Source organism: Pongo pygmaeus, chromosome 7, assembly GCF_028885625.2.
Source record: "Pongo pygmaeus isolate AG05252 chromosome 7, NHGRI_mPonPyg2-v2.0_pri, whole genome shotgun sequence".
Taxonomy (NCBI): Eukaryota; Metazoa; Chordata; class Mammalia; order Primates; family Hominidae; genus Pongo; species Pongo pygmaeus.
The window spans coordinates 115,436,492-115,580,670 of record NC_072380.2 but is presented as its reverse complement, the minus strand read 5'-3'; the positions used below and the strand labels follow the sequence as shown (position 1 = coordinate 115,580,670).

The window sequence follows — 144,179 nt, the reverse complement described above, 5'->3', positions numbered from 1 at the left end:
TACAAAAATCAGCCGGGCATGGTGGCGCATGCCTGTAGTCCCAGCTACTCTGGAGGCTGAGGCAAGAGAATCGCTTGAACCCGAGAGGCGGAGGCTGCAGTGAGCCAAGATCACACCACTGCACTCCAGCCTGGGCAACAGAGCGAGACTCCATCCCCCCCGCCAAAAAAAAAAAAATGAAAGAAAGAAAACAAAACAACAACAATAACCAATCAGCCCTATCAGGCAGGTATTATTCCTGTGATTATGTTACAGATGAGCAAAATGAGTTCAGAGAGGTTGAGTAACTTGCTCAACTTTACCCAGCAATAAATTGTGGGGGCAAGCCCAAGCATAGGACTTGCTCAACTTTATAGGTCATGTTCTTAATAGATGTTTTTCTGATTTGATTGTTTAAAGAGGTGACTGAATTTCATGATTCAAGATTTAGGAAAATTATTACACAATGCTTAGTGAAAATTTCTTCTCCTATCACTGCCCCCAGGCCCCCAGCTTCCCTCCTCATAGGCAACCAGCGTCATTAGATGAGGTGTAATATTCTAGAGATATTTTCTGAGTTTCATTTTGCTACACCATTCTGAAGCTCACATTTTTCACCTAGGAAAATATCTTGCAGATTGCTCCTTATCAGTACACAAAGAGCTTCCTTGTTCTGTTTTCCAGCTGCAGGATTTCATTGTGTGCGGAGGTGCCATGATCTTGCTCACCAGTCCCCAGTCAATAGACATTAGCCCCATTTCCATTCTTCACTGTAGCTGATGCTCTTTATTCTGAGAAAACTCCACTCCTTCCTGAGAGATCTTGAGAATCTCCCGTGACAATTAGGCTCCTCTAAGCCACAAGACACGGCCACGTTCTCAAGTTACTTTAACAAATGGAGTGCATTGTGAGACACACAAGAACACAGACCAAAAAAAAGAAACTGGGAAGCAGCTTGACAAAGGCAGGTGGAGAGTAGCCCCTGCTAATGGGCACCAGGCACCTCTGCCCATTTCCTGCCACCACCCATGGCTGTGAGCGGCTCCATGAGCCACCCAGACACTGTCACCATGTCTCTCATCCTGCCAGTTGCTGGGCTTCGGCAACTAATCAGCCTGCATCTAAAAGCAAGGTCATTTTAAGAGGGTCTCTGTGACTCTGGCCTCGCTTGCTGAGTCCAAATGTCCGTGCAGGAGAGGGGCAGGGTCTCTATCACATGGCCCCCTTGCTACCGGTGGAGAGTGTCCAGGTTCTTGGGGTCTTGAACAAAGAACTGGACAAAGTTACAAACAAAGGAAGGAAAGAATGAAGCAACAAAAGCAGAGATTTATTGAAAATGAGGTGGGAGTGGGCCCGAGCATAGGGGCTCAAGAGCCCCGTTACGGAATTTTCTGGGGTTTAAATACCCTCTAGAGATTTCCATTGGTTACTTGGTGTACGCCCTATGTAAATGAAGAGGATCAAGTAAAGTTACAAGGACATTTACTGGGTTTACGCCTTGTGTCAATGGTGAGGATATTTCCTGTAATAGCTGAAGTATTTCCATTTGATTTAGTTCTAGGAAGTCAGCATGAATCAGTCTTATGTTCCCTGCCTCCAGACCGTATTCTCCTGTTTCACCCTGGGCAGACGTGGGGAGCTGCTGGCTGGTTGGCTGCTCAGCTCCCCTGGGAACAGGGCCCATCCCAATTCCCACCAGGTGTAGCCAGGGTGGTGAAGTGGGACAACATGAGGGCCTGTGCATAAGGCCCCGTTTCCTCGGAAGGGGCTTGGGGCACTCAGGCATCAGGTACTGTACCTCCTGCCCAGGGATCCCAGAGCTGCCTGGAGGAATTTGAACAGGCTGGAATTCCTTCTGAGCAAGCAAGGCCAGAGTCACAGAGACCCTCTTAAAGTGACCTTGCTTTTAGATGCAAGCCAATTCAGTCTAGGGGGAAAAAATGACCACATGGAACCACTTACAAGGCTCTCTAGCTTAAAAAAAAACACACACACACACAAAAAATTATACACCTTAGCTCACCAAAGTCTCCAGGAAGTAGACATTATCAGCAGCATTCCCATTTGACAAATGAGAAGACAAGCTTACAGAGCTTACCTGAATTGCGAGGATCACACAGCTAGTCAGCAAGGGAGCTGAGACTCAAACCTGCATCTTCAGACTCTGGTTTGCACCTCCTTCTGACTGCACAGCCCTGCAGGCTCCAGAACATCTCCCTTGCTGGCTCTCCTTCCTTTCCTCAGCTGTTGAATGATGACGCTCCCAAGGCCATCCGTTAGGGCCTGCATTTCTCTCACTCTCCGCACTCTCTCTGGTTGTTCTCATTTACCTCCTTGCCTTGGCCTAATTTCAAAAAGTCAGTGGCCCCTAGAACTCTCTCCAGCCCAGATCTTTCTCCTGAGTTCCATACCTATGTATCTAATGCCTTACTGGACACCTCCACGCAGCTGTCCAAGTCACCTCAAGCGCAGTATTTCTAAAATGCAACTCATCTTTCCCTGTAAACTGCTTCTCCTTCTGTGTTCTCTGAGTAGCAGTGACTTCACTTCTGAAGCACAGACTATGTGTTAGTTATTTCACACATGCAAGAGAGGGGTATCATCGTCCCATTTTACAAAGGATAAAAGTAAGGCTTGGAGACATTAACTTGCTTGCACAAGGCCATAGTACCAAGTCGTTGACAGAGCCAGAGTTCAAATCAAACTCTATTCTGCATTTCTCTCACTGGCACAGGCTGCCTGGAAACCATGGCGCCTCAGCCCTTCACGCTGTTGCACGAACCAGAAGTCATGGTTCATTCTTGACTCCTCCAACCCTCCCCACCCTCTTCCCACCCTCACCCACCCCAGCTTCTCACCCCCACAGCTGCCTCAGAGCTGAGTCAATCAGTTCTACCACCTAAATGCTTCGCAAGCTGTGCCTTCTCTCCATTCCTACTGTCATTTCCTTAGTTTAGCCCCTAAATTATGTCTCCCTCATTACCTGAAATAACTTCCTAACTAGTTTCTTTGTCTCTAGTAACAACTCCGCTTCAAGTCCTCTCTCCCTGTGAATGAGCTTTCTAAAATATACCCGATCGTTGCATTCACCTGGTTAAGACCTCCAAAAGCTTCCACTACCTTCAGGATAAAATCCCAAATTCCTGTTTCTGCTGATGCCTGTGTATTATGCAGGTGATCCCTTGCTGGGTCTCTGAAATGGGTTCATCTCTTCAAGGTTTTTACTGAGACGATATAGTCCTCTTGTTGCACATTGCACTAATCCAGGCCATCTATACTGTATTCCAATGAGCTACAGAAAAATGCTTGAGTGAGAGCCTTTCATATGCAAAAATAAAGACTGAATTATGCAGTAACTATTGATAAGTCTACAGTAATCCATCATGCAATTGTTTACCAAATAGATTGTGTTTATATTGTCTTTGGTACCATGTAATTTGTAAATTTTCATGACAGTGTAACCAGTTAGGCTTAGGGTGGCAGGACTTAAGTGTTGCTGAATCATTTATTACTCCACACCTCATTGAAAAGTGCTTCATAAACTTTCTAAAACTGTTCAACAGAGAGAGGGTAATTTGTGCTCTGCCAACAAAGGATTCTGTCGTTGGGTGCCTATCAGCATATTAAAGGCTCAGAGAAAACCAGCAATGCAGAAACTAGAGCAATTTTGTTCTCAGAAGATGGTTTTCTTCTGCATATCCATTCATTAACATCTTCTAAAAGAGTTTGCCCTCAACAGAAGTTTGGAGAAGCACTGGGATAGAGTGCAGAGGCCCTGAAGGCTTCTGGAATTTATCTGACTCTGACATCAGGATGCAAGCACAGACCTGCCACTCTCTCAGGAACATCTTTGGTTAACTCCTGTTGGTCTTTCAAGATTCAGTTCAGATGGCATTTCCTCCCAGTGCACTTCCTCTCTCTCTGTCTGTCACACACGCACAGGTGCATATGCACCCACACATTTGTGACATGTATAATAATTGCATGGGATTTCCTAACACCCTCTTTCATAATACCTGTCTGTATTTTCTATTGGTTGATAGAAAATTCAGCCCAGACTGATGAGAGCCAAAGGGGAATTTACAGGCATTGGAGGCACGCTGCTGCAGCAGCTCCAGCCTCACCCATCCCCACACTGTCCCAGGTCCAAGTTCAGCAGGAAAGCAGGATTGTCTCATAGGTTTTGTGCCCTGCCTGAGGAAATTCCCCAGATTGTGAATCCCCGAAGGTAGGCCAGGGTCTCTTATCCCATATCCAGCCCCTAGCACCTTCCTTGGCATGCCTTGTTTTCAACAAATAACAAATGGGGACACAAAATGTTCAAAGCAAGACTCCTACCTCGAAGGAGTCTGTAGTTCAAGAGTCAGTGTGTATAAACAGAATAGAAATACAATAGACCATGCAAGGTAACATAAGTGCCAAATGAGTGACTTGGGTATTAAGTGTCAAAGGAATTCAAAGAAGGGACAGTTTTGGGAGTTGATAAATAAGACATATATCCTGAGCTAGAGAAACTGTTTCTAGTAGGAAAGAAAGGTATGTTACACAGAAAATGCCAATACAGACTTATAAGTATGGGGGCAGAGTGTTCATCAGCATGTTCTGTCGGTTCTAGAAAGCTTTTCTTTTTTACTAAATGATTCAAATAATAGCAGCCTTATTTTTCTTGGTCTTATTTACTTTATTTTACTAATAAATTTTTCAAGATGAGAATAGTGGATTCCCTGTTTTGGTGTGTGACTCAGGACACAGGGCCCCACATCACAGCCTGACACAGAGCAGCCTGATTTCATTTCACTGCAGCATCACGGTTTTCCGTAACTTCTCTTTTTTTTTTTTTTTTTGACAGAATCTCGCACTGTCACCCGGGCTGGAATGCAATGGCATGATCTCAGCTCACTGCAACCTCCGCCTCCTGAGTTCAAGTGATTCTCCTGCCTCAGCCTCCCGAGTAGCTGGAATTACAGGCGCCCGCCACCATGTCCAGCTAATTTTTTGTATTTTTAGTACAGATGGGGTTTCACTATGTTGGCCAGGCTGGTCTCGAACTTCTGACCTCATTACCTGCCCGCCTCAGCCTTCCAAAGTGCTGGAATTACAGGCGTGAGCCACCGCACCTGGCCCATAACTTCTCTTTTTAGCTGAGCATTTAGCTGCTGTTAAATTCAATTAAGTCCTGCCCCTAGAAGCATGCTGTGGATGACTGCAATAACACCTCTGCCAGAAGACCATGCATGCAGCTGGGTGTGTTGACCTCATGGATTAAGGGCTGCAGACATGGTGGGAAAAGTTTCCTCTCTCTGATAGAACACTTTCCTCTCTGATTTTGCCACTGGAATTTGAACAAATTTCATTTTAAGGGTTGGTCTTCAATGTGCAGGATTTAGACACCAAATCCTTCTGGGCAGAGTTTGGCAGAAGAAAGAGGAAGAGCTGGTGATGTATGGTCTCTCACAGTCCCCTGAAGACCGTTCAGTGGCTCCGCATCACTCACAAGACAAAACCCCAACTCTGACAATGACCACCAAGGCCCTCTCTGCCACCTCTAAGCCAGGCTCATCTCTCAGTGCTTCCTAACTTTCATTTTACCTCCAGCAGCTCAAAAGTGCTCCTGCTCCCATGCGCCCTATCCCATGCCCTTGCTCGTGCTGTTTCCTGGCCTGACACTCACCACCTGTGGCCTGGTTAACTGTGTTATCCTTTAAGCCTCAGCTCAGCTGTCACCTCTTCTAGGAATCCTTTTCTGATCCATCTGCCTATTGAGGAGTAAGTGCTCCCATGATACATTGTGTGCACCTCTATTTGTATGAGTGAACTAGGGTAGGACTTACCCTTTGCTAGAGGGTAGATCCATCGCTAGCATTCCATGCAGGGCACAGCATGCTGTGGACATTCAACACAATCTTTGAATGACAATGAATGAATGAATGAATAAGTGAATCTTACACAAATGAATGCTTGCCTCTGGCACCTCGACCTCCTCCAAACCCTTTCCCTTCTGGGTGTCTGTTCCATGTTTTCACTATTGTCCTTCCTTCCTTCCTTCCTCCCTCCCTCTCTTTTTTCTTCTTTCTTTCTTTTTCTTTCCCTCTCCTATCCCCAGATGTCATTAAAACCTTCCAATAGAAAGACATCCTACAAACTCATCCTTACCAAGTGCGAACGGGCAATATGACATAGCATGTCTCCATCCACCACTGCCACCACCAGTGAGTAGTTTTTAAAAAACACAACACATAGTCTTAAAGCCAAAGGAATAAAGTGATAATATTGCGGTTCAGCATTGGCTGGATCCATATGGCCTTGCTGGCACCCGTCTTCTCACCCACCATGCTTCTCTGCTGCTGGAGGACAGAGCAATGGGTGTGCCAGGATCAGGGGGGCTGCTATTACCCAGGGGAGCGCTGCATGTGGTAGGGCTTAGGTTTGCATGCTCGGGACTCTAGAGTCTGACTGTCTGGATTGAAATATCAGATTAACTGTTGTGTGACATTGGACAGATCATTTAACTTCTATCAGGGTGGATACAAATGCTTATCTCTGGGATAATCAGAATTAAATGAGGTAATCCCTGCAAAGCATTTAGCATAGTAAGTGACTCATCATCAATACCTGCCAAACATTAAATATTGTATCCATTAGCCAGTGCTGCATAACAAATCAGCCCAAAACTTAGTGGCTTCAAACAATAACAATAATTTATTATTACCTCATGAGTCTAGGGGTTCTCTCTCTCATGCAGGTACAGTCAGATGGTGACTGGGCCTAGAATTCTCTGAAGGGTCACTGGTGTGTCTGCACCTAGCATGAGAAGCCTCAAATAGCTGATGGCTGGAACCGCCGGTTCCTCCAGCAACCCTCTCTATCTCTATGTCATTTTGCAATGAAGACTGTCCAGCACGAAGCCAGGCACAGTATCACCTTTGATGCCCTAGCATCAGAAGTCTCAGATATCACTTTCTTCATGCTCTACCAGGGAAGACAGTCACAAAAGCCCATCCAGTTTCAAGGGGAGGGGACATAGATTCCCCCTCTTGATGGAGATGTGGCAAGGTTTCAGAAGAATATGTGGGGAGGAAAAGATTGTTAAGACCATTTCTGGAAAATACAGTAGGACACAGTATTATTATAGTTACCATTTACTGAGCCACATGCCTTGTGACTTGCTTGTATTATCTTGAAGTATCTTAAAGCATTGGATTGGTTGGTTAAATTGCAGGGTTAGGAGGATATTTCTGAGCATGGAAATATACATAAGGCATGTGATCTGAAAGTCACAGAAAATAAAATCCTTTCTTTTCTAAAGAAAGAAGGGGGGATAGTTGTTGATTATCAAACATACAAGAGTTACACACAACCCCTAATTCAAATTACATTCAATTACTCAAAGCAAAGTTTAGAACATTTTATTTCAACTGACTACTTGAGAAAATTAAACTAATTTATCTGTAACCAGCTACAAATAATTTGCTGTATTTCTAACAAATAGCGTCTGTGAAACTCTAGGGTTTGTTGTTGTTGTTGTTTTGTTTTGTTTTGTTTCATTTTTTCATACCTGAGCTTCTTTAACTTTCCCAGTGGCCCAGATAAAAAGGTGTCAAAAGAAGAAGGAATATCCAAGCGCCCATGTTTCCACACGTGAACAGAGGAGATGGCTATTTCTATGTCTACTGCATGAAAACCATGGATTAGCTACTACATCTGAGATTTCCTCCATTTTTGACATTCCATTAAGGCCTTTCTAAGATGTTTATCTAAGCCAAGGAAGTAGGTTATATGGGAGGGAAACACTTTAGCTTGCGTATTAGGGAGCTAGTTTATCTCACCAAAATCCATGATTGCTTATTGCTACCTATCAGAATGCAGTCCCTAGGGGTATGAGTGATGGAATGGAAGGGGTCTAGGGCTGGCAGGAGCCTGGGACATTGCATAATTGTGGTGGATATCTGGGCACTGGGGCTATGAAAGGAGGTATCTTGGATCCAAGAACAAACTTCGTTCTTCACAATTTTTTCTACTGCCAGCCCTACATATGGTAATCAGAGACCTACATCAGTCAATAAAAAGGGATATAGATCAGTTGGGGGTAAGTCAGGAAAATAGAAACCCCAGGAGTTGTTTTAACAGAAAATTTAAAACAAGAATTAGAGGACTGAAAATTTCAAAAAAAAAAAAACTGAGATTACACAGAGATCGTAAATACAGGAAGCAGCTACCATTTCTAAGATTGAGGGAACAAAGAGTTTGAAGTTGTCAGAAATTAAAATGCTTAAAAAATGGACACATACAAATGCACAACAGACCTCTAAGAAGACACTGCACTGCCCAGCAGGTGCTGGTACCTCTAGAGGGAGCGTGTTGGAACAAACTGGAGACCAGACCACTTACAGCTGTACGGAAGGGGCTATAGGGGAAATGCAAACAGAGTGACAAACAAACAGAAAGGAGGTCCTTCTCTGTCCTTCAGTCTTCCAGTTTCCCTCTATTGCCCAAGTGGCAGAACCTAACAAAGAAGTAGCTGGCAGAACCTAACAAGGAATTAGCTGGCAAAAAAGAAATGCAATTTGCAGAATATCCACCCCAGCATCACAGAGCAGAGAATAGGAGGGTGTTGCAGTGGAGGGAAAAGAGATTAATAATTGGCCCAAGGTGTGTCTCAGGATATGCAAGTGCTCGCTGTTAGAGCCCCTTAAACATAATGTCACAACTCTTCAGGTGAGCAACTCAGTTGACAACCCACCTGTTTTCCCTCTGTGCTTTGTTGGACAGTAAACTTAGGGCTACACTTTGCTAAGTGAAAGTACCCACCTTCAGATAGGATAACTTTTACTAGACTATCTTTAAATTCACTGACTTTTCCCTCTTTTCATCTCCATTTTGCTATAAAGCCCATTAATTACTTAATTTATTTCAAGTATATATTTGTTTCAGTTCTATAATTTTCATTTGGTTCTTTTTATTGTTCTGTTTCTCTGCTGAGATTTCCTCTTTTGTAAGTCATCACAACATATTTTCTTTTGTATCATTTAGCTTAATTATAATACCTGCTTTGAAAATTATTTTAAGCTTTTATGAGTCTGCTCATTCCAACATCTGGGTCATATCCAAATCAACCTCCACTAATTGTCTTTTTTTCTTGAGAATGTGGCACATTTTCCTGTTTCTTAGTGTGCTGAGTTATTTGGGATGGTATCATGGACATTGTGAATGCTGGGCTGTGCAGAGTCTGGATTCTGCCATATTCCTCCAGTGAGGGTTGATTTTCTTTTAGCAGGGAATTAACTTGGTTGGATTCCAACTGCAAACTCTGCCTGCCTCTCGGGATGCAGCTCAAATCTCAGTTCACTGGGTTGCTTGAAATCTGCACTATGTATGCTTGATTTAATGGTCAGTCAGAGAGTCGGCCAAAATATAAGGAATTTGGGGCTCTCTGGCTCTTTCCATGTCTGGATTTCCCCTCTTTCACTTTCCAGGAGTTGCGGTTGCCCTGAATGTTATCATCTGATTCTTCAGGCCAGAAGGATTGTAGCTTTTGGACTGGCATTTTAGCTATCTGCCATGTGGTACAATGAGGACTGCCTTTAACTGAGAAGCCCGGAAAACAAAAAAAAAACTCACCCCATGCTATTTCCATCTTCCAAGTATTGATTGTCCAGAGTTTATAGGTACAATTTGTGGGAGGGTTGGTCTAATGAGAGCTTATTTTGCCAGTATCAAAAGCAGAACTGCAAGTTGCCATGTTTAGCTTAGACTCTTTTAGACAATTATCTCCCTGATGCCCTTCTTACTTGGTATTTGCTGTTTTTAGCCCTCATCTTACTGATTATATCATATTTGTGCTGTTATAAGATGCCTTGAATCCTCTCCAAATGCAAATGTATGTACATAATTAATAAACAAATGGATAGATGGGTTAAAAAATAAAACCTTGCTGCTTTGGGGAGAAAACTACACATACTCAAAGTAGTTTCTTTCTCTAGGCCAGTAGTTGCATGATTTGGTCTCAGACAGACAGACTAACTCAGTGGATGGGAAGAATAGTGGCTCACAGTGAAGGGATGTCATTTCCATTCCAGTTCCAGGCAAGAAAGTGCCAATTCTGTGAATAAAGGGAAAAATGGGCTTGTATTGGCTGATGTAGCACTCTATTCCATCCCCTTCTGCTGGTTCCCCTTAGGGACCTTTGCCCATTCTGTGAGGTCCTAATAGGACTGTAGATCATTGTGCACCAGCTTCCCACTACAGAGATGGCCACATCACTCAAGCTGGCCAATAAGGGCTTCCCATCTCTTGGCCAAAGAGGTTGGTTCAGGGGTGGAATTGTCTCTGGGATTTACAGCTCTGTGGACTCTGCTGAAACAAGCCTCCCTTCTACTGTGTTTGCTGAGCTGGGAAGAAGGGAACACGGGAGTCAGAAAGGACGCAGAGACATCTTTCCCACCTAAGAGGAAAGTTTGTTGAAATGAAGGGAAACATAATTAGCAGAGCTGAGACACAGAGAGGCAGCCCTATGTTCAGCCATCTCTGAAGGCAAATTCACCCCTAGACACTTCCCAATTATATGAACCAATGCATTCTTTTTCAGCTCAAGCTAGTTTAAATTGGGTTCCTTTTACTCTTAGCCAAAGAAGTTCTGACAAATGCCAACAGCAGTATGTATGAGACTCAAGCACTAGAATTTGTGGTACTCAGTATACATCAGATTGTTTGTAAACTATACAGCTGTTCTAATAATATTTTATGACTTAATGCATTCCTATTCATTTCAAAGTGCCTACAAACCTATATGACATATGACACTGATATCTTAATCATAATCTTTTGCAATCATCTCAATTCAACAACATCATAGCAAAGCACAATTTAAGAAAGTCTCATTTCCTTCTTTGAAGGCAAATAGCATTTCTTAAGTGGAGACGTGCATTTTCATTGCTAAATCAGGATTCAATCTAAATAAAATTAATGAAAGAGAACAATGGCTTCTAATACTCCATATTTGATAACTGTTTAAAACATTTCCCTTAAGTAAATATTCACTCGACTAGTTCCCTTAAGTATATTCACTGGGCTATACAATAAGGAGAGTGGGTCCTGTTGATACTTTTATTTCTGGGAAAGAAGATTCCAAGGCTAACATTTACCTAACCACACTTCTTTGTTGAGAGAGTAATATTCCGTATGGTACCAACAGAAAAGTCTTGACTCTTTCTGACCTCTACCCTTTGAGCAACTTCTCTCAAATTATTTTTCCCTGCGCCTGGATGAATTCTCAGAAAGGTCCCATAGCTTTTCCAGTCATCCCTTTTATTAATGAAGGGTCTTCTTTTTCAGGTACTGGAAAGTCCAGAATAGGGCAGAATGAGGCCCCATAAAACTGTGGGATAGTTCAGTCTACTCTGAGATAGTTTGGTCGACTACCAAAGCTATAATCCCACATCCACTTTAAAACTCAGAACCGATACGGGCTCAAAAACTCAACATAGGGAAGGAGAAGCCTGGGGACTTCTCTCCATTTCCTTATCTTGCTCAAATACTTTCCTGGCACCTCCAAATTTGGGGATGTGGATAAGGAGCAGAAAGCTCCAGTGCAGTTTTTGATGACTGCGGGAGTTTTATGGAATCAGTGCCCTGGGCATGACATACCCCATGCTCACTCTCTCCCATGTGGACTCCTCTAGGTTCCTTGGAGGTCCCCGATGATGCTCCTCAAGCTATGTCATGTATGACTTCCCCAGCCCCTGGCTTCTGAAGTCCACTTCCCCCTGAGTTACTCTGCTGGGATCACCTTGCCTTGCAGATGGTCCTTTGGGACAGAGTCCCATTCGAGGTAACTCAGTGCCTGCTCTCTTCTGTGGGGTCCTCATCCAGCCATGGGAAGCACCCTCCTGCACCCTGTGGCTGTGAGTGCAGCTCACTGCATGCCCCCTCTCCTCATCCTGCCACCATAGGCCACTCTAACCAGGCTCGGCCTTTAGGGTTTGAAATGTGGCTCAAGTATGAGACCCTTTGTCCCTCCAACTCCCCAGTGCACCTGTCAAGCTCTCTACGGGGTGTTTTGAAGCCTCAAAATCTCACGAGGCTTGTTGTGGGGTGGCGGTGGGGACAGGAAGGGGGCACAGGGAGACACTCCTGCCTTATCCCTCCAACAGCTCTCATTCTAAAGAACTCACCTCTGCCTGTCCCTTGCTCTGCCCCCCAGCCTCTTCTTGTGTAGTCGCCAGGTAGGTAAGGACCAGGACCTAAAAGTCTCAAAATGGATTTTATAATCATTTAATGAGTCCTGCATAGATAAGCAACTATTTTTCTTTCCCTCTGGGTCTCTGCCGAAACTGTGGAGTAACAGGAGAAGTTGCACCTAACATCCTGGTAGAAATGATTCACAATAATCATCCAAACACAGTTTCCCCTGCTCCCCACTCACACCCTGAGAGATGGATGGGCCAAATGTCATAATCATCCTCCCATGTGACAGAGGAGCAAAGTGGCAATGCGAGTTACCTAACTAGAAATAGATAGAGGGGTAGGCTCAACCCAGCTCTCTTAACTCACTCTGAATGTTCTTTCTTTGGCCCAAGGCCAGTGTGCTGCTCGGAGTATCCCACGGTGGTCACCAGGGGGCAGTGACAGGCACGCCGGCCACAGCGGCCCACAGCCCAGTCAGAGGAGTCATGGAGGCCCTCCCATCTTCTCACTCAGCACCGCCAGCCACGCCAGCCTTCCGATCTTTCTTCAGACACACCAAGCCCTTTCTCATGCTAGCGTTTATGATTAGCATCTAGGGCCACAAACTGGGCACTTATAACAGAAATCGATCCCTCCTAGTTCTGGAGGTATCTGAAATCAAGGTGTCAGCAGGGTTGGTTCCTTCTGAGGGAGAATCTGTTCCATGCCTCTCTCCTAGCATCTGGCGACAACAGGCAATGCTGGGTGTCCCTTGGCTTGTCGTTGCATCACTCCAGTCTGCTTTCATTCTCAGGCGGTCATCTTCTCTCTGTGGGTCTTTCTCCTCTTTTTAGGAGGACACCAGCTATATTGGATTAAAAGCCTCCCTACCAGTATGACCTAAAGTCATCTGCAACAATCTTGTTTTTAAATAAGGTCCTATCCTGCAGGGAGTCAGTCAGTTAGAATTTCAGCTTATCTTTTGGGGAAGACACAATTCAAGCCCAAAACCACTGCCTTTGTCCATAAATCTCTCACTCCCACCCCCACCTCCCTGACAGCTCCGTTTCATTACTCAGGTCTCAACCTCTGTCTCTGCTTTCTCTCTCCCTGGGCCACCTCAAAGCTCAACACCAGACCAAATAGTTAGAACAGGATCAGCTGAACTTCACGGCCAAGCACAGCTAGAAACGAACCATGCTGGCTGTCAGCCATAGGTGGTGTTGGTGAAAGGACAGTCCTTCCTGAAGGGATGCCTGTTACCCCCAGAGCCACCAGAATAGAGTGGGCTCTGCCATCAAGGTGACCCTGAAGATGATGATACTGCTTCCTCTACAGACTTGCTGGAAGGAAAAGGGAAGATATGCTATAAAAACCTACCACAATGTCTGGTACACAGTACGCATTTAATAAATGTAAACTATTATTATTGTCATCATCAGGATATCTGGAACCATGGATGCTGTCTCTGTTTTCTCTACACAACTCCACCCCACCAGCCTGTTATCACTGTTACTGTTTCTAAAACATTGAATGATGAGATCGGGTTTCTGTATCAGCTTCCCCTACTGAGCCGGGAACTCTTTGAGAGTAAGGACTAGGTCTCAGTTTTCCTAGTTGTCTTACATGACATCTGCTTCAGAAGAGATGCACACATTAATTACTTAACAATTTTTAATACAGATGAGAATAAATTGAAGCTGCCATTAATTCCAGGAAAGGGGAAGCTTTTGAGCTGACTCTTGTCTTTATTCTATTTCCTTCCTTTTTTTCTTCAATCACCTTGGCCTCTGTCTTAAGCTCCCTGGGGACAGGGTGATGGGTTTGGTTGTTAATGTAAACCCAACCACTCTGAGGTGGTTCAGGAGACTTCACCGGCTGCATAGACTTGAGGTTTCCAAAACCAAGAGGGACTTGAGGATGGCAGGGTAGAGGGTGACCTTGGTGTGCCTCAAGTTGTCCCCAGTAGCAGCTCCTCAGGCTGTTGATACCCATATTAGTCCCCTTTGCCTCAGGCCCTCCAATCCTCTTCTCAGCTCCCATGCTCCTGGAGTTACTGGAGAGAATTTAGATCATTTGCCAGCCCACGATTTCTGGACTGAAAAATGCTAGTCTGGTTCATTTTCTTTCCTTAAGACTTCAAGGAAGCCCATACTTAAGGTGAATAGAAATCTGATTTGTGTACAAAGGTCTCTTTTAAAATCTCTCTCAGATCCCATTCTGATATCTGCTGACTTCGTGATGTCTATTTTGTATTTTTCATTTTTTAAATGATACATGGTATTTGTACATATTTACAGGGTACATAAGGTATTTGGAAACATATACACAATGTGTAATGATCAAATCAGGACATTTGGGATATCCATCACCTTGAGTATTTATCATTTCTTTGTGTTGGGAGCATTTCAAGTCTTCTCTACTAGCTATTTTGAAATGCATAATACATTGTTGTTAACTACAGTCACCTATTGTGCTATCAAACATTAGAACATATTCCTCCTATCTAACTTCATATTTGTACCCATTCACCAATCCTTCTTCATCCCCCTTCCTTCCCAGCCTCTAGTAACTGTGCTATCTGTTTCAAAACACTGAATTACAATTCAGGCCCATGGCCCCTACCTGAACCCTTGTTTTGGGTGGGAAACCCAGTCACCCCTCAGCTGATGGCACTATGCCAGCAGGAGCGATGGGTCACATCACAAAGAGAGAAGCAGGTTTTCTCTCCACATCTGATAAACACTGACAAGAGTTAGATGATTTTCCTACACACAGCACTATCTTGTTCTGGGAAAGGATTTGCCTTAACCAAATACAGAGCCTGACAGCTTTTTCTCTCAAATGAATCAGTGGGGAGGAGCTGAAGTGACTTTTTGTTTTGAAAGAAATTAAATATTTAAAGAGAGAGGTTTCTATTTTTCCCCCAGGAGAAGGGAGCCCTTAATATTCCCATCAACAATGACACATGTGAATCACAGCCCTTTCTTTCCTATAAAAGCATCATGATTCATCACAAAGCCCGCCAGCTGTGGGCTGCATGTGATTCTCCTGACAGTGCAGGCTTTCCCGGGAGAAGAACTCTGGGAGCACACCACTCCCAGCTGCAGGTTATTATGACCAGCCCTCTGTCTGCATCTTTTCAGAGATTGGGGATGGGCTTGGGGCAACCCTTGTGATGCATGCAGAGGGCTCTGCAGAAAGGTCGCTCTCCTGTCATCTGTGAACTAGGTCACTTTGGCTGAGAAAGAAAACTGCATTTTGTTTTTGCTTTTCTTTTTTATTTCAAATTTTGTGCATAGACAAAAATGTATAATTATTTGTTGAATAAGCTTTACGGAAGTATAACTTATATACAATCAACTATGCCCTTTTCCGTGGACTATTTGTGTTCCCCCCAAAATTCGTATGTTGAAACCTAAGCCCCAGTGTGATGACATTAGGAGGTGGGGCCTTTGGGAGGTTATTAGATCATGAAGGTGGAGATTTCATGAATGGGATTAATGCCCTTGTTAAAAAGACCCCAGAGAGCTCCCGTATCTATTCCACCATGAGAGGACTTAGCGAGAAGTTTTCAAGAGGGCCCTCACCAGAACCTGATCATGCTGGCACCCTGATCTTGGACTTCCAGCCTCTGGAACTGTGAGAAGTCAATTTCTGTTGTTAATAAGTCACCCAATTTGTGATATTTTGGGAGAGCAGCCTGAACAGACTAAAACACCCAATTTATGTGCACATTCTGAGTTTTGACGAATGATAATGTGTGCATCCTCCACCCTAACCAAGAGACAGAATATTTCTTCCATCCCATAGTGTTCTTGTATCCATTCGCAGTCAGTCTCTCTCACTCCCACCCTAGCCAACAACTGAGCTGCTCCCCATCACTATCGTTTATTTCGCCTGTTACAGAATTTTACATAAATGGGCACATGTATAGTCTCTTACATACATGGACTCCGGTAATCTTTTACATACATTTACATAAATGGATTCATGTGCAGTCTTTTGTATCTGGCTTTTTTTAAGCTCAGCATGATACTTTTGAAATTCACTAATGTTATTGAATGTATGTATAGGTAGTTTATTTGAGTGGCTGAGTAGTATTCCATTGTATGGATACGCCACAACTGGTTTAGCCACTGGCCTGTTGATAGGTGTTTGGGTTGCTTCCAGGTTGGGGCGATCGTGAATAGAACTGCTGTGAACATTAATGAACAGGTCTTTCTGTGGACATGTGTCCCCCTTTGTCTTGCACACATATTATACTTAGGAGTGGATCAAATATACTGATACAGAGCAGAAGCAGAGATTTGGGGGAAAAGTGAATATTCCAGATGATAGAAAAGAAAACTGTAATATTATAATAAAGTTGAAATCCACATAGCATGGGTTCCTGCAAGGTGGGAGATATGGCAGCAGGCATGGAGTGTCTTGCAGTACAGAGATTTAACAATTCCTTGCTTTTCTCCACATTACATGAGCTTGGACAAGCTCCTTACCTTCTGGGACCACCACACAATGAAAATAATAATATCTGATTCTTACTTCACCAAGCTTTAAGATCATCTCTTGGGAAATGTTCGAGTCCTTTAAGAGAACTTTAGCTATAAAAAGCCAAGGTGACATACATCGTACTTACCAAATATGGATTGAGTCCAGGAGGTCAGGCACAGAACAGACATATGGTAAGATATGTTGGGGAAATATAACCAAAAACAAAATTTTCTCTTAACCCAGAAATCCTCCCCACAAAAGTAATAGAAAACAAAAACACTTTGAGAATTGAATAAGCATTAAACCAGAATGTAGTGCACATTGCAGGCAATCTGCTGAGAGATTGCAAAGACAGAAAGAAATCTCATCCCTTTATATAGTCAAGTAGGTATAACCCATACATACATGTTTTCAAGATCAACAATAACTAGTTGTCAAGTAAGAGGACTAGACAGAACTATTTGCCTGTGTTAGCTAATTGGCTTTACTCAGAAGAAGAACAAACGTCCCCCCCTTTTTTTTGTTGTTTAGTTTTGTTTGTTTGTTTGTTGGTCTGTTTGAGACGGAGTCTTGCTCTGTTGCCCAGGCTGGAGTGCAGTGGCTCGATCTCGGCTCACTGCTACCTCTGCCTCCCGGGTCCTCGTTCAAGCAATTCTCCCGCCTCAGCCTCCCGAGTAGCTGGGATTGAAGGCACATGCCATCATACCCAGCTAATTTTTGTATTTTCAGTAGAGACAGGGTTTTACCATGTTGGCCAGGCTGGTCTTGAACTCTTGACCTCGTGATCCACCCACCTCGGCCTCCCAAAGTGCTGGGATTACAGGCGTGAGCCACCGTGCCTGGCCAACGTCCTCTATCTTTATGAGAGAAGGTGGTTTTGCAACTTGGAGCGAGGTGCCCACGGAGGTTAGGCCCCTCACTTCCCTCAGAAACTGGGACATAGGGATACTACCTCTCTTGATGCTTACATTGCAAAGAGATGGCCTCCTGATCCTTGAGAAAGACATTCCTAGGTCATAAAGCTGGGAAATGCCAATCTAGTCTTCGAAAGGGTTTATATACATTTCAAAGAGAGAAGAAAGTATTTACAATGACAAGGTTTCTGAAGTAAATGCTCCAAGAAAAAGGAGGGGAGAGAAATCTCTTATTTTTAACAGGGAGACTTAGGCCTCTTATTTTTTAATTCTTGTTTGGCCTTAAAGTACACGATGACTGTTTCTTAACATGATGCATACAACATAAATCAGATCTGGTTCCAGCCCTCAATCTGGAGATTTAAGCTCTGGGATGAGCAAAGGTGAGGATGAAATCGAAGGCTCCAACTCTGCCCCCCTCCCCGCAACCTCTGGCTCCCACAGTGGATGCCACTCAGCATTTCTTTTCCTTTCTGATCGAATCTTTTCTATCTCTGACTCATTTTTATTCACAAGGAGGCAGCTCCTAGGAAACCACTCTTGTTTCCCCCACTGCTAGCTCCAGGGCTTTAATTTTTGTTGGGGTCACTGCACTCCTTCAGAAGCCCCAGCAATGTCCTTAACTGACCCTTTCCCTCTGGAGGCCCCCGGGTTCCGGGAGGACACAAGACTCCCCACTGTGCTGGGCATTGTTTTGTTTCCAGGAGCCACCCCCTGCACTGGTCACTTATTAGATCCAAACCCGGTCATGACCTGCACCCTCTTTCCTGGGGTGATTCCCCTATTGTTCTGTCGAAAAGAGGCATCTGTAAGCTGCCTGGTCCAATTACTGCGGTTTTTTTTTTTTTTTCTAAAATGCTACCAATTTCTAAATATTTTTAACCGAAATTGGGTGGCTTCCCTTTCTAATTAATTCAAGTGGCCTCTTCGCTGATGGTGGTGGCTATAATTAAATCACTTAACTCCCAGAGGACTGTTTAAAATTTGAGGATGTGCAAGGTGACTTTTTAAAAATCACCCTCTGTTTACCTGGATTTGGTTTCTGGGGAAGAGAAAGCATTTGTACAAAAAATGTATTATTTTACCCTGTTGCTCAGAGAACCACATGTGTTGGCTCCATTCATTTCAGCCCTGTGGAGAACTGGGGCCGGTGAGTGTGTGTTTGGTGATGTGTGACACTGTAGGAGGAGGGAGATGATGATACTGTCATTATTTAAAATCACTTCCACCCACTGGGCTGAGTCACTGGAACGTCATTGCATGGAATTTTGCATCAGTCCCAAAAATATACCTCTGCGAAGCTTTCTGCTCTCTCTAGCGTGCCTATTCCCTCACTCAGGCCCTCCTTAAAAGGAAGTCTGCGTGCATCTTCTATATTGAGTGCCTAGATTCTTTGCCTGCATCGTCCTGACCACAGTGATGCAGCACATCTGTGCAACACTCGGCATTGCCAACCTGAGCTCTGAAAGGGGCAGTGTGAGTATCCCCATGTTACATGCAAATAAAACCCCTGAACATCCTAGGAGGCTAAGGATTTGACCCAAGCTAAGGAGAGAAGCCTGGGCTAGAATCCAGTTTCCTGCCTCCTGTCCTAATGCCAAAGCAACAGGAGAGGAAAAAGGACTTTGGGTCTGAAAATATGGACCTCTGGGAAAATACCCCAGCAGGAGACAAAAACCCACTTTGGCTGAAAAGATTCTACCTTCCATTCAATTTCAGATTTCAGAACAAATCAGACAATTTCCCTTTTTTCCCCCTTGTATTTCAGATCATGATACATATTATCTCCCTGCTCCTCAAAATCTAAAACAAGAGTCTTCGTATAAGGGCTTGGCTTGTTTCCAGAACACAAATAACCGTTCGTAAGGAAAAGAGTGACTTTCCAGGCATTAGGCAGTATAGCCTGGCCTAGTGGTTCTAAGAACACAGCTTTGGGGCCAGACAGGGCTGAGGAAGGTGACTTTGAGCAGGCAACAGTGATACTGCATCTAGTTTCTTCTGTGATGTGTTACCATCACAGCATTGTTACGACAATTAAATGATGACCGTAAAGCGCTTCTTAGCATGGAGGCTGCCACTTAGCAAACCTTCTAAAAATGTGGGTGATAGCGATATTATGAATTTTCAATAATTATCATGCCACATATCTGGTAGATACTGGATACTGTAAGTAATTACTCTTGTCTCACTTTTTAGGCAGCTTCTATAATGGCAGTCTTAAGATTTCCTCTGTAAAAGAATTTTAAGCATGTATCTTAAATTCAACGTCTAACCAAGCTACCAAAACAAATCTGTAATGGAAATGTTTGCTTTACATTTATCGTGTGGGTGACTGGAGCCCCCTGCTGTCAGGGAAGCCCTAATTACCTGTTTTGGGGAGGTTTTGTTTTGTTATTTTGTTTTTTAAATCCAGTTTCCAGATAAATTCTTGAGCACCTTCTAGGAAGAGTCCTGGTGAGGTTCGGGAAGATTGGTTAACCCATCAGGTCATAACCCAACAGGTCTCACACCACCAAGGACATGAGAAAACCTGCCCACTCCATAGTTACAGGGCATCCTCTCCAACAGCAGGGTATGTTGAGATTTCTTGACACTTTTTGAGTATTCTAGAGTCCCCCTTCCCAAATAAGAACCTCCAACCTCCTCACAAAGTTATTGGAATCCTCTTGCTGCCCTCTGTACAAAATGTGTCCTGGGGTTCTTTGCTATGTGGAAAGAACCAGAATGACCATGGCAGGCATCTCATTGTAACCCTCCGTCCTGCTCTAAGGAGGGTGGCACCTGCCAGCCTCCCCCAGCTCCTACCCTTCCCAGGTAAGTACTAATCACAGGCTGCAGAGGGATCTAGTCACATGGTACTGGCAAGGGTTGCAGCAGAGATGTGCCATCTGTGAAAAGGTTGGCCTGCGTAGTGTTCAGTCCAGCAAACCCACTGCTGATGAGCCACTCAGATGAAAAGCCTGGTTAGATCATTGGGACCAGTTATCGTCATAGCATAACAACAATAAACAGACATTTACATAGCACTTACTCTGTGCCAGGTATGGTTCTAAGCACATTACATTGATTAACTCTTGAGTTCTGTCCTCAGGCCCCAGAATGGAGAGCATCTGAACTCCTTCCAGATCCTGGGGTGAGGAAGCATGCCAGGTAAGAGGAGGAAGGAAAGGAGAGAGCTTTCTCTGTTCTGGAACATCTGCAGGCTTCAAGCCCTCCCCATCTCCTTGGAGATGTTCCTGCATCACAACAATTAAGCTTTTCTCCTACTTCCAAATTCAGGCGTCTCCAAAATATTTTTTAGTGCAATAACTGGGATCCCTCCCCAACATCTTCACCAGACCACCAGGTGACCCCGGGGTGGCATTTGCCTTCTCTGAGCCTCACTGCTTTCTAGATCATCATCAGCATCTCTAACTGGAGCTGCCTTCCCAGCCTCTGGCCCCAGTAGGACATAAAGGTCCTCAATCCGGCTGGGCACGGTGGCTCAAGCCTGTAATCCCAGCCCTTTGGGAGGCCGAGGTGGGCGGATCACCTGAGACTGGGAGTTTGAGACCAGCCTGACCAACATGGAGAAACCCTATCTCTACTAAAAATACAAAATTAGCCGGGCATGGTGGTGCATGCCTGTAATCTCAGCTACTCGGGAGGCTGAGGCAGGAGAATCGCTTAAACCTGGGAGGCGGAGTTTGCAGTGAGCCGAGATCATGTCATTGCACTCCAGCCTGGGCAACAAGAGCAAAACTCCGTCAAAAAAAAAAAAAAAAAAATCCTCAATCCACAAGGAAAGAATCAAAATGGACCTTGGGGCTGAAGGATGAACCATCTTTTGAGTCCTTTCAATACTGCTAGAAAAACACCCATGAGCTTCTCCAGAGTTAAAATATTTTCTTTTCTCTGTAACTCCTACAGCTAACAATGACCCCCACACAGCAGGTGCTCAGTAGATGTCTATTGAGGAATGACTGACATGATCATCCCACTCAGCACACTCAGATCTCCCTTTGAGAACACCAAGGTTTGGTATGTAGTTGATGAGCAGCTGGTGGGCATTTCTAACTAGAACACCGTACAAATAATTAAGTAAATGTTAACTGAGCAGAGAGATTGTGGAAAACAAATACATTAACGTGGTGGAATTATTCAATCCTTTGCCCATCTGCCAAGAACAGTTTGAGTCCATGTATGGATGATAAAGGTGGAAATGGGCTGTCCTTTAGAATCCCTGTTCATTCAAAGATTTTATACCAGGTCAAAATTTCAGAGGCACTACAGGTAGGATCAATACTAGACAACGGGAGAAGAAATTCAGTTCTATCCATTGTTCCCATCAAATCTGCAGAATTCCCCAGTGTGGCCTCCTCCCAGCCTTCAACCCACCTTCTGCAGCCAGAAGCCCTGCTGCACCACCATACCAGCCAGACGCCCTGCTGCATCACCATACCAGCCAGACGCCCTGCTGCACCACCATACCAGCCAGACACCCTGCTGCACCACCATCCCAACCAGGGGAAAGACCCAATGTGACAAAATGCAAAGGGAGAGATGAACCAATGTAGAGAGCAGCAGGATTTCCTGCTAAATCTGTTCCTCCACAAGAGAAGAACAAAAATTACCCACAGAGACATCCGCATAGATAACAGAAATGCCATACCAACACACAGCAAGGAGAAGGGGCTACAGAAGCCAACCGAAGTGGTACACTTTTTAAAGGATTGATGATAAATATATACTTTTGATGACATATTGTTTTACCAAGATTTTAAAATGCAAACTTTGGTTTCCTTTTATCTTCAACAGCAAATATATACATATACATATATACATGGCAGATATTCAATGTCACTGTTGCCTCTGGAAGGAGAAATATCACAAATAGAAATGTGCCAGAAGGACAGGGAGTGGTGGTTGCAACCCCAGCATTTTGGGAGGCTGAGGTAGGAGGATTGCTTGAGCCCAGGAGTTCAAGACCAGACTGGGGAACATAGTGAGATCCTGTCTCTATTAAAAACTAGCTTGATGTGGTGGTGTGTGCTTGTGGATCCAGCTACTCAGGAGGCTGAGGTAGGAGGATAGCTTGATCCTGGAGGTCCAGGCTGCAGTAAGCCAAGATTGGGCCACTACACTGGTGCCTTGGTGACAGAGAGAGACTCTGTCTCAAAAAAGAGAGAGAGAGAGAGATATGCCAGAGACGGAGTACGAAAGAAGTAAAAAACAATTCGATTGCCTAGTGCCTGAGGGAATGGCGTCTGAATTTTCAGGCTTCTCCAGAAATTCCTACACATCAGTTGCGTGATATGCAGGTGACTTTAAAATTGTCTACTTCAGCATAGAATAAACCCAGAGGCAAGTTGGGACCTCTGACAACCAAGAGTATAGGATGTGGCATCAGTTAGCCAGCCATTCAGAGGGAAGTCAACCAAGAGGCATTTTTCTAAGCTTCCCTTGCCCAAAGCAGGGCCCTCCTCAGTCTGGCTGCCCATCAGCTCTGGAAACCTGGTCTCCTCCTAATTTCCCCTTGCCTGCTCCATTCCAGCCACACCAATATAAACTGTTTTCATCCGTGCCCGGAGGTCTCCTGCCTTCAGTATTTGTACTTGCTGTTCCCTCTGCCCCAGAGCTCCTATCCCAGGTATCTTCGTAGCTGCCTCCTTATCTCCTTTGCTCAGATCTCTCACTTTCTCAGGAACCCTGACATCCTATTCAAAATGACAGTCCCTCCCCCAGCATCTTCCAGTGCTTCCTGGTTCTCTCTCTCTCTCTTTCTTTTGCTTTATTTGTTTGTTAGTTGCCTTGCCCCTCTAGACTATAAACTCCTTGATGGCAGGATTTCTTTCTGTTTCATACACTGCTATATCCCTAGCACCTAGACCCTAGCACACAGAAGCTCTGAAACTACCTTTTTAATGACTGGAGAAAATGAAAGTTATTTATCGGATTTGAAAATGGCTTTGCCTTTTTGACAGATCACAAAGGGGCAAAATTTAAAAGTTTTAAAATGTTATTTGTGATTTTACTCATGTCCTCCTCTAAATATTAAGACTGTGAATGTTCATGACAAGCATCTCTAAAAAGGCTAGAGTTTCACTATGGGAGGCCAACGCTGGCGGATCACTTGAGTTCAGGAGTTCAAGACCAGCATGGCCCAACACGGTGAAACCCCGTCTCTACTAAAAATACAAAAATTAGCTGGGCATGGTGGCGGGTGCCTGTAATCCCAGCTACTTGGGAAGCTGAGGCAGGAGAATCTCTTGAACCCGGGAGGTGGAGGTTGCAGTGAGCCGAGATCACCCCACTGCACTCCAGCCTGGACAACGGAGTAAGACTCTGTCTCAAAAATATATATAATAAAATAAAATAAAAATAAATAAAAAGGCTAGAGTTTGAAACTGGATACAAAGATTAAAATATTCCTCAACACTGTTTTCTTTCTGTTTTTCTTCTTCTATCTGCCACATCCTCTGTCACCACCACCATAGCCTTCCCCCACCCCACCCCTGTCCTCCGCTACAACGTATACACACACATCCTCTTGGCTTTCTTCCCATTTAAGCATCTAGAATATTTTGCAAATTGAAAGACGCAATGGTAGAAAAAAAAAAAAAAAAAGAGGTGTCTATTTGCCGGGCACAGTAGCTCATGCCTATAATCCCAGCACTTTGGGAGGCCGAGGTGGGCAGATCACCTGAGGTCAAGAGTTTGAGACCAGCTTGGCCAACATGGTGAAATTCTATATCTACTAAAAATACAAAAATTAGCCAGGCATGGTGGCAGGCACCTGTAATCCCAGCTACTTGGGAGTCTGAGGCAGGAGAACTGCTTGAAACCGGGAGACAGAGGTTTCAATGAGCCGAGATCGTGCCACTGCACTCCATCCTGGGCAACAGAGTGAGACTCCACCTCAAAACAAAAACAAAACCCTCAAAAAGAGGTCAATTTTTGGTTTCAAAAGCTTAGGCCCTGAGAAAATTCAGAGCACAGAAAAATTATGATGAGTATGGGTCAGATTTCTATACCCTCAGACAACAAACAGATTTCCCAGGCTGTTGGAAGTAGAGACTGGGAGGGCAGCAGGGATGAAGGGAGAAAGGGAGAGGTTAACAGAGCCCAAGACAAGGGGACCTTATTCCTGAAAGAGCTATGGGTTCAGGAGCTAACTCAGCAGCCTCACCCTCCATCCTGGTGGGCACCAAACACCACCAGAGCGGAGGAGCTTTCTGAAGGTCATTCCCACTGACTTCTTGTTACAATGCTTTTGGCTGCAAGTAACACTTCTGTCTAAAGACAGCTTAACAAAGACAATTATCTCATAAGAAATCTTTAAAAAGAGGTCTTAAGGTTGGTTTAGCAGCTTACTGCCATCAAGAACCCAGGCTCTATCTCCTGCTGTCTCAGAGGTATGAGCTTTCTCTTAGGCTGTCACCTCATGGATACAAGTGGCTGCCACAGCTCCAAGCATCACACCCTCATGTAACGGCATCCACAGACAGAACCCCAGAAGGCAAAGAAGGAGTGCTATTCTTGTGCATCTTTCCTTTTAACAAGGAAGAAAATCTTTCCTAGAAACTCTCAACTGACTTCCCCTTACATCTCATTGGTTAGAACTGGGTCACATGTGCCCTCCCCTAGCTGCAGTAGAGCCTAGGAATATCTGGCATATTCTATCTCTATAGGGGAAAGTGAGTGCTACCCACAGGGATGAATGGAAAAGGAATATGGAGCTACTCTGTTAAGGAGAAAACCATCAGTATATGCCACAACCTCTCTGATAGGTTGTCTGTCATCCACTAGCCGTCCTCCAAGAGTGGCACCTGTCTGCACCCAAGACTTGGTCCCTTTCTGACTTACTTTTTAATGTTGCAGGACATGCATAAAGCCTCTTTAAGGAGAAGAGGTCCCTAGAACCCATCGGGGCAATGGCACAGGGAAGGGAAACATCTCACACTTGCCCTTGGGCACGGTTAGCTGGAGGATTTGCTCTGGATTCAACTCTTTGCTACCCCTCAAGCCAAGACAGCGGGGCACTCTGCAGCCCCCATCATACAAGCAAACAATCATACTAGAAATGGAAGGCTTATAGCCACTTCAGGCCCTGCCACCAGAATGATCACTAGCAAAATACCATGTGAAGTGTGAATTCAGAACTGATTTTCCCATCACAAGTCTACGTAGAATAGCCAAGGAATAATGTAGATTGGAAATAGAGCTTGATTCTGAGAATGCTGGTAGGTAGAATTTAGTTCAGTAGTAAATAAGGGAAAGCTGGTTGTTGCTTTTCTATTTATGACTTGCTGTTTCTCAGAGCTAAGTCAGCAGGCACGCTGCTTCTATAGATAAATATAGATTTAAATAACAGGATCATCTATATCTTGTTCCATTTCCTTTTCTATTAAAAGGAAATAGCCTGAACACGCATTAAAATTAAGAGTGGGTAATCAGGCACACTAAATAAGAATGTGCTAGACAAGTGAAAACAGATTACCAAATAGGACATTTTAAAAAATCACAACTACGATATATATATATATATATACACACACACACACACTATATATATATATATATACACACACACATACTACATACATACATAATGTAATGCATTATAAAAATAACATAATTATGTGGGATTATGGATTATTTGAATTGTTCTCTTTTGCGGGAAATAGAAATGACAGAGAACTAAATTAATTAGGCATTAGCCATATTGAAGCGAGATTGTCTCAGTGCCTCATTCACTCCCTCACACTGAGACTTCTCCAGGCCCTGATTAAGAGCCCTGCACTGAAGCACATGCTTCAACTGCTAATGTGGTCCAGCTTCAAGGGCGGATGGGTAAGGTGAGGTGCTTGGAATCAGAGAAAGAAGAAGAGAAAAGACAGTTACGTTTCCATGTTTAAAGGTATGTGGTGTGTTCAGCTCAGAAACTTCTCTTATTAAACATATTCCATGTGATTAATACAATTCACTAGGTTTACATGGATAAATATAACTGCATCATTGCACAGCAAAGACAATATATGCCTTATCCTAGAAAACATGACTTCAGAAAATCCACCTTCTAAATTCCTCCCTCTAGATAACATGACTTCTAAGGGTGAGGGGGTGGGAGGGTCATGGATGATGAGAAGGTACTTAATGGGTATGATGTGCATTATTTGGGTAATTGATACCCTAAAAGCCCTGACGGCACCACTACACAATTTATGCTTGTAACAAAATTGCATTTGTAACCCATACATTTATACAAATAATAAAATAAAATGGGGGAATCACGCATAAATAAAAATAAAGGATCTATTTGGAAGTAACAGTTTGAATATAAAAGTAAATTTTATTTATTTATTTTTTATTTGAGACAGAGTCTCACTGTGTTGCCGAGGCTGGAGTACAGTGGCATGATCTTGGCTCACTGCAACCTCCACCTCCTGGGTTCAAGTGATTCTCATGCCTCAGCCTCCCCAGTAGCTGGGATTACAGTTGCACACCACCATGCCCGGCTAATTTTTTCTATTTTTAATAGAGACAGGGTTTCACTGTGTTGGCCAGGCTGGCCTCGAACTCCTGGCCTTAAGTGACCCACCAGCCTGGACCTCCCAAAGTGTTGGGATTACAGGTGTGAGCCACCGCGCCCAGCGTAAAAGTAAATTTTAGAAAGGCAAATGGGAGGCAAAAGAAGGCATCCGTTCTTTAAAAAATGATAATAATATGACTTCTGGGTTCTTTATTGACAAATCTGAAATACTCATAATTCTAAATGCATCTCTTTGATATTTTGCAATAGGAAATCTAGGCCAAAAGAAATTCTTGACCGATCATCTAGTTGCTGGCTAGTTTCCTCATTAAGTTAAAAAGAATGTAAAAAAAAAAAAAAAGAGAATGGTGCACTTTGGAACCCAGGAGATGCCTCTTAAATGCCTCACTTTGAGAGATTCTTTGACTGTGCTAATGAGCCCAGGTAAGGAGCAGAAAATTTCATCCATCAACGTCTACAGTCTCTTCTAGTTCTGCTTTTCAAAGGAGAACTTAATGAGAAAATGGCAAGAATGAACAAGAATAAAACTGCAGTGCTTGTTTTTTTTTCAGTGTTTGATTATTCAAGATAATGTACATTACAACTACACAAAAGAACAAATTCAGTCTTGTTTAGCCACCTCGCAAAGTCAAGCAGAAAATGGTTTGTCTGTGACTTTCAAAATTTTGTGGCCACAGCCCACAGCAAGAAATACATTTTACATTGCAAGGTTTTGCAAAACAATATTTCCTCTTATGGCTTGCATAGCACACTAATGCTTTTTATTTTATCCTATTGTGTTCTACTCTGAGGTCTTCCTCCCTCCCTCTCTCCTTCACTTGCTTTTTTTTTTTTTTTTCATGGAATGCAGTGGCTCGATCCTAGCTCACTGCAGCGGCTCGATCCTAGCTCACCGCAGCCTCGAACTCCTGGGCTCAAACAATCCTCCCATCTCACCCTCTGAGTAACTCAGACCACAGGGACGCACCACTATGCCAGCCTACTTTTTTTATTTTTCCTTTGGCAGAAACAGAGTCTCCCTGTGTTTCCCAGGCTGGTCTCAGACTCCTGGCCTCAAGTGATCCCCCCACCTTGGCCTCCATGAGGTGGTGAGCCACCACGCCTGGTCTCTTTCTTTTTTTCTTTTCTTTTTTGTTAAGAAAGTACTGATGGAAACTCCATACGCTGGTTTCACAAACACCTAATAAATCTTAGTCTTCAGCTTAAAAAACACTGGATTAAATGGTAATTTTAAATTAATGAGGATTAATACAAAGGATATTTTTAAGTCAGTTATAATAATTGAATTGTGCTAAGGAGAATAAAACAAATTCCCATGTTATAGAGTATATTATAACAGCAGGCTCTGTGATATTTTATTCCTTCTTTCTTTACTTAAGAAAAAAGTTTTGATTAAGAAAATAATACTACACTCAAATATAGTCTCACTATAAAAAATGCCCACCATACAGGTCAAGCAGAAGTCCTTGTGGCCCACTCTTCACTCCCACCCTGGGTCTCTTCCCAGCAGAGAGTGCTTTCCAGGCCTTTCCTAGACATGTATATACACATAGGTCTATTTAGAAAGATGAAGTTTTGCTCTATGTTTTAATAAATAGCTGATGAGAATCAGGATATGCTACCCCGAATTATGGCATCTTGGCACTTGAGAAAACAGCAGAAGTGGGAAGGTCACTCTCGCCTTCCTCCACCCTTCTCCCATGAAGCAGGCCATAAAACCTAGGAAGGATTTTCTGACCTCCCCCTGAAGTAGGACACACAAGAGATGCCCTCCCTATACCCAGAGGAAAGGAACATTCTCATCCCTGAAGACAAGGGGACACAGAAATGAATCTGAACAGGACTTGCTGAATTTCCCCCAGTTCATTACCATTAGGTCTGTTGCAGGAATTATGTAAGAATCAAAGTTCAATTCTTTACACTCTATATGTTAATAACTTCAACATCATTGGTGGCCGATGGCTGTTGCAGTTGGAGGTTATTAATTTGATCTCTTATGTATAAACATACCCCATTTTATTGTACTTCATTTTATTGTGCTGTGCAAATATTGTGATTTTAATAAATTGGGGGTTTGTGAAAACCCTGCATTGATCAAGTCCGTTGGTGCTATTTTTCCAACAGCACGTGCTTACTTCACGTCTCTGCATCACATTTTGGTAATTCTCACAATATTTCAAACTTTTTCATATAATTATATCTATCATGGTGATCTGTGATCAGTGATCTTTGATGTTGTTGTTGTAATTGTTTTGGGGTGCCACAAACTGCACCCTATAAGATGGCAAACTTAATTGATCAATGTTGTATGTTCTGACTACTCCACCAACCAGCTGTTTCCCCATCCCTCTTCCCCTTCTCCGGCCTCCCTATTCCCTGAGGCACAATATTAAAATTACATCAGTTAGTAACCCTACAATAAGGGTTACTAACTTATAAGCCTACAAGTGTTCAAGGGAAAGGAAAAGTTACACATCTCTCACTTTAAATCAAAAGCTAGAAATGATTGAGCTTAGTGACGAAGGCATGTTGAAGCTGAACGCAAGGCCTCCTGCATCAGTTAGCCAAGTTGGGAATGCAAAAGAAGTTTTTAAAAAAATTTAAGGTGATACTCCGGTGAATACATGAATAATAAGAAAGGAAACCAGGCTGATCTAAGTACGCTCATGCTTATAACTAATTACTTAAAACCAGTTATTCTTTGTTCCTTCTCCACTCCCACTGCTTCACTTGACATAAGAGAAATGCAGGGGTGGGGGAGGGAGGGAGAAAAGAAGGAAGGAGGGAAGGAAGGAGGGAGGGAAGGAAGGAAGGAGGGAAGGAAGGAAGGGAGAGACGGAGGGAGGAGGGAGGGAGGGAGGGTGGGAGGGAAGGCAGGGAGTCTTATTGCTCATATGGAGAAAGTTTGAGGGGTCTGGATAAAGATCAAACCAGCCACAACATTCCCTTAGGCCAAAGCCTGATCCAGGCTTTCTATGAAGTTGAGAGAGGTAAGGAAACTCTTCAATTCTATGAAGTTGAGAGAGGTAAGGAAACTGCAGAAGAAAAGTTGGAAGCCAGCAAAGGTTGGTTCATGGGGTATAAGGAAAGAAGCCATCTTCATAATGTAAAAGTGCAAGGTGAAGTAGCAAGTGCAGCAAGTTATCCAGAAAATCTAGCTAAGATCATTGATGAAGGTGGCTACACTAAACAACAGATTTTTCAGTGTAGACAACATGGCCTTCTATTGGAAGAGGATGCCATCTAGAACTTTCATAGCTAGACAGAAGAAGTCAATGCCTGGCTTCAAAGCTTCAGAGGACAGGCTGACCTACTTGTTAGGGGCTAATGCAGCTGGTGACTTTAAGATGAAGTCAATGCTCATTTATTATTCCAAAAATCCCAGGGTCCTTAAGAACTATGCTAAATCAAAGAGTCAGGCACAGTGGTTCATGCCTGTAATTCTAGCTACTGTAATTGCAACTACCTGAGAGGCTGAGGTGGGAGGATTGCTTGAGCCCAAGAGTTCAAGACCAACCTAAGCAACATAGCAAGACTACATGTCAAAAAAAAAATACACACACACACACACATATATATATATATATACACACACATATATGTATTATATAGGCTAGGCACAGTGGCTTATACCTGTAATCTCAGCACTTTGGGAGGCTGAGGTAGGAGGATCACTTGAGGCCAGGTATTTAAGACCAGCCTGGGCAACATAACAAGACCCTATCTCTGCAAAAAATTTTTTAAAAAAACAATTAGCTTGGCATGGTGGCACACATCTGTAGTCCTAGCTACTTAGGAGGCTGAGGAGGGAGGCTTCCTTGAGACTAGGAGTTTGAGGTTGCAGTGAGCTTTGATCACACCACTGCACCCCAGCCTGGGTGACACAGTGAGACCTTGTCTCAAAAATAAATAAATAATTAAAAGAATTATGCTAAATTATTTCTGCCTGTGCTCCACAAATGAAACAAAAATTGGATGACAGCACATCTGTTTACACCATTGTTTACTAAATATTTTAAGCCCCCTGTTGAGACCTACTGCTCAGAAAAAAAAGACTCCTTTCAAAATATTACTGTTCATTGACAATGCATCTGGTCACCCAAGAGCTCTGATGGGCATGTACAAGGAGATTAAATGTTGTTTTTGTGCCTACTAATACAATATCCATTCTGCAGCCCATGGATCAAGGAGTAATTTCAACTTCCTAGTCTTATTATTTAAGAAATACATTTTGTAAGACTACAGCTGCCATAGAGAGTGATGCATCTGATGGATCTGGGCCAAGTAAATTGAAAACCTTCTGGAAAGGATTTACCATGCTAGGTGCCATTAAGAACATTTATGATTTATGGAAGGAGTTCAAAATACCAAGTCCGGGTGTGGTGGCTCATGCCTGTAATCCCAGCACATTGGGAGGCCAAGGTGGGGGGATCACTTGAGCCAGGAGCTCAAGACCAGCCTGGCCAACATGGTGAAACCCCATCTTTACAAAAAAAATACAAAAATTAGCTGGGCATGATGGCGTGAGCCTGTAGTCCCAGCTATTTGTGGGGCTGAGGTGGGAGGATTGCTTGAGCCTGGGAGGTGGAGGTTGCAGTGAGCTGAAATCACACCACTGCACTCCAGCATGGGTGACAGAGTGAGACCCCGTCTCAAAAAAGAAAAAAGAATATCAACATTAACAGGAGTTCGAAAGAAATTGATTCTAACCCTCATGGGTGACTTTGAGGGGTTCAAGACTTCCTAACTAAAGATGTAGTAGAAATTGCAAGAGAACTAGCATTAGATAGAAGTAAAGCCTGAAGATGTGACTGAATTGCTGCAATCTCATGACCAAAATTGAATGGATGAGGAGTTGCTTCTTATGGTTGAGTAGAGAAAGTGTTTCTTATGATGGAATCTACTCCTGGTGAAGATGCTGTGAACAATGTTGAAATGACAACAAAGGATTTAGAATATTATATAACTTAGTTGATAAAACAGCGGCAGGATTTGACTCCAATTTTGAAAGAATGTCTACTATGGATACAATGCTATCAAATGGCATCACATGCTACAGAAATCTTTTGTGAAGGAAAGAGTCAATGTGGCCAACTTCATCTTTCTGTTATTTTAATAAACTGCCACAGCCACCCCAGCCTTCAGCAACTACCATCCTGATTGATCAGTAGCCACCAACACTTCAACTCTGAGCCAAGACCCTCCACCAGCAAAAAGATTATGACTCACTGAAGGCTCAGATGATTGTTAGTATTTTTTAGCAATAAAGTATTTTTAAATTAAGGTGTGTACTTTTTAAAGACATAATGCTATCGCAGACTTAAAAGACTATATAAACATAACTTTATATGTGCTGGGGAACCAAAAAATTCATGTGACTCACTTTATTGCAGTGGTCTGGAACCACACCCATAATAATCCTGAGGTATGCCTATATAGGATTTGTAAAGGTGGTAAAGCAGTTAGGATTAAAATAATATCAGTAGGGTAGTTCATGTAGTTTTTACTTCTTGAGTATCTACAGTACTCATGTGGGCTAGTTTAGTTGTTACTATTAATGAAATGGTATAAAGGACTGAAGAACTAATTAAGAAAATGATGATTAAAGTGTAATCATGGAAGTGTAGAAGTTCTATCACAGGTGATGTTGTATCTTGAAAGCCTAATTGGAATGGGTATGCCATAAAGATATAAAGAATTTTAACCTATAAATTAACTTTGCCAAAGCTATGTAATTATTTTTCCTAATGTCTTGCTTGTTGAAAAAGTCATAATTGTGATGAAATCGGCTTGAAACCAGTTAAGAAGTACGTTTCCTTCCTTCCTTCCTTCCTTCCTTCCTTTTTCTTTTATTTTCTGGTTTTTTTTTTTTGAGTTTTACTTTTGTTGCCCAAGCTGGAGTGCAATGGCGCCATCTCCACTCACTGCAACCTCTGCCTCCTGGATTCAAGCGATTCTCCTGCCTCAGCCTCCAGAGTAGCTGGGATTACAGGCGTGCACCACCATTCCTGGCTAATTTTTTGTATTTTTAGTAGAAACGGGGTTTCACCATGTTAGCCAGGCTGGTCTCAAGCTCTTGACCTCAGGTGATCCGCCCACCTCGGCCTCCCAAAGTGCTGAGATTACAGGCGTGAGCCACTGTGCCAGGCCTCTTTGTTTCTTATTTTAAGCTCTTGCATAAGCAGGCTCTTCAAATGTCTGATATGCTACTGGGCAGCCAGGAGGCCATTCAAGTTGTAGTTGATAGTTCCACTACTGAGAATTCTCGGTACTTTCTTGGCAGTTCTTGGCTTCTCTCCACTACCATGAAAGTCTCTCAGATTGTGAAGATTATTAATATTACTGCCATTGATGAAATATATAAGTCTATCGATGAGATGGAATTGCATGTTTTATATGCATCAGGTTAATTGGAGTAACTCAGAGAATTCTTGATAAATTAAGGAGGTATTGTGGAAAGCAAGCTAAATTAACACCTACAAATAAAATTGTAAAATAAATTTTGGCTTGGGTTGAATTGAGTGTGTAACCTGAAAATAGTGGGAATCAGTGAACGAATCCTCCTATAATGGCAAAGGCTGCTCCTATTGATAGAACATAGTGGAAATGTGCTGCCACATAATATGTTTTGTGAAGAACAATGTCGAGCAATGAGTCAGCTGATTCCATTTCTATGAGGCCTCCAACTGTAAATAAGAAGATAAAGCCTAAAGCTCATAATATAGCTGGAGATCATTTAATGTTACCTCTGCACGGTGTTGCCAGTTGGCTGAACCCTAACTCCTATGGGAATAGCAGTGATTATAGTGGCTGGCATAAAATACGCTTGAGTGTCAATGTCTATCCCTATTGTAAATATACGATGAGCCCGTATGATAAAGCCTAGAAAACCAATTAATATCACGGCTCACACCATTCCTATATAACCAAATGGTTCTTTTTCCCCAGGATTATAGGTTATAATATGTGAGATTATTTCAAAGCCAAGGTAGATAAGAATATACACTTCCAGGTGGCAAAAAAACAAGAATAAATGTTGATATAAAATTAGATCTCCTCTTGCAGCTAGATTTTTTTAAAAAGTGATATTAGGGTTTCAGTCTTTTAAGAATATGGCTGCTAGAACAGAGTGGGAGAGAAATGATAATACAGCTGTGATTAGCACTTATCAGACAAATAGTGGTGTCTGAGATTAGGACACAGCTGGTGATTTCATGTTAATAATTGTAACAAATTAATAGCTTCTAAGGTTGATGAGACACCTGCTAGGTGTAATGAGAAAATGGCAAAATCTACAGCCTCCCACGTGCTCAAGATTTCTGCCTAAAGGTGGCTAATCCCGTGCCAGTGCTGGTTTCCACTGTCGAGGAAGCAAGCAGGAGTAGAAATGATGATGGGAGAAGTCAGAATCGTATGTTGTTTATTCAGGGAGATGCTAAATCAGGGTCTCTGATTAATAAGGGGACTAATCAGTTGCCAAGTCCTCTCACTAAAATAGGCATAACTATTAAAACGATTATTGTGGACACAATAACTGATTAAAGTGTAATCATGGAAGTGTAGAAGTTCTTCTATCATAGGTGATATTGCATATTGAAAGCCTAATTGGAATAGGTATGCCATAAAGATATAGTGCTGATGACATTATGAATTTGATTGTCACTTGGCCAGGCACAGTGGCTCACACCTATAATCCCAGCACTTTGTGAGGCCGAGGCGGGTGGATCATCTGAGGTCAGGAGTTCAGGACCAGCCTACCCAACATGGCAAAACCCTGTCTCAATTAAAACCACAAAAATTAGCCAGATGTGGTGGTGGCGCACACCTGTAGTCCCACCTACTCAGAAGGCTGAGGCAGGAGAATCGCTTGAGCCCAGGGGGCGGAGGTTGCAGTGAGCTGAGATCGCACCACTGCACTCCAGCCTGGGCAACAGAGCGAGGCTCTGTCTATAAATAAATAAATAAACTAATAAATAAATAAATAAATAAATAAATTTGATTGTCACTTAATAGGACTCCTGGTTGACCTAATTCTGCTCAGATTACAAGATTTAGGGCAGTCCCTACTATTCTGGCTCAAACACCACGTAGAAAATTATGGTGTCACTATCTTGTTTTGTTTGTTGAGACTGATGAAGGGTTAACGAGCACAGGTAGAGGATAAAGTAGCTGAGTAAGCATTGGATTGTAAATTTAAAGACAGAGGTTGAACCCTCTTTCGACCCAGTCTTGAGGTGAATGTTCACACTGAATTGGCAATTCAAAGGAGCAGCTTCAATTCTGCCCGGGCTTCTTCTGCTTTTTTTCCCTCGACAGCAGAAGAAGTAGACGGAAGCCAGCTGATTAGAATGTTTTAGCTGTTAACTAAGTTTTTGTGACGTTGGATCTCACCAATCTAATAAGGATTTCACTTAATTCAAGTTTTTTTTTTCATTCAATTGATGTAAGAGTCTTGGAATTCTTAGTTTCAAGAATTAAGTATAGGGTACTTGTTTAGAGCTTTGAAGGCTCTTAGTCTGTCGAACCTAAATTGCTAGTTTGATGTTGAGAATATTGGTGAAAGTGGGAGGAATAGAGTTGATAGTATAACAAGTGATGGGAGAAAGAATGTTTGTTTTATACATATATATTTTAATTTTTTTATTGAGACAGGGTCTCCCTCTGTCACCCAGGCTGGAGTGCAGTGGCATGATCACGGCTCGCTGCAGCCTTGATCTCCCAGGATCAAGTGATCCTCCCGCCTCAGCCTCCTTGTAGCCAGGATTACAGGTGCATGCCACCATGCCCAGCTACTTTTTTTTTTTTAATTTTTAGTAGAGATGAAGTCTCACTATGTTACCCAAGCCAGTTTATATTTTTCAATTGTCATTTTGTTTTTGTTATTGGTTGTTGGAAATATAGTTAATAATAAAGAATAGTCATACATAAAAATATAAGTTGAGAAACACTATAATAGTTATGAATGGGGGACAAGGAAAAAAGAAAATAATTATGAATGTTGGCATAATAACATTCTTGAATGTTAATTTACTTGGGTAGAAATCCTGTAAGTAGGGGTAGGCCTCCTAAGAATAATAGTTATAAGGGTTATAGAAGTTATTATTGGTAGTTTATTTCTTGTGTGCAGTAGTGATAGTGTTGTGGTATTTATGTTTTAACTAAACATTATGAATATGGTAATCATTGGAATGACATAACTTAGAAGGTTTATGATTATTGTGGGGGATTATAAATAAGGATAGTTATTATTCAGCCTATATGTGCAATTGATGAATAGGCTAAGAGTTTTCATAGTTGCGTTTGATTAAATTCTCCTCATCGTCTTATTAGAATAGATAATAAGGCAATTATTTGTATTATATTTAGGTTAATTGATGGATTAATTGATGATGATACTGAAAATATAATTGAACTTGGTCCCAGTTTTTGTCATGTTAATAGGATTATGCTCGATATTAGTGAAATTCTTTGTGTTACTTCTGGGACTCAGAAACGGAATGAGGAGAGTCCAAGTTTTTTATCATTAGTGCTGTGGTAACTACCAGGGATGCTGTTTGGTTTGGAATTTTTATGACTGTTAATTGCCCAGAATACAATATGTTAATGATACTGTCTATCATTAGGGGTATAGATATGGTTGCTTGTGTTAAGAAATATTTGGTAGCTGCTTCTGTGGATCATGGATTTGCTTTTTTCATTAAAATGGGAATCATGGCTAATATATTTATTTCTAATCCCATTTAGATTATTAGTCAATGTGAGCTAAATATTGTGATTGTTTTCCTATGAAGACAGTAAATAGAATGGTAGAAAAAAATAGGGAATTAATTAGTATGGAAAGAATATAAACCAATGTTTTTGGGGATATGGGCCTGGTAGCTTATTTAGCTGACCTTACTATAGAATATGGTATATTAGGCAGCACAGAGATTTTTGAAATTTTTTTTTTTTTTTGAGATGGAGTCTCACTCTGTCTCCCAGGCTGGAGTACAGTGGCCAGATCTTGGCCCACTGCAACTTTTGCCTCCCAGGTTCAAGCGATTCTCCTATCTTAGCCTCCAGAGTAGCTGGGATTATAGGCATGTGCCACCACACCCAGCTAATTTTTGTATTGTTGGTAGAGACGGGGTTTTACCATGTTGGCCAGGCTGGTCTCGAACTCCTGACTTCAGATGATCCACCCGCCTTGGCCTCCCAAAGTGCTGAGATTGCAAGTGGGAGCCACCATGCCTGGCTGATTTTTGAATTCTTTAGAGTAAGTTCAATTCGTAACATTCTGGAAATAAGAGGACTTAAATCTCTATCATTTACTCCCTTAAAGTAACTATTTTATCATACAAATTTCTTATGTGTGTGGTGGAATATGCAGTAGTAAAATAGGTACTGAGATGTGTCATATGCATAAGGCTAATTTGAATGGTTAGAAATTTTTTCATAGAAGGTACATGAGTTCATCATACTGGAATCATGGGTATAATGCTCAAAGTCAAGAACTGTAAGACAGGAAAAGGGTGTTCACGATGAAGTTGAGTATATAAATTTCTGGTATGTAAATATCATGGAGTTATTCTAGGCGATGGATAATGGTTAGGGCATTTATTATAATGACGTTGGTGTACTCTGCTATATAAAAAAAATAGGACAAATTGGCCTGCAGCATATTGAATGTTAAAGGCTGACACAAGTTCCAACACCTTGCGTCAAGCTGAATGAGGCTCCATTAGTTTTTGCTACTATTGAAATAAGTCATATTATGGCTTAGGATCATGATGAAAAAATAGTCATATGTATTCTCAGGTATCAAAGTTGGTAATGTAAATGATTTGCTTATTGAGAGAACTAATAATGATGGCTGGGATAACTTCATATAAATTTGTTTGTGCTACTGCTCATAGTGCACCAATTAATGCACATTTTAAAACTGATGTTCATCCTGATTGAAGGATGGAATACATGGGTAGGCTTCATGTGGTTAAAATGAATAGTGTTCCTATATTCATGTTAATTAGTGGGTACAGTAAGATTAGTAGAATTCACATAGTAAGTGCAAGGGCCAGGGCCAGGGTGGGTGCAATGGCATATGATAGTATAGAAGACGTTGGTGGTCATAACGGTTCTTTAGTGAATAGTTTTATGGCATTAGTGAAGAAGTGAAGTGGGCCATAGAGGCCTACAATATTAGGTCCTTTATGAAACTGTATATAATCTAATACTTTTTATTCAGCTGTTAGCAATGCTATTGCAAGGAGCGGGGGCTAATAAGTAGAAGATTGACTATAAACATGCTGTTAAGAAGGAGTTGAGCTGATTGTAAAGTTTTAAGTTTTATGCAATAACTGGGCTCTGCCATCTTAATAAGCCCTTGTTCTCGGCAGGACATTTAATAGTATATTAGGTTGAGATTATATATAATCTATTAAAATTGAGGAAGTTTTTTGAAATGGGCTCTATTTCTCTTATTCTTTTGTACTAAGAGAAATACTGAATAGGTAGAAATAGATCTGGATTGCTCCGGTCTGAACTCAGACCACATAGGACTTTAATTATTGAACAAACGAACCATTCATTAATAGTAGTTACACCTTTGGAATGTCCCGATCCAGCATCGAGGTTGCAAACTCTGTTGTTGATAATGAACTCTAAAATAGGGTTGTGTTGTTATCCGTAGGGTAATTTGTTCCATTGATTAAATTGCTTAGGTTAATAAGCGATTATGTTACTTTGACTGGTCTAGTCTAGATTTTAATCATTTGGATGTTGTGTTGTACTCTGAAGTCACCTCAACCAAAATTTTTAGCCTGGTAGATGAGGTGTTATTCCTTTGAATAGTTAGGTTAAGGTTGTGTTATGTAGACTAATTCATTTACTTCCCATAGGGTCTTCTTGTTTTATTTTAATAACCCTGCCTTTCCGCAGGGGCAGGAAGGTCAATTTCACAAATTGGAAGTAAGAGACACTTGAACCCTCTGGTGGTCATTCATACAAGTCCCTATTTAGGGAACAAATGATTATGCTACCTTTGCACTGGTCACAATACTGCAGCTGTTAAACATGTGTCACAAGGCAGGTGACATACTAGTCTGATACTAGTTATATGAGAGGTAATGTTTTTGGTAAATAGGCAGGGTTTGTATTTGCTGAGCTCCTTTTAGTTTCTTTAATCTTTCCTTAAGTAGTGCAGTAGTGGATGCCTGTGTAGGATTAACAATTGGTCTTTTTTGTTTTTTACAGAAAAGGTCTCACTCTGTCACCCAGAATGGAGTGCAAGTGGTGTGATCATGGCTCACTGCAACCTCCAACTCTGGGCCCAAGGGATTCTCCCATCTCAGTTTCCCAAGTAGTGAGGACTACAGGCACATGCCACCACACCTGGCTAATTGGTTTATTTTTTGTAAAGATGGGGTCTGGAACTCCTGGCCTCAAGCAATCCTCCCACCTTGGACTCCTAAAACATTGGAATTTTAGGTGTGAGCCACTGAACCCTGCAATATTTGTTTAGATAAAGTCAATTGATTGGTTTAATTTATTGAGTTGGTAACTATCAGCTAACATTAGGAATGCTATTGTATCTAATATAAGCTTATGCAAGGATAAATTTTTTCTTGTTACTTATATTAACAGAATCGCCTCTATTTATACATAGGTTAGTCCAGTAAAATATTAGCAGTTTATATAAATAGTTGGAATTAAGATATTGATTGTTGAGCTTGAACCCTTTCTTAATTGGTGGCTGCTTTTAAGCCAATTATAAGAATGTAATAGTTTACATTCTATAAAAGTTTGTTTCCTGTTTCTAAAGTGTTGTCCCTCTTTAGATTAACACTTAAATTTACATTAAAGTTAAATATTTCTTTAGGTAAATTTAAGGTTGAATTGAAATTCAGCACTCACCCAGCTCAATTGGCATTTTACCTCTACTCAAGGATATTCTCACAAGTTCACCACATGGACAAGTTTGTTCTTGTAACTGTCCATGAGTAGCTCATCTGGTTTTGGGGTTTTTAGCTAAAGTTTTCTTTGTAGAATTGTTCTAGTTAATTAATTATGCAAAAGGCATAAGGGGTAAGCTTTGTTTTGTTTTTGTTTTTTTTTTTCAGTTTATTCTTTCATCTTTCCCTTACAGTACTTTTTCTATAGCATCTAAATAAATTTCTATCTCCTATCCTCCCTGTTGTAAATAATGTTTTGGTTAAAATGTGTATGTAGTTGTTAAATTTTGTTAGTTTTAGTTCAAAGTGGTCAGATTAATATGAAATCTTCCAGGCATAAGCCAGGTGCCTTGAGTTAAACTACACTTTGGTTTGTCCAAGCACACCTTCCAGTATTCTTTGTTCTGACATCTCCTCTTATAGATGGGTCTGTGTTAATTATAAACTTGGGTTTGTTGAAGCATTTGAGGAAGGTAATGGGTGGTCTATGTGTGCTTCACAACCTTATTCAGTTAAGCTCTCAATTCTTAATTTACTACTAAATCCTCCTTTGGCCTGTAGTTTCATAAGCCTTATCATGGGTTGGGTGTACTTTAATCAGACAATGTGAGTCATTTCTTTCCATCTCATAAGCTACATGTTGACCTAATGTTTCCATGTAAGTACTTGTGCTTACTTTATGACCTTTTAAGGGTTTGCTAAAGATGGTAGTATACAGGCTGAATTGACAAGAAATAGTGAGGTTTACCATTGCTTATTAATTATGAACCAGGCTCCTCTACGGGGGATGGAAACACTATACCACCAAGTCCTTTGAGTTTTAAGCTGTTGCTGATGGTACTCTACTGAATAACTTTAAGTTTACGGCTAAACATAATGGGGTATCTAATACCAGTTTAGGTCTTAGCTATTGTGTATTCAGATCATATTAAAGTCATTTTTGTAGTTTATCTGTATTATCCTAAACACAAACATGCTTTTCAGCTTTTATTAATTTGGGTTTATGACTGTGGCGGCTTGACACAAAATTTACTGACCCTAAGGAAAATTAGCATAGTTTAGTCAAACTTTTCATTTATTGCTTTTTATTATTGCTATTTCCTGTAGGAGTGTGGCTGAGCAAGATGTTAGGTGCTACCAATTAGTGTGCTTAATGCCTGCTCCTCTTGCTCTTCTGCTGATTACACATGCAATGCAGATACTTGCACATGTAATCTCACTAAGACTTAACAGAAGGGCCAGAACCAAACCTGTGTGTTTATGGAGTTACATGAACTCATCTAGGCATTTTCAGTGCCTTTCTTTAGTGGACTGAGCTACATCAACTTATATCTACCAAATTCTCTCTTGGGGAAAAACTGCTAAATTATGTGCTATGTTAGTATTGGGGGCTCTTTTGGTAATCTTAGTAAGAAAAAAACTTTTAGCCTAGAAAGCCTAACTTTTAATTGATGTTTGGATTTTTGAAAAATGCTTTAATTAGGAGTTGGGTTAATGCTAGATGAACTTATAACTAAATTTAATAGCATGTGAGTATACATAGGAGCCTTATCTAGCAGTCAATAGATACAAGGTTTCTTATTTGGGCAGGGTTGGCAAGAATAAAAGACTTATTCAGATACTATAAGAGCTTAAGGAGGGTAGAGGGGTTTACAAAGTTAATCATACATGGCAGGAAGAACTGCTTGTATGTGTCTGTGTCTGTATCTTGTTTTTATTATGTCCATTGAGCATGAATCAATTAGCACCAAATGATTTTATGTGAGTAAAGAATATACTATTTAAGCGCAGCTACGATCTAGTTGATTGTGTCAAGGCATTGACAGCCATGTTGGATCACAGCACCCCCCAAAATTAAAAAATACCAAATGCATGACACCACAGTTCCATGTGATCTTGTGCTAGTTAGTCATTAGTCACTGAGATGTCTTATTTAGGGGGAACAAATGAGTGGTTTCAAATCCATGGCCCTGAAATAAGAACCAGATGCCAGGTACAGTTTCAAGTCTAGAAGCCCCCAGTTTTTATGGGCCCAAAGCAAGGACATTTCCCGAGTAGGTTGCTGGTTTCTCAAAGCTTGGTGGCAAAGAAATCCTATTGGAAGTGATAAGCATGTTGTTAAGGATTGATGTGACTTAATGTGCCATGCACAATCAATGATATTATGTCCTATGTAAAATAAAGGAATTAATGTACTGGACAATATCCAAGTGTCGAATCTATTTTATGTAATCTTGCAATATAACATGCTGTGCACTGTAATTAGTGCAATGTACGTGCGCATATGCATGGGGAGGACCTTAATGCACAATAAAACATTTATGTACAATCAAGCATACATAGCACTGGTACATTATTAATGGGGCAAGGCACGTAATACAGGTGGAGGGCCTCTTTGGAGGTTAAAAAGAATAAAGAATGTGGAGGAAAATGAAAAGATAGATAGTTCCTCAAATGAGAGGGACATAGGGGTCAAAGAAAAGGGCTTTTTTTTTTTTTTTTTTTTTTTTTTTGAGACAGGGTCTGGTTCTGTCGGCAGGCTGGAGTGCAGTGGTGTGATCCTGGCTCACTGCAGCCTCAACCTCCTGGGCTCAAACCATCCTCCTGTCTCAGCCTCTTCAGTAGCTGAGACTACAGGTGTGCACCACTACGCCTGGCTAATTTTTTTTAAAAATAGAGATGGGGTCTCACTATGTTACTCAGACTGGTCTTGAACTCCTGGGCTCAAGCAATCCTCCCACCTCAGCCTCCCAAAGTGCTAAGATTATAGATGTGAGCCACTGTGCCTGTGAGAGGTGTTTTCTTAATGAAAGAAACAGAACTGTGTTTATATAATGCAAATAAAAAGGAGAGAATTAAACAGAAGAGAGAAGAAAATTATAGGAGCAAACAAAGCGCCAAAGGCCTGTGTGCAGAGGGACGGGTGCTGGGTGGAAGATCAGAGCAGAGTGTGGCATGCAGAAGGGGCAGGGCATGCTGGCTGGAAGAAGACACACCCTCCCAGCATGAGGACGACCCAGCATGGGGAAGTCTGGGGCATTTAGCATGTGGCACAGTGCCTAGCACCCAGCACCCAGCGGGCTCCCATGACTACCAAGACCAACTGCTTCAAATTAAATCCTAGTCTTACCATACAGTAGCTGTGTGACCTTAGCAAGGTAAACAACCTCTCCTATCTGGGAAGAGGCCAGATCTTAAGCAAAGCACAAAAGAGCTGGAGTTTTGGGAAGGGATCCTGTGAAAAGGGGAGAAGATTTGGAACAATTCTTGTGAAGAATGGGAGACAGATGACCGGAGACCAGTAAAAAGAATGCGTACAAAATGTGGTAAACAGGCATCAGAGTGGTATACATGTAAAAATAATGCCATGGTTAGGAATTGAGATTTCAGTCCTTTTTTTAAAAAATTTGGGTTTAATTTCTGTATATATCAAACAACAAATAACCCCAAGGCCAGGATCGGGGCCTGTTTTAACTGAGAAAGCAAGAGCTGCCTGAGATGTTCATTTTATGCATCAAGTTGACAGGGCCTCAAGGTGCCCAGATGGTCAGTCAAACATTATTCTGGGTGTTTTTGTGAGGGTGTGTTAGTCCATTTTCAGGCTGCTGATAAAGACATACCCAAGACTAAGCAATTTACAAAAGAAAGAGATTTAATGAACTCACAGTTCCATGTGGCTGGAGAGGCCTCACAATCATGGTGGAAGGTGAAAGGTACATCTCATATGGCAGCAGACAAGAAGAATGAGAGCCAAGTGAAAGGGGTTTTCCCTTATAAAGCCGTCAGACCTCGTGAGACTTGTTCACTATCATGAGAACAGCATGGTGGAAACCACCTCCATGATTCAATTATCTCCCACTGAGTCCCTCCCACAGCACGAAGGAATTATGGAAGCTACAATTCAAGATGAGATTTGGGTGGGGTCACAGCCCAGCCATATCAGTGTTTTACATGAAATTAACATTTAAATTAGTAGTTGTCTTGAGTAAATCAGACATAATGTGGGTGGGCCTCACCCAATCAGTTGAAGGGCTGAATAGAATAAAAGACTGTCCCTGGTAAGACTGAACTCTCCTGCCTGATGCCTTTGCACTGGGACATCAGCTCTTCTGGGTTCTACAGCAGCTTCCAGCTTTCAGACTCAAACTAGGACATCTACTCAGCAGATTTTGGACTTGCCACCCTCTGTGATCATGTGAGCCAGTTGCTTATAATAAACCTCTTCATATACTGGTTCTTGTCTTTAGAGAACTCAGAACTCTGAACTCTTGTCTTTAGAGAACTAACACACTGCCTCACTGCATGATTTTATCATTTATTCCCCTCAACCTCAGAAAGAATTTGAAATAGCTGCTTAGCTACATAAAGTTTCAGGCAAGTGGGCTTTCTTTTAAACTACAATCTTTGCAGGAAAAAAATGGCAAGTTCATTGGAAAGGAGTCCTGAAATGAAGCAAGGAAAAGGCAAGAAAGAATAGAAACAGAAGAATTCCTAAGGTTGAAGAGGAACCAAAATGTTAAAAGAAAGATTTTGACCAACCAAAATTAAGAAGCAAAGAACAGGAGGGAAACTAGGCAACAAAAAAGACAAAAGAAAAATAAGTAAATAAAATAAAAAATCAATGGATAAACAATGGCAGCCCGTGCAACATAGTCTCTACAAAAAATTTTTAAAATATCTGAGTGTGCCTGTGGTCCCACCTACTCAGGAGGCTGAGGCAGGAGGACCACTTGGGCCTGGGAGGTTGAGGCTGTAGTGAGCCCTGATGGTACCACCGCACTATAGCCTGGGCAACAGAGTGAGATCCGATCTCAGAAAAAAAAAAAAAAAAAAAGAGGCACCTAATAAATGTTATTGTCTCCTTGCAACTCTAATGTGGGATTTAATGAGTGTTCAAGGGCTGCTGAGCAGGGACAACATGTGTACCACCATGTAGCTGAAGAGTTAACTTTCCTAGTCAGGAGGAAATGAAGCTGTGTGCCTGGTTGTAAAGATAAGAGCCATCCAAAACATTTATTTTAGAAAAGAAAGTCTGACACGAGGGCAAGCAGCCAATTAAAATCTGGAAAGCTCTGACTATGGAAAATTTTACATTTCCTTTCAACAAAAGTACCTAATGACACAGGACTCCATTCCAGAACTAACACTAACACTTCTCAAGCAATCAATTCATATATTCCCATGTTCACGTCTCTCCAAAGTTGCTGTATTTCCCCTGGAAAAACGGAAGAAATCCAATATAGCTACCCAAACAAATACCGTAAATGACTTAAGAGGCAGGGACAGAGAGAATTTAGAGCAGCAACAATTTGTATGATAGAATTAAACACTTCTTCTACTGAGTGGGGATCATAGCCTCTTGTCTCTCAGCAAAAGCCTATAATAGTTTGAAGCAAAAAGACAACCCTCCCCTCTAAGAAAAGTGGAAGTGAGAAATATGACATATTGGAAAAATGAAAAGGAAACCAGAATGCTCCCTGCCTCGTGCAAAAAATCCCTGTTGTCACATGTTGGCTATTATCAAAAGACTACCGTGTGACTAATCTGGAGCTGTGGAGTCAGCGAGTTATGTGTCAAATATTATTTAAAATGCCAATTTGATAAACAGATGACTATGTTTGTGAAGAAATCAAGACAGTTGCAAAAGAATTTAATAATACATTTTACAAATTTCTATTACTAAATTCTGCCTGGATCTTCATGGGAAGATCCAGGCAAAGCATTCAGTATGTTTGCAAAACACTCTTAAAGTCTGAGAAGCTGCAGAGAACTTTCGGGTGCAGAGTCTGGCACACTTCCGGGTTTAGTACATTCTCCATGAATTCATCCACTTCAGTTCTGAACCAGAACCCAGTGCCTACTATAAATGTGCCAAGCACGACGTAAGAAATTTGGATTACAAACACACAAGTATGACCACTGCTGGGGTGATCCTTGAAACATGCACGAGACCCTAAAATGGGTTCCCTTTGTTAGAAGAAAAAATTTTGAGTTCTTCACCATGTTCTGAAGACCCTGCCTAAGTGCATCTGCCGCACATCCCACACCCCTCACTCACTCCGCTATTGCCACGCTGACCCTCTGTTACCCAACCTCTCTGAGACACTTCCTTTCTCTAGGTCTTCACGTGGCTGGCATCCTCTGGGGTACATCTAGACACCCCTCTGAAGCAGCTCTTCCTACCCATTCCTAGCCCAGGTCAGTCCTCAATGGCCTTACAGGTGCAGAGGGCGGAAAGTCTTACCTTGTTCACTATGTTTATTGTGTATCGTCCACCAGCAGGTAGGCTCCATGTGGACAGAGTCCTTTTTCTCATTTGGCTGCTCCTGCCCTAGCACCCAGGTATTCAACAATTACTAAGTATTCACTAAGTGAATGAGGATTCTGCACTCAGTAAATGGTTGTTGAACAAATGAAGGAACAATGGGCACTTTTACCTAAGCAAGTTGTCAGTGACACATGTACTGAAACAGAAAGATAAAATCAGACCAGCAAAGTTTCAGACGCTTTATCCCCAGCCAGCTATCTTTTCTTCGGGGACTGCTGACATGAGTGACTGCTAATGTGATAACCAGTGAGATGAGCTACTCTGGGACAGATTTGCAACCTAACCCCCAAGTGGAGGAGGCGGCTGCAGATGGCTGCAGCCAAGGCCAACTGAGATGCTGAGTGGACAAACGAAAACAAAAAAGGCAAACGGACAGAGTCGACAGCAAGAGCACTGGACGGACTTTTTGTCAGTTTTGATTATTTGTGTCTACTAAGGCATTTGTTTATCTGTTTCATTTTTTAGCTGTTAAAATCCTGGAAGACAGGGAATTTTTTTGTTGGTGAATTAGATATACACTTTAGTTGTAACTACAGATTATCAAATTAATATGTTCATTTCTGTAGTCACTTCATTACTGGTCCCAGAACTGTCTCTTGCTATGGTATCAGGTCCCTGGGATAATTACAAAGAAGGTAAAGACTGTGTAGCTCCAGTTTTCTATATACTTTTTGTAAATTGTGATAAAATACAGAACATAAAATTTACTATTTAACCATTTTTAATTATACAGTTCATTGTCATTAAATACATTCATATCACTGTGCAAAAAGAAAAAAAAAAAAAAAAAAAAAAAAAAAGCACTGGACGGAGTGAAACCCCAAAGGGCAAATCTCCTTACCATTCGTAAAAGGGAATTCAAATTAATTTTTAAAAACTCTATTGATATAAACAGATAAGCAAAGAATTCAGAGAATTTGTAGAAAATCTCAGCTAATTCCTGGTAGGTTTTTTAAATTGAGAAACAATTCATATACCATAAAATTCACCTTCTAAAGTATACAATTCGGTGATTTTTAATATATTCATAAAGTTGCGTGATCATCAGCACTATCTTAACTCCAGAACATGATTGCCCCTAAAGAAACCCTTTACCCATTAGCAGTCACTACCAAATCCCTTCCCATCCTGGTTCCTGGCAACCACGAATCTTCTTTCTATACCGATTTATTTGACTATGCATGACATTTCCTATAAATGAAGTCATCTGTGACCTTTTGTGTCTGGCTTCTTGCACTTGGCACGATGTTTTCTAGGTTCATCCATGTTGTGGCATGGGTCAGTACTTCATTTCTTTTTATGGCTGAGTAATATTCCATTGTGTGGATAAACCAGATTTTGTTTATCCACTCATTCATCAGTTGATGCACACTTGGGTTGTTTCCAATTTTAGCTATTATGAATAATGTTGCTATGAACTTTCGTGTACAGGTTTTTGTGTGAATATATGGTTTCAGTTTTCTTGGGTTTACACGTTGGTGTGAACTTGCTGGTCATGTGATGCCAGCAGGTTTTTAATGGGAAATCTGCCTTCTAAACAGATGCAGTTAAAGAGGAACTAATTTCATCTCACATAAGATATGAGGCAGTAGGCAAAAAAGAAACACAAATCATGCAGCATGGACAAGGGTAGTACTCACAATAACAACAGCAGTTAATATGTTGAGCCCCTCCTCTGCACCATGTACCTTGCTAGAAAATTTGGACCTGCGGCTTAATCCTCATTCTCACAATAGTCCTGTAGTGTTATCCTCATTATCCTTCTTCTACAGAGGAAGGAATGATTCAGACCCTGGGATGCTAGGTTGCCCACGATTTTACATCCTGAGAGAGCACAGATGTGAAGCTGGCCCGTGTGGCCCGCTTGGAGGAGGTAGGAAAGAAGAGGAGACTGCAGAAGCATCCCTAGGAACCATCTATGGTCTAAATTCCTCCTCCAAAGCGGCCCCCATCAAATAAACAACAGTAAACGATATTCTCCTTTCAGAGAACACATAGAGAAGCCAATTCTAAAAGGGAAGAAAGTCTAGTTTGAACAGACTTTATCCCGAGGGCAAGTGAGCAGCAATTTGGGATTTGTGAGCAGTGACTTGCCAGTCCTCTGGTCCCAGAACCAGGGTGAGCTGAAGGTGACCAGAGACTGGAGACAAGTGGCCAGTTAGGAGGCTGTCAGAACAGACTAGGAAAGAAACATGGCCAGTGGGGATGCCAAAGGAGGAGCCGGGAGTGAAGGATGGGGCGGGGGGCCTCCAGAATGCTTCACAAGCCTGAATGCAGAGGGTGGCCAGCTAACAGTAGGAAGTAAAATCCATGCCACATGTCACCGATGGGAAACAAGTCTCTGACTGAGGGCTCTCCCCTTCCTATTTGCCTCTTTCCAAGGGCAACTGTGAGTTGCTAGACTTCTCAAATAAGGCCTTAACGGCTTCAATGTTTTATGAACCTCTTACATTTCTCAGAGTCAATAAAGACAAATAATACCATTCAAAAGCACGTGGTGAGCATCTCCCTGATGACTCCCCGCAGAGGCTGGAATAGTGAATGCTCTGCACACAATGGGTACTAAGTGAGCACTGATTGACAGAAGAAATTACATTCCCATTAGAACCACACAGCTGTGTTTTCAATTCTGCTGATTCAATATTTCCCATCAGAAACAGCTTCTGGTCTTTCAGTACGACAACCAGTTTGCTCTCGTGCACATCAATGCACAAAGTATATGTAGTTGTCTTTTGTGATTAAAGAGAATGCTGTCCTATGTAGCAATCTGAGGCACATCAACAATGATTCCAAGAGCAATCCTTTCCTCTGTTTCTCAGGCTTGTGGGGATGTTAAATCTAGCAATCAAAGTAAACAGAAGCAAGGCTGGCTCTTCCAGTCATAAAAAACAAACAAAAAAGCCAAAGGATATGGGCTATATTGGAAACTCGAGGTCAAAAAGGCTCATTAGCCAGGTGTGACCAACTAGACCTGTTATGTCCAGCGCAGTAGCCACCAGCCACATGTAGCTATTTAATTAAATAAGATTGGTCAGGTGCAGTGGCTTTCACCTGTAATCCCAGCACTTTGGGAGGCCAAGGCAGGCCAACTGCTTGAGCTCAGGAACTTGAGACCAGCCTAGGCAACATGGTTAGCAGTATCTACCGGGAAAAAAAAAAAAAATAACCGGATGTGGTGGCATGTGCCTATGGTCCCAGTTACTTGGGAGGCTGAGGAGGGAGGATGGCTTGAGCCCAGAAGGCAGCCTGGGCGACAATGCCAGACCCTGTCTCAGAAAAAAAAAAAAAAAAATCAGATAAAAACAATTCAGTTCCTCAGTCACACTAGCCACATTTCAAGTGATCTTCGGTCACATGTGACTAGGGGCACCACATTGGGTAGCAGAGGTATAGAATGTCCATCATCATAGGAAATTCTTTTGGACACTGCTAAGCCAGGCCGACTAGGTGGTCAAATGTGATAAAATGATGGTTCTACTCTTTACCCACTGACTGATAACCATAGGTTGACTTTTCTGGACAGATACCCTTAAATCAGTTTGTTTTCAGACTGTGGGTTTCACAGATCAGTAAAATCCTTTTCCTACCTTAGGGCTGCCGGGTTTGTGTTTTGTCCAGTAAGACTGCCACCAGATCACCAGGCTGCATGCCCCATCAAGGCAGGTAGGCACTGTGCCCATCTGACTGCTTGCATTAAATCCCCAGCGCCTAACACAATGCCTGGTTCATAGCGCATGCTCAGTAACTATTTGAGTAAGTGATTATATTTATAGATGCACATGCACATGCACACACATACATATATCCTTACCTTTTTCATTTGATCTTCAGTGAAAACTGTCACTGGCTGGCACTGGTCTGCTGAAAGATGTCTGGGTTTTATGCACACACACACAGAGGCTAGAGTGTCACAAAGTAAGTCATCTAACATTTTTTGAGAACTTTATATTAATAAACGTTTGTAACAAAATATACCAAACCAGAATGCAGAGAGTGTAGGTTTCTCTAAACTGACTGCACGTGTCAGAACCAAAAATGCAGGGAGGAGAAACTACCTGTTTGCTTTTCAATGGCGCCAGACTGCCCTCTTGTGGTAAAATATGGTATCTGCATAATCACAATTTCTATTTAAAAAACAAGCGTCTTTATGCTTCTAACAATGCATAAAACCTGTACTGAACTATAAAGCGCTCTTGAGAAACAGTCTAAATATGTATCTAAGTAGTTTATATAAAATATGGCAAGTTGTGTTGGTGAAAAAAATAATGATTTGTCACAGGACTATGTGGTGAGGCCATCCACATACCTAGGAAACAGTAAAATACATGAAAGCTGCTCTTGGGATTTGACATTCTAAATAGTTCCTGTTCATCTTCTGGTTAAAAAACAAATGACTTTCAAGTTCAAGGTGGCGTCAGTTTATTCCTTCCTTTGTCCAACATCAACAATAACCTTTGCCGCCTCCAACTGCTTCTTCCACTTTCATCTTAATAGCCCTTTTCTGGGGGAGAGGAGGGCTTCCTCATATAAACCATTCTTTCAAAGTCTGTTTTGGTTGTTCCTTTTTACACTTTACAAGCAGTGACAAATCATGTCCACAATGAGTTCTCAATTAAAAGATGAAAATGTGACCTTGATCATTTTAGGGTTTTTGCAAATTTCAACTTGATATTCTATGGCCTTCCAAGAGCAAAAGACATCTTTATTGATCAATTTCTGCTGAGACAGAACTCTCCAGTTCTACTGATTTAACGATGTGGAATATTTCTTCAAGTGATAGTAGAAAAAGCTGATTTACCCATGATTCTATTAAGTGTGGTCTCTGTGAATAGAGAAGAATCACTATTTGAATGAGACTTCAAGATGCTTACAAATTCTAAATCAACACCCCAATCTGAGGGTTCAGAGGAAGAATCTTTAGAAGATGGTATCCGATTACAACTGACTAACCCCTAGCCTCTGATTCTCCTGGGTATTTGTTTAAAATGTAGGTTATTCCTTGGATCTACTTAAGACTTTAAACCACATCTCTATGGAGTTTGGTAATGAGCATTTTTATTAAATTCCCCAAGTACAAGCCCCGGTGTACACAATAAGCAATTTCAGTTTTGAGCAACTGCCAGGGAAGGAATGTCCCCCTTTGTGTTTGTTGACTGCCTTCTGATTTGTTTGAAAGCTTTTTTCTTCTTGCATTGTCTTGACCATTCCTGGTATGAAGGATGTTGTCTTGTTTCTCCTCAGTTTCATCTTCTGCAGAAGAAGAAACCATGCCAGGTGGCAGTCTCTTACTGTTCATGGCTTCCATGGCTTTACTCTGTTCCCTTTATCTCTCACAAGTCATCAGCTCAGATCTAAAAATACTCTAAGGGTAAATCCACTGGTGAACAGAATGGTTCCAATGTGCCATATTCCTTTCTTTAGAAAGCAAGAATTACCTCCATATATGAATCTAAAGAATCAATTGTTATCTATGCTAGAAAAATAAAGACCATGAATAAGTCTGCAATATTGAAATGGGTGAACATCAATTTAGAGACAAGTACTAAACTAGGAAAGTTTTTGCTAGGTTTCCTCCAGAACATAATGCCATTTATAGACCTTCTAGGACAAACCATCTTTTATTGACATTAACAGAAAAAGATAATCACATTTTTTATAAAAGCAGGCAAGGTTTTCATTATAAGCTGTTCTATAATATTTGTATATGTGGTTTTTAACCTTGTGCATATGCTACTTTGATTTCTTTGACAGCTGAGAATGAAGGAGAAAAACCTCATATCTAGATCAATGTCTTATACTTTATTTCCAACATTTTGGATTAATTTTGAAGTAAGAGCAAATAAAGGTTCACATTTGCTGAGTATTTGTTATGTACAAAGTGTTACTTTAAAGGTACTACTGGATATGCACTCATTCAAAAAGCTGGAATATGTTCCACAAAGATTGGTTCCACAAATATCTTTTGTTCCACAAAGATTTCAAAGTGTGGAATACGTTCCACAAAGATTTTCTGCTGAAGAGCAACTTCAGCAGGGTAGTAGAGAGGTAGAAAAATCTCCTAGGTTGAATAACTGAGGCTACTGAAATTGGCATGCAAACAACTAGACACATTATCTAACCCATCATAGATGAAATGTTCTGGACTCCTGGGTTCCTGCCAAATATAACAGCAACACAGGCCAGGTGCAGTGGCTCATGCCTGTAATACCAGCACTTTGGGAGGCTGAGGTGGGAGGATCCCTTGAGCTCAGGAGTTCAAGACCAGCCCGGGCAACATAGTGAGACCTCATCTGTGCTAAAATTAGAAAAATTGGCCAGGTGTGGTAGCGCACCTGTAGGCCCAGCTACTTGGGGTTTGAGGTGGGAGGATTGCTTAAGCCCAGGAAGTCGAGGGTGAGGCTGCAGTAAGCCCTGATCACGCCACTGCACTCCAGCCTGGGTGACAGAGCAAGACCTTGTCTCAAAAACAAAACAAAACAAAACAAAATAGCAACACAAGTTAACATCTGATTCTCCATACCTAATATCTTTCCTATACCATTGTCCACCTCAGACTCAGGTTAAGCAATGTGTCTGGCTCATTCACACAACAGTTGAGTGTGGGGCGGGAAGTGTGACAACCAGGAGCCAGAAATCTTAGGTTCAAATTCTGACTGGCTCAAAATTTGTGACTCAACAAAGAATTCACTTAACTTCTTTGACCTGAAGTCTCCATACATGAAAATGGGGACCGCCAGTACTCCCTCCATGAACAACATGGGGAGGGGCCGGGAGATGATGTGGATGTGAATGATCCCTGACAGACACTCAGTAAATGTTTAATGAGTCTGTTATCTAAGCACTATCCTCAAGGAGAACCAGCAGACTCCTCAGGAAGGTAAGTGGCTTGGGACAGTCCCTTTCCAGGAATGGTGACTGCCACCAACAATATCAATAATCCAGGACAGACTGGAGCTCAGTGACACAAACTGCTCTGATGTTATATTAGACACAGTGACAGTGACTTCCTTTTAACCCTCAGACTCTACAATGATGTGGATCTGGATTTTCCCAAATTAAACACAGTGAAAAGGAACTACATGAATTACCCAAGGGCTAAGTACCTGCATCAACCTCTCACCATGCACCACTAGCAGCACTTTCTGTGCACATGGGGTCACACTGACTCACCCCAACATCCCTAATGAGGTGGGCACTCTAATCATGCCCATTTTACAGAGGAGGGACTGGAACTTGGAGACCACTCTGCCCAGGACCACACAGCTCGTCAGCAGCAATGCTGGGGCCTGGCCTCAGAGCACATGCTCAGCCACTCTGCTATAATTTCCCTGGTGGAAATCACAGTGAAAGTCCCGTAGTTTCAGACATATGCTGGGATTTTAAACCTTATGCAGTCTGTACCTACTCTCATGAGAACAACAGTAAAGTCTAAATAAAACCTTAAAAGTCACTGTGTGGCTGAGCTTCAGGTTAGTGACATGTTTTTCTTAAAAGTCAATATATTGTCAAAACATGCCCCCCTATGATAGAGACAGTAGCCCCATGTTACAGATACTAAGACTCAAAGAACATGTGCAAAAGAAGACAAAGAACCAGAATTTTCTGATGGCAGAATCTTTCACAGCTTCCTCTTGTCCAAAGAAAAACTGAAGATAAATCCACACTCCAAACATGTCTTTAGTTTAGAATTCTGACAGATGACTTGGCAGTGAGTGTCAAAAACTTAAATGTACATAACCTATGACCCTACAAATTCCACTTCTCGGATCTTACAGAAATACTAATACAAGTACACACAGAAATCTGTGCAAGGATGCTGACTGCAGCAGTGTTTGTTAAGAGCAAAAACTAAAAACAAGCAGACTATCCATCCACTCGACTAAACACATGATGGCAGACACTCAATGGAACACCACGTAGCCGGTTAAAAGAATGAGGTAGCTCTAGCTTCGTTGACATAAAGGATTATCTTAGATATACTATTAAGCAAAAAAGCAAGTGACAGGATGTGTGTAGTATAATCCTATTTTATTGAAAATAAACTGTGTGTGTGTATATGTGAGTGTGTGAGAGACAGAGAGATGTAAAGACATAGAAAAGGGCCTAGAAAAATACATAAACTTCCCTTGGGAGGTGGAAATTGAGGGAGGCGGTCTCTCATGTTCTACATTGTGGACATCTGTATTTGCTTGAAATTATTTATGAAATAATATAAAATTTTGAAACAAAAGATTTTGGAGGCTAATTTTCCAAAGGGAATAGCATAGCTTAGATATGCCCCTAAACTGAAATGCAAACTTCTTTTTCCCATTTGCAAACCTGTGAGTACAAAGTAAGAGAAACGTTGCCACAAAATCCTCTTTTAAAAGCTCTTTCAGGACACTAAACTAAGTCATTCATTTCTGAGATTTTAAAGGCCAACAATGTCTCTATTTTCAGACTATGTCACAAATGACATAAATGCCAAAATTATAGATCTTAAGAAGACAACACATAAAATACAGATTTAGACAAAACAAATGACTAAAGCTGCATAGTTCTGCTAGACTTTATTCAAAACTGGCCCTATTCTTAATTATTTGAGAGACCTAAAATTCTAGTGTTCAAATGTAAATACCCATCACATACTGAAAAGTAATCTTCAAATTTGTGTTCTGACCCAAATTTGGCTCAATTAAATCATATGAAAGTCAGACAACACAAATGGTTACACCTCAGCATATAACAAAATCCTGGAAGTAGCATAGCAAGTGAGCTATGACATCATTTAACTCTCAAACAGAACTGTAATCTTAAGTTACACACACCACAATACACCTTTGCACAGGTAATTTTATTCTCTCCTGTGGGTGTTGACAGTGCTCATTGATTGAAATTTGAAACATTCAGATATCCCATACCTGAAGATGGTCACATATTCTTTACATCATGATTCAGTAACTATTCAACAGTTATGTCTACTAAATACAGTGAACAAAACAGTATAAATGCTTACACCATTCCCCTGCGAACAGGGTTTTTGTGCACAATAGTAACAAATGGAATTAATGCATACCATGATATCAATAAGGAAAAGACCTTCTCTTTAAATAAACTATTCTGTTTATAAATAAACTCTGATTTTTTTTTAGTACACATTTACAGACCTGATCAATAAAAAGAAACAATATATATATATATTTTCCTTTAAAAAGAAAATGTTGAGCTACAGACCACTGTGGGAGAATTCACCTAGGAAAGGGGGTAAGAAGCAAGCAAAGGATACTAGAGTTAAAAGTACGACCATACTGCAACTTATTTCTGTTAGCACACACCAACACAAGGACAGGATTGCCGGGGGAGGAGCCCATTTTCACTTGAATTCCAGCAAGTTGCAATCAATCTTGTAGTACACATAGGGGTAGTATTCTTGTTGACTCAGATTTAAACCTGGAATATCCATAGGAGCCTATGGAAAAAACAGACAGTTATTCAATTTTGTATTTACAGAACTCACAAAAAGAAAGCAAGTATTAACATTTACCTTTTTATTGAACATCTACTCTGGGCTAAATGTATGCACTTAAGGCTAATTTATCTGAGTTAGACATTATTCCTATTTTGCAAATGAGAAAACAATCTGAAAGACTGACTTCTCCTAGGAAACGCAGACAGTGACTGGTAAAGCCAGGTTCAAGCATTCTGACTGCATATGTATTTAGCATGATCCCACCAATCTTTTTTATGTATACTGTAAAAATTAATTTTTTAAATCTTGGACTTAGAATACTGAGTTGATGGGATACAAGACTTACAAAACATGGAGTAAAAATAAAGCAAGTATGATTTAAAAGTAACGCTTATTCTGTAATATCAGCACTTTGAGAGGCCAAGGCCTTGAGCCCAGGAGTTCAAGACCAGTCTGGGCAACACAGTGAGACTCTATCACTACAGAAAATAAAAATAAAAACATTAACCAGGAGTGGTACTGTGTGCCTATAGTCCCAACTACTTGGGAGGCTGAGGTGGGAGGATCACTTGAGCATAGAGGTTGAGGCTGCAGTGAGCCAAAACCATGCCACCGCATTCTAGCCTGAGCAATAGAGCAAGATCTGACCGCAAAACAAAAAACAAGCAAGGATAACACTTATTATATATGCATAAGAATTTACTGCTAGAACATTTATGTATCAAATAATTATACCTCTCATTTTATCCACAATTGCATGAAAGCGCAGCAAGTCGGCTGGGCGCAAGGTGGCTCACGCCAGTAATCTTAGCACTTTGGGAGGCCAAGGTTCCACAGAAAATCTTTGTGGAACGTATTCCACACTTTGAAATCTTTGTGGAACAAAAGATATTTGTGGAACCAATCTTTGTGGAACATATTCCAGCTTTTTGAATGAGTGCATATCCAGTAGTACCTTTAAAGTAACACTTTGTATATAACAAATACTCAGCAAGGAGGCCAACCGCATCTCTACTAAAAATACAAAAATTAGCCAGGCATAATCCCAGCTACTCGGGAGGCTGAGGCAGGAGAACTGCTTGAACCCAGGGGGCAGAAGCTGCAGTGAGCCAAGATCACGCCACTTCACTCCAGTCTGGGCAAAAGAGCAAAACTCCATCTCGGAAAAAAAAAGAAAAGAAAAAGAAAAAAAGTGTAGCAAGTCATTTCCTGCATTTCCTTCTATCAAGAAAAACTGATTTTTCATAGTTCTAATTAATGCCTACATGAGATGCTACCATCCACCCTAAACTTTTAAAGAGAAAAAAAAAATCAAGATATTTAAAACCAAAAATATAAAGTAAAAGCCCACTACAATTTTTTTTTTTTTTTTTGAGACAGAGTCTCCCTCTGTCACCCAGGCTGGAGTGCGGTGGCGCAGTCTTGGCTCACTGCAACCACCCCCCCGGGTTCAAGCGATTCTCCTGCCTCAGCCTCCCGAGTAGCTGGGATTATAGGTGCCCACCACCACGACCAGCTAACTATTGTATTTTTAGTAGAGACGGGGTTTCACCATGTTGGCCAGGCTGATCTCAAACTCCTGACTTAAGGTGATCCCCCCGCCTCGGCCTCCCAAAGTGCTGGGATTACAGGCGTGAGCCACCACACCCAGCGGCCCACTACAATTTTAAACAGCAACAACAAAAAAACACAAGTAACTCTGTTTATATTTTCTTTTGTTTAAAAAATAACAGTTTTGTTTAAAAGGAGATATAAACACATATACACATTTTTTGGTCTGTCTTTTTTTTTCTTTTTTCAGATGCGGTCTTGCTATGTTACCTAGGTTGGTCTCGAAGGCCTGGGCTCAAGTGATCCTCCCGCCTCAGCCTCCTCAGTTGCTGGGACTACCAGCATGTCCCACCACACCCAGCTATGCCATTTTAGAAAAATGAACCTACCTTGAAAATACTCATCTATTGACTCTACCAAATAAAATTAAAATAACTGCTTATTTTCTTCCTCTCTGCAATTTATAGTTTTTGTAAATAACTAGTATCACTGGTTTCTGTATTTCTACAGCTATAAACATCTGATACACAGCAAGATAATTACTAGCTTGTAGAAATGCCAAGAAGCAAAACACAGCTATAATTAGTATAAAACAGGGTAAACAATGTAAATTACTATGTTTACATAACAAATTGAGAACCTCAAAGTAATAAAAAATGATTAAGTATCATACTTACTCTCCCTTTTCTGTCTATCTTCTTTCAATCATTTTTTTTCTGAAATTCACTTCAATTCTTACTCTACTGGGCTAATAAGTACTTACATCAATAATAGCTGCTGCACTGCTGTCTAGATGTTTATACAATTCATGTAATACTTCTCTCAGTTTCTTCAAAGTTTTCTTATTGGGCTGAAGTAGCATTGCTTGGAAGTTCACTGGCAAGCCATACCTTACAAAAAAGCAGAAATACAGTACGCAATACAAGCAAACATGTAAAGAGATTTTCTTTTCAAAGCAAATATTCTCATACTTTTTAATCACGGTTAACGGGGAGAGAGTATCTCCTTTTACCATTACAAGTTCAACTAATATATATAGAAATTGAAACTAATATACACAAAAAACTTTAATATAAACAGAAATGCAAACCTTTGGTCCTCACTGTCCACTAGAAATCTCTATGCCAATTACTAGGAATTACTTCAATTACCATTCATTTTTTTTCTTTTGAGACGGATTCTTACTGTTGCCAGGCTGGAGTGCAGTGGTGCAATCCTGGCTCACTGCAATCTCTGCCTCCTGGGTTCAAGCCATTCTCCTGCCTCAGCCTCCTGAGTAGCTGGGATTACAGGCACGTACCACCACGCCCAGCTGATTTTTCTATTTTTAGTAGAGACAGGGTTTCACCATGTTGGCCAGCATGGTCTCAATCTCTTGACCTCGTAATCTGCCCGCCTTGGCCTCCCAAAGTGCTGGGACTACAGGCATGAGCCGCCACGCCCGGCTTACCATTCAATTTTTAAGGTAATATATGAATATCCTCAGGAAATAATAAGTAAGGTCAGCAGATACTTTTATGGTAACAGCATGAGGTTACCCACATCTACTTTGAAAATTTGAAAAAATCCAAAAATAGTAAGCGTGGTTACACGTAAGTTTTGGGGTGTTTTTTTGGTTGTTTTGTGTTTTGTTTTTTCAGGCGGAGTCTCGCTCTGTTGCCCAGGCTGGAGTGCAGTGGTGCAATAGTGCAGTGGCACAATCTCGGCTCACTGCAACCTCTACCTCCTGGGTTCAAGTGATTCTCTGCCTCAGCCTCCCAAGTAGCTGGCACTACAGGCACGTGCCACCACGCTTGGCTATTTTTTTATATTTTTAGTAGAGACGGGATTTCACTGTGTTAGCCAGGATGGTCTCAATCTGACCTCGTGATCTGCCCACCTCAGCCTCCCAAAGTGCTGGGATTACAGGTGTGAGCCACTGGGCCCGGCCAAGTTTGGGGTTTTTTAAAACTATTTCTAATATGAGCAACCCATACATTGGAACAGAATATGATTTTTTAAGTATCTCAAAATATTAAAATACTCTAGGTTAATATGAAATGATTTCAATAAGTCATTAGCATACTATGTATCCAATGACATATAAAACATCTGAAGGATCTTCCTTTTAAACAAATATTGGTTAATATTTAATCTACTTTTATGTACCTACACAAGAAAAAGAACCTGAGGGTATGGCAGCATAAATCCCTTTTTCTAAACCTGATGCTAAAGAACAAGACTAATTATGCATTTTATAAGCTGTATGATGATACTGACAACCTCTGTCTCATGATTGGCCCTTTGGTTTCTCCAAATCAATTTCCTATTGCCGGACTGTGTTATAATAAAGAGGTCCAATGTAAGGAATCTATGAACTCTTCAGTTCCAAGTTTGGCAATTAACTTTCTTTACCTTAAAACAGACTCAACAAAAACCCGTAATGCTTTCACGTGAATCCATGCAATAAATGCTTCACTAAAATTCACTTTCAGCCACCGTACAAGAGGTCCCTATAAAAAGAAAAAAAAATTACCACAAATTTGGTCTTAGAAATAGCAATTAGATAGACCAAATATTTTTTTAAGTGACTACCTATTAGGAATCTATAGAAGAATTAAGTCGCATAATTCACTTTCTACATGTTTCACTATTATTCTCATTATCTCAGATACTTTACCTTAAATTAGATTAAAAGGTTCGCCACTACAGAGTGATCTCAACAGACACTAAAATGCATTGAACCAATTCACTAACACAGAAAAAGGTATATATTTTAATAAAAGTAGTTAAACTGGTACAAAATATAGAAATGCCTTAGGTTTGAAAATCAAAATATAAAGATCTGAATTCACTACACAACACTCTAAAACATTTAATACATGCAAAATGAAATTCAACTTACAAACAACTTCTTAGTAACAAAGATAAACAGTTATGTAGGCAAGTCATTTAACAGCGCTAGCTCTTAGTTTTCCCATCTGTAAAAAAGGGAGTTGGTCTAGACATCTAAAACCTCTTTACATTCTAAATTATGTAGTGTAAGTTCTTTTTAAACTTCAAATATTTAGTAGGATTAAGCGGATTTCAAATACCTCCTCTCTCCATACTTAAAAGACATACATTAACAATTCAGCTAACACTTCCTTGGATAACATTATTCGGCTCATTTGGATGTACCAACCAATTAATTTAAGCAAAAGGATAGCAAAACAAAGTGAAAATCTTTGGTCAAAATATCTATTTTTTAAAAGGATTTTGGGTTTTCCCTAAAAAGCTGGTTATTTTGACATTACTTCGTTAGAATGAGGTTCCTCCTAGTTGAGATGATATTGTTTATAAAGTACTTGGAAATAATTTTCAATATTTCCCTTAATTTCCTCTTACATTATTAAGAGAAACACATTTTCACTCATTATGTTTCCCTTTCCAAACAAGCTTTTAGTCTTCACAGTAATCCCACACTTGAAGATGGCAAGAAAGTTAACACCATCTTTGATTTTCACAATTCCACTCGTTTCCCATTACACCTAGAACACACCAATTCTCCAACAGCTTAAATACAAATTGCTTCAATAAAAGATTGAGGCATTGAAAAAATCTGCCTCTAGAAAGTGAAAAGTCTTACTGAAAATAACTTTGTTACTTAACTAAAATCGCCCTTCACCTACAAGGACATTAACCAGAATACTGCATTTAAAATTAATATCTGATATGAATTTAGGTGGAGTAATTTCTTTTTAAGTATGTATTTTAAGATAACTATTCTATCTATTCTATTCTATCTCAGATAGACGTAAGCTTTAGAAGAAAGCTTTCTTAGAAATAGAATAGTTATCTCTAGAATAGTTAAGCTTTAGAGGAAATTCATTCTAATTATTCAATTAAAAAAAAACTAAAATCAAATGTCTTAAAACCAAAGCAGATTTTTACTTTCTTTTAAATCAAAGGAAAGCAATATCACTTTTTCTTCTGCTTAGTACTGATAATACTAAATATGCAAAACACATACAAATTGTTTTTTCTTATCAGTAGAAAGCCTGTTCATTTCCTCTTTATCTGCTTTCATCTCCTCTTCATTATACTGGAAGTCACGAACAATGAATCTAAATTTGGGGAAAAAAACCAAAATTGTTCACGTTGTATACAGCTGATCTAACAAAGTAAATAAACAAAAAAACAATAATCTTACTTGTTTTCTCTGGCTTTGTGTCTGAAGTCATCAACTGCCTTCCTAAACAAGGTGACATTACACAGGTAACTGTCTTGGTCCTCTGAAAGAACACTATGGAAAAAAAAAAAAAGAAGTCCATTTAAAGATTTATACGAATTGCTGTCTTTCATATTAAGGGCAAAATTCAGAAACAGGTGGAAGAGAAAAGTAGGGTATAATAGCCCTTCCCAAATCACCTCAATGCTTTTCAATCTGGATTGTCTCAAACACTGAAGACACTGAATGTTTATGATTTATTTTGCTTATGATACTTTAACACTCTACATTTATTTCTTACTAACCAACAAAATTAGACATTAACTCCAGTAAAGCATCCAAACGCTAAGACCACACTTTTCAACCAACATCAGCGCCAGGCTGCTTTGTTTCCAGTGTCTCCTTGATAAGCACGCTCTTCTTTTCTGGAAGCCTAATTCTTTCTTCCTTTCTCCAGGCCAACTCAGCCCCACTGAGGCCCAGCCCAGCCTCTCTGCATTGCCAGTACCTCAAACCTTGGATCTTTCCTTTGCTCCCATGACACCTCTCAATCAAAAACTGACAGGCTGGGTGCAGTGGCTTATGCCTGTAATCCCAACACTTTGGGAGGCTGAGGTGGGTGACTGCTTGAGTTCAGGACTTTGAGACCAGCCTGGGCAACATGGCAAGACTGTGTACGTAGAAAAAATACAAAAACTAGCCAGGCGTGATAGTGCACGCCTGTAGTCCTAGCTACTCGGGAGGCTGAGGTGGGAGGATCACTGGAGCTGGGGAGGTTGAGGCTACAGTGAGCTGAGATTGCACCACTGCACTCCAGCCTGGGTGACAGAGTGAGTCCCTGTCAAAAAAAACAAAAACAAAAACAAAAAACACCTGACAAACACAACTGTCTAAATAATCTCTGAATAAATGTGCCTGTATGCATCTCATGGCTCCACTTTAGGCTTTAGAAGGTCCCAGTGAGGTCAGAACTTCCATTCAGTCACAGCTCCATGGACATCACTAGAAAGACCTTTCCAGATACAACTGCCAGGAAATTGTAATGGTCATTTAAATCTGTAATACCTTGGGTGAAAGTCCACTGTTTGAAGGGTGAATGGCATCGCTTGTGATAGTATGGTCCAAATTTGGCTTTCAGAATTTACCTATAGAGCCTCCTGTATAGAAGTCCTCATGGGAGGAACACGAGGCTGCACAGGCAGCTGTTCCACAGTGATAACCTTGGGGCAGGGGAATGTTACTCAGCGGAATCTCTTCTCCTTTCTGTCTTTCACACACTGGAGGTCTTCTAATGTTTAGTGTTTTTTAAACAGCTTTACTGTGATATAATCGTTATACAGAAAACTGTACGCATTTAATGTCTATAATCTGAAGCGTGGACATACGCATATACCCATGAAACCATCACCACAATCTAGACAATAAACATACCCCTCACCACCAAAAGGGTCCTTGTGCCCTTTCGTTGGTTGTTTGTTTTTTAATGTTTAGTTTTTACTTACAATGTGGTACTTCTGAAATCAGAAAAAGGAAATTTTACCAAATGGAGGAATGCTAGAGAATTTAAAGATACTATATTTAAAAAATGTTTAAAGCAAGTGTAGTTTTTCCTGAAGCCTAAGAACCACCTGTTTAGCCAAGTAAATTCAGGAGGCAATTACAGTGTTAATCATAGAATGGCTTTAAGTACTGAATCTACCCCACTCCTCGTCAGCCAGTCAGCAGGGGCACCTCCCTAGCGTATGACCAGCAGACACCTCTGGGAGTACTGATCACTGTAATCGCTGACATGCAGAGAAAACTCAAGTACTCTGGATTTAGAACCTCCTGTTAAACTGTTAAATCATCTTCTCAAAATGATTACCCTTAATTCTTGCTCCTGGTGTCCATCAAACCCAATGAAGGGCAGCTACCAAGTGGACAGAGCTCGATTTAAAAAACCGTTTAAGGATCTTCTGCTTTGCCAAGATTTACTCAGTGATGTGTGAACTGCTTGAGATCAAAACAAATCCAAATATAACTTGACAGGCTACTTCAGAGCCACAAATAATGTTTTACCGTTATCATACTAATCTTTTAAACTTATCCACACTTTGCTGTTTTGAAGACCCTTCCAAAAGCATTTGGTGCTTGACATGGCCCTGTGTCAATGAACAGGTTACCTATTAAGCAGGTTCCTAGCTATTGTGCAGAGATCTGGGACGCAGCAAATTCCTATGGCTTACTCAAAATCCTGATGGTGAAAAAAGCCAAGATAAAACTTCCATCTTATCTTATAACTAAATCCTACTATGCCACCTTATTATGAAAAATAAATAAAAGCCACTTGCTTCCCCTCTTTCCCCTAAGGAAAGGTATTTCTTAAAACTGTTTAAAAAATAAACCACGAGTCCTTAATATAACGGACTTGTAGTCATTTAACATGTACTGAGACTCTGTAATGCAAGCGCTTGCTAGATATTAGTATAAAACTAAGACAGCATTTCCTGATCTCCAGGTATGGGTTTAGAAAAGGAAACAGACATACACAAGTAACTGCAATACAGAGTTGTAAGTGCTGCAATAGAAAATATACATGATACATTGGGGAATTAGTAACTTTATCTGAGGGGATTCAAAGGAGTTTCACCAAAGTTGTGATACCAGGTGGAAGTTTGAAAGACAAAAAAGAGAAGAACGTTCCAGTCAGAACCCCATATGCAAATGAATACAGATGTGGAATAACATGGTGCATCTGAGGAATTGCCAGAAATAAGTATAACTGGGGCTCAGCGTGGTAGCTCATGCCTGTAATCCCAGCACTTTGGGAGGCCAAGGCAGGCAGATCACTTGAGGTCAGGAGTTCGAGACCAGCCTGGCCGACATAGTGAAACCTCATCTCTACTAAAAATACAAAAATTAGCTGGGTGTGGTGGCACATGCCTGTAATCCCAGCTACTTGGGAAGCTGGGGAAGGAGACTCACTTGAATCCGGGAGGCAGAGGTTGCGGTGAGCCAAGATCATACCTCTGCACTCCAGCCTGGGTGAGAGAGAGAGAGACTGTGTCTCAAAAAAAAAAAAAAGAAAGAAAAACTATATATATATACATATATGGCTGAGACATAGGGTACAAGGAGAGGGTGGGTGGGTGTGTGTGGGTGTGTGTGTGTGTGTGTTGGGGGCAGGCAGTCAAAATAGGGAGGGACAAGCAGGGTTTTAGACAGGGAAGTAACACATTTGTATGTCACAAAGATGAAAACAGCAGCAATGTGGAGGACTGATGAGACGAGAAAAGGAGACCAGCTAGGGCCAATTACCATGGTCCAGGCAAGGGATGAGGGAGTCAGAGCTGGAGCAGTGGCAGTGGGTCTTGGGGGAGTGGGGAGAGTAGATTTAACCATATGAAATTGTAGATATTTGACCATTTTCTGACCTACAAAACAGCAATTTTTAACGGTTCAACCAAATACTATGGAAGGTGGAAACGACACAACTGATTGGACTATTGCAGGCAGGGGGCCGGTGGGGGGAGGGGGGTACAAGGGCAAAGGAAGATTCCAAAATGACTGACTACCACACTTGCGGTTTGGATCACTGGGCAGATGTTGCTGCCATATACTACAAGGCAACTAGAGAGTTTGAGTCTGAGATTGGGGTGATAGTGTCAGTTACCTAGGAAATACCACATGGAGTGGTCCAGTAGGAACCAGGTATGTGAGTTTGTAGGTCGGGGGAAGGCTGGCTACAGATGAAGATTTAGCAGTCCGAAAACTGCAGGTGAGGCTAGAGCCATGGGTGTGGTTGAAGCGGTACTGATAGGAGAAAAGACCATCTCCCTCAGAAACTCTGAAACACACAGAAACTTCTGGACAGTGGCCAGTATCATTTTTCCTGCACTTCTTAGCTAGGCTCCTCTGCTTCACTGGGGACTCCAGATCCCTAAAGAAAAACCTCTGTGAAGCCTCCATGAGTTTGTGATGTTGCTTCCAATGACAGAGAAAAGGCAAAAGTTAACCAGTGATCTGACTCAATCAGACTATTTTAACAAGCAAAAGCAGACCAAAAAAAAATTATAATAATAGGAAAGTGGTAATTCTGAAAAGACAAGTGAAAAGCCCCTCTTTCTGAACAGTGTTTCAACAACAAAAAGCAGAACAGCAGCACAGCCTCCGCTTCTTTGGCCACAGCCTTGGCAAGGCATTTGTACACATTGCTGCATTTAGCCTCACAGCAACGGTAGTATTTCAAAACTGTCCAATCTTTGTAAAATAATTTACAAATAGTTATATTTTGTGAATTTAAAAATTCTTTCAGGTTTGAGGACAGTTAGAAGAATAGATTGAAAAATATTAGATTGAATATTAGAGTGAATATTTTTCAATCTACCTCAAAATTCCACTTTCATCTTCACTGCTCCCAACAATAATCACTCAAGTTATCATACCAAAAAGTAATGTGTTACTACCTATAATTAATTAACTTGTGTAAAGCACATGGAACAATGACTAGCTCACAGTAATTACTCAAAAATGCTCGTTGTGATGATAAGCCAAAAATTCGGCATCAGGTCATAGAGATCTTTCCTAAATGGCAGACAATATTCCAGGCTCACTCAAAAAAGCCTATCTGCCCCTACATGAACTGCACATACTCTTGATGGTGCTATTTGAGCTAGTGCCATGTTCTCTCTGACTAAATTTAAACAGGTAAGTTTTTGAGTCAGTGATTCCAAATGTACTTTGAACTGAGAAATAGGTAGAAAAGATGTTTTCACTGAGCAAGGAAAGGCTGGAAGCTCTCGAAGATTAGTGTGCACTTACAAGTCATTTGCAAACAAGTCTTGACTGCATTAAACTGTTCCCTTCCTGAAATCTTCCCTTTAAACTACTAAAGTGACTGTCCAAAGATCTAAATCTCTGATGGAATATTTTTAAAGTCCTTCTATCAGAGTAAATCTGAGCTTACTTAATGAGCCTACACATCGTCCCCCTGGACATCTGGGTTGGCCTATGTCCATCTCTGGAGGACATTCTGTGTGCACCATGTCCTCACTCTCCTCCTCCACCTGCTTCCTAGACACAGAGTCAACCTCTATGGCTCTAATGCCCTAAAGATCTGTCAGTATCAACAGCCTAAGTGAGCCACAATATCAAGACACAACTGTAGTCTTCAGTTTACCATGTGAAGAGCTGGTATGAAGGAAAGATATTCCTCCAAATGAAAAAAAAAAAAAATTCATGATGAGCACAAGTTTGTTAAGTTCCTAAAAGATCAACATTTGTGAAAATACAGTAACATTATCTTGTATTTTGAATACTCCATTAAGCCTTAAAATAACTTCATAATATATACAAGGAAGGTGCCATGCTCATTTACAGACAAAGAAAATGAGGCCCAGAGAAGTTAAAAGACTTACCCCAGGTCACACAGCAAGTTGGTAGCAGAACTGAGGCAGGAAATAGGGTCTGGAGGCAGGGAACCTAAGGTTGTTTCACCCCGGTTTCCTAGAACTAAATTGAAAGGAAAACCCTAACTTTCCACCCCTAAGTAACAAAAGGACCAGAGGCTACTCCTTTTGACCTTTCCTGCATGGCAGATGGGAAATTGGCTGTCTGCAACAGATCAGACTGATTGAGAGGCCGAGTCTTCATTTGCATAGAAGTATAACTTTGTAACTTCACCCTAGCCTCTGACTGGTTGCTTTCTGCAACCAATCAGATATTTGCACAGGAGTGTGACCTTTGTAACTTCACTTCAGCCTCTGGTTGGCTGCTTTCTGCAACCAATGAGACTGACTGCAGGCTGCCACGTCATTTACATGAGGTGAGCATGAAGTGGCCAATGGGAAACTTGTAGGAGTTATTTGGACCCAAGAAGATTCTGTATCCGGGCCCTTGAGCCACTGCTCAGGTCTGCTCCTACACTGTGGAGTGTACTTTCTTCCGTTTTTAATAAATCCCTGCTTTCGTTCTTTTGTTGCTTCATTCTTATTTTGCTTTGCTGGGCATTTTGTCCAATTCTTTGTTCAAAACACCAAGAACCTGGACAACTTGAAGTCACAACCCTACCAGTGATGGACCCTACCAGTGACAGACTCTACTGGTGACAGAACCAGCAATAGAACTCAGATCCCTGGGTCCAGGACTCTTTCCATCATACTAAGCTACTTCCCACATGACACAATGCAACTGGAAAAGAAAATATTTCATGGGCCTGACCTTACTAATTCCACTTCTTTACTGCCTCCTATATCTTCCACCCTGCTGCCTCCCCTTGAAGCATATATATATCTATAAGAATCCTTTGGGGTGGAGATACACTGTATTTATATTTTCTCAAAGAATATCTCATGTGGCAATGGCAGAACACAGAAAAATGACATGAAATAGTGTTAAAAGGGTATAGGACCTGGAGCTAAAAGATGTGAGTTCTAGCCCTAACTCTGCCATTGGACACTTTACACAGCCTCAGGCAACTATTTAAGCATTTTAACTTCTTCTTCCATGAGAATAAGAATGATAACTGTCCATACTTCTTCACAGACTTGTTGTAAATTTCAAATTAGACAATGCATGTTAAATCTATAAATTTAAAAAGTGCTTAATAAAAACAGGTTTGTTTTTTAAATAAAAGGAACATACAGTTTAGGTAAAATCTAAGCTCAAAGTGATGGTGAACATCTGGAGATCAACATGGCAGTCTAGTAGCCATTCTGGTACACTTCCTTTGCCAAGTAAAATGAGGAACTATAGACACATAGTAGGTATGCAATAATGAATAAAGAATTTTCAAAAGGTAGCACAGTGCGGCAGAAAAAGTACCACACCAGAGACCTAGGTTCTAGTTCTAGCCCTGCCACAAATGAGATGTGTGACCCTGGGCAAACTATTAATATCTCACTGGCCTCAAACTTCTAAGTCTATAAATAGGAGGTTGTCAAACAGACTGTGCCAAGTCCCTTCTAGGTCTAAAATTATTACAACTAGAGTTCACAGAACTCACTCATGAGGTTAATTTATCACAAAGGCAAGACAGCAAACATATTTCCTAAGCCAACATCCAAACTCTAAAAGGAATTCTAGGAAACAAATGGTGTTACAAAGACTTCTACTTACTTGCTAGACCTTGGAACTACCATTTCAGCTAGTGTTTCATACTGCTTAATCCAGTCGTTGTGGTTTAACCTGCAGAAAAGGTACAATACACATTGGAAAAGAAAAACAAGTCCTATTTCCTGCCATATCCAGGAAGAGAAAAAATTATGAGACAAATAGGAAATCTGGTTATAGTAAGTATACTTCAACTCTATTTAACAAAAAAAAATTCAGGTTTCCTACTGAGAATGAATTTCAAATACACTGAGTAATGCAGGAAATACAGATCACCACCCTACCTCCAGTAACTATTGCAGAAGAGGCACATCCTAGAACTATGTTTGGAAAGGAAGTAAAGCACAGTATAGATTCTAAATTATTTTCAAGCTGCATAGTTCATATGTATTGTGCCTCATTTTTTAAAAATGGTCATGCTAAAATCACTATCATTCCTGCTCAGTGGCCGTTATGAAGGACTGAAAATAAAACTATATTTATGGAAAGCACAGAGTACCATGAGGTAGTAAGTAAATGAAGTGACAGTAAACTATGTTGCCACAAAACATTGTGCAACAACCTTCTCTAGAGGCCACTGGCTTCCAGGGGTGTGGGGAGAGACAACTATGTTTGAGATTGAAAACAAAGAATTATAGTGTGTATAGGTCAGGATAGAAAATAATTCATCATGTAAGATGTCCTAGGTCCTATCTTTCAATTACAAGGTACAGAAAACTATAAAAATTTCTGGTTTTGAACCCAAGTTTTAAATAAAGGTTGAGTGAGTCAAATATTTTATCTGGGCAAAAGTTATTTTCCTACATAGTATAAAAGCACAGATACATAGAATTTGTTATAAATAATCAGAGTTTCAGTATAGCAGAGGGGAGTTATGTAACTAGAACACAAAATAAAATTTCTGGAGTGAAATCCTTAGATTTAAGGCCTTCTCCCTGTGCAAAGAAAAATCCAAAAGCTAGCATACTGCAATAAAGGGGAAAAAATGCAGAATTGAGATAATACTGTAGCCACCGTAAATTCCATGGAGGCATCATTTTCTAGTACTCCCAATCTCTGAACCAGATAAAAATGCAGAGCACAGCAAGGAAGTCTTCACGCAATGATACTCTGAAAAAGACCCAAATCTCCCACCTGAGTTTGGATCCCCCAAACATTCCCCGATAGCAAGACTTCAGTGTAAGTCAAAAGTGAAATCATTAATAGTGCTATACAGATACACACAAAGTCCAGGTCTTCCTACAAGTACCCAAAGGTTTCATCTCATTCCATTCAAGATTCACTATGATCAAATATTAAATAACACAGAAGGCCTAATCCTAAGGAGATTTCAAAGGTTATCTAGTCCAGGGGTTAGCAAACTATGCCCATAGCCAAGCCTGTTTTGTAAATAAAGTTTTATTGAAACAGCCACATTCATTCGTTTACATATCATCTATGGCTACTTCAGCTATAACCACAAAGTTGCCACAGTGGAGTAGCTGTGACAGAGATCACATTGTTTACAAAGCCTACAATACTTACTATCTAGCCCTTTATAGAAAAAAAATTGCTAATCTCTGATCCAATCCATTCTTTGCTTCCTACAGTGCTTAATTAATCCTAACCAGTCATAAAGATTTTTTCAGGACAAAAATGCAAAGACCTTCCTATTTTGAGAAATCTAAAATCTGTATTTTTCAAACAATCAATAATTTAGCATCACTTATGTTTGAATGAGCCAATTCTACCAAGCTGCTAAATTTGATTTGAAAACTCAATTTATAATTGAAGTCTCCATTGCCAGGTTATGATCTAATTTCTACTTTATGTGCCACATGAGCAAATGTTGATTGACAGAATGAATGGCAAGGTTATATTCCTTTTACGCTTGGATTTTATGGAAAACTTCAAACTACAATACTAAATACTAACATTTTTCTTGTATTTTAACAAGTAAAACCTTTTATAATAGAAAGACTTACTTGGGAACTACTACCAGTAATGTGACGAGATACTCTGAATCAAGAACAAAGTCATCCTTCTTCACAATTTCTGCTAGACTTCTAGTTAGCAAACTTCCTCTGAGGAATTAAAACAAATCATTAGGCTGATAATTATGTGCTTCTGTAACACAAGTAAAGAAACAGCAGGCTAACCATTTTCACATATACTATATATACATTGAGAGGGATTAGTCTTAGTCAAAATTTTTACTTTGTAAGAAGTCACCATTTAGCTGAATATATCCTACCCTTGCAACCAATGAAATATCTTCTATCAAAATTTGCCTCTAGTGTTTTGTGTTTGCTTTAATTATTATAACTCAGCTCTTCTCTTGCCTACATATATAATATCTTGACTGGAAAACTGCTATCTACTCATTAGATATAATTAAAGTCTATTCCATCATATAATTATGAAACTATGTCATCTAAGCACAATACCTTCGGTGTTCTTCCCTCCCTTGGGTATCATTTGATACCAGGCAATTTTGGTAGCTAACCCAACAATTAACTCTTTCAAATCAGTCTTCATTTGTCTTCCAGTAATCACTTTCCTATAATAAATATGTCTTGCCCTGTTTGTATCACTCACAGTATCCAACCAACTTTCCCTCTAGGATATGAAGGCACAACTTGAATACTTTCATGCTTAAAGTTGCACTTGTAGTAGTCATAGTACAAGGGGATCAACCAAAACAATTCAGTCCTATTTTAAAAAACCTAACGAGTGAAAAACCTAAATTCTGAAAACAGGTAAGAGAATAACTATTACATCATAAAAGGATTATTCTATAGTTAAACGATAGGTAATTACTATGCAGTTAAACTATGATTTCATTTAAAACAATTAATTTTCGACTATTTTTCAGTGAAATATCAAATGGATAAAGGGATAAGCCAGGACCCAGTTCACAAGTATTATTTATAAAACAAGTATAATAAATCAGCTTCACATCTGTTTTGACTAGTCTGAATTCTATAAACTTACCTTAGTGAGCTTTTCTCCATGAAGTAAAAGAAATACCATTTTGATTACAGAACAACATAAACTGAAACTAACAAAATCCCAACAATATCTCCTTCGGTGCATGCTAGCGTGCTTCCCCAGTTCTTAATACTCAAATATACTTGATCTGCTTACGCATTCTTTCGTTCCAAATTCTGAAGATTTCCTTTCAGGTTATTGTATGCAGATGCTCGAGATTTCAGGTCATTATCAATCTGAGTTACTCCCTTTGAAAAAGAAAAAGAAGAAAAATAGATAAAATTTTCCTAAATCTGCCTCTACTAATACTATCAAAGTAGCTACACTTTAACTTCTACAAAAAAAACCCACTAGTTTCTAGTGTAAGAATATTCTATTATTTTAAAAGCACGACTTTAGGAGGTCATTTAAAAAACAGCCGACTTCATTTTAAATATAATTTCCACATAAATCTTTTCTACTAAAAATAATGTTTTAGTCCACATGTATTTTAATTATTATATTACTTCTTAAACCATGGAAATGGAATCTAGGCCACTGGGTTTGGAGATTACTATTTACAAGGCTTCAATTCACAAGACTGAAGGATATTTTCCAAAATAAACTAAATTACATGAAGAGTTTTGACTATTGCAAACATCACTATTACACAGAGTATTTTCTATGAAATTAAAAATTATAGTAGAATTTATCCATAAATGTTACAAAAGCTGTTTTTCTCAGAAGAATACTAAACTAACCACATGGGGAGAAAATGTGAAGTAAACAACATTCGAAGAACTGACTTTAACATAGCTCTAGCATTATTAGCTGTGTAGCACGACGGTAAGTCACTTCACCTCTCTAAGCCTGCTTCCCTATCTACAACAGCATCAGGAAGCAGATGATCAAATCCTTAAGGATACAGAAAAAAAGGCTCAGTCATAGTAAGAACACCACTTTATATTATCAAATAATGTAAACAATAGTTTCTTAAACTATAGTCATCAAATTGCATGATGACTTTAGTTAAAATCTTTGATAGTCTATTTATTTACATTTAACTATACAGCACACTGCATAACTAAAGTTACTGAGAGCCAAGGAAAGTCTGTCCAATAATTTAAACTACACTTCTTGCCCTAGCCAGGTCAATAACAATGCTGGCAAACAATTAACAGGTCCTTGTCTATTTGTCTCATTATAGTTACTGTTAAGACTTTTATTCCACAAACAGATCTTGGGGGGAAAAAACAGACTTTTACATTTCCTCTCAAGTTCAAGGATTTCTCAATATAAAAGGAGCTCTTAACTTGGTGGGTTCATGCATCGGCTTCAAGGTCCATGTACTCCCTGAAACTACATAAAATTATGTGGCACATGAATAGGGGAATTTTTCCAGGCAGAGGATCAAAACTAAATAGTCAGAAGGGGTCAGAGAACCCATAAGAGTTTAATGTTTGAACAAGTATTGTATGCACATAAACATACCTCAGTGACTACTATCACCTACCTGAATGACTAAGAAATCTTAATAGACTCCAATTTCCTATTCTACACAATCTCAGGTACCTTAAAATTTGTATAAATACAGAGTTTTCACACTTTCTTAAACACTGTTGATGTAATATTTAAGTTAATTACATAACTAAGTATTCAACTTAGATAATCTACACATGAAAGTGTTATACTTTTTAACATCTTTTAACGTCTAAAGTTGTAGTAAGGATCTCTTCTATCTGTGAAATATAATTAAGTTGCCTTATCAAAACCTAAAAAGTATTTCATAGTGAAATCATAAAATAAGCAAAGCCACTATAAATCAATGTGTCCTACTTGTCTCAAGTATTACCTTACCTTGGCAATTATTTCAGAAATATTTTTCAGGGACTGCTTGATTGGATATTTGGCCATGTCCCACTGGAACCTTGTTATATAAGTAACCAAGTCCACTGAAATAAGGGAATAAATTCATTACTGAAGAAAAGCAATAGAATTGTTCAGTTTTTTACACAGCAATATATTTTAATGCTGAAATTGGCACTGAGGAAATCAGCAAAGATGTCATTTCTGAAGAATCCTGATTAAATGTGAACTATATTAAGTAACATGGATTAATCAAAATTTCTACCTTGTAATCTCCTCTCCTTACTCAAACTTTAATACATATTAAGATGCTCCTTCTAATTTGATTACTTTAAAAATGAAATATGTACATATTCCTAATATGCCTCATATGTAGGAGACACAAAGATTAAGAAACTACTTCAAATTATCTCCTCAGTAAGTAGAATTTCACAACAGCATGTTCTTTCTTTGATAACTCACCCAAACAAACTGAAAATAAACTTGTCTATTAAAACCATGTGATGATTGTTTCCAGGAGTCCACATTTTAACAATTTTCAAAACATGGACACTTTCACTTTCAAATGGAAAGAATAAAACACGTAGAGCTAAAAAAAATACTCAACAACTTATTCCTCGGAAGTTTAGTAATCAAAGTGACTTCACCCCTAATGGGATCAAGAATGGTGAAACCAAATGGTAATTATGGCAGCACTGACGGAAGTAATTCATATAAAAATATCTTTCTCTTCTCAATATCTCCTTACATAATACCAGTCAGTCAACAACACAGATGGTATTTCCAAAAGCAACTCTATCTAGATGCACTGCCCCTCTTGGTCAACCACCATTCCAACTACTAGACTGACTGCCCTAGTTCATAAAATACATAGAAAATAAGTAAAGGCAACACAAATTAATTTATTAATATCTAACATACCTTCTGTTCTTTCTCAAAACACAAATTAACAGACACAGTAAACAATGAGATCAGAATTACTTGATAACAAAGAGCAAGAATAAGTTACTACATTTTTAACTGATTAAATATTTATTGAGCAGCTATTATTTGCAAAAAGAAATGAGATTTCAGGAACACTGGATTTAAAATATAATAACCTTATCAGAGTAGGCGATCCCATAGAGAATGAAAGGAAAGGGTTACAAAGGGTTATTTCCTTCTTCTTTTTTTTTTTTTTTTCTTTTTTTTTTTTTTTGAGACAGGGTCTTGTTCTGTCACCCAGACTGGAGTACAGTGGTACAATCGTAGCTCACTGCAGCCTTGAACTCCTGGGCTCAAGCAATCCCCCCCCTCAGCCTCCTGACTAGCTGAGACTACGGGCATATGTCACTATATCCAGGTAACTTTTTTCTTTTTCTTTCTTTTTGTTTGGGTTTTTTAGAGACAGGGTCTCCCTATGTTGTCCAGGCTTGTCTTGAACTCCTGCACTCAAGCAATCCTCCTGCCACAGCCTCCCAATGTGCTGGGATTACAGGCATGAGCCACCATGCCCAACTCATTATTTCCTATTATAGTAGCATATCACTAAAGATGGGCTAATTTTAAATGAAGCAAAATGCTAAAATGACATTTCATAAGAAAACAAGAAATGCAAGTACAAATAACAATGGGGTCAGAATCATCTTTCTAAAGTCATTACTACATAGAGCAAACTCTATGTAAATACTGGCTTCTAGCTACAGAGAAGTCAGTAGGCTATTTTACGGGTATTAAGTAAAGAAATGGCAAAATCATATTGGGGGCACTATTTTGCAATAAAATTAATAATTTCTGTTCTAAGGCTTTAACAATTATATACTATTAAATACAAAAACCTACATAAGACAGCAGGTATTCAACTGGAACAATGCTGAGATATACAACTTGGAAACTTACTTGCAAATGAGTGAACAAATGGAACCTGGAAAGAACTAAGGCAAATCTACAATACTGCTCTTGCAGGAGACTTGGCATCATATTATAAGCTACATTATATATTACGTAAGACTGTCTTCTATGAGATTATGTTTCAGGGATGTACCTGGAAGTATCACCAAATTCAGTAATAATAATTGTATTTTAATGGCTTTCTATTGTATTTAGTGTCCTTTTCTGTAGACTTTTTTACATTACTTTTTGTTTCTGTAGCTTAGTTATTTGCTTTGTATGAGTTAATAATGATCAATCATGAGCATTAGCTTACCTCCATTAGCCAACAGATTCTCTTGAACTTTGTCTTTGCTATCTTCCAATACATCAGCCATGTATTGAGCTACTTTCTTAACCACTCTGGGGAGGAAAAAAAATCAACAACCATTTTCAGGAAAAAGATCTAAATTCCATTCTATACGATGAACATATTATATAAAGACATGAATTTGACTATATGTTCCCATTATACCTATCCATGTAATACACAATAAATGGATCTTACCTTATAATGTTTTAAGGATAAAATGGACCAAGATTTTGTTACATGCAAAAATCAACAGAGTAACTGTAGAGTTTTAAGGAGACTACATGCAATGTGTCTCCTAGTCTAGAAAGAAAGTCATGGGAAGCTAGTGAGAAAGAGTCTGTAAATAGCCATATATTTATATGCCAAGAAACTAGACAATTCAAGGACTGAAAACAAAGGAGGAGGCTGAGAACTAGCATTCACTATGTTCCTATGACATGCAAGACACTGTGCTTTCCCTTAGGAAGAAAGGAACCTGACAGGGAAGAGAACGTAAGCAATAGTCATGATGAAAAACTAACTCTTACATTATTAATTCATTAACTGTTTATTGAGCATCTACTATTTACAAGGAGCTAGGCTATAGAGGAAGCCATAATGTCAAAACTATTAGGTTGGTGCAAAAGCAACTGCGGTTCTGGCCATTACTTTAGGAAAAAAAAAATGGCAAAAACTCCATTACTTTTGCACCAACCTAAACCAAGGCACCTACATATGACCTTGTCAATTCTTTCATTTATAAGACACTGAGGTATAAAAGAATAAGTGGCTTATTCAAAGTCACAAGACCAGTTAACAGCAGAGCTGTGACTAGAAACACGTTGTCCTGACTTTGGAGTCCAGCGTTCTCTTCCTTATTCCATGTCTGCCACTAGGCCCCGGGTGGGATTCAAAATCATACAAGACAAAATCACTACCTTCACACACTGCTTAAAATCTCATTGGAAAGATACAAAAATATATAAATTACTAAATATAAAGCAATCTGAGGTCAGTGCCAGCTGAGATTGCCAGGTTGCAGACAGAAAGAGAGAAAGGAAAAAGCGATCACTTGCAGCTACTGCAATCAAGAAAGCCCAAAGGCTCATGAGTAGGGCGATGAAGGACAGAAATGGTTTTACAAGGATGATTACATGGGAAGAAAGCATATTGTTGCCATGGGGCATATTATGAGTCATGACAAGAGGTGGAAAAGCAGTAGGCATCCAGAGAATGGTAAGAAGTCCAGACTGACGGGAGCAGCAGGCTGAGAAGTAGGGGAGCTTAGGCTAGGAAAGTGGGATGCCAGATTGCAGATACACAGCCTCTGAAGCTACACTCTAGACAGGGATGTAACACAGTCGAAACAGGGCTCAGAACAAGTATTCTGATGACTACATGCTCAACAGCTAGGAGGGGAAACTGGAAGACAAATTAAGAAATTCCTGTAATGGTTTTTTTTCCTTAAAAAAAATGTGTGTGTGTGTGCGTGCATTTTTTTTTTTTTAAGAGAGAGTCTCACTCTATTGCCCATGTTGGAGTGCAGTGGTGCAATCATAGTGCATTGCAGCTTTGAACATCTGGGCTCAGGTGATCCTCCTGCCTTGGCCCCTCAAGCAGGAGGGATTACAGGTGTGAGCCACAGCCTGGCTCGTTAACAGTTTAAACAAGAGCCAATATGAGCCAGGAAAGGTGACAGAAGAGCTAAATTTAAATGACAATCCTATGCTGAGTGGTCTCAAACCTAATAATCAGAACAATTTCAGAAATAATGATGTAAGTCCTAAGTCTTCAACATGTTTAACTTGAGGTTTATACATATACTTGCCTCTGTCTCCAAAATTCACCCATTCCTTCAAAAGGGACAAATCATTCTCATAAAATTTGGCAAGCATCTTGTAAACAGAACCATTTGCTATGAACATTCTAAAATGTTGCATGTTTACCCACAGAAGTACTTCAGAGTGTAGAATCATCTGGTGTCCAATTTATAAACTTAACGTCGCATAACCCAGAACTTCAAGATCTCCCTATGCCTATTTACAAGAGGATCTGTGTCAATGTACACAATGTCACCTCAAAAATATCTGCTCTAATGATTACATTTTTAAGAAAGTATAAACTATGATTTACCACATATACCATATTCTACAATATTTGGCCTTTAACACTTGGAGCATTTAAGTCATTAAGCTATCATCTGTCAATACTACCAAAGTCTAACAACGACATGATTTTTAAATTCCTCGTATCTTTCAGGAGGACTGAAGATGTGCTTGTCAAACAATGCAGAAAAGAACAGCTGACACACTGCATAAGTAACTTTAAATTCTACTCACTAAACTAACTACATTTGTCTTTAATACTTTTCAGATTCCTTCCCTAAAAAATCTGAGCTGGCTAGGCACAGTGACTCATGCCTGAAATCTCAGCACTTTCTGAGGTGGGAGGATCGCTTGAGGCCAAGAGTTTGAGACCAGCCTGGGCAACACAGCAAGACCCCATGTCCACAAAAATAAAAATAAAAAAATTAGCTGGGTACGGTAGTGCAAGCCTATAGTCCTAGATACTCGGGAAACTGAGGTAAAAGGACTGCTTGAGCCTAGGAGTTCGAGGATGCAATGAACTATGACTGCACCACTGCACTCTAGCCTGGGTGACACCAAGACCCTGTCTCCAAAAAAAAAATAGATTTTAAAATCTGAGCAAACTTTAAATTATATTCAGGACATCCCATTAACAATTTAAAGATAAAGAACTATAAAGCCATCAAGGTGACTAATAAGGGTACAAATAAATGTTAATAATTATATTCTCAGGGACCTCCTTTCTCAATGTCTCTTTGGTTGTCATAACTTGTAACTGTAATGAGGTAGATGAGACCTCAGGGAAGACTCACTCCAAGGATGACAACTAAAAAAAAAAGTTCCCTCACATTTTTTTCTCTTTTTTTTTGAGCAGAGTCACGCTCTGTCACCCAGGCTGGAGTGCAGTGGCACTATCTCGGCTCACTGCAAGCTCCGCCTCCCGAGTTCACACCATTCTCCTGCCTCAGCCTCCCAAGTAGCTGGGACTACAGGCACCCACCACCACACTTGGATAAATTTTTGTATAGTAGAGACGGGGTTTCATCGTGTGAGCCAGGATGGTCTCGATTTCCTGACCTCGTGACCTGCCCACCTCGGCCTCCCAAAGTGCTGCGATTACAAGCACGAGCCACCACGCCCGGCCCATTTTTTTCTTAATTAAAAATGTATAAGCAAGGAACCAAGAGACTATTCTTTCCATCAGTTAGTGCTTTGAGTGCATCATAATTATTTTCACTATATTTATAATAATTCATAATAATCATTTGCTCTATATGAATATATGGAATTATAATCCTAAAAGTTGCTTTTCCTTTCATCTTCTCTTTCCATTCTAATAGCCAAGTGTCTGGTCCCAACTGAGCTTTTACTATCTCTTAACTAACCTACTGTGAAACTGTCTGCTAAGTGGCCTTCTTGACTCCAATATTAAAGAACATCAAGACATCCTTAGATCTGTTTACTTCCTCACTACATGGTGTTATGTTAAAAGATCTCTCTCTCTCTCTGTAACCCTGACCTCAGTCTCTATTGCCACAGCGTCGCTTTGAGGTGGTTCTATCAATTCCGAAAAGCATTTTAACAGCAGAAATGAGAAAATCTTCTGTATAGATTTCAAGAAAAAATTCCCTTCTATCCAAGCCTATTATTCCCTTAAAGCTTCAATCAAATGTACATTTCTGAGAGTCTCCAAATTCTGTACTTTACAAATTACACCTGTGTACCTAAACTCTAAAATAAAATCTTTGTATCCCCAGAGTTGAAGGAACTGTAGACTGATTCTGCCAACTAATCAAAATGCAGTTATCAAAGAGCCTATAACCATTTTCAGCTCAAATAGACATGTTCCTGAATTTCAAAAGTAATAAAAACTGCAATTTAGAAAAACTCTTCCAACTGAACTTTGAAGACAAAAGCATAACCATCTTCAAATAAATGGAGTAACATCCCATATTCATGGATAAAGACAATAATATTAGAATGATACTACTCCCCAAACTGATACATAGATTCAACACTATTCTCATCAAAATTCCAGCTGACTTATTTGCAGAAATTTGACACTGTGATCCTAAAATTCATACAAAAAGACAAAGAACCCAGAATGTCCAATCTTGAAAAAAAAAAAAAGTTGGAGAATTCACACTTACTGATTTTAAAACTTACTACAAAGTTACAATAATCAAGACAATGTGGTACTGGCATAGGAGAGAAACATAGATCAATGAAACAGAACTGAGAGTCCAGAAATAAACCCTCATATTTATGTTCAATTGATTTTCAGTAAGGGTGCCAGGACAATTCAAATGGGAAAAAACAGTCTTTTCAACAAATGGTGCTGGGACAACCAGATATTCACATCCGAAAGAATCAAGTTGGACCCTTACCTCACAACATACATAAAACTTAACTCAAAATCAATCAAAGACCTCAATGTGAAAGCTAAAACTATAAATCTCTTAGAAGAAAACATAGACATAAAATGGTACAACCCTGGATTAGACAATGGTGTCTTAGATATGATGCCAAAAACAGAAGCAACAAAAGAAAAAAATAAATTGGACTTCATCAAAATTTAAAACTTTCGTGCTTCACAGATACAATCAAGAAAATGAAGACATGGCCAGGCGCGGTGGCTCACGCCTGTAATCCCAGCACTTTGGGAGGCTGAGGCACGTGCATCATGTCAGGAGTTCGAGACCAGCCTGTCCAACATGGTGAAACCCCATCTCTAATAAAAATACAAAAATTAGCTGTGCATTGTGGCAGGGACCTGTAATCTCAGCTACTCGGGAGGCTGAGGCAGGAGAATCGTTTAAACCCAGGAGGTGGAGGCTGCAGTGAGCCGAGATCTCGCCACTGCATTCCAGCCTGGGCAACAGAGCGAGACTCTGTCTCAAGAAAAAAAAAAGAAAATGAAGACAACTCACAGAACAGGAGAAAATATTTGCAAGTTATATATGATAGGGGATTTATATCTTGCATATTCTGTATAAAGAACTCCTACAATTCAATAATAAAAAGGCTAGCCAATTAAAAATGGGCAAAGGATCTGAATAGACACTTCTCCAAGGAAGAAAAACAAATGGCAAAAAAACACATGAAAAGATACTCAACGCATCACATCACATCAGCCAACAGGGAAGCACAAATTTTTTAAAATGAGATATTATCAGCCGGGCGCGGTGGCACACGCCTGTAATCCCAGCACTTTGGGAGGCCAAGGTGGGTGGATCACGAGGTCAGGGGTTTGAGACCAGCCTGACCAATATGGTGAAACCCCATCTCTACTAAAAATACAAAAAAAAATTAGCTGGGCATGGTGGCGGGCACCTGTAATCCCAGCTACTCAGGAGGCTGAGGGAGGAGAATTGCTTGAACCCAGGAGGTGGAGGTTGCAGTGAGCCGAGATCATGCCACTGCACTCCAGCCTGGGTGACAGAGCGAGACTCTGTCTCCAAAAAAAAAAAAAAAAAAAAAAAAGAGATATTATCTCGTATCCCCTGGGATGGCTATAATCAAAAAGACAAATAATAAAAATAATAACAAGTGCTGGCAAGGACGTAGAGAAATGAGAATCTTCATACACTGCTGGCGGGAATATTACACAGTGCAGCCACTCTGGGAAACAGTCAGTTCCTCAAAAAGCGAAGCATAGAGTTATCATATGACCCAGAAATTCCACTCTTAGGTACATACCCAAGAAAAATGAAAACATTTAAGAACACAAACTTGTACACAAATATGCACAGCAGCATTATTCTTATAAGCCAAAAAGTGGACACAAAATAAACGCCCATCAACTGATGAATAGATTAATGTGATACGTGTGTATACATATATAGTGGAATATTAGTTAGTAATAAAAAGAAATGAAATACTGATACACGCAACAGCTTGGATAAACTTCAAAACATTATGCTAAGCAAAAGAAGACAGTCACAAAAGACCATGTATTGTATTCCATTTACAAGAAATGTCCAGACCAAGCAAATCTATAGTGGCAGAACAATTTGTGGGTGGTGGGGACAGTAAGTAACTGCTAATGGGAACAGGAATAGAGGATGATGAAATATTTAAAACTGATTGTGGCAATGGTTACACAAGTCTGAATACACTAAGAATCATTGAATTCTACAACTGAAATAGGTGAAATGCATGGCATGTAAACTATATCCCATTAAAGATAGTAAAAAGAGAATCAGCATTTTCATATTTCAAACAGGTGCATTTTATGTAAATTGTACCGTCATAAAATTGATATACAAAGGGAAAAAAGTCGTTTTCTAAAACCATTCCAATAAGCAGAGTATACATGTGATAATAAACCCAGTGTCCACGAAGCCTGATAATAGTGTCTCCCATTTTGCTCTACTCCATGCATGTAAGTACATTACCCTTCTACAAATGCATCCAGTTTAGCCAGTTCATCTGACAAGCCAACCAAGACATCCAACGTGCCAACCTAAAAGGAAAATATATTCTGTTATTTAGATTTAGGTGGCATCCTTTTTTAAAAAAAACAAGATAATATATCTTGACTTAAAGTTCTCACAAATCTTAAATTCTCCCTATTTTATTTCATAATGTGTAAGTATAGTTAAAAGATGTTTGCCAGACATTTCAAAGCTATTTATATGTACAAGATAATCCTTTAATTCATGGGTACAAGCACCACTTAAGACTTGACTCCTCAAAGACAGGTCTGTGCTTGTACTATTCAATGACACTGGATCATTTGAAGTCTTAGTTTATAACACAGGCTCTTAAGTAGGAGGTCCGCGGATGTGCGCTAGAGGGTCTGTAATTAAATTTGCATGCAAAACTGTGCACAAGTGAGTACGTTTTGGAGGAAACGTCTTGTCTCAAGGTATCCGTAACTCCAAAAATATTAAAAATCGGTCATTTTATTGTATTTATTATTTATATTTTTGAGACGGAGTCTCACTCTGTCACCCAGGCTGGAGTGCAGTGGGATGATCTTGGCTCACTGCAACCTCTGCCTCCCAGATTCAAGTGATTCTCTTGCCTCAGCCTCCCAAGTAGCGGGGATTACAGGTGCCTACCAACATGCCTGGCTAATTTTTGTATTTTTAGTAGAGACTGGGTTTCACCATGTTGGCCATGCTGGTCTCAAACTCCTGACCTCAGGTGATCCACCTGCCTCAGCCTCCCAAAGTGCTGGGTTTACAGGTGTGAGCCACCATGCCCCACCAAGAATCAGTCATTTTAAATATTTCTTAAATGAATGCTGCCTACGACTCCCTCATTCAGTTAACCAGCAAAATGTCAGTATCATGATCTTTTCCATTCTTTACAAATGTTCCATCAACTGATTACTGGACACCTGCTTCACTTTGAGGCTGCTAGATGACTGATCTTTGATAGAGTGAATCTTACATAGATTAACCAGATTAAATAACTGGGTTAGATTTGCCAAGTATGATTAAGTAGGTGCCATGGTAACACATTTACAATGTAAGAATCAGCATAATATAAATTTACTAACAAAAACTTCACCATGATATTTAAGAATATATTACTAAGAGTTTTAATTTCTGAAAATCGTATTTATGAATGTAACACATCAAACATTTTCATAAGATTTTTCATTGCAATTTAGATGAGCACAAAAAGCCTAAGTAGAGAGACATTATTTCAATTTGGTAGTTTACTTCTAAAATTTCAAAGAAGACACATTTTAAATCATGCCAATGGCTGGAGAGGAGGTTTTCTTTGGAAGGAACCTGGGTATCTCATTTCCACTAAAAGAGAGAACTGGCCCTCCCCTGGATGATGAACTCATATGCAATTTTGCACAATGCAGCTTCACCTTTAAGTCAGGAATATTGAACTTGGAAGTGACAGCAAGATTATTGTTCTTTGAAGTTGCCGCATGCAATTTCTCCCATGTTTGCTGACAGGTTTTCTCCCCAGGAGCAGATATAAGCCAGAACTCAGTCATGTTTGTTACTAGGTATTTCCTCAAAAATCAAGAGAGATTCTGAAATGTAAAACAAACAAAAAAATACATTTAAAATCATTTGTTTCTAAAGTGTTTCAGAATCATAGGAGAAGTTATAACATATAACCTGTTTCAAAACTAATCTAATGTTGGCATAGGATCTCAAAGTGAAATTTACCTACCTCGAAGTAAATCTATACAAATGGTGAAAAAATGATTTATTTATGATACTAGGAAAGTGAGGTGATAAAAACCTAATATGTGAAGTACCTACTTTTTTCATTATAAAACATCCTTAATGGGAGTTAGCCAAGAAGTGAGATTACCCAAAATACCAGCCACCAATAGTTTCCTTCAACCAACAAAGCTGGAGAGTTACAAATTTATAGGTTTATGTTAAACTTTTTTTTTTTTTTTTTTTTTTTTGAGACAGTGTCTCACTCTGTCGCCCAGGCTGGAGTACAGTGGCACAATCTCAGCTCACTGCAACCTCCGCCTCCCGGGTTCAAGCGATTTTTGTGCCTCAGCCTCCTGAGTAGCTGGGATTACAGCCATACGCCATCACACCCAGCTAATTTTTGTATTTTTAGTAGAGACAGGTTTTTGCCATGTTAGCCAGGCTGGTCTTAAACTCCTGGCCTCAAGTGATCCACCACACCCAACCTATCTCAAACTTTTAAAGCATACAACCAAAATAGGAAATTTAAAAAAAGAAAAAAAAAAGCATAACTTTTATCTTGGAGAAAGAATTTAATTGAATCAATGCATTTATAAACAGAAGTCACCAAATAAATTTGTCACATTGGCTTAGCAAATCCTACATGGCCAGTAAATTTGGTGGTTAATTCTAATCCATAGTCAACCTAGAGAAATCTCCTCAAATCTTTGATGCATAGACTTAGTTGCCGTCGAACATTTACAAATCTGAAAAAAAAAAAAACTCTTGCCAATCTGCTTGGCTATTTTAAAATACAGGGAGCTGAAGAGGGTGGCGTTAATATAACATTTTTGGATCTGAGAGGCAGGCTGCAGATCCCCCTTTCCAAAGAGTCCCATTAAGATTCACCTAACCCTCTTCTATAATCTCTTTTCCTCCTCCTCCTCCTTCCCCTTCCCACACACACAAAAGGGGGAAAAAAGTACAGAGACAAATCTATTCAGAATCTAGGTAGGTAAAGCACATAAACACAAATGATAAAAATCAAAGTATTATGGTATCATTATTTCCATTTTAATCTGCCTTCATGAGAACCAACATAAGCTTTCTGCTAACACTGCTTATTTAACCTCTCCTGAAACTAATATTCAATGTCTCTAAATCGAATATAACTATCCTACAAAGTTGTCCTGAGAACAAAATCAGATAATTAATGTGAAAGAGTTTATAAATGTAAATTTCCTTTAAAATGTAAAGTATTATAGTTAATCATAATGGACTTTCATAATTACAGTAGTCCTAAAATTTAAAGTACCTGCTTAAAGTACCTATGAGTAGGTAATCAGTGCTACCTACTCACTACAATACCATTGAAAGTGAACTTAACATAGATGCCATCTTGTTATTTTTTCTAAATACTGTTTAGAGAGGATCTACCATATAAAAGGTACTGCTCTAAATGCATTATTATCTCAATTCATTTTCCCAACACCTCTACGAGGTAAATATCATGCTTCCCATTTACAGAGAAGAAATGGAGGTTAAACCCGGTACAGATGTAGACGGTGGTATTAAATGAATATGTTAAGAAACTATATTCTAGAAAAAAAATTTTAAAAAAGAAACTGTACTGTATGTGGACTTTTCTAACATTACTGATGAAGTTAAACCTTTATCAGCTCTACCTACACCTTCTCAAATGAAAGAGCTACACTTTCCCAAATGGCCAACAAGCTAAACACAAGCTTTTTAGTGACAGCCAGTCTGGTCAGAAAACAGCACAGCTTAACTGGCCATCCAAGGATGGAAGCTACTCATGAGCACCACGCTCTAACGAGGCCATCCAAAGATAAGTTTTGAACAGAAGCAAAAGCAAAATCTTCATTAGCCTACCCAAGAAACTTCAAATATTGAACTTTAAGGCTATTATACTACCATATTCTTTTCCAACCTGATTTTTTCATTCAACCTATTTTTAGAATTATCCAGTGATCATTAATTTTAACTGATATATGGTATTCCATTATATGAATAAACTAAAATTTATTATCTGCTTCTTCCTGGAATGACTTAAACTGTTTTTACTTTTTTGCTATTATAAACAATTCTGCTGTGAACAATGTGTACATGTCTCTCTCTCTGTGAAAGATTTTCTCTGGGATAGATAAAAGTAAAATAGCTGAATTACAGGATATGTCTTCAAAGATGGAGGCGACATGTCTTTCCATGCTCCTATGCAGTGTGACTTTGCCATTCCTTCCATCAAAAGGTGGAGCTGGCCTTGCGACTTGGTTTGACCAATAAAACGCATGGAAGCCACACTACGCGAGTTCAGGGCTCAGACCTCAAGAGGCCTTGCGTCTTGGACCACTGCCCTCAGACTACCACATAAGGAAGCCAGTCTAGCCTACTGCAAGTGATAAGGCCACATGTAGAGAACCAACAACCAGCATGAACCACCAGACATGTGACTGAGGCCATTTTGAGCCCTCCAGCCCAGCCAATCTCCCAGCTGAATGCAGCTGCATCAATGAGTCCAGGCAAAACAAGCAGAGGGACTACCCCAACAACTCACAGAATTAGGAGAAATAAGAAATCACTGTTTTAAGCCACTAAGTTTGGGGTAGTTTGTTGTGCAGCATGAGACAACTGACACAGACCACTGCCAACTCTTTTGGGTATTGCCAAATTGTTCTCCAAAGCCCCTACCAACTTAAGTTCCTAACAGCAGAGTAAGAGTTTCTATTTCCACAACTGAAAAACACATAATAGTATATACTGTTCAGAGTTATATATACTTACAGAAAATACTAAGATATGCATATGAGAAAGGAGCTTTAGTTTTGTATGTAAGATTTCATTTAAAAAATCAGGCAAATAGAGCAAAATGTTAATACTTGCTAAATCTGCATGGATGACGTTAATTGGCAATATTTAACATTTTTCTGTATATCTGAAATACTTCAAATCTAAATATTTTTAAAATTTTTACAAGAATGTATTTAATTTACAAGTTAAAACATAACATTGCATGGCAAATTTATTAAAAATAAAATTTTAGTGAACTTTAAAATGGATATTCAGAGAATAATCTAGATACCAAATTAATCCTCAAATTACAACCTTTTTGTTTTACACCTAGTAGAAATGCTTACTAGTCTGTTTATATCTTCTTATGACCAAGTACAATACATTGCAGACAATGCTTTTAGAGTTTGGGATTTATTTTAAAAGTATTTTTGGATCCTGAGGCAGGAGGATCACTTGAGCTCCGGAGTTCAAGATCAGCCTGGTCAACATAGCGAGACCCTGTCTCTATTTTTTTAAATTATTTTTATTTTTAAAAAATAAATTTAAAAAAGTATTTGAGGGGGTCAATATGTTCAACAATCTAACTGCATAATGTTGCAAGCGTGGGAGCTCAGGCTACACCTGTACTAACTCCAGAACCTATCTCAAGAAGTTGCTTTTAAAAATAAATCCCTGCTGAAATCTTGTGGACCCATCTCCTGCCTTCTTGTCATCCTGTCTCTGTTCTTCGCAACACCTGGATCACATCACCACCTATTGCTGGTTTCTTCCAGTTAATACTCTTGGACTTAGCGAATCTAGCTTTTTTAGCACAAACTATCTTGAACTTTAACATTTTCAGTTATTAGAAAATCTAATAGCATCTTTAAACCGCTTTTAGTAATCCAGATCTTCTAAGTGATCGTGGTTTCTGGAAAACTGAGATTTTATTAAAATAATTTTATGCAAGTGGTTTTCTGTTAGTATATCAAATGACACATTTTTATACCTCCTCTCCCCTAAAAATGGCAGGTAATAAAATCAACTGTTAAATTCTTCCTGATGATAGTGCTAAATTATCTAAACTGCAGCTTCCTCAAAGATTGTAATAATATGAGCTATTACAGTAGATGTCACTATCATACTACTTAGAGTTCCAGAAAATCTTTTCTTCTAACAGGCTTCCAAAGGATTTCAAGGAATAGGAAAGAGGACCCTATTTCTCATCTATAAATAATACCTGCCCTATCTACTTCACTGAACTTTTATTAGGATCAAAGGAAATAATATCATCATAAATTCTGATCAAAACTGTAGTCTAAAAATACTATAGAAGTTCTCTAATTTAGCTTTAAAAAAATTTATTTTTTGTAGAGATGGAGTCTTGATATGTTGTTCAGGTTGGTCTCAAACTCCCAGCCTCAAGCAATCCTCCTGCCTTAGCCTCCCAAAGTGTTGAGATTACAAGTGTGAGCCACTGTGCTCGTAATTCTAGCTTTTAACTGAGACCTCCCTAGAGCCTAGGTGTTGGAAGATGAGGAGGAAAGGAAGGAAAAGGTGCCTTCTAAGTCTGATGTTGTGCTTTTCACTTCTCATACATCATTTTATTCCATTCTCACTACAACCCATGAGATAGGCAGTAATTCACAGAGAGGTCAGTAGTTTACCCAAGGTTGCACGACTGGCAGATGGGGTTCAAATTTAGTTGTGTTTGACTCTAAAGGCCATGTTCTCTCTATTGTGTCACATTAGGAGAAAAGAATGTTCTGTGCTCTGGTGCACCTGGGCTCTCCTATTTGAAGAGAAATCTGCATGTAAGCTTCAACACCTTCACCCTATGTTTGGTTCCAGGCTCAGAGCACCCTGTTGGTCCAGTGAATTCTGATAAAGGGATCCAAGCTTCCTTTCCTTGTTCCCTTCATCCAGGATCATCACAATTTCTAAAGCAGCATCACCCAGCATCCAAAACTATCCTACCTTCTAGAAGGAACAACGATTCCTCCAAACGAAAGGAAACACACACAAAATTCGAGATTCAAAGTACACTTTGAGACCAGAGATCAGATACTAGAGATTCAATGGACCTGCTAGATCATGGAGGAAGGAACACAAACTTTGGAGTCCTGCAACAGTTAAAACTCTGACTCTACCCCCTTACTAGTTTCCTCATCTGTAAAGTGGGAATACGACACATCTCTTCACCCAGCTGTTGGAAAACATGATAAAATAATGTACCTAGACCTTCCCCTTTCCATGCGGCCGCCCTTCCTGGGGGTGACTGTATTAGCTGCTACCCCACCCCATCCTACCTCCCAAGACTCTCCCCCGTATCCCAGATGAGAAATATCCTTTGCTTACTTATACTTTATAAATGCCCCTACTACGCACTCATCATATTCTCCCTCATTTTTATAATATATTTTCCTCCCCACCTTACTGAGAAATCCTAAGAGCTGGAATCATATCTTCTTCTCTGTGAAACCCTGAGAGCCACAATACACTAAATTCCTGGCAATAGCAGGGACCTAATAAATGCCTGTTGAATTAATAAATAAAATTCAAATTCAAATATAACAATGATAGAACCAATCAAGAAGTCTGATTTAGAGATAAAACAAAGGCAAAAAAAATCATGTTTTTTAAAAGTGTTTTTTAGTCTTCCAGAAAATGCTTATTTTACAGTAAAAATTAAAAGTTGGTAGAGTTGCAGGTTCCTAAGTAAGCCTTTGTCTTTTATGTCAAGGGTGAATAAAGTCAAAAATATAAAAAAGAGGGTTTGATAAAGAACCTATCTGTACTTCAGGCAAAGCCATGGCCTCAGTTCTTCTACCCCTCATCAAAGCAAACTAACTCTAAGTAAAGAGCCTAATAGGAAAGATAAGCTACTTAAGTACCTAAGGAGGAATGTAACAACTTTCTATGACTAACATCACAAGTATTTTGCAAAATCTGTTTTTTCCATTTTTAAACAATGTCCACTCAACTTATCACTTACACAAGTCAGGTAAAAAAATTTCTCCTTGAAGCCAGGCACAGTGGCTCACACTTGTAATCCCAGCACTTTGGGAGGCTGAGGCAGGCAGATCACCTGAGATCAAGAGTTCAAGACCTGCCTGCCCAACATGACAAAACCAAGTCTTTACTAAAAATACAAAAAAATTAGCCGGGGATGGTGGCATGCGCCTGTAATCCCAGCTACTCGGGAGGCTGAGGCAAGAGAATCCCTTGAACCCTGGAGGCAGAGGTTGCAGTCAGCCAAGATGGAGCCACTGCACCCCAGCCTGGGTGACAGACCAAGACTTCTTCTCAAAAACAAAACAAAACAAAAATCCTTGAAATTTAAGAACAATTTAAGTTTAGTTTCAAACAAAATTTATCTTTGCAGATGAATATGTATGTCTTTATTCATCGGAAAATGGAATCCATGTTGCTAAACATATTTCCCTTTTTCTCTCAGCTGCAAGGAAACAAATTGTCAAAACTGGTGGCCATTTGTTATCAACTCACCAAGAACCTGACACCACCTTCTTCACTGCTTGTTTTTACTCGTAATTATTTCCCCTTATTTTATCCTGAATACGAAGGAAGTCAGGCCTAAATGTAGCAAATCATATGCTAAACAGAGGAGATGATGATCAAAAAGGCACCCTGATTAAATAGTAATTTCTCAAGGCTCAGATCCAGGTCTTTGTCCTTCTTCTCTCTCTCTCTCTCTCTCTCTCTCTCTCTCTGTGTGTGTGTGTGTGTGTGTGTGTGTGAATGTGTGTGTAGAGGACCTTTCTTGATGATCTCTACACTTGAGGCAATTCCAGTCTAGATGCTGGACACTTTCTGAAATGTTATGTCTCCAGCCCAGGGCCCTCTGCAGCATCTAGAGTTGTACCCAACCAGTATCCACATCTGACTACAAGATATTTTCCACTTGAATGTCTCAAAAGCAGCTAAAACCCAACACTTCTAGTCAAACTTATCATCTCTTCCCCAATATGTAGTCCTACTCCAGTGTTCCCTGCGTTAGTGTAGGTGTACCCCTGCAGTATTAGACAATTAGAACTGTCAAATGTTCATAGCAGCCAACACTTACTGGGCACTTCCTATCTACTAGCACCAGTCAAAACACTTCACATGTATTAACTAACTTAGTAGTCAGAGAAACCCCATTAGAGGGGTAGTAGTTACAAAGAAACCGGGGCACACAAAGTGTCTTATATATTATACAAGGTATATTATGTGGTATGTGTCTCGTCATGTATCATATGACAGCACATATTATATGCTAAGGATGAATGTATTATACGCTCTCATAGCACCTTCTTTGCAGTATTTCTCTGGGGGTGGGGGAGCACTTACTAGTATCGGTCTTTCAAATAAACTGCCCAGGAGGGTAAGTGGAAATCATGATAGTTTTTGCTCACCACTTTATCCTCAGTACCTGGCACAGAGACCAGCATGGTAGAATCTCAGAAGATATTTGCTGAACATTCTTCAATAAAAACTACTGTGAGGATTAAATGAGATAACATCAAGCATCTGGATTACAGTTGGTTAGCTTCCCTCACTTCCCGTTTTTTCTATAAAATCAACTTTATTAAAATATAATGTATATAGAATTAAATGCAACCATTATAAGAGTTTGATGAGTTTTTGACAAATGTATATGCCTGTGTAAGCACTGTCAAAACCAAGATTAAGGACACTTCTATCATCCCCAAACCTTCCCTCACACTCAGTCCAGTCAATCCCTACCTCACTGCCAGCCCTGGGCAAATGTTGGTCTGCTTTCTGTCACTACAGATTAGTTTTGCCTGATCTAGAATTTCCTTGTAAATGGAAGCACGCATTAGATACTCTTTTGTACCTGGCTTTTGCTCAGCAAGTCTTTGATATCTGTCCATGTTGTATGTATTAGTAGTTCAATCTGTTTTATTACTTAGTATTCTACCGCATACATCTACTATAGTCTGTTCATACATTCACCAGTTGATGAACATTTGGATTGTTACTACTGGTTTGGGACCACTAGGAATAGAGATTCTATGAACATTCCTCTACAAAGCTTTTTGTGAAGATATATTTTTCTCTTGGATAAAAAATTCTAAAAGTAGAATTTCTAAGTTGAATGATCAATGTATATTTACCTCTATAAGAAATTGGCCAGGTGTGGTGGCTCACACCTGTAATCCCAACACTTTGGGAGGCTGAGGCAGGTGGATCACTTGAGGCCAGGAGTTCGAAACCAGTCTAGCCAACATGCTGAAACCCCGTCTCTACCAAAATTACAAAAATTAGCCAGGTGCGGTGGTGCAGGCCTGTAATCCCAGCTACATATGAGGCTGAGGCACAAGAATTGCTTGAACCCAAAAGGTGGAGGTTGCAGTGAGCCATGCCACTGCACTCCAGCCTGGGCAGCAGAGTGAGAAAAGAAAGAAAGAAAAGAAAAAGAAAAAGAAAAAAAGGAAGGGGAGGGGAGGAGAGGGGAGACTGCCAAACTGTTTTCCAAAGCAGATATATAACATTTTATACTCCCATTAGCAAGGTATTCAGGCTCCAGATGCTCTACCAACACTTAGTGTTCTTGGTCTTTTCATTTTTAGCCATTCCAGTGGGTTGCAGGGTTATGTTGCATTTCCATGATGCATTTCTATGCAGACTAATGAAGTTCAGGAGCTCTTCATGTTATTTGCCATTTGTATATTTTCTATTCAAGTCTTTTGCCCAGTTTTTAAAAAACTGGATTCACTTACTGAGTTGCACAAAATTTTTATATGATCTTGACACAATTTCCTTGTGAAATATATATATATTTACATATTTTCTCTCAGTCTGTGGCTTGACTTAATGATGCTTTTGAATAGAAGTTTGCAATTCTGCCAATGCCCGATTTATCAGGTTTTTTTTTTGTTTTTTTTTTTTTACAATATATGCTTTCTGTAGCATGTGAAAAATCTGCCTATCCCAAGGTCACAAGTATTTACTCTGCTTGGAGTTTGTTGAGTTTCTTGGATCCATTCATAGTTTTCATCAAATTTGAAATGTTTTCAGCCATTATTTTTCCTCAATTTTTTTTGCCTTCACTTCCTTCTTTTGAAACAATATCACATGTATGTTAAACCACTTGATACTGCTCCACAGGTCACTGAGCTTTCATTCATTTTTCTCAGTTGTTTTTCTCACTGTGTTTTACTTTTGGATAGTGATATAGTTTGGATGTCTGTCCTCCCCAGATCTCATGTTGAATAAACCCCAATGTTGGAGCTGGGGCCTGGTGGGAGGTGTCTGGGTCATGGGGCAGATCCCTCATAAATGGCTTGGTGCCCTCCCTGCAGTAATGTTACCTTGAAATCTGATTGTTAAAAAGAGAATGCCCTCCCCATAGTAAGAAGTTATCATGAGATCTGACTGTTCCCTTCCCCCGACTCTTGCTCCTTCTCTCACCATGTGACACTACTGCTCCCCTTCCCCTCTGCTATGACTCAAGAGCTTCCTGAAGCCTCATGAGAAGCTGAGATCTGGATGCCATGCTTGCACAGCCTACAGAACTGTGAGGCAAAAAAACCTCTTTTCTTTATAAATTATCCAATCTCACAGATTCCTTTATGGCAACAAATAAGACTAACACAGTCTCTTGCTGTATCTTCTAGTTTGCTGACCTTTTCTTTGGAGTATCTAATCTGTTATTCTTCTCACCAGTGAATATTTCACTTCTTATGTATTTTTCTGCTTTAAGTTCCATTTTTAAAATATCTTCCATTTCTTTCCTCATTATTTTCATGTTTTCTGTTAAAACACTGAGCATATTTGTAAAAATGTTGCACTGTTTATCACTGGACTTTGCTGTCTTCCTTTTAAGAGTGTTGTACTTTGTTCTGGTGGGCAGGTAAGTTAGGGGAGGATCAGCTTGATCCACCCAAGGCTTATTTTCGAACACTGTTAGGATAGGCCTAAGGCCTTACTCTAGGGCTAACTTAGTCTCTGATACTAAGATCTAACCTTTCAGGGATTCTATTGAATGTCTCAAGTATTCAATAAGGTCTCTCTCCCATATCTGGTCAGAATTCAAATGCCTCCCAGCACCATAAGCTCTGGCAAGTCTTCAGTTTAAAGCTCTCTGGTCATTCTTTGTTAGAGCTCCTGCAGAGACTCCCCTATAAGTTTCTGGTGTTTCTCTGCCTAGCTCCCTCTCTCTGTCAATCCCACCTGCAAATTCCAGCCAGATAAACCTTCCCCAAGTCCAGTCTCCTCAACTCAGCAAGACCAAGATGCTCTGGATGGGTCTTCCCTTCCTAAAACACGGTGCAGAGAGTGTCTATAGGAAAAAACAGGAGGAATTACAGAGCTCATTTCTTTTCGCTCAGCTCCCATACTGCCTGTTGTCTGATGTCTGGAAGCGGTTCTTTAATATATCTTGTACAGGTTTGTAATTGTTTATGGAGGGAAAGCAAATATGGTACCAGTTACTCCATCGCAGACAAAAACTGAAGTCTCATCTAGTTTTGTTGTATGTATTATTCACGAGTGTTCGGATTTTCTAATTGTTCTGTTTGTTTCTATGCAGGGATTCAGCCACAACCTCACAGCCTCTCTCAGCCCCATGTTTTAACATTTAACAGAAAACAGGACTGACAACAATAAATGCCAAAAATTTACCAAATCTAGGCTAAAAGACTGGAGTACTACTGTGTTTGTGAAAAATGGAACACAATGAACATGTATTGCTTTTGTACTAACGAGGAAAATATTTGTTTTTGTTTTAAAAAAAACAGCTGCAGCTTGAATAAATGTCTCCAACATTCACTTATGTGCCATTAATTTGCAAATGTATGGCGTGCTATCTTGATGGGTAAAACATGAATTTATTTAAAAGCATTAATAGGCTAGGTGCAGTGGCTCACACCTTTAATCCCAGCATTTTGGGAGGCCAAGACAGGCAGATCACTTGAGCTCAGGAGTTCGAGCCCAGCCACGGCCAACATGGTAAAACCCTGTCTCTACTAAAAATACAAAAATTAGCTGGGCATGGTGGCACATGCCTATAGTCCCAGCTACTCAGGAAGCTGAGGTGGGAGAATCACTTGAACCCAGGAGGCAGAAGTTGCAGTGAGCCAAGATTGTGCCACTGCACTCCAGCCTGGGCGACAAAGCAAGACTCCATCTCAAAAAAAAAATTTTTTTTAATAAAATAAAGCATGAATACAGCTATAACAATTTATCATCATTAATAAAATATCTAAAATATATCTTAGATACACTGCATCATCTATTTCTAAAATAATCTAAAATAATTACACATCACATGGGAGCCCAAGAAAATTCTGCAGATGGGAAACAACACATAGGCTGGGCGCAGTGGCTCATGCCTGTAATACCAACACTTTGGGAGGCTGAGGCGGGTGGATCACCTGAGGTCAGGAATTCAAGAACAGCCTGGGCAACAGGGTGAAACCCCATCTCTACTAAATACAAAAATTAGCCAGACGTGATGGCACACATCTGTAATCTCAGCTACTTGGGAGGCTGAGGCAAGAGAATCGCTTGAACCCAGGAGGCGGAGGTTGCAGTGAGCCAAGATCATGCCTCTCACTCCAGCCTCGGTGACAGAGAGAGACTCTTGAAAAAAAAAAAAAAGAAAGACAGAGAGAAAGAGAGAGAGAGAAGGAAGGAAGGAAGGAACGAACGAAGGAAAGAAAGAAAGAAAGAAGAAAGAAAGAACAAAAGATGGACAATTTCTGGAACACAATTTGGCAATATTTATCAAAACCCACAAAATGTGCATATCCTTTGGCCTAGCTATGCTGATCTTAAAAAAGAAAATAAGGATATGCATAGGTATAAACATTAAATTATAAAAAAAAACTGTTAACAATTACCTCTTGGGAATGATTATGAATGTCTGTTTTCATCCTTTCTGTATATTTTTTTCCTAATTTTTTAATAATAAATTATTACACGTAAACACAAACAAAAATCTGCCCCACCACATCTTTATTAGGGCAGTATCCTCATATTTGAAAACACTGAAAAGTTTAGAGACCATTAAATGGCATCATAACAAAGAGCCCTGAAGTTCATACAAAAGAGAAGGGCAAAGCTGGTTAATTGTAGCTACATCTGAAGATGTGATCAAAGTTGGTAAACGGCCCTTTTACCTCACTGAGAATCATAGTCAAAGAAAACCCAAATGTCAATTTCAGGAAGCACAATGTAATCGCCAGAGCACTGCACTGAGGATATGAAGACTTGGAATCTAATCCCAGTTCTGCATATAATTGTCTGCATAAGTGTCTTCACTTGTAATATGAGAGGATTGGATTACAATATCCAGGATCCTCTTCTGCTCCTATACTCATTACCTGAACCTATACTAGGTGAGCCCCAGGATTCTTTTTTCCTATTTTAAGTCCCTCAGGTAATTCACCCAAATTTCAGAACCATTGTAACAAGACAGGCATTTCTATGATTATACAGTATATTTAATGTTACAAGAAATGGCAATACTCTTGAAGGCTATGGACAGAAGGCTGAACAACTCACCAAAACATACACCCCTAGTCCTGCTTCTTTCTTGGAAGCAAAACTCAAATCTGCCAATCTTCACTGTCATCACTACTAGCGTCCCTGTCTTGAGTTTTTCTGCCTTATCCTCGCATTCTTCCTGAGCTCTCTTTATCCATCTTGACTTCAGGCCTCCTTCTCTTTCCTACCCTGCCTTTGATCGTTTCGCACAAAACAAATTTCTCTCTTCCAGTTTAAGCCAACCCAAGCCTCCATTAACAAGATGATTTTCCCAACTAAGTCCATCCATGCACCAAACCTGTTACTATAATCCCACTGCTTCTCTCACATGTCTACTTACACTCATGTCATTAACAGCATTAGGCAGACATCTATTTTATGTTTTGTCACACATCTCATCTGACTGTAACTGTTCTCAATTAAAGCTCTTATTCATCTCACAAAATATTTTGGGTGCTTAAGTTCCCAAAACCGTAGTAGACTCTGAGAAACAAAACAAATAAAATGTAGACCCTGTCCTCATGGAGCTTACACTTGGGGGTGGGAGAGGGTGGCAGGTTTTATGAGTAGGCAGGTCTGTGTGTGGGCAGGGAGGGTGGGAGGCAGACTTCACGTAGATGTCAAGACAGAAAAAAACACTGAAGAATACAGGGAGGCACAAGGGAAATACTAGTCAATTCTGCAGGCACTTCTATTTTGTCTGACTGCAATAAGTGTGCTGCTTAAAAAAAAAAAAAGTAACGATTATTTTTCAACATGGAAGGGAAAAAAGTGGGAGGAAAGGAAAAAAAAAAAACACCTGGATCCAAAGCTCTGGGACTGTTAATTTTATTTACTTTATCTCCCACTTCTGAGAGTTTGAAGGCTATGGATTATTTTCCTACCACAATTGATTTGCATATAAAGACAATAAAATAATAACTATTACAACATAAAAGGTGAGGGGGGGTTGGCTATAAGCCTGCACAAGACATCTGCTGGCACTGCTTCTGTGAATGGAAGGTATGGGACTGACCCAAGACAGGGTCAACCACAGAAAACAGTACCGCACTCCACTAAGCACTCTGACACTTAACTGATTTTAACGCTTTCAAGGAAACCAAACCGTGGTCTCTGAAATGCAATCACCTTTCACAATAAATTAAATTTCACAATAAATTAAGCCTAGAAGTTGGTCTCCACGCTTTTCAGCATGGACAACTTCCTTTTCAGCACTTGAAAATACCAAATTTACTAAAGCAACTTATTTTAAGAAGCACAAGAAGGCGTACCTCAGCTATCAGTGAAATATCACATAGCCTTCCAAATGTGCACATCAACTTTTAACAGAATTGATCTGTGCGAAACATTTACCACAATCCACTCAGTTAAAAAGTTGCCACATCCTACCCTAGAAATCACTAACGCCATACATATAAAAAGTAAAAATAACTGCTTCCTCTTTGAATGTAAAAACGCTATCCTTCAAAACAGAAGCATCTTAATTGGGATTGTGGGAGGGGCTTGCTCATAACACAACTTGTTTAAACATTTTCAGTAACTAAAAGGGGGATTTTACCTTTCAAGGAATACATCCATGATTCATACGAAATGAGATTTTAAAATTGTCAGAAAATATGCCTTTTTATTTTTTTTTTTGAGACAGAGTCTCACTCTGTTGCCCAGGCTGGAGTGCACTGGCGCGATCTCGGCTCACTGCAACTTCTGCCTCCTGGGTTTAAGTGATTCTTCTGCCTCAGCCTCCTGAGTAGCCAGGATTACAGGCACGAGCCACCACGCCCAGCTATTTTTTGTATTTTCAGTAGAGATGGGGTTTCACCATGTTGGCCAGGCTGGTCTTGAACTCCTGACCTTAAGTGATCTGCCCGCCCTTTGCCTCCACCTCCCAAAGTGCTGGGATTACAGGTGTCAGCCACCACGCCCGGCCCCGCCTTTCTTAAATAAATCTTAAATATTCCATGTTTTGTTTTCAATGGAAACAATGCCTATAAATGCTCTATAATCCTATTAAGACTACCATAATTTCTTGCCATAAATATACTTAAATATGAAAGGCAATTTAATCTTTATTAGACACATTTTATCAACTACAATTTTTTTATTCCACATTTGCCTAGAAAGCAATCTGTAAAAGCAAAGCCTTACTTTCACACAGATGCCTATCATAAAAACTGGAAACACACTGTGACATTGTGGAGTGGGGGCTGGGGATGTAATACATAATACAATGTTAGAAAATTTCTAGTAACTTCTGGTAAAGCTGCTGAATTGGCAGACATGGCCAGGAGGGCCCTGTCGTACACCCATTACTGCAAATAATCACCAAAACCTTCTCAGCTTCTAGAGACTCCTCCTCTGCACAGGCAACTCAGCAGTGACCCAGTGGGCAAATAATTCCTTCCATGCCAGGGGATTCCCTGAATCTACACTCATGGCTCCCAAAACATGACTTCCCTTTTCTTCAGGGCTGGCAATTTATAATAGTGACTGGACCACGGTACCACATTCTGCTAGAAGGTGCTGATATCTCCAATACAATGTATTTTGGCCTGAAATTCACCAACTTAAAGACTTTATAGTTTTCTCCAATTCATGACCCTAAGTAAGCTTGAAATTCTGTTTACTGGTAACAACAATCACTGAATATGTACCACATGTTGTGCCCAGTGATAAGCACTTGCATCTACTAAAGCAATTTTGTACTTAATTCCTTCAAAAGATATGTTATCACCACCCCCACTTGCAAATGAGGGAACAGCTGGTGAAATTAGTTGCCCAAAGACATTTAGTGACTACATTTTATTGGGATTGAGGGGACTCTAATTATTCACGCAGTTTTACAAAAGACAAGTGCCTCAAAGAAATATTAGGATATAGTTTCAGTAATTTTATACTAAAGGAGTTACATTAAAACATCAAAAACTGGATTTTAAATTACTTGAAGTCCATTATATGCAGTTGATTAAAATATTACTTCTAACCTCTGTATCCTCAACATCTTAATATTTGTCCAACAAATAAACAATGACACCACATGCATGTTTTGCACCAAATGGTGCCTCTCTCCTCCAGGAGGAGTCTGGAAATGTATGGGAGCATTTTGGGTTGTCCCAACGTGGAGATCGCTAATCAGCATTTAGTGGGTAGGGGCGAAACAGACCTCCAAACTGCCAGTAGCACCCACATAGAAACACTAAACTATGGGCTGATTCAAAAGGAAAACCTTTCATGGTAAAGTTAAACCACCTGCTAACATGTCTTAATTTACAACTTCCTATTCATTGATAGTCTGTTCAAAATACCTTAGAAGATACATTGATCCCTTTCTATAAAACATCACTTACCTAGCATTTTATTTTCAAATACACACACATACTCACACAGACACACACACACCCCCACACCCCACATTTTAGATATACAGTTAATACTCTTTTATCCTCTGGTGTAACCAAAGCACCTCTCCTCCACTGCCTACTGGCTCATTTTTTTAACTCAATAAACGCATAGTACATTTGCACATGGTATAATGTTAGAAGTAGATGTCCTGCTGGAAAAAAATTTTGTCTCAGCATCAAGAATATAGTTTGAAATTTCTAGTTCCAAGAATCACTCACGTCAATAGGAAATTTTAGACTGCCTTGGTTCACTGCCTAAGCGTCCCAAGGGCACTATGCTAATGTTTATACTATGTCTTTAAAAATTGATGAAAAATGGAAATCTAACATGAATTAATTTATAAATGATATATAATTCCACACCCAAAGAGTGAAAAAGATGTAACCTGTAGATAGATTTAAATATGTACAAGAGCAAAATTTTAAATAGGAGGTACTCAGTCAAAACTGTAGTACTCCTAAGCAGAACACAGTTCAAAAGAAGACTTGCTGCTTAGGGACGGGTAAACTACATGGAGACCTTTGGCAAAGGTTTACTTTGGCATTCCAGTTGGCCAATGGTATTATCTCATGAGTTGTGGAAATAATCACAAAATCAGATTTTTGAAGCCCTGAAGTTTCTTTTTAGGTTGCAAAAACTAATATACATGAGGCTCCTAAGACTAATATACCAAAAAAATTAAAATGAGTATTTTGCGCCAAGTTTTAAAAGCTGAATTACACTATCTAGTTCTCGGCATTTAGTTAGATCCTGAGTACTGTTTCTTTAGATTTTATCTAGTCCCTACAAGGTATACCAAAAGAGAAAAAGATCCAGGACTTCTGAGACAGAACCCTGAGGCTCAGTCTTCAGCATAATTTGAGACTCACTTGTTGCCAAAGAACTGTGATTGACAACCTGAACACTTTCAGTTCACCTTATTGTTCATTATTTCCTCCAGACGAACTGTAAATTGAACAGCTCTACCCAAGATTATAGATAAGACATAGCCCACCACTGCCGATTCCTTTGAAGCTGTTCTACTAGAAAAAGTTCATCAGAAGTGCTGAATCTTCAGAAGTTCGCAAAAAAAAAAAAAAAAATGCTGAGTCAAAGACTACTGTGCACTTCAAAAAACTCGCCCTTTTCTCTAGAATGTGACTATGGTTAGTACTGTGTAGGTAATCAGCAGGAATACATCAGCAGTCAGAAAACTGTGGCAGTTACTCCGGACTCAGCCAAATCACTTTACCTGTTTCTCTAGCTCCAGGTTCCCATCTATACAATGAATAGCATTTTCATCCACTGTCTTTCAAAGAACTGTGAGAACAAAATAAATATGAAAGTGATCTCTCCCTGTAACTATATTTCAATAAAAGATATTCTGAAATAGATGACCTTACAAAAGGATAAATTTGAAAAGCCAAAACAAATTTTTGCAAAAGAGCTTCCGCTATGTACTTCAGGACTGCCTCGAGGGTAGTTACGACTACCCTGTGAAGGGTACAAATAGAATCGAATCATTCTTTCCCTTCCCCAAATCCTGACCCTCTAAAAGTGAGTACAGTTAAACATTCTAAAGTCCTTAGTGGAGAGAGAAGGTATCCTGTCTTCAAATCCTTCAGTGGATTACAACAATGTTCCCCTGAGCGGGTCTCCCCTCATTCACTTTTGCCACCCTCCACATTACTCCCCCCCCCCCCAAAAAAAGCCACAACCTGTCTCAATCCACTGCCTGTAATCTTCACCGGCTTCCCTCTGTTTTTAGAATAAAAGCTCTGCTTGGCGTGACCCCAGCTTTCTCCACCTGCCTCTCTCCCTCCCCGTTTCAGCCACGCTAGCCTTTCAAAAACGCTGAAAAGCTTTTTTCCTCTTCACATTTCAGGGCCTTGACATATGCTGTTGCTTCAGCCTGAAATGTTCCTTTTTCATTTTTCAGAGACAGGGTCTAGCTCTGTTTCCCAGGAGGGAGTGCAGTGGCATGATCACAGCTCACTGCAGCCTCAAACTACTGGGCTCAAATGATCCTCTCGCCTCAGCCTCCCGAGCAGCTAGGACTACAAGCACACACCACCACTCCCAGCTGATTATTTTTTTATTTTTGGTAGAGACGGTGGTCTCACTATGTTGCCCAGGCTGGTCCTGAACTCCTGGCCTCAGGCAATCCTCCCACCTTAGCCTCCCAAAATGTTGGGATTATAGACATGAGCCACCCTGCCAGGCCTGGAATGTTCTTTTCACTCACACCTTCACATTCCCTTTTCAGTCTCTTTTCAGATCTCAGGTCAAAAGTCATATCCTCTCGGAGAGGGTATGAAGAATATAAATAAAATTGTTTTAATTTTTAAAAAGTCATATTCTTAGCAATGCCTTTTTAAAATCTTCCATAATACACATGCCCCTAGTACACTCTTTCATACCACTGTTATTCCTTCAAAGCACATTTCACGCTTGCTTGATTTTTAAAATCCATCCCCTCTGCTTGCCTGTAAGCTCTATAAAGACAATTTTCTAAACCTTACCATCAGCACTGTACCTGCATATAGCATGTATTCAATACACATTATTTGCATGAATAAGTAAACGACTACCATTCAAAAGTCCTCGTTACCTGACTCCCAACTTTCTTTCCCACTTCTCCGCAGTGCAATCCACTATAAAAGCTAGACTTCTGACTCCACCAGAAGCATTCCCTATCCCCATCTTCAGGCTTTCAAATCCTGTGGCTTCCTCTGCCTGTAAAATTATCCCCATTTCTCTCAACCTGTTCAAATCCTAAGGGCTTGCCAAGACTCAAGTTTTCTTTCCTCCAGAATATTTTCCCATAGTGCCAGTTTACACGTGTCGTTGCTCCACACTTTCAAAGCACTTCGCATTCTCTTTTTGGTAATTATACATAAACTGCATCGTATTTTAACGTGTCCTGTGTGTGACTTTTCTCTCCAACATTAGTGCGAACTCCTAAGGATAGACTGTTCACATCCCACCGTTCCATTCCCAGAGCGGTGCTAAGTACTGGGCTCGCACTGAAGCATGTGATTTTTCCCTAACATACCAGAATTTTCCTCTGAAAAGAATACTAGCTTCCCCCTTACTCCTGTTTCTCAAGTGATTCAATATGCCTTATGTGACTCTCACCAAGTTCTTTTCTAGGGGTTTCTTTTAGTTTTTTTTTTTTGCCTACCCTCCCCCATTCTACTAAAAAATAGTTGAGTTCTCTGGATTCCTGTTCTTTCCCATTCCTAGAGGGACCTTGTGTACTCTGTGAGGGTTCCTTTCCTGCAGTGAGGGGCTCCTAGGCCTTTAAACTGTCATCCCACCACCCCCGACCCCCCGACACCCGCGCCCCCCCAACACACACCCAGTGAAGGCACTTGCACTAGCTGTGACCTCACACACACCACTCCATAGCCTCACCTGGACCTCTCTGTCACTTCATCCCCCTCAATCAATCAGGCGGCGTGCATTCCTACCCAAGAAGAAAGGTCCCAGACCGCTGTATCTCTCCTTTCTGCCTGTCATTAACTACCCATGAGAGCTCTTTCTCTTTTTCCCTCCTTCTCTTCCTTAGAGACGGAATCTAGGCCCAAGACGGTGAATTGGCGCCGAGAAAGCAGATACAGCCACCCAGCCAGCTCCAGCTCCAACGCCACGGTCTCTGCCCCCGCACCCACCCCCGTCCCTCCCAGGCGGCGACCGCAGCGCAAGCTTCGGCCTGACCAGGACTCCCCATCCGGGGAGAGCCATCGCTCACTGACCCAGGAAGGTGTCAAACGAGGAAGTAGCAGCAGTAACAGGTGCGGAGGCAGGCAGCCTAGCGGACGCTATCGGCTCAGCGCTCCATCCCTTCCCGACCTAAGCTCCGGCCTCACGGCTTCCTCTACCCGAGCGACCACAGAACAAGTCACGTGCCAGCCCAGCAGTCAGCTGACCGCGGCGCGCGCCGCTCCGCCTACGCCCGCGCCACTGCGCAGCCGCAGCCGCTGCCAGTGCCGGGCCTTGGGAGAGGGGCGGGACTAGGATGCTACGGGGCGGCAAGGGGACCCCAGAGTCGGGGATGATCGTTGTTGTTCCAGAGTGGGTGGGGTTTTCCGCTTCTTCCAGTGTTGCAGGTGGCGTTTTGTCCACCACTTGTAAACGTCAGCGCAACTTCAGGTTTCTGCGGGTCAGAAATTGTCTCCAGCCCCCTACAAGGGCTTCTCCACTTGGGGTTTTCTTGTCAGCTGGGTTTTCTACCTAGTATACTGGCTAGTAGTTCATTTTAGCAGATTCACATTTTCCTGAAGTCCACTTAGACTTAATTTCATAAATGGTCCATGGAGCATTTACTGTGCGCCAAGCACTGCGCTCGTTCCTAGGATTGCCTACTGGAGAGAATCACTCCTTGCCACGAAAGCGCCTCATTAATAGTTGAAACCACATTAGATAGTGGGAAACCAAAGGTTTTAGGACAGAGGCATAGACAGGGGAAAGCATGTCCTTTGGAGAAAAATAGGTAAGAAGCTCCTTCCAGGAACCCTGCTTATTTCATTAGCTTGGGGAGATAGATAGTAATGTCCTAATTTAGAACACAGAGTTTTAGAAGCAGTAGAAATTTTGAGATTTTCTAATTTAATCCTTTTAGATCTACAGATGAAGAAAGGGCACGGAGTTGTTCAGCACAAGGGAATAGATACCAGGTGTTGAATCCAGGCTCTCCTACTTACTAGTTGTGTGACCTTACACCTCTGAATTTCAGCCTATTCACCTGCAAAGGGGTGGTAAAAATACCTTACAGAGGTATTGTGAGGATTAAATGAAGCATGTGGTTAGCACAGTGCCTGGTACATAGGAAACAACCAGTAAATGGTCGTCATTATTACTATGTATTATAGGACCCAGGTTTTCTGACCTATACTATGCCTTTTCTGCTGTGTCCCCCTACAGAAATTCACCACAGAATTTCTTAGAGCCTCAGTATTAGGTTGGACAGAAAGTAACAACCACCAGACTATCCCCAACCTGATGCTTTCACCAGTTTTGGATGAAGTTCACGCAATTACAATAACCAGTTCTGTAACATGGCTTCAGAAACATATCAGAATTCCAGAGGCTTTTATCTGCCGTCACGAAATGAGCCTAAAGGCAATTTTTTTTGTTGTTGTTAGGTCCACTAAAACTTTCTGCCGTGATGCAAATGTTATCCTGTGCTGTCTGTACAGTACCCACCTAGCTACATGGAGTCATTGAGCACTTGAAATATGGCTAGCGTGACTTAGTAACTGAATTTTAAATTTTATTTCACTTTAATTAAAATTTAAATAGCCACACGAGACCAGTGACAACAGCTTTAGACAGTGCAGTTTTAAGGTCTATGCTTGAACTATCTTGGTTTCTTCGTGCTTGTGTGTGGTCCTGAGGCAGACTTTTTGTCTTGGATTCTTAATTTCTAAACTGAATTATACCTCGCACAACTTTCCAATGTTTTGGGGTTTTTTTTTTTTAGTTTTGGGGGTTTTTTGAGATGGAGTCTCGCCCTGTCGCCCAGGTTGGAGAGCAGGGGTGTGATCTCAGCTCACTGCAACCTCCACCTCCCGGGTTCAAGCGATTCTTGTGCCTCGCCCTCCTGAGTAGCTGGGCCTACAGGCGTGCACCATCACACCCAATTAATTTTTGTATTTTTAGTAAAGACGGATTTTCCTCATGTTGGCCAAGCTGGTCTCCAAGTCCTGAGGTCAAGTGATCCGCCCACTTGGGCCTCCCAAAGTGCTGGGATTACAGGGGTGAGCCATCGTGCCTGGCCTCCAGTGTTTTAATCACCATGTTATACTTGGGAGGCAGTATAACAGAGTGTTCAACAAATGTTAGCTCTAATTTTTATGAGGTTTAATGTGTCTCACTTAAAAATTTAGCAAACATAGCTGGGCATGGTGGTGCATGCCTATAGTCCCAGCTGCTCGGGAGGCTGAGGTGGGAGGACCCCTTGAGCCCAGGAGTTCGAGGCTGCAGTGAGCTACAATTGCACCATACACTCCAGCCTGGGCAACAGAGCAAGACCCCATCTCAAAAAATCAAATAAAAATCTAGCAAAGATGTTTAATATAAGCAGGGCATGATTGCTCTCCAGTGGTTTCTAATAGTAAAGTAATATGTTTTTACAGAGAAGCAACTCACTTTTTTAAAACTGTACTATGCATAGAAGCATACTAGGTAGCCATGGGCATGTCACACCTTTTCCTCCATTTCCACCTATCTAAAGACTACTCATCTCCAAACATCTAAGTTTAAGGCACTTCTAAGATGCATAGGAGAAGATTTATTTTTTTCTTACACCTTTTTCCAGGGAAAAAATTTATTTTTTCCTTTATTAAAATATTGAGCTCATTTAACTTGTATATTTTTGTCTTCCCACCATTTCCATTTGTCTGACCACAGCTACTACTATGTCCTATCATAATATTCCATACATACATATATACTGAAAACCAAGCAAAGAGCCAGGCATGGTGGCTCACACCTGTAATCCCAGCACTTTGGGAGGCTGAGGTTTGCAGATCACTTGAGGCCAGGAGTTTGACACCTGCCTGACCAACATGGCAAAACCCCATCTCTACTAAAAATACAAAAATTAGCTGGGTGTGGTGGCACGTGCCTGTAATCCCAGCTGCTTGGGAGGCTGAGGCAGGAGAATCGCTTAAGCCTGGGAGCCAGAGGCTGCAGTGAGCCAAGATAGTGCCACTGCCCTCCAGCCTGAGTGACAGAGCGAGACTCTGTCTGAAAAAACAAGCGAAGGATGGAGTTTCATCTTTAAAAACTAAAGGGGCATTTTGAACAACACATTTTTGGCAATGGAACCTGGACAATATTTATCCAACGTGCTAGGGAACTTCTCACTCTGAATTGTAAAAAGGACAGTTAGATATCAACTGTTATAGAAATGAAATGACAGATAATTTTTTTCTCTAAAAGAACTATTAATGAAATGACAGGTAATTTTTTTCTCTAAAAGAACTATTGGGTTAAAAGATTAAAAAAAAAAAAGAAAATTTTAACAAACTGTTTAAACTATTTTTTTTATTTTTTGAGACAGAGTCTCACTCTGTTGCCCAGGCTGGAATGCAATGGCACAATCTCCGCTCACTGCAACCTCTGCCTCCCAGGTTCAAGCGATTCTCCTGTCTCAGCCTCCCGAGTAGCTGGGAATATAGGCATCTACCACCATGCCTGGCAAATTTTTTGTATTTTTATTCATTTATTTATTTTTGGAGAGACAAGGTTTCACCATGTTGGCCAAGCTGGTTTTGAACTCCTGACCTCAAGTGATTTGCCCACCTTGGCCTCCCAAAGTGCTAGGGTTACAGGCATGAGCCACCGTGCTTGGCCTAAACTATTTTTTTAAAGAGATTTCTTCCACTGCCAGAGATCGTGAATTGCCTCCTAGTCAGTCATCCAGAAGTAATTCTTCACATAATTGATGCCCTTAGCTTTGGGAAGAGAACCAACTTTTTCTATACTTGCTTGCATTTTTGCTTTTAATATCTTCTACAAAACTAGGTCCTTTTGGTGTTTTAAGAGGTTTGTTTCCCCTGTTTTTGAAGGATTCTTGACCTTTTGGTCTTAATCTTGATAGTTCTGAGTCTTTTTTATTTTGGTTTGATTTTTGTGCATTTTTTGGATGGAGTATCCTGTATAAATTTCATCACTAGAGCTTTTTCTTCAGTTTTCCCCTCATCAAAATCTTCTTCCTCTTCTTCATCAGCATCATGATTTTCATTTGCAAGAAGTTTTATTTTTTTCTTGTGGAAATGTACCCACTTCCAGGGGCAGATCACTTTCCAGATATACTGAAAAGTCTCACATCTCCCTCCTCTTCATGTCCTGCTTTGTATCCTCCTTCATACCTATTAAGTGCTGTGTACTCATATGCCCAGGCCCTGAAACACACTGAGTGTAAGGCCACAGGCAATGTTATTTCAAAGCCCCCAAGATAAACCATTTACTGTACATGCATTTTTAAAGTTGCTAGTATTACTTTAATTGGACTGCCTTCATAGTTCATTACTTCTGCTTCAACAATATAAAATCCATCCTTTCTACCAGCCCCTAAACTGACCATTCTTAAAGATAACTTGTGCTCATTTTCATCATTATCCACCTTAAAGTGATAATCTTTGTTGGCCTCTAGTCACAACCAAAAATATAGTTCTGGGGCCTCAGGAGGCTAATGTCCGTGTCCATCAAATCTTCCATGGGTGGCAGCAAGCACTTAGGTAGGAGAGAAGCCAGGCAGAGGTAAACAACCACACTCCAGAGAACAGCTGTGCAGGATGGAATCATACCAGCAACCAATTATTTTGTTTTTTGGTTACTGTTTTCTTTTTTTAATTTTTAAAACATTTTTTAACTTTTAAGTTCAGGGGTACATGTGCAGGTTTGTTACATAGGTAAACTTGTGTCAAGGAGGTTTGTTGTACAGATTATTTCATCACCCAGGTATTAAGCCTAGTACTCATTAGTTAAACAAAGTGGAGAAAGTATTTGAAGCAAATAGGGCAAATGGATTCAGAACTCTTTTTCACTCTGGTATAATAATCAAGATATCTTGAAAGTTGTTACTGGCATTTCCCTTAGGAAACTAAGTGTCCTTGTTTAAGAAAATACCTTGATAAACTAATATCTTCCACTAGGGTGGAAGAAAAACTGAGAGTATGGTTAAATGGAGGCAAAGACCAAAGAAATAACTTAAGCTAGTTTCTATTGAAAAGCAACAGAAATTGGAGAATGAAGAGATGGGAGAGAGGCATAGGGAAGAGAAGGAAAGAAAGAGAAAAGAAAAAGACAAATGACAAGGAACTTATAAAAAGAGGAATATTTAGAACTCAATTTGAGCTTCCTTCAGTTGCTGTGATTTAAATCCTTTGCCATCTTCCCAGAGCTTTAATAAAGTCTATGCTCAAATGCCTTTATGCAAATTTTTTTTGTAGAAATATATGCTATCCAGGTTACAATATACAGAGAGCTTGAACAAATTGATAAAAACAATACTAAGGGCTGAGCACGGTGGCTCATGCCTGTAATCCCAGCACTTTGGGAGGCCAAGGAAGACAGATCACTTGAGGTCAGGAGTTTAAGACCAGCCAGGCCGACATTGCAAAACCTTGTCTCTACTAAAAAATACAAAAATTATTCAAGTGTGGTGGTGTATGCCTGTAATCCCAGCTACTCAGGAGGCTGAGGGATGAGAATTGCTTGAACCTGGGAGGCAGAGGTTGCAATGAGCCAAGATAGCGACACTGCACTCCAGCCTGGGTGACAGAGCGAGACTCTGTCTCAAAAAAAAAGAACAATACTAAGACCACCCAAAAGACAAATGAACAAAAAGCACAAAACAGTTGAGAAAAAAAGAAGTGCTACTGGCTATAACATACAGGGAATATTCACTCTTACTAGTGCTCAAAAATATAGATAAGAAAAATACAAAATGTTATAAACACAAATATTAAAATAAATAGAAATAAGAACTCATATTAGCAAAGACAGAAATATACACATAATAGCCGATGCTGGTGAGGGTGTGGTAAGATAGACTCTTACACTGCTAGTAGAAATGTAAATTCGTACAACTCTTTGGTCAGCGATTAACAGTATGAATGAGAGGTCTTTAAAATGTTTGTTCCATTTGACTGTCATTAGAATGGAAATAATGCGAAAGATAGAAAAGTATTTATGCAAAATATGTTTATTACATCATTATTTATGTTTGTTTTCATCATCAACAACATTTATTAAAGATTTAATTAAGAACTAAGCCCCTGTGAAGGTGAAGTGTTGAAAATGGTATTGAGGTTTATATCTTGAATTTTTGGAGTTCATTGCTCAAGAGTAATGAATAGAATATACTAGACTCATGATTCTCAACCTGAGGACATTTGGCAATGTCTGAGACATTTTTGGTTGTCACACCAACCAAAAAAGGGTAGGGATGCCACTAGTAACTAGTGGGTAAAGGCCAGGGATGATGCTAAACATCTTACAATGCACAGGACAGACCCCAAACAGAATTATCTGATCCAAAATGTCAACCATGCTAATACTGAGAAACCTGGTACTTGACTTGTAACACTCTCAGATTCCCAAATTCATGACTTACTGCATAATGTATGATACCTTCAGTTTTTTAATCTGTAAGGTGAGACAATAATATCTACCTCTATTGTTACGAGAGTAAAATTGAATCATATAATAAATTATAGTCACATTGCCACTTCGAGATGTCAGCTAGGTTTGATGCAGGGCAGGCAAGCCCCAAAGTGGAGCTTAGCCCATGAGGGTTCTTGGCTTTTCCCAGGAAAGAATTCAAGGGCAAGCCAGAGGTAGAAGAAAACAGCTTTATTGAAGAGGCATTGTTACAATTTGGTGACCGCTACTCCTGCAGAGCGAGGCTTCCCAGTAGACAGAGTAGGGCAGTTTTGGTCATATTTATACCCACTTTTAATGGCATTCAGATTAAGGAACGGTTTTCTAGGGAAAGGGTAGTAACTTTTAGGTCATTAGGTCATTGCCATGGAAAGAGGTGGTAACTCCTGGCTGTTCCCATGGCAGTGGTAAATTGACATGGCACACTGGTAGGTGTGTCTGATTGAAAGCTGCTTTTGCCCCTGCCCTGGTTTAGGTAGTCCTCCATCCGATTCGGAGCCCTGCCTCTGGAGTTGAGTCCCACCTCCCACCTCAGGTTCACTCACTAGCTAGGAGACCCGCTCCTGTGTGCCAGCCTCATAGTGAATTTCTGACTTGACATGGTCACACGTTTCTACAGATCATGTCCCTTGCCGAGAAGACTAGAAACAGAAATTGTTATATCAATAAATGTCAAATATTTAGTGAATACCAGCTTTTTTTGTTTTGTCTTGCTTTGTTTTGTTTTGGAAATGGAGTCTCACTCTGTCGCCCAGGCTGGAGTGCAGTGGCGACATCTTGGCTCACTGCAACCTCCACCTGCCTGGTTCAAGCAGTGAATACCAGCTTTTTAAACTATGTTTTTCTTTATTCTTGTTTTAACAATTAATATTTATTGACTGTTTAATAATTGGAAAGTACAGACAAGCAAAAAGAAGATATAAACATCACCCATTATTCCACCACTCAGGAAAAATCACTTGGGTACATCCTTCTAGAATTTTTTTTTTTTTTGGGGACGGAGTCTCGTTCTGTGGCCCAGACTGGAGTGCAGTGGCACGATCTCAGCTCACTGCAACCTCTACCTCCCGGGTTCAAGCCATTCTCCTGTCTCAGCCTCCCAAGTAGCTGAGATTATAGGCACACGCCACCACACCCGGCTAATTTTTGCATTTTTAGTAGAGACAGGGTTTCACCATATTGGTCAGGCTGGTCTCAAACTCCTGACCTCAGGTATCCACCCACCTCGGCCTCCCAAGGTGCTGGGATTACAGGTGTGAGCCACCACGCCTGGCCTCTTCTAGAATATTTCTATTCATGTTCATGCACTTATGCAACCTGTGCCATGGGCTCAGTAAGTTAGTAAGTGGCAGGTATGAATTCCAAACCAAGGCTGTCTGGCCCCTTGGGCCATGCTTTAGCATGAACCCATGTCCTCTGTGATGTGAAGCCTCTTCTCACTTCTTTCTTTTTTTTTTTTTTTTTTTTTTGTATTTTTAGTAGATACGGGGTTTCACCATGTTGGCCAGGCTGGTCTCAAGCTCCTGGCCTCAGATGATTCACCCACCTTGGCCTCCCAAAGTGCTGGGATTACAGGCATGAGCCACTGTGCCCAGCCTCCTTTTTTTTCTTTTTCTTATTTATTCATTTATTTATTTTATTATCTCTTAGACATACTCCTTTTATACTCTGAATTCTCATGGCACTTTTTGGCATTTAGCTAATTCCACTTGCATTATATTTTATCAGTCTCACCAAGACCACCTTGTACCAAAGAGTCTTGAATATGCATTGTACCTGGTAAGCATTCAGTTAGGGTAGCTGAATAGATTTCACAACCAAATGAAAGACCAGATTTCAAGCATTTTATGACAGAGGATGAGGAAGGGAAGAGGTACTGTGTTGTCTGAGTAGTTAAACCTGTCAGTTCCTTTCCTCTGGTCCTCGTAGTGTTGGTCCTTGAACAAATAGAAATCATCATTTTTGTCATTACCTCCTTAGAAATGGTATGAAATCTTAGGAGCAGCAAATGTTCATAGAAATAGGAAGATATTTTCTTAAAAAATTAGTTCTGCTCTCCCGCCTTCATTTCAGGATTTTGTTCCCTTTATTACTACTTTTTACTTTGCTTAAATGACACAGTGGGAAAGATTTTGAACAATTCTTAGTACTGTGCTATACTAAGAAGTAGTTGCCTCTGGACTACATCTAATTTTCATCTTATTTACACCAAATAGTCTAAAAGTGACAGAACTGGAAGTTAGTATTTAGTAGTTATAATGTACCAATCTGATTAGAAAAAAGAAAAGAAAAGAAAAAAACTGACAGGGCAAGATGGTTCATGCCTGTAATCCCAGCACTTTGGGAGAACAAAATGGGAAGATTGAGCCCAGGAGTTTGAGACCAGTCTGGGAAACATAGCAAGACCTTGTCTCTACTAAAAATTAAAAAATTAGCCAGACATAGTGGTGCACACCTGTAGTTTCAGCTATTACAAGAGGCTGAGGCAGGAGGATCACTTGAGCCCAGGAGGTGGGGGCGGCAGTGAGCTATGACTGTACCACTGTACTCCAGCCTGGGTGACAGAGTGAGACCTTGTCTCTAGAAAAAAAAACACAAAACACTGATGCACTGTATTTAATGACTATAAGCAGCATCCCTTTAGTCCCCCATGTGTTGTTACACCTAATTCCTGAATGTACAAACATATGTCTTTCAAAATAGTTAACGATACATAGGGCAACTGATTTACTGAAGGGGAGGGTGTGGTTAAAAAATTATCAACAGGAGGCCAGGCTTGATGGCTCATGCCTGTAATCCCAGCACTTTGGGAGGCTGAGGCAGGCTGATCACTTGAGCTCAGGAGTTCAAGATCAGCCGGGGCAACATGGTGAAACAATGTGTCTACAAAAAAATATAAAAATTAACCTTCAGCCGGCACAGTGGCTCAAACCTGTAATCCCAGCACTTTGGGAGGCTGAGGCAGGCGGATCACGAGGTCAGGAGATCGAGACCATCCTGGCTAACACTGTGAAACCCTGTCTCTACTAAAAAAAATACAAAAATTAGCCAGGTGTGGTGGTGGGTGCCTGTAGTCCCAGCTACTCAGGAGGCAGAGGCAAGAGAATGGCGTGAACCCAGGAGGCGGAGCTTGCAGTGAGCAGAGATTGCGCCATTGCCCTCCAGCCTGGGTGACTGAGCGAGACTCTGTCTCAAAATATAAAATAAAAATGAAAATAAAAAAATAAAAACCTTGTGTGGTGGCAGGCACCTATAGTCCCAGCAACTTGGGGGCTGAGGTGGGAGCATCACTGGAGCCCAGGAGGTTGAGGCTGCAGTGAGCCGTGTTCTGCCAGTGCACTCTAGCCTGGGTGACAAAGTGAGGGCCTATCTTGAAAAAGAAAAAAATTACCAACAGAAATAATGAATACTCATCTTAAGCATAGTTTAACAACAACCCCAGCATCTGGGAAGTAACACGTTAGACCTCACCCAGGGTTGGGGAGGGAGACCTTAATGATCATTGTCTTTTGAAATCATCACCAGAGTTTTCTTCAGGAAGGAAAACATCTTAGTGTGATTCTCCTAAACTTGCACCTTAGGAGAAGCACCCTAAATTTAACTCACTGCTGGGTCAGCCATCTCCTGCCAGATGGCTGTGACCACAGTTTGATCATCACTCCTCTTAATCTTAACAAGAAGCCTATCCAAAACAGCAGGGGATAGCCCCAGCTCCTGCACCTCCCATAGAAATCACCTGTCAATACCTCCAAATGTCTTCCTCAGCCTCATTCCTATCGCTATTGCTCAGTCATTCCATGGGGTTGACAATGTCACCTTGCTAGTGACATGAACAAGCAGGAGAGTCTGGGCTGACTGCCCTCAGGCAGTTCCTCCGTAAATGAGGACTAGATTCAATTATTTAAAGTGACCTTAGAACTTTTGATTTAACAGCTGACCCTGAGGTCATGTTGGTGTTACTGTCAATCTGTGCCCACCAAATGGTATAAGTCTCATTTGGGGGATCCTAACAATTGTAAACAACACTTTCTTTTTTTTTATTTTAATTTTAAATTGTTTTAGAGATGGGGTCTCACTCTCTCAGCCAGGCTGGAGTGCACTGGTGCCATCATAGCTCACTGTAGCCTCCAACTCCTGTGCTCAAAGGGTCCTCTCCCCTGAGCCACCTGAGTAGCTATGGCATGCACCACCACACCCAGCTGATTTTTATTTTTATTTTTTTGGTAGAGATGGAGTCTCATTATGTTGCCCATGCTGGTCTCAAACTCCTGACCTCAAGCAATCCTCCCACCTCGGCTTCCCAAAGTGCTGGAATTACAGGCACAAGCCACCGTGCCCAGCCCTTTAAACAACACTTTGTTCCCAGAGCTGCCATGTGCATCCCAGGACAGTACGGAAGGCAGAGATGATCTTGACTCTCTCCCCAAAATATAGTGACTTATACCTTATAAGTCATCATAAAAAACCTTCAAGTGTACACCACTAGTAGGTCACATAGCCCTCAGATGACTGTGGAGATTTCTCCAAAATGAAGCTTCCTTGGATTACCTGGAGGAACTCCCCAAAGTGATAACAGGCTTATTATTTATCCACTATCAGTGGCCACTTGTTGCTGCAGTGGAAGTCATCCCACTAGAAAAAGCAGAACAAAATTTGTCCCTGACTTTAGCTGAAGTGATCAGTGATACCAGCTTTGCCCTTGAGATATTCACATTTGCCTCAACTGAGTAGCCAGGTGTGTTATACATAATACAATTGCTTTAAACTTCTTCCTTGTGGGTCAAGGCAGAGGGGTCTGTACAATTATTAATATATTCTGTCATGCCTACATTAATGTCTTGGGCTGAGGGAAAAGGTCAGTACAGAAACTCAAGGAAAGATCCCACTCCCTGACTCTTCTTAAATGAAGCCTTGGTGGCTTATTGAATTTGTTCAAGGAGTTGATTCTGAGACTCTGACAGGCATATTTGAGGTCAGTGCCACAAACAGCTTCCTCCTGCTTTGTTGATTCTTGTTTATAGTCACCTTAATAAGGCTGTATTTGACATATTAAACAGACTTGGTCCCAGTCTTTGTCAGCTAGGTTAATTGGAGAATGTCAGTGGCATATCTATGTGAAACTTCACCAGAAGCAAGACAGTGTAAAAAGGAGGGTGAGCCACTGTGCCTGGCCAGTTTTCTGTCAATAAACAAAAATTTGGCAATCCAGGAGGAAAGAATAGTCTCTCTCTACAGCTATAAGGTTGCTGGGTACTATAAACTGTGAAGAAATCCAATGGAATAAATTGGTGTTAGGGAAAAATAAATATGAGAAAATGTTTTCCATTTGTTATCAAAGAGCAACTTGATAATTTTAAGGGATTGTATTCTAAAATAAAACAAATACCTTCAAACCTGAAAATATTGTTTCATTATTCAGATATAATTCACCTTTTCATCAGTCAATATCTATTTAAGCCCAGAAGGGAAGAGTTGTACAATCCTTTGTACATATGTTTCTTTGATAAGAACTATTAAATACAGGCTGGGTGTGGAGGCTCACCCATGTAATCCCAACACTTTGGGAGGCCAAGGCAGGTGGATCACCTGAAGTCAGGAGTTCAAGACTAGCTTGGCCAACATGGTGAAACCCCATCTCTACTAAAAATACAACAATTAGCTGGGCATGGTAGTGGGCACGAGTAATCCCAGCTACTCAAGAGGCTGAGGTGGGAGAATCACTTGAACCCAGGAGACCGAGGTTGCAGTGAGCCGAGATTGAGCCACTACACTCCAGCTTGGGCGACAGAGACTCCATCTCAAAAAAGAAAAAAAAAGAACTATTACACACTTTTTTTTTTTTTTTTTTTTTGAGACAGAGTCTCGCTGCGTCACCCAGGCTGGAGGGCAATGGTGTGATCTCGGCTCACTGCAACCTCCCCGTCCCGGGTTCAAGTGATTCTCCTGCCTCAGCCTCCTGAGTAGCTGGGATTACAGGTGTGCACCACCACGCCCAGCTAATTTTTATATTTTTAGTAGAGACGGGGTTTCACCATGTTGGTCAGGCTGGTCTCGAACTCCTGACCTTGTGATCCGCCTGCCTCAGCCTTCCAAAGTGTTGGGATTACAGGTGTGAGCCACCACACCCGGCCAAACACTATTTTTTGGATCTTAGCAATCACTTTACAAATATCAGAAGGTAAACTCCTAGGTCTTTAATTTGATGATTTATTAAATGATTTTGGGAGTGGGGAAACAATACCTATTTACCCTAACCACACCCTGCAGCTACCTTCCCTAACACTAATGGAGATTGTACTGAAATTCTTGTTAAATCTGCAGTCCATGAACACACTGAATCCCAGTTTTGGAGGTTGTGGCCTGGGTATCTGCATTGTCACAGGACCTCATGAAATTTGATGAATCTTTGCACTAGAACTTCTTGAGCAGTCATTCTTCTGAGCCTCTGTGGCATAGCTGTGTTATTCACTTAGCACCCAAGGTGTAATATTAGTATGTGTTCATTCATTCAGTGAATATTTTTAGGTGCCTACTGTGTGTTTAGAACCTTACTAAACATTCTTTTGTCATTTTTTGATGTGTCTACCCACAACTAGATTAAAAGCCTCTTTCAAATAGGGATCCTAAGTAAACATGTCTTTGTAGTCCTAGAAACTGATAAGCAATGTACCTTCCACCCAGGGTCCCACCCAGAGTCCAATTCGCTCTTTTTCCTTTCTGACAGAACCACAGTTTTGTTCAGGGCCCCATCTGTTTAGCCAAGTATGTCGGAGGAAACTGTCAGGAATGGTTCTAGTGTTTGAAGGTAATGCCATTTCTCTTGCCAATGATTGCTTCAGGTATTTGCATGTGACCTAACTCTGGCAGATGAGGCATAAGGGGAAATCTGCTGGAAAGCTTCCATGAAGTTCTCTTGCTCTTAGGAGAGACCTACAGGACGAGGTGGTCTCTCTTTTTCCTCAAAATAGTCAAGCTTCTGTTGCGATCTGGAAATGCTACAGCCATCTTGCTACCTCCCTGAGAATGAAGCTTCCACTGGGGATGGCTTCCACTGGAGAAATGGAAAAAAACGTGAGTCCTTAATTACCCCCCTCCTTTTTTTTTTTTTTTGAGACAGGGTCTCGCTCTGTTGCTCAGGCTGGAGTGCAGTGGCATGATCTCGGCTCACTGCAACCTCCTCCTCCAGGGCTCAAGTGATCCTCCCACCTCAGCCTCCTGAGTAGCTGGGACTACAGGTGCTCACCACTATGCCAGTTAATTTGTAAATTTTTTGTAGAGATGAGATCTCACTATATTGCCCAGGCTGGTCTTGAACTCCTGCGCTCAAGTGATCTTCCTGCCTTGGCCTCCCAAAGTGCTGAGATTACAGAAATGAGCCACAGCACCTGGCCAAGACTGTGTTTCTGTATTTGCACCCAACTGAGGGTCAGTAAATATCGGTTCCAGATGATGCTGACAATGATGTGAAAAATAAAATGACAGAATTGCCATCTTCAAGGATGTTGCTACTGACCATGATTAAGATTTATTTGTGAGGTTTTGAGTAAAGTTATCAATCCAAGACCTAAAATCTTGACTCCACAGAGCTACCCTCTTTCTCTAAGCCCCTAGAACAATTTGTGATATGATGATACACCAAGAAATACATATTTGGTCTTCATCTCTGGTTCCTGGCATTGAGCTCTTAAAACCCTTGCAAATTCCTGAAGGATAGGTATAAGAAGAGCATCTTCATCATTCATAATAAGCTCCTTTCAATCATACTTGAGTTTATGCCAATGAGATGACTGGTGGCTGGGGCTCCTAGATAACTTCAGGTTGGGGGCAAATCAGCTGAAAGACCAAGTGATTAGAGGGTTGCAACTTTCAGCCCCACCCGTAGTCCCAACTTCTGGGGAGGCAGAGGGGCTAGAGATTAAGTTTATCACCAATGTCCAATGCTTTAATCAATCATGCACTAATAAACCTCCATAAAAACCATAAGTGGGGTTTGTGGGTCTAGAAAGCTTCTGGGTTGGTGAATATATCCATGTGCTGGGAGGGTGGCACACCCCAAACTCCACAGGGACACATCTATGCTCAGAACCCTTCCCAACCTTACCCTATGTACCTCTTCATCTGGTTGTTCATGTGTATCTTTTATAATATCCTTTATAACAAACCAGTAGTAGTAAGTAACATGTCTTCCTGAGTTCTGTGAGACTTTCTTGCAAATTATACAGTCCAAAGGGGAATTGTGGGAACCCCCTGACTTTATAAGTGGTTGGTTATGCAAACCAAAAATAAAATTCAAAGCCCCTCAACCATCTGAATGGACCCCTCCTCTCAGCCAACGGCATTCCAAAGTTAACCTGAAAAACTAGTTCAGGCCATGATGCAAAGAGGGAGTTGGACTTGCCTCATTATACCATCCTCCCTTTTGGAATTCAGGCACAGCTGACCAGCATTAACATTAAAACAGATCTGAAGACAGACAAGACAGACAAAACAGACTCTTTGTAGCAATAAGACACCAAATTTCAGCCTGACTATGGTATAGCATCATATGACAAATAGCAGCCTGAAAGAAATTGAAGTATTTTACCCCCAAAATTATATTTTTTGACATATTTTGAAATGGCCCTGTAAAGCTGTCTCTTGTGAAGAAAAAATCTACATTTTGTAGAGAATCCCCATTCCTTCTTTTTCCTGATCCAGGAGAGAATCAACTCTGATAAGAAACATTTATGATCTATTCTCTCTGAAGCCTGCTACCTAGAGGCTTCCTCTGCATAGTGGAAATATCAGTCTCCATAACCCCTATCCTAACCCAGACATTCCCTCCTATTGATTCTAGGTGTTTAGACAATAATTCAACTCTTTCAACCAGTTGCCAATCAGGAAATCTTTGAATCTACCTATAACCTGGAATCCCCTCCCCACTTCCCCCCGACTTCAAGTTGTCCTGCCTGTCCAGACTGAACCAATGTACATCTTGCATGTACTGAGGGATGTCTTACTCTTCCTAAAATGTATAAAACCAAGCTGTAGCCCGATCACCTTGGGCACATGTTCTCAAGGTCTCCTGGGGCTGTGTCACAGGCCACTGGTCACTCACATTTGGCTCAGAATACATCTCTTCCAATATTTTACAGAGTTTAACTCTTTTCATTGACAGAAGTACAGGTGACCTAGGCTTTTGACTGGCATCTAAAGTGAGGGCAGTCTTTTGGGAATGAGTCCTTAACCTGTGGGGCCTGTACTAACTCCTGGTAATTAGTATCAGAATTGAATTAAATGGTAGGACATTCAGTTTGCATCTGGAGAGTTGAAGAATTGGTTGGTGTTGGGGGAGTAAACCACACACACATTTGATGTCAGAATTAGTGTGGTGTTATAAAAACATATCATAGAATCATAGAAGTAGTACCTTCTGATATATCATCCAGAAGCAGGGAGGTCAGGAGAGCAGGAGTGCCCCCCACAGATATCTACTGCCTCAAGCTTTTCTCTTCATTTTTGACCACTTCCCATCCCCTGGCTTGAATCTATCTCCTCTCTTGACTTATGTGATGCAACTTTCTATGTCACTTCTCTTCCCACCTATCAAACCTCTCCTCCTTCTCCTTTAATGGCCTCCTTCCTCCTCTACCCACAAAAGATGAGTCTTTCCACACAAAAGATTATCCATTCTTCTGTTCCCCTAGAGTTTACACTATTTACCCATCCTCCACTTGCAACTGCTTAGTAGACAGTTTCACTGAGATGGTCCACTCTAATCAAAATCAATGTGTTCAAAGTCAGGTTACCAATTTATGTCTAAAAATCATCTCCCTTTTCTGGAAATGATACTACCATACTTTCCAGATTAAGACCTTTATACCCTCTTTAATTTTTCCATCTTCCTCATAATTTTCACCTGACGTTAAGTCCTAACAAGTTCTCTGTCATGCGTGTCCATGTGAAGAGACCACCAAACAGGCTTAATGTGAGCAATAAAGCTTTTGAATCACCTGGGTGCAGGTGGGCTGAATCCGAAAAGAGAGTCAGCGAAGGGAGATAGGAATGGGGCTATTTTATAGGATTTGGGTAAGTAAAGGAAAATTACAGTCAAACGGGGTTGTTCTCTGGTGGGCAGTGGTGGGGCTCACAAGGTGCTCAGTGGGGGAACTTCTGAGCCAGGAGAAGGAATTTCACAAGCTAATGTCATCACTTAAGGCAGGAACCAGCCATTTTCACTTCTTTTGTGATTCTTCAGTTGCTTCAGGCCATCTGGATGTATATATGCAGGTCACATGGGATATGATGGCTTAGCTCGGGCTCAGAGGCCTGACATTCCTGTCTTCTTATATTAATAAGAAAAATAAAACAAAATAGTGTTGAAGGGGTGGTGAAAATTTTGGGGGGTGGTATGGAGAGATAATGGGTGATGTTTCTCAGGGCTGCTTTAAGCGGGATTAGGGGCAGTGTGGGAACCTAGAGTGGGAGAGATTTAGCTGAAGGAAGATTTAGTGGTAAGGGGTGATATTGTGGAGTTGTTAAAAGGAGCATTTGTCATATAGAATGATTGGTGATGGCCTGGATGCAGTTTTGTATGAATTGAGAAACTAAACAGAAGACACAAGGTCTGAATAAGAGAAGGAGAAAAACAGGTATTAAAGGACTAAGAATTGGGAGGACCCAGGACATCCAATTAGAGAGTGCCCAAGGGGGTTCAGCATAATTACTTGGTTGATTGGTGAGTTTTTGGTCTCTATCCTTGACAGAGTCCTCGTTTTTAAGTTGGTGGCTGAGCTTGGTGAGGTGTGTTTTTAAAAGACCATTGGTCCATTCTATCTTTCCTGAAGATTGAGGACAGTAAGGGGTATGAAGTTTCCACTGAATACCAAGAGCCTGAGAAACTGCTTGTGTGATTTGACTAATAAAGGCTGGTCCGTTATTACATGGAGCTGGGACTGTATAGAGGTGGGAAGGCCAAACTGAGGTAATATGTCTTACAGAAGGGAAGAAATGACCTCGGTGGCCTTTTCAGACCCTGTGGGAAAGGCCTCTACCCATCCAGTGAAAGTATCTACCTAGACCATGAGGTATTTTAGTTTCCTGGCTTGGGGCATGTGAGTAAAGCCAACTTGCCAGTCCTGGGTGGGGGCAAATCCCCGAGCTTGATGTGTAGGGAAGGGAGGGGGCCTGAACAATCCCTGAGGAGTAGTAGAATAGCAGATGGAACACTGGGAAGTGATTTTCTTGAGGATAGATTTCCACAATGGAAAGGAATTGAGAGGTTCTAAGAGGCAGGCTAGTGGCTTATAACCTACATGGAAGAGGTTATGAAATGACAATGGAATAGAATGGGCCGATGAGGCTGGAAGGAGATATTTTCCTTGGTCCAAGAACCATTTGCCTTGTGTGGGAAGAGATTGATAGGTGGAAGTTTCAGTGGGGAAGTAAGTGGGAGTGACTGATGAGAAGGAGAAAAACTGCCATGAGGGATAGAAGTTGAAACACTAGCTGCTTTTTTAGCTACCTTATCAGCATAAGTGCTGCCCTGAGCAATGGGACCTGATGCCTTTTGATGGTCCTTGCAGTGAATGACTCTAGTTTTTTTTGGAAGTAAAGTGACCTTGAGAAGAGTTTTTATTAAAGAGGCATTAATGATGGAGGACCCTTGTGTAGTGAAGAAACTTCTTTTTGCCCATATAACAGCATGGTGGTGCAGGATATGGAAGGCATATTTAAAGTCAGTATAAATATTGACGTGTAGTCCTTTTACAAGAGTGAGGGCTCGAGTTAAGGAAATGAGTTTGGCTTGTTGAGCAGTAGTGAAGGGGGGCAGAGCAGTAACCTCAATGATAGGTGTGGAAGATACTATAGCATAGCCTGCCTTTGCTGGTGAATGGCGATTAGCCATGGTGGAACTTCCATCAGTAAACCAAGTATGATCAGGGTGAGGAACAGGAAAGAAGGAAATATGGGGAAATCGAGTGAATGCCAGGTGGATTCGAGAGATACAGTCATGGGGGTCAGGTGTGGTATCAGGGATAACCCTGGATTTTGGCACCAAATGTCACACATATCCATGTGAAGAGACCACCAAACAGGCTTTATGTGAGCAATAAAACTTTCTAATCACCTGGGTGCAGGTGGGCTGAGTCTGAAAAGAGAGTCAGCAAAGGGAGATAGGGGTGAGGCCGTTTTATAGGATTTGGGTAGGTAGTGGAAAATTACAGTCAAAGGGGGTTGTTCTCTGGCAGGCAGGGGCAGGGTGTCACAAGGTGCTCAGTAGGTGAGCTTCTGAGCCAGGAGAAAGAATTTCACAAGGTAATGTCATCAGTTAAGGCAGGAATCAGCCATTTTCACTTCTTTTGTGATACTTCAGTTGCTTCAGGCCATCTGAATGTATACGTGCAGGTCACAGGGGATATGATGGCTTAGCTTGAGCTCAGAGGCCTGACATCCTCTTTCTTAATTTCTTTCACACATACCCCTTCCTTTCTGTTTCTACGGCCGATATCCTGGTTCAGCCCCTGACTCTATCACTTTTAACCTGAAATAACTGCAATATTGCTAAAACTTATTCCTCTCCTTGTTCTCCTCCCACCCCAATCCTTCCTGCATACTCTAGAACAGCTCCCCATTATGAAACTTTTTTTTTTTTGAGATGGAGTTTTGCTCTTGTTACCCAGACTGGAGTGCAATGGCGTGATCTCGGCTCACTGCAACCTCTGCCTCCTGGGTTCAAGCGATTCTCCCACCTCAGCCTCCCGAGTAGCTGGGATTACAGGTGTAGCAGGACAAGCTACAGACAAAACCCCTCAGACACCGAGTTAAAGAAGTAAAGGCTTTATTTGGCCGGGAGCTTCAGCAAGACTCATGTCTCCAACAACCGAGCTCCCTGAGTAAGCAATTCCTGTCCCTTTTAAGGGCTCACAACTCTAATGGGGTCCACATGAGAGGGTCGTGATCGATTGAGCAAGCAGTGGGTACATGATTGGGGGCTGCATGTACCGGTAATTAGAATGGAACAGAACAGGACACGGATCTTCACAGTGCTTTTTCTTATGCAAATAACGAATTAGGTCAGGGGTTGATCTTTAACTACCAGGCCCAGAGTGTGGCACCAGGCTGTCTGCTTGTGGATTTCATTTCTGCCTTTCAGTTTTTACTTCTTCTTTCTTTGGAGGCAGAAATTGGGCATAAGACAATATGAGGGGTGGTCTCCTCCCTTACAGGCATGCACTACCTGGCTAATTTTTTTTTTTTTTTTTTTAAGTAGAGATGGGGTTGGGGTTTCTCCATGTTGGTTAGACTGGTCTCGAACTCCCGATCTCAAGTGATCCACCTGCCTTGGCCTCCCAAAGTGCTGGGATTACAGGCATGAGCCACCGTGCCTGGCTGTTTCAGAAACTTTAATGTGAGTTCCCATTGTCTTTAAATTCATGTCCAAGCTCACTGGAGTACCAAGCTTTCAAAATTAGACCCAAAGTAATCTTGTTAGGCATGACTCCAAATAAGCGTGCTGTATACAAACTCTTCATTTCAGACAAGATACTTTACTCCTAATCACCCACACACCCCTTAGAGCCTCCTTCCTTCAGCCTTGGATTTATGTAAGGTCACTCTTTGCCTCCTTTTACTTCCATCTGCTAAAACTGAACCTGTTTTCCAAGGCCCAAATCAAAATCTGAAATTTTCCCAACACCTCATATGGAAGTTATTTATAAAATTAATAATGATGATTAAAAACAATAGCTACCATTCTTTGGGCATTTACTCTGTGCCAGCCAGGGTAAAATCACATTCTAGAAAATATGGAAGAATCAATGAGCCCGTGTACATAAAGGGCTGAGCCCAGACCCTGGGGCATGTGGAGGGTGCCCAACAAAATTTGGCTGAATTGTCACCAATTGTGCCATTGAAATGTCACAGTGACATTTGCTAGCAGTCAAAATGCCATATCTTGTCCACCTGAAAGAGAATGAGCACCGAGGAAGTGGTTTGGGAGAGGAAGCCAACCAATTCCTTCCAGCATTGCCTGGCACGACTTTCTGAGCCTTAGGCAAATAAAAATATCTTTGTTCCAAATTACATCTATCGTCTGGTGGTATTGCTTGTCTTTTACGTTTCTATTATGTGTGTCTCTTATGTATCCCTTCACTTCCCTGTTCTGGCACCAAAATGCAAAACTCAGACAGCATTAGGAAAAAGAGAAGTTCTTTCCAATGTGATCCATAGTACACAGTCATGTGGGAGACTCAAGAGAAAGCTCCTTCCTGGTGGGCAGAGGTGCTCCATAAATTCTCATTCCCTTTGAAATCAACAGCAAAGTTTCCCCCTACTGCTGAATTTGTTCTTGCTGTTCCTCAAACCAAAATGCAATTTAAGAGAGGGTTATTACATAGGAATGTTAAATACATGGCTTTCATGCTAAATCTGTGACAATCTTTCCCCACATTCCAGTGCCGGGAAATTAGCAATTTAAATCTCTCTTTGAACTGTATTGTGGATTCATTCCTCAGAGCTTCTAAAAAATAAAAAAATAATTAAAAAAAACTGTATTCAGTTAAATTAATGTTAGAATGTTGCGATTTACATAAGTATTAATTAATAAGTAAATACCTTACTTTTATAAAACAGGGATGGGAAGTGTAGTAAGAGCTCAGACCTATTTTAAAAGATTCATCTAGTCCAAGGAAAGCCCCATCCTAGGGCTTTGAAAAATATGGCAGCATACATTCATGAATGACACAGGAATTAAAATTCCTGGAGGTGGAAGGTCCACCTGCCCCAGTAGGGGACTGGATTATAACCCCACAGGGGTTGCAATCATCATTTCTTGGAAATTCAGATACAAATTAGCATGTCAAAGGCAGCTGAGGTTTTCCCTGGAAAACTACAGCATTTTCTTCTATCCCAATATTCTCATATAAGCAAGATCTTCTACTTAGACTTTATCCCCAAATCACGTGGGTGCTTGTTAAAAATACAGATTCCCACACTTTACATCCAGTTTCACCTATTCCATTTGTGCCCCCAGACCATTCCACCCCCATCACCATTATCTTGTTTTGAAATCTTCAGCTGCTCCAGAGGACCTCTGTGGACCAGGCCCCACTTTCCCTTTGATATTGATATACCAGCTTGATGCTCCAGTTCGTGCCTGGTCCACTCCCTCCCCTTCAGTTTCTTCTTCCCCCTGTGTTCCAAGAATACTCTTATCCCCTTGGGGAGCTTATCTGGCCACGGTCACCAGTCTGTCAATAAATGCTTACAAAACCCTTCAGTGGCTGGGCGCAGTGGCTCATGCCTGTAATCCCAGCACTTTGGGAGGCCGAGGCGGGTGGATCACCTGAGGTCGGGAGTTCGAGACCAGCCCAACCAACATGGAGAAACTCCGTCTCTACTAAAAATACAAAGTTAGCCTGACGTGGCGGTGCGTGCCTATAATCCCAGCTCCTTGGGAGGCTGAGGCAGGAGAATTGCTTGCACCTGGAAGGCAGAGGTTGCGGTGAGCTGAGATCGCACCATTGCACTTCAGCCTAGGCAACAAGAGCAAAACTCCATCTCAAAAAAAACAAACAACAACAACAAAAAAACCCTTCAGTGGTCTAATCCCATGAGGGATACAGAAAAATCACTATTTCTCTTGCCCCAGTGATCAGAAAGCTTGGAAATAATTTACTTACTCCGTGGCCACAGATGTCAGTGATAGACACTTTGGAAAGTTATTTAGCTGCAGCCTCACTGTGTGCCAAGGCCGCAGCCCAGCCCACTGTCTGAGTACCTTCAACACACACCCACATAAAACAGGTCCTTACTATCCTTTAGAGAGATTATTTTCCATGTTTTACAAAGGAACTTAGATATAAGAGACTCAATAACATGTCCAAAGTCAAACAATGAGTCAGTAGCGGATCCAGGATTTTAACCAAGGTTCTCTGATACCCAGATCCATACAGTAAGTGCTCAAGAAGGGGCTGTTGTCAGAAAGGGAAATGCTCATACACTGTTGGTGGGAATGTAAAGTAGTACAGCCACTATGGAAAACACTATGGAGGTTCCTCAAAAAATTAAAAATAGAACCACCATATGATCCAGCAATCCCATTGCTGGGTATATATCTGAAGGAAAGGAAATCAGTATGTCAAAGAGATCTCTGCACTCCCAGGTTTATTGCAGCAGTAGGCACAATAGCCAAGATAGGGAATCAACCTAAATGCCCACTGATGCATGAATGAATAAAGAAAATGTGTGGCTGGGTGCGGTGGCTCACGCCTGTAATCCCAGCACTTTGGGAGGCCAAGGCAGGCAGATCACCTGAGGTTGGGAGTTCGAGACCAGCCTGACCAACATGGAGAAACCCTGTCTCTACTAAAAATACAAAATTAGCCGGGTATGGTGGTGCATGCCTGTAATCCCAGCTACTTGGGAGGTTGAGGCAGGAGAAATGCTTGAACCCAGAAGGCAGAGTTTACAGTGAGCCGAGATCACACCATTGCACTCCAGCCTGGACAACAAGAACGAAACTCCATCACCAGAAAAAAAAAAAAGAAGAAAAAGAAAATATGGTATATATACACAATGGAATAGTATTCAGTCATTAAAAAAGGAAATTCTACCATTTGCAGCAACGTGGATAAAACTGGAGGTCATTATGTTAAGTGAAATAAGCCAGGCACAGAAAGACTAATATTGTATGTTCTCACTCACATGTGGGAGCTAAAAAAGTGGATCTCATGGAGACAGAGAGTAGAATGGTAGTTACAAGAGGCTGAGAAGGGAAGGGGGTGGAGGATGAAGAGAAGTTGGTTAAGGGGTACAAACATACAGTTAAATAGAATAAGTACTAGTATTTGATAGTACAGTAGGGAAATCATAGTTAACTATCATTTATTATACATTTCAAAATAGCTAGAAGGTTTAGAATGTTCCCAACACAAAGAAATGATAAATGTTGGAGGTGATGGATATCCCATTTACCCTGCTTTTATCATGACACGTTGTATGTCTGTATCAAAATAGCACCTGTACCCCACAAATATGTACAACTATGATATTGCAATAAAAAACCAAAATAAAATTTAAAAGAAAACGTGGTTGTAATAGTAATAGTAATAATAATTCCAGAGTTGGTAGCATTTTTCATTTGGATTCCTCAGAAGCAGATTCTGAGGCAAGGATAATACATATGAAAATGGTTTAAATAGAGAGCATTCTCAGGAAAAATCATTAAGTAAATAAGAAAAGGGAGCAGGAAAGGGAAGAGGCCAAATAAGCAAGCAGAGTTGTCTCAGGGACGGGGTAGGTCTCATCTCAGAGTTATCCCCTCAGAGGAAAAAGAATGGAAACTTTTTTTTTTTTTTTTGAGATGGAGTCTCCCTCTGCTGCCCAGGCTGTAGTGCAATGGTGAGATCTCAGCTCACTGCAACTCCCGCCTCCCAGGTTCAAGTGATTCTCCTGCCTCAGCCTCCCGAGTAGCTGGGATTACAGGCACCCACCATCATGCCCAGCTAATTTTTGTATTTTTAGTAGAGACAGGGTTTCACCGTGTTTGCCAGGCTGATCTTGAACTCCTGACCTCAGGTGATCTGCCCACCTCGGCCTCCCAAAGTGCTGGGATTATATGCGTGAGCCACAGTGCCTGGTCCAGGAATGGAAATATTTCTATTCCATACCTGTCAGTCATTGATTAAGGGCTGCTTTAGGGGATGGGAGAGGGATAATCTCCAGGCACACAGGGCTCTATTATGATCACAGGTAATGTGGGCTCCGGCAGAGAAGGTTCGGGGTGGGAGAAGGCATGCCCAGAGCCAGTGCGCACTGATGGCATCCACTACAGTGATCTTGAAACTGGAGTAGCATCATGAAAAGAAGCAAAGCTGGGCGGAGGGATAGCATTAGGAGATATAGCTCATGTAAATAACAAGTTCAATGGGTGCAGCACACCAACATGGCACATGTATACATATGTAACAAACCTGCACGTTGTGCACATGTACCCTAGAACTTAAAAGTATATATATAAAAAAAGAAGCAAAGCCGTTACCTCGCTTTGTTTTATAACCCTACGTATACCACACACATCATTCAGCGCTGAAGAGAAACCTGAAGAGAGAAACAAGCACCATCCTGTGTCAGGAGGGCTGGGTTTTGGTCCTAATTTTGCCAGAAATGAGCAACATGACCTTGGGGAAGTCATTTAGTCCATGTGGTCCTCAGCGTCCACTCAGGACCTCTGGAGCCTCAGAGGCAATGCTGAAGACACTAAGTAAACTTACTTGTTGGTGGACTGAAATCATTTTATTATTTCAGCATGTTAGGAATTCAGGCTGTGGTCAACCTCTGAGCTCCTTTCCCGCTGCATCTGTAACGGTGGGCCTTCCTCCCATTTTCCATGTTTCTGTTATTCTCCTAGGGGAGTTTACTTTTGTAGATGTGATTCAGCTCTGCAGAGGGAACCCATGACAGTCATGTGAGATGTGTTTAATTTTGTACAGTTTAACTGCTTGTTAGTAACAGGGTTTACTAGATGACTCTGCTTTTCCAGTGGTACTGAAAAGGAAAAATTATTCCTTTTTTTCTAGAAGATTTATTTTATTTTAAATTTAACTTTTTTTATTTTTGGAGACAGAGTCTTTCTCTGTTGCCCAAGCTGGAGTGCAGTGGTGCGATCTCGGCTCACTGCAACCTCTGCCAACCGGGTTCAAGTAATTCTCCTGCCTCAGCCTCCTGAGTAGCTGGGATTGCAGGTGCCTGCCACAATGCATGGCTTTTTTAATTTTTTTTTTATTTTTAGTAGAGACAGGGTTTTGTCCTGTTGCCCAGTCTGGTCTCAAACTCCTGAGCTCAGGTAATCTACTTGCCTCAACCTCCCAAAGTCCTAGGATTACAGAAGTGATCCACCACGCCCAGACTTTTTTCTTGGAAGATTTAAAAGAGGAAAATATACATGACTATTTTTTGTGCGTATCCATGTTGTAATAAAGACATAGCAAAGGTTTTTTTTTTTTCCAAAAATGTGTGAATAAATGACCCTTTCTTTTCCACTTAGGATGAGATTTATGCTATTAGACTTGTACTCTGGTTTTATAGTATTCTACAATTGGTTTGCAACTGGAATGAATTTTTATCAATGTTGCCATTTGAGGCAGAGCTGGGTGTGAGGAATGTGACCCCCAAATATGGCAGGCATAGAGCTGTGTCATCCAAATCCTCCTTCAAGCAAGGGCGTGCTGCTCAGCTGTGGGAGTGTGGTCAGCAAACGGCTTTCAGCTGTCAGCTCTGACAACGTTAGCCTCAGCTGTGTGAGCCGCTTCATCTGAGGTCATGCCCAGGACAGCCCGAAGCCTGTGATTGAGGGAAGTGCGGGTGTAAAGGCGCAGCCATTTTGACCTGACTGGGGAGACTCTGAAAAGCTACACCTGCTCCAGATTTTTCTGCTGAGTTGGCCAAAGGCTTTGATGGGCTGACATTGTGGTTATCTTTGTTGTTTATCTTCTTCCTCAGCACAATCCTGCTTCCTTTCACATTTTTTATAGATATTGATCTCTAATAAATATCTTATAACCCAAATTTCCAGTTACTCTAACCTGAAACAGTTGATACCAGGAGTGGTCCAAGAAAACAGGCAGTGAGATGGTTTTGGAAATGGATTACACACCACTGGGTTGGCTGTGAGGACCCCATCACTGGTGGCAGGTAGAGCCCAGGCACCTTTGGCACAGTGGCCATTCAATTGTTAAATATTTCACTGGAATGACTTGGGAGTGAATGCACTAGCAGGTGCAATGTATCAGGCATCCGAGACTTTGAAGGGAAAGGTAGGTATAAGGATAATGGGATTGTATGGCTATTGCTAAGTGACACTGATGTTCCACAGAAAGATGGAACAGCTTAGAGTGAAAGCCAGGTGTGAAATTCAGGTGTGAAAGCCAGACTTGGTGGATGCATGCAAAGCTCCTTCAGCCCTGCAGTGGCAGTACAGAAAAAGTTTAGGGCTAATAGTCCAAGTGGCTGAACTTCAAAAAAATATAGGCAGATCTGTGCTAAGGTCAGGGCCCAGGTTAGAAAAACCTTTAACCCTAACAGATGGAATGGAGACATGTTGGTAGATAGCCCCAAGGATTTTAACATCTCAGTCTCTGACCTTCCTAAGCCATCAGCTGCCTTGGATTGGCATGGGAAATGCATAAGTGGAATCGCCACAGTGACAGAAATGGAGTCCCCATATACTTCCAAGACCATGTAAAAGTACTCCTTGGCGGGGCGCGGTGGCTCACGCCTGTAATGTCAGCACTTTGGGAGGCCGAGGTGGGCAGATCACAAGGTCAGGAGATCGAGACCATCCTGGCTAACATGGTGAAACCCTGTCTCTACTAAAAATACAAAAAATTAGCCGGGCGTGGTGGTGGGCGCCTGTAATCCCAGCTACTCGAGAGGCTGAGGCAGGAGAATGGCGTGAACCCGGGAGGCGGAGCTTGCAGTGAGCCGAGATCACACCACTGCATTCCAGCCTGGGCGACAGAATGAGACTCCTATAGCCCCAGCTACTCGGGAGGCTGAGGCAGAAGAATGATGTGAACCCAGGAGGCGGAGCTTGCAGTGAGCTGAGATCGCGCCACTGCACTCCAACCTGGAAGACAGAGTGAGACTCCGTCTCAAAAAAAAAAAAAAAGCACTTTGCACAGTAGTGTATGGTAAAAATAACTGTTCAGCCTGAAACTATGCAGAAATCTTTTTTTAATGCAAATTTTAAACATTTATTTTTAACTGACAAATAAAAATTAGATATATCTATGGCAGTGGTCCCCAACCTTTTTGGCACCAGCGACTGATTTCATGGAAGACGATTTTTCCATGGACCAGGGAGGGGATGGTTTTGGGATGATTCAAGTGCATTACATTTATTGTGCACTTTATATCTATTATTATTATATTGTAATATATAATGAAATAATTATACAACTCACCATAATGTAGAATCAGCAGGAGCCCTAAGCTTGTTTTCGTGCAACTAGGTGGTGCTATGTGGGGGTGATGGAAGACAGTGTCAGATCATCAGGCATTAGATTCTCATAAAGAGCACACAACCTAGATCCCTCACATGCACAGTTCACAATAGTGTTCACGGTCCCATGAGAATCTAATGCAGCTGTTGATCTGACAGGCAACAGAACTCATGTGGTAATGCAAGCGATGGGGAACAGCTGTAAGTACAGATGAAGCTTTGCTTGCTCGCCTGCTGCTCACCTCCTGCTGTGCAGCCTGGTTCCTAACAGGCCATGGACTGGTACCAGTCCATGGCCTGGCACTTGGGGATTCTTGATCTATGGCATACAACATGATGATTTGATATATGTATATCACGTGGAATGTCTAAATCAAGCTACCATACCTACTATCTCACTTTGTGGTGAAAAGATTTAAAATCTACTATCTTAGCAATTTTTAAGATATGATACATTGGTATTGACTATAGTCACAATGTCATACAATAGATCTCCTGAACTTTTTCCTCCTGTCCGACTAAAATTTTATTTTTTTATTTTTTTTGAGACACAACCTCACTCTGTTGCCCAGGCTGAAATGCAGTGGCATGATCATGGCTCACTGCAGCCTCGACCTCCCAGGCTCAGGTGATCCTCCCATCTAAGCCTCTCAAGTATTATGTTGATGCAAAAGTTATTGCAGGTTTGCCATTAAAAGTAATAATGGCAAAAACCGCAATAACTTTTGCACCAAGCCAATACCTGGGACCACAGGCACGCACCACCATGCTGGCTTATTTATTTATTTTTTGTAGAGACTGGGTCTCCCTATGTTGCCCAGGCTAGTCTCAACCTCCTGGACTCAAACAATCCTACTGCCTCAGCCTCCCAAAGTGTTGGGATTACAGGCGTGAGCCACTGTGCTCAGCCCTGACTAAAATGTTGTACTCTTTAACCAATATCTCCCCAATCCAACCCTTATCCTCCAGACTCTGGTAACCACCACTCTACTCTTTATGAGTTTAACTCTATTATACATTCCACATATAAGTGAAATCATGCAGAATTTGTCTTTTTTCTTTTTTTTCTTTTTCCACGTTTGAAAGAATTTCTGTTTCTGTGCCTGGCTTATTTCACTTACGTGTCCTATAGATTCACTCATGTTGTCATAAATGACAGGATTTCCTTCTCTTTCACAATGGACTGCTGTAGAGTGTTCCATTCTGTGTATACACCGCAGTTTCTTTATTGATTTGTTGATGGTTACAAGTTGATTCCATATCTTGGCTATCATGAATAGTGCAAAGCAATCTTAATAATCAGTGGGAAGAATTATGATTATTCTGCAACTTTAAAAGTTTTTTCAAAATATTAAAAACTGTATTTCTGTCAGTTATGAAAGAGGAAATGAAAAATCATAGTAAAACTAATATTTGCTTAGTATAGATATATTTTTTTTTCTTTTTTGAGATGGAGTCTTACCCTGTCACCAAGGCTGGAGTGCAGTGGGATGATCTCAGCTCACTGCAACTTCCGCCTCCCGGGTTCAAGTGATTCTCCTGTCTCAGCCTCCCAAGTATCAGGGATTACAGGTGCCCGCCATCATGCCTCACTAATTTTTGTATTTTTAGTAGAGATGGATTTTCACCATGTTGGCCAGGCTGGTCTTGAACTCCTGACCTCAAGTGATCCACTCACCTTAGCCTCCCAAATTGCTGGGATTTCAGGTGTGAGCCACCATGCCTGGCCTACTTAGTACACTCTTATTAATTGTTTAAAAAAATCATAATAGGGAGGGCATTAAACAGAGACAGGCCAGTATTTTAGCTTCTAGGTAAACAGAGCCCAATATAAAACAATAAAACAAAACTAACACCAACTGACCTCTAACCAGGGCCTTCCCACACTAAACCAATCAGGTACATTTTCATTGTCTTCCCTCCTTGTAAAAGCTCACAGCTCATGCTGCTGCAGCCAAGCACTCCCAATCTTTTTTGATTCCGAGTGCTACCTAAATCATGAATTGTTCTTTGTTTAAAATAAACTATATTACATTTATTTTGTCTAAAGGTGTTATTTTTAACAGATTTGGTGTCAGAAATGGGATCCAAGGCATTCTCTGGCAGCCCCAGGAACACAGAGCTACCAGGGGAGGTACCCACAGACCACACTGTGCTCACTGTTCTCTTGTTTGTAACTGGAGGCCGTGATTAATTCCCTCTCAGACTGAGCTTCATGAATTATATTTTGAGCTCTCCAGACTTCATTTGAGCAAACAGGGTCCAGGATCAAATTGGATTTGATGATTAACCAGATTGGATCCAGATACACGCCTTGGCTAGGTACCTGTTGACAATAGGTTCATCTGAATCAAATGAGTCTGGCACACTATCTTCTGGAACTCCAGCAAATTTTATGCATAAGAATTATAGACTCAGGACTTGCACATTTTTAGAAAAATGGGTTAATCTTACAAAGATAACTTAGAATTAGAGTGGTCACTATGGGGAACTTTCAACCTAAATAAAATCGTTCACCTGTGAGGCACATTGGAAAAGAAAGAATCCAAAATGCAACGGGATTCATTTTTTAATTGGTACAAAGAAACATTTAGAAGATAAAATGAATTAAAAATTGCCTCCCTAAAAAATTCCTTACAGGAGGCAAAGGAAAATCTTAAGCAACAAACTCAGGACATTAAAAAAAAGGACTGTACCTTGACTGAATTAACTCTGACTGTTCCTTCTCTTTATCTGTCCTTACCTCAATGTTCTGAGTTCTCTAACACTTTTGCCCAGCTACCCTTTCACCCTGAAGACAATGAAAAAAGGGAAGTCAGGCAAATGCTTGCAAAATGAGACCCTCTGATCAGGCAGGCATGCCTGCCATAATCACCTTACTCCGTGGTCTAAAATTGAGCTTAGGGCCATTGTAAATGACTTCCCTAGCCCCAAGAAAACCTCCTGGAAATGTACTAAGGAATTCAGAAACCTTATTGGAGCATTTGATCCAGTACTCCCTGATCTTTACCAATTTATTCATATGCTATTGGGACCTGGTGATGCTTGAAGATGGATAGCAGGAGTGGAATGGGACCAACCTGGGGAGGATGTGAAAGACCCTCCAAAACCTTCTGAAAAGAAAGGCAGAAAGAAGATGGAAGAATTGCCGAGACTTTTCAAATTCAGTTCCTAAGATTTTTCCACAAAAAGTTGATTGGTCCATCATACAATCTTATAGACAAAAAAAGATGAACCAATTTCAAATTACAGAGCCCATTTAGAAACACTATTTATAAAACATGCTGGACTTGAAATACCATAAGGGGCGCTTCCTGCAGAGACTGAAATGGCATTAACTTCTGTATTTGTAAATGGACTTCATCCTAAATTTAGTGATTTAATTAGAAAACATACACCAGGACGGAAAGTTATAGATATGATTGAATTGGTGGCCCTAGTTGAAAATTCTGAGAGGATTCTAAAGCAAGAGAAAAATCAAAAGACAAATAAAGGGCAACACAGAGAGACCCTATCTCTACAAAAATAAATGAAAAAATTAGCCAGGCATTGTGACATGTGCCTGTAGTCCCAGCTACTCAGGAGACTGAGGTGGGAGGATCACTTCAGTCCAGGAGGTTGAGGCTGCAATGGGCCATGATTGTCCCCTGCACTCCAACCTGGGTGATAGAGCAAGACCTTGTCTCAGAAACAACAACAAAAATAGAGGCAAATAGGCTCATGTCTTTATGTCACCAAAATGCCAGGGGTTTGGTTTAGGTCTTGCTGCTCGCTGCACAGAAAGCCAATCACTGAGACAGTGAGTATTGCCAGAGAAGAAGGCCTTCATCAGGTGCCACAGCGGAGAAGACGGGAGATTAGTCTCAAATCCATCTCCCTGATCAAATAAAATTGGAAGTTTATATAGCAGGGAAACAACATAGCCATGTGTGGAAAAACAGGAATTAGGAAGGGGTAAGGAGGAGGAGTTGGTCAATAGGAAGCAGGTGGTCAGTTAAGCCAGCAGTCCCCAACCTTTTTGGCACCAAGGACCAGTTTTGTGGAAGACAATTCTTCCACACATGGTGGTAGGGGTGTGAGATGAGGGATAGTTTCGGGATGAAGCTGTTCCACCTCAGATGATCAGGCATTAGTTGGATTCTCATAACAAGTGCACAATCTGGATCCCTTGCATGCACGTTCACGACAGTGTTCCTGATCCTGTGAGAATCTAATGGTGCTGCTGATGCAGCTCAGTTGGTAATGCTCACTCACCCTCCACTCACTCCCTGCTGTGCAGCCCAGTTCTTAACAGGCCATGGATCCCAGTCCATGGTCTGGGGATTGGGGACCCCTTAGTAGGCAATCATAATGAGCAAAGGGTCTGGCATTTCATTGTCCAGATGTGGTAATCTGGTAAGTTTCAGCTCCTTAATACTATCGGGGAGGCCTGATGTTTGATTTCCTGAAAAAAGAACTCAGATAAGAAAAATGAAACTTTCTCAAGTTTCAAGACTGGAGGGTCAATTTCTTTTTCTTTTTCTCTCTCTTTTTTTTTTTTTGAGACGGAGTCTCACTCTGTTGCCCAGGCTGGAGTGCAGTGGCATGATCTTGGCTCACTGCAACCTCCACCTCCCAGGTTCAAGCGATTCTCTTGCCTCAGCCACCCGAGAAGCTGGGATTACAGGTGCATGCCACCATGCCCAGCTAATCTGTGTGTGTGTGTGTGTGTGTGTGTGTGTGTGTGTGTGTGTGTGTGTTTAGTAGAGACAGGGTTTTGCCATGTTGGCCAGGCTGGTCTCAAACTCTGGGCCTCAAGTGATCCACTCACCTCGGCCTCCCACAGTGCTGAGATTACAAGCATGAGCCACCATGCGTGGCCTGGGAGGGTTAATTTCTATGTTTATTCAAAAGAAACCATAAACATCAGTTATATGGGATGATTGGGCTGGTTTAAGTAATAGTCACAGCAACTACAATAAAGGCAGACACCTCGAGGCACAAGTTTCTTTAGTTTGGACCTCTTAGTATTGATTTCAAATAGGTGAATATACTGGAGGAGGACCAAAGAAACTTCTGCCTCAAGATGTCCTTCTTCATTGTAAACAGCCAGGCCACTGGAATCAAAATTGTCCAGTCTTTTTTTTTTTTTTTTTTTTTTTGAGACAGAGTATCACTCTGTCACCCAGGCTGGAGTGCGGTGGTGCAATCTTAGCTCACTGCAATCTCCACCTCCTGGGTTCAAGTGATTCTCCTGCCTCAGCCTCCTGAGTAGCTGGGACTGCAGGCACACACCACCATGCCCATCTAATATTTGTATTTTTAGTAGAGACGGGGTTTCTCCATGTTGGCCATGGTGGTCTCGAACTCCTGACCTCAGGTGATCCACCCGCCTCGGCCTCCCGAAGTGCTGGGATTACAGGCACATGCCTGGCCAAAATCATCTAGTCTCGCACTAGGCATGTGAGGAACCCATTTCTTTTGACACATTTTCCCCTCCAGATGAAGCCCCTGAGGGTTTGCCTCCTGGAATAATAACACTAACGAGGTTCCCAGGGTTTTTTTCCATAATACCTTTAAATGAACAAGGGGAAACTAAAATTAAGATTAATGGGAAACAGGCAGGGTGATTCATGCCTGTAATCCCAGCTATTTGGGAAGCTGAGGTGGGAAGATCACTCAAACCCAGGAATTCGAGGCTGCAGTAAGCTATGATTGCATCACTGCACTTGAGCCTGGGTGACAGAGGGAGACCCTGTCTCAAAAGGAAAAAAAAAAAATAGATAAAGTGGCTCCAGTATTTACCAAAACTGTATAAGACTTCCCATTAATCTTTTTTTTTTTTTTTTTTTTTAAGAGGCAGGGTCTCACTTTGTCACCCAAGCTGGAGTGTAGTGGCGTGATCACAGCTCACTGCAATCTTGACCTCCTGGGCTCAAGGGATCCTCCCACCTCAGCCTCTCGAGTAGCTAGGACTACAGATGCATGCCACTGTGCCCGGATAATTTTTAAAAAACTTTTTTGTAGAGATGGAGTCCTGCTATGTTGCCCAGGATGATCTCAAACTCCTGGCCTCAAGTGATCTTCCCTTCCCTGACCTCTCAAAGTGTAATGATAACAGATATGAGCCACTGTGCTCGGCCACGTTATGTACTTCTTTAATTTTTTTATTTTCATTTTTTTTTTGAGATGGAGTCTCTGTTGCCCAGGCTGGAGTGCAGTGGCACAATCTCGGCTCACTGCAACCTCTGCCTCCCAGGTTCAAGTGATTCTCCTGCTTAAACCTCTGAGTAGCTGGGACTACAGGCATGTGCCACCATACCAGCTAATTTTTGTATTTTTAGTAGAGACGGGTTTTCACCATGTTGGCCAGACTGGTCTCGATCTCTTGACCTCAAAGTGATCCACCTGCCTTGGCCTCCCAAAGTGCTGGGATTACAGGCGTGAGCCACCACGCCTGGCCCACCTTATATACTTTAAAACCCCACCTTCATAAATCAACAAATCCCTTACAGTAAAAAGAATAGTTTCATGGTGGAGGTTTCAAATCAAGTCCACATGTCTTCATGTCTGAACCTGTTCAAATGATACTTGGACCATTTTCAGAAAAATATGCCTTCTTACTTTGTGATGCTGCCCCAGTGAATCTATGGGGACAAGACTTGCTAAGAATGTAGAGAAAATTGTCTTCAGAAGGAGAGATAATCATAATTTCCTAACTTTCCTGAACCTGAACTGCTCTGTTACATACTGGAAGAAGCTGATAACACCGAAACTCAAATCTATAAAAACCTGTTCTTTCTGAAGAATCTAGATATTTGTGGGCTTCCTCCTTAAATGACATAGGAAATGTTTAAAGTGCTGAACCCACAAAAATCAAAACAGGAAAACAACCAAATATATCATTCTAAGCTGCTACCTAAATTACCTCAATACCCACTAAAACCAGATGTATTCAGGGTCTGTCACTAATTGTAGAGGAATTAATTATACAGACTTCTAATGTTTTACACTAGTCCTCGTAACGCCCCAGTCTACCACCTTAAAAACCCAGTGGGCAAGGTTGGAGATTTGTTCAAGACCTACATGCAATAAATTAGATTGTAATACTAAGGTTACCAGTAGTTCCAAATTCTAATACCTTGTTGTATAAGGTACCCCCAAATTTAAGATGGTTCACAGGGATGAAACACAGTATTCCAGCTGATAAAGAGAGTCACTACTTATTTGCTTTTACTTGGAAAAAAATCAACAATATAATTGGACTGTAATGCCAAAGGGATTTACCAAGGACCATCTTATTTTTCTCAGACTTTACATCAGGATTTGCCAAATTTGCAATTTCCTAGGAATTCTGCTCTTATTCAATATGTTGATAACCTACTGCTATGTTCTTTCTCATACTAAGGAAGAGTCAGAAATAGATTCAACTTACTTCTTTTTCTTTTTTTTTGTGATGGAGACTTATTCTGTTGCCCAGGCTGGAGTGCAGTGGTATGATCTTGGTTCACTGCAACCTCCACCTCCCAGGCTCAAGCGATTCTCATGCCTCAGCCTCCCAAGTAGCTAGGACTACGAGCGCATGCCATCACACCCAGCTAATTTTTTGTAGTTTTAGTAGAAATGGGGTTTCACCACATTGGCCAGGCTGATTTCAAACTCCTGACCTCTAGTGATCCACCTGCCTCGGCCTCCCAAATTGCTGGGATTACAGGCATGAGCTATCGCCCCCGGCCCCCAATCTACTTCTTTTTATTATTATTATTATTTTTTTGTGTGTTATTGTTTTTTAGACAGAGTCTCGCTCTGTCGTCCAGGCTGGAGTGCAGTGGCGTGACCTCGGCTCACTGCAAGCTCCGCCTCCCAGGTTCACGCTATTCTCCTGCCCCAGCCTCCTGAGCAGCTGGGACCACAGGCGCCCACCACCACACCCAGCTAATTTTTTTGTATTTTTAGTAGAGACAGGGTTTCACCATGTTAGCCAGGATGGTCTCGATTTCCTGACCTCGTGATCTGTTCACCTTGCCTCCCAAGTTGCTGGGATTACAGACGTGAGCCACTGCGCCTGGCCTCAATCTACTTCTTACAACAATTAGCTTACAAAAGCCATAGGCTTCCATGGAAAGACTCCAATTTTCTAGAGGAAAGGTCCATTATTGCCTGCAGAAGAAACTTTCCTGTCACCTGAAAGAATGAAAATTATTCAAAGTTTCTCTTGATCCATGTCTAAAAGACAACTAAGAGGTTCCTTTGAATTTGCAGGATATTGTAGGTCTTAGGTCCCAAATTTTTCCTTGTTGACATCTCCCTTGTATGAACTTGTACAAAACTCTGACCCAGAGCCTTATCTTGGGAGGATAATCATGAACAGGCTTCAGCCAACCAAAACTGGCCCTACCACAACCTCCAGCCTTAGGACTCTGAAATTACAGAAAACCTGTATCACTTTCACTTCATTCATTCATGAACATAACAACAAGGCTTTAGAAATTCTTACTCAAGAACACAGAGGAAAACATAGGCCCATCACTTAATAGGCTGCAATTAGACCCAGTAGCTAAGGTGGGTCCCAATTGTTTAAAGGCAGTAGCAGCAGCATCCAGATTGGTTGAGGTCTCATCTGAGCTGATTTTAGGAAATGAATTTTATTCGCAAGCTCCACACACTTTGGAAAGTCTATTAAATTCCAGTCAAACTCGACATTTTTCAGCAAGTAGACTAACATCTTGTGAAATTCTTCTCCTATCTCCTTCTAATCTCATATAAAATGCTGCAGTCTTGGCTGGGCATGGTGGCTCACACCTGTAATCCCAGCACTTTGGGAGCCCGAGGTGGACGGATCACTTTGAGGTCAGGAGTTTGAGACCAGCCTGGCCAACATGGTGAAACCCCATCTCTACTAAAAAAATACAAAAATTTAGCCAGACATGGTGGCAGGTGCCTGTAATCCCAGCTATTTGGGAGGCTGAGGCAGGAGAACTGCTTGAACCTGGGAGGCAGAGGTTGCAGCGACCCGAGATTGCGCCACTGCACTCCAGCTTGAGCGACAGAGGCTCCATCTCAAAATAAAACAAAATAATAAATAAATAAATAAAATAATGCTGCAATCTACTTAACCCTTCTACCCTACTACCCTTACTTGAAAAAGGTGAGGACCACAACTATGTAAATCTCACATCACAGCTATTGACTCCACAATTGATTTATAAGATGCCCCATTAAACACCTTGAGATAATACATTTTGCTGATGGATTTTATGCTAAAAATGCAGAAGTAAAATACCAAGGAGGGCATGCCTGGACTACCCAGAATGAATGAACAGAAAAGGGAGTTCTTCCCCAGTTGAAGTTAGCCCAACCAGCAGAGGTACATGCTCTCACTCAGGCCTGTCAAATATCTCAGGGCAAATCAGACAACATTTATACAGACAGTAGATAAGCCTTTGGGGGTAGTCCATGATTTTGGCATGTTTTAGAAGCAAAGAGGGTTCCTCATTTCTAGTGGGTCCACCACCAAAAATGAGCCCCAGGCAAATGAACTTCTTTCTGCTATTTTGCTGCCTTCACAAGTTGCTATTATTAAAATTGAAGCTCACTTGTAAAACTGAACCTAAATATCAAGACAATGCCTTGGTGAACTTCCACGCCAAGGTAGCTGTCACTAAAAATGTTATGATATGCAATTTGGTTGAACTCTATAACATTAATTCAGATCAAATCACCTGTGATAATTTGTTAAATAAACGATCCTATGCACCTGAATTAGAAAACCAAAATCGGCACTTAAAAGGATGCAAATTTAATACCAAACATGAACTCACTGAGGGCCCTGACAGCCACCTAGTCCTCCCTAAGTCCTTAAAACTACCAGTATTAAAGGCTTTGCACTCCACAGCTCACCATAGTGTAGACAAAATGGTTCAGATTATGAAAAAGTATTGGTGGAGTAATTGTTCTAAAGTTGCAAAAATGGTTCATAACCCAAGTCTGATTTATCAGATTCATAATTCTGTGAAAACCATTAAGGTTTCAAACAGTACATTTCTACCACCTGCTGGACCATGTGAACACCTACAAAAGAACTTCATTTAGTTACCACCCTCAATGGGCTATCAGTATGTTCCTGTAACTGTATGCCTGTTCTCAGGGTGGATTGAGGCCTTGCCATGCAGGAAGGCTGATGCCACAACAGTAGCAAAAAAAAAAAAACACAAAAAAATACAAAAAACAGAGCATGGTATATCCCTAGAAAGATTTCCAGTGATAGAGGAACTCATTTTACTGGACAAATTTATTATTATTATTATTATTATTATTATTATTGTTATTGTTATTTTTGAGGCAGAGTCTCGCTCTGTTATCCAGGCTGGGGTGCAGTGGCATGGTCTCGGCTCACTACAAACTTCGCCTCCTGTGTTCAAGTGATTCTCCTGCCTCAGGCTCCCAAGTAGCTGGGATTACAGGCATGTACCACCATCTGGCTAATTTTTATACTTTTAGTAGAGACAAAGTTTCACCATGTTGGCCAGGCTGGTCTCAAACTCCTGACCTCAGGTGATCCGCCTGCCTTAGCCTCCCAAAGTGCTGGAATTACAGGTGTGAGCCACCATGCCTGGCCTACTGGACAAATTATTAAACAATTTTTTTAAAGGTTTACGAACAAAATAGCATGACCATTGTCCTTATCCCTAGTCTTCTGGAAAGGTTGAATAGACAAATGGCATCCTAAAACTAAAATTGGCCAAAATGATGGAATCTTCTGGATTGCCTGGCCAAAAGTTTGAACACTGGGCTTAAGGGCAATTATATCTACCCATGCTGGAAAGCACAAGATGACACCTTATGAAATAGTACTGGAAGACCTATGCCCTTAATAATAGAGCTTCATGTACCTCCCATATTTGTAACCTGTGGTATGACTCAATATTGCCAGACCTTGATAAATTATGCTGAAGCATACAATAAGTCCTCACAACATCATTGATCAGCTCTTGGAAACTGTGATTTTAAGCAAAACAATGTATAATAAAACAAATTTTATTTTTCTCATTAACGTTAAAATGAAGCAACATTGAATGAAATACATTATTCAAGGAACACTGTTTTGTTTAAAATCATTGTTTCCATAAAACTATCAACGACGACATCAATTGAGGACTTACTGTATTTCTATCTGGTAATAGTAGCTTTCTGTGACCCACTGATTGATTATCAGAATCCTCATGGTCTAGAACTTGGAAACTGGGTCTTTTGGAATTTATATCAAAGAAAGTCTGCCCTTGAGTCTCACTGGAAGGGACCACACCAACTTCTCACCTGGGTCTTTTGGAATTTATATCAAAGAAAGTCTGCCCTTGAGTCTCACTGGAAGGGACCACACCAACTTCTCACCACTTACACTACAGTAAAGCCTTGAGTTTTGGACCAATGTTTCTCAACTCAAGAGGGCCCTTCCAGACTCTCAGAACTGACCACCAGTTAAGGATCTCAAGGTAAAGTTGACCAGGAACATCTCTCCCCAAAGCAGATGGCATCTTGAATGTAGACAGCTTTCCCAAGATCAGAGATCAAGAACCTCCTCTTCCTGGGCTGGGTGTGGTGGCTCACGCCTGTAATCCCAGCACTTTGGAAGGCCAAGGTGGGCAGATCACGAGGTCAGAAGATCAAGACCATCCTGGCTAACACGGTGAAACCCTGTCTCTACTAAAAACACAAAAAATTAGTCGGGCATGGTGGCGGGTGCCTGTAGTCCCAGCTACTCGGGAGGCTGAGGCAGGTGAATGGCGTGAACCTGGGAGGCGGAGCTTGCAGTGAGCCGGGATAGTGCCACTGCACTCCAGCCTGGGTGACAGAGCAAGACTCCATCTCAAAAAAAAAAAAAAAAAAAAAAAGTACCTCCTCTTCCTATCATGGAACCCCTGTTCTTTTTCTCTCCTGTTTCTTACTCTTCCTTTCTATCTGTGTATGGCATGATAATGCCATAATTAGAATCTCACAGTCTATAGCTTCTGCAGAAAATTTAGCTAAATTCTGGATTTTCCATGCTAAGTCAAAATACTTGCATGGCTTTTTAGAGACCCATTAGTATATCTTGCGACTCAATTTGCCAGAATCTCAAATGCAACAATCTATTTAGATTATACCGTTGTTCCCTTTATAGAGGTAAACTTCTAGACCCCTTTATTCTTACTTCTTGTTTAACCCAACCATGGAATAGGATGGCCAGGTCTGCTGACCATATTGCAAGGAGACTATGCACAAAAAGGAGAACATTAACAGAGCTATTTACAAGAATGCCTATCTACATAAGTATTTTGGTAGCCTTCTAGGACATAATAACTCAGTATCAGTCTCTTGGTTAGAAACTGCTGATGCCAACTAATTACTCCATAACTGAAGTCTCCCAAGGAGGAGGCTTGTTCACCCTAGGTACATCCTTCCCACCACTGCCCTCCGCCACTCCACTACCAGGCTTTCAGGAATGTCCTAGGTACATCTCTATAAGCAGAGAATTTAACTGTCAGCCATATGCTTGGACCACCCCATACCTTGACAGATGGAGAATGAAAGACCAATGGGGACAAGGGATTTTAATGGTGCCATTGTCACTACATAACCAGTCAGAAGCTAAACATTGGTACACCCCTCTAAACCTGCATCATAGATTAAAAAGAAACTGACCAGCAGATGACAGCCCTGCCAAGGGGGCATCATATGTTAGGTCCATTTTTCCATGGCTTGGGATGACTACAAATGAAATAAAGGTCAAAATTTTTCTTTGACATTAGTTACTATTGCGGGTTTTACAGCTAAGGCTATAGCTATCCAACAAAAATCTCTAAATTCTCTTACTCGAGTAGTTTTAGATGATAGGCTTGCATTGGACTATTGGCTGAACAAGGAAGAGTCTATGCAATATGCTCATTTTATCCTGTTCCTCCTGTTGTGCCTGGATAAATACCTCTTGTATTAGAAACTCAATCCCAAGAAATTAACAAACAGGCCACCTGGTTAAAACAAGTTGAATCCCCCTCTGGTTCATTCCTTGATTTATTCAATTTTAGCTGGTTTGATTCATGAGGACCTTGGCTAAGGAGCATACTCTAGTCTCTTGGTATTATCCTCCTGATGGTCATCATTTTAATCACCTTGGTTTGCTGTATTCTGTCAAGAGTCTTAAATGCATGCTCTCAGCCATCAGCGGTACATTAGATGCTCTCACCTTGATCAGAGTGACAATAATGATGTGAACAACAAAGGGAATCTTTCTTCAATGAGCCTGACATCATGACTTGTGAGTTCCACAGAGACAAAGACAACTTACCTGTGACAGTGACAGGGAGGGGTGCCTATGCCTAAGTATTGTTCAGTCTCTCATAAGAGGCTGACCAAAAGCAGAGAATAATTGTTTTTAACAAAAATTCTAACAGGGAGGGCATTAGACTCTTAAAGCAAACTAAATATGGCCTGAGAAGGACTTCGTGCTTCTATATTTGAGTCCTTGTGGACAAACTGTAACTT

The 144,179-nt window shown here is 40.8% G+C and overlaps 1 protein-coding gene across 1 annotated transcript; it reads right to left on the bottom strand.

The window, feature by feature from the left end:
• Nucleotides 1-54,862: 54,862 nt before the first annotated feature.
• ATP6V1C1 (ATPase H+ transporting V1 subunit C1) lies at nucleotides 54,863-103,511 on the bottom strand. Its single transcript, XM_054498655.2, has 13 exons — nucleotides 103,279-103,511; nucleotides 83,551-83,721; nucleotides 82,115-82,182; nucleotides 75,616-75,701; nucleotides 73,422-73,516; nucleotides 71,742-71,833; nucleotides 70,580-70,678; nucleotides 68,622-68,690; nucleotides 61,509-61,601; nucleotides 61,329-61,422; nucleotides 59,732-59,829; nucleotides 58,101-58,227; nucleotides 54,863-55,786 (listed from the first exon to the last, which is right to left on the bottom strand). The coding sequence occupies exons 2-13, from the start codon at nucleotides 83,680-83,682 to the stop codon at nucleotides 55,691-55,693; spliced, it is 1,149 nt and encodes a 382-aa protein (XP_054354630.1). The 5' UTR covers nucleotides 83,683-83,721; nucleotides 103,279-103,511; the 3' UTR covers nucleotides 54,863-55,690.
• Nucleotides 103,512-144,179: the final 40,668 nt, after the last annotated feature.

Excerpts from the sequence above, each read along its gene's own strand:
- ATP6V1C1 (XM_054498655.2), bottom strand. The coding sequence starts at position 83,682 with ATGACTGAGTTCTGGCTTATATCTGCTCCTGGGGAGAAAACCTGTCAG. Across the intron at positions 82,183-83,550 it reads TCAATATTCCTGACTTAAAG|GTTGGCACGTTGGATGTCTT; the intron begins GTGAAGCTGCAT and ends TTTTCCTTTTAG. Across the intron at positions 75,702-82,114 it reads CTGGATGCATTTGTAGAAGG|AGTGGTTAAGAAAGTAGCTC; the intron begins GTAATGTACTTA and ends TTTCCTCCCCAG.